Source organism: Microcebus murinus, chromosome 4, assembly GCF_040939455.1.
Source record: "Microcebus murinus isolate Inina chromosome 4, M.murinus_Inina_mat1.0, whole genome shotgun sequence".
NCBI lineage: Eukaryota > Metazoa > Chordata > Mammalia > Primates > Cheirogaleidae > Microcebus > Microcebus murinus.
This window is the reverse complement of record NC_134107.1, coordinates 89,913,450-90,057,628: the sequence shown is the minus strand read 5'-3', so window position 1 is coordinate 90,057,628 and position 144,179 is coordinate 89,913,450. Positions and strand designations below refer to the sequence as shown.

Genomic DNA, 144,179 nt, shown 5'->3' with positions numbered 1-144,179 from the left:
TAACATAAGAATGCATTAACTTTTTATTAGCCATATCAAATTTCAACTAAAATTGATTTCATGGTCAACTAAAATTTCTGAACTTTGTCATGTGAATTACTGCTTTTTCAAGTCTTCTCCATCCTGTGCTATGCAATTGAATTTTATAAATGTGTCTTTTTCTGTATTACATTTCATGTGCTTTAAGTCTATCGTTCCAACTTGTTAGCACTCCTTTAAATCTTAACTATCATCTGTGGCCCTCATTCTTCCTCCCAGGTCTGTGTTGTCTATAGATCTGATGAGTGGGCCTTTCATTTTTTGGCTAAGCTTATGAAAAGGACAGAGTCAAGGACAGAGCCCCATGGTGCCATGAAAGACACCCCTTCATGTTAGTACCTAGGTATTAATCACCCTTCTGATATTCAAACAACTGTAAATTTTATCTCATTATACTATCATTCAGTCTACGTTCTTCAGATCTGCTTGCCAGAGTATTTTACTGAGGTGTCACACTAGCTAATAAGAGACCATGCTGTTTTGCTAAAATCCAGATATATTTCCTGTACTGTGCTCTTTGATCTACTAAGCCAAAACTCTAACAAAGAAGAAAAATAAATCATTTGAAGTGGCTTACTCTGACTCCTAACAATCACCACCTTCTTTTCTAGTACTGAATCATCTAATGATTACCCCACCTCTCCAACTCCCCATCCCACCCCATCCCCACCCTCTGAATTGTGAGCTCCTCCAGGTCAGAAATATATAACTCTTTGTCCATAGACCTTACCATACTTCCTGATATATAACAGATAATAAATAGCTATTGAATAAATGAATAAAACCACCTGTACTATTTGATTTGGGTTCAAGATTTTATCCAGAATATTCCTTTGCTAAATTGCAATAACTATTCCAGGCCAAGTATGTGCTCACTCTTTGAAATTTATTAAGTTATGGGTTATTAAAAATAATAATAATTTTAGGCATTAGCTTAGGAATGATGGTGTATTGCTAATGGATAACAAAGAGAAAACAGAGCTCAATTTCTGTTTTACTTCTGTCTTTTCAAGGAAAATTATCTCCATGTTGAAAAGGGCAGACTCTAATAGGTTAGATGGATGTAGAGATTGTAAGAAATCTGCCTGTTCCCAATGAGTTCATGTTCTTAAGTGGATTAAAACCAGTGAACTCAGAAATCATGCAAACAAAATCATTGTGTCCATACCATTGATCTCTAAAGAAATGTCAAGAAGGGGTTTTTGAAGACTAGAATAGTTAAAGGTAAGTAGCATTCTATTTTTCTTTATGGGAAAGAAAGTAGATTATGTCACTGGACATGATTTCCACGCTCTGAAAGGAATAGTTTGTAAACACCCAGAAGAGAAACTGGTGATAACTTAGAGAGGCCTGGTTAAACTCCTCTTATTTCCTCTTTGACAATGTGGCTGGGCCGATTTGTCTATCATTCAACCATTACTGAGCTCCTGCTCTACGTTAGGCACTGTGCTAAGTGCTAGGGATAGAACAGTGAGCAGGACAAATGTGGCCCTTCCCACCCAATCTTAATAAATAACCTAGTGCAGGAGTTAAAAGTGTTGGCTCACAAATGACACATACCAAGCAAACATTGTTTGCCCAATACAATGATTTTTAAAAACATTTTTAATTAGTTGGCGATATTTTAGGTTAGAAATTTTCATATGACCATCTAGATTTCTAACTTATTTTGAGAAAAGAGGAAAGCTAAAGACTGTGATGGCAAAGAGATAGACTTTCAAAAAGGAAAGAATGGTTTGTTTCCCAGATGGCTGCCCAAGTCCTCCGCCCCATTTATTACTGTTCGGGCCTCAAAATCACAGCTGGATATTCCCAATGGTTTAAAGGGAATCATTCCAGGCGTAGCCCAGAAAAGCCCCCCCAGGGAGCTTCACCAAGTTCTATAACTGGCCGTTGTTAACAAGATCAACGAAACTAGGGAAGGTATAGAACCAGAGTCAACTTCCTTCAGAAACTGAGAAATCTCACCATTACTCTGCTACAGCTTTAGAAAGATTTAGGGAGGTCCCTTATGGGGAGTTTCCTCTGTTAAGCACAGTGAATAAATAATTCTGTCCACTGGTAGTAACTGGATGTTAAGAACTTTATGAGCATGAAGATTAGCTCTGGATCCATCACGCACGTACAGCATAAGTAACCTCCTAGGCGCAGCAACTGCTGGGTGCCCAGAAATAGATTCACTGAACCCCTAAGCCAACCATCCTAGAATGACATCCTCAACTCTTATTTACTCAAAATATTCAGACACAATCAATTAAGGTAGGAAAAAATAATCTTTTGCACAGGGCAGTGGGTAGGTCTAAGGTACCAGTGCAAGACTTCATCTTTTTTTTTTTTTTAACCATAGTTATCGTGTTCCTTCACAACCTTGGAGAAGTCTCATGCACAATTTTTGCTCACTCCATTTCTAGAACATTGTTGAATGCAAACAGTGATTCTAGACATCCCTGTCTTATACCAGATTCAAAAAAGAATGTTTTTAACATTTCACCTTTATATAAACTATTTGTTGCAGGTTGGAGAATATTCCCTCTTCTGTTCTTAATTTGCCAAAGAACTTTTTATCAAATGATCTTTCTTCATCTATTTGAGAATATCATTTTTATTCTCACTTTCTATTAATGTGGTAAATTCATTATTAGATTTTCTAATGTAAAATTGATCATAAAGTCCTGGGCTAAAAAAATTTTTAACACAATCTGTCATATTATTATATATTCTCCCTGGACTAAATTTGTTGATATTATGCTTCAGACTTTTATATCTCTGTTTACAAGTGGATTGGCCTTTGATTTACTTTTAATTTACTCTCTAAATCCAAATTCGATATTAAGTTTATTTAATATTATAATATGACTTAAAATGTTTTCTGTTTTTTTCTTTCATCTTGAAGGCTTTGAATAAGACTGAAATGATCTTTTCTTTAGAGTTTTGTAGAACTTACTTATAAACACATATGTAGGATGTCTTCATTTTTTAGATGGTGGTTGATTACTGATCAGATTTTTTTAAGTTATAATACTGTTTAGGTTTTCATTTTCTCTTTGAGGAATGTGTTATATATTTTAAATTTTGTGGGCAAAATGTAAAACATTAATGTCTCACTAACTCTACTGTACTATATTATGACTGCTTTTTATTCTTAAGATTCTGTTGTTTTGTCTTTTTTTTTTCATGATAAGTTTCACCAGAGGTATATCTATTAATTTTGAGCTATATTGATCTAAATTATTATATTTTATTTTCTGCTTTGATAGCTTCTTTTTCTGTTGTCTCATTACTTTTACTCTCCTTAGATCAGTTCTGTTCCTTTTCTAGCTTAAGTTTTACCCTTAGTTTAATAAATTTCATTTTTCTTCTTTTTAAGTGAAAGCACATAAAGCTATAAAAGAATTCTCTTTATCTACTGTTTTAATTATATCCCACACATTTTGAATTACACTATAAAAATTATCATGTGGTTCTAAGGGGTTTTTGGGGGAAGTTAATTTGTACTTTAATTATGCTGTAGACACGCAATGGAATCTGTATGACACCAATCCTTGGGTGGCTGAGGCTTTTTTTTGTTTTGTTTTGTTTTTCTTACTCAGAATACGGTCAATATTTGTGAATGCTCTATATGTGTTTGGGAAGAACATAGTTGGTCACTACTTGCAAATTTCGTATTTGTGAATTCACCTACTCGCTAAAATGTATCTGTTACCCCAGAGTGAACACGCGTGGTACATTCACAGTCATTCAAGGACACGCACAGAGCAGTGAAAAATTGACTTGTCCTTGCACGCGTTCTCAGGGTGACACTCTGCCTTCTTGTTTCAGCTCTCATACTATAAACATGTCCTTTTCACAATCTATTATTCAGTGCCACATTTTCTGCATTTTTGTGCTTTCTGGTGGTGATTTTGCTATCTAAAATGGCCTCGCAGCATAGTGCCAACGTGCTATCTACTGTCCCTAATTGCAAGAAGGCTATAACATTTGTTAGCTAAGCTTCCTCCGGGCATGAGTTATAGTGCTATTGGCCTTGAGCTCAGTGTTAATGAATCAACAATATTTATTAAATAAGGTGCCTTTAAATAGAATTATGCATAAAACAAAGTGACATATTGACTGGTTGATAAAAATGTTATGACCAGAGGTTTGCAGGAACATGACCTCATATTTCTCCTAGGACCAGTGATTCACTAAGTCAAGGTTCATGGGGACTTTATGGAACACAAGTACCATGAATAATAAGAAATGACCATACATACTCTCTAATTTGGGAGCAAAGATTTCTAATATACCTATTAAATTTTTAGAAAGAGAGTGAGGTCAACAATGTCAACAACCATGGTGAATCTGGAAAACAACAACTTATTTTATAAGTTCTCTTATAACCTTGGGTATAAGACTAAGGAGGCTCATAGTAATCAGTTAAGTAATTATATTCAAAAGAGGCTGATTAATGGAACAGCATCTTACATGGTAGGGGGGTCTCTATGGGCAGTCTCCAGAGCTTGTCTCTTAGCTCTGCCCCTTCAACATATTTATCATGATATGGATAAGACAGGATAAGCTGTCATAACACCTTTCCAAACCCTACTGGTTTCCTGTAGTTTTTCATCTTTTCTATCTACCTATATAAACTGTACTACCATTCACTTTCTCCTTGATACCCTTCTTCAGCCAAGACTACATCTCTTACAGAGCAAAATGCAGTTTCGCCTGTTCTCTTCTTGCTGTTTCTAAGAACTAGTACACAAATCCTCTTGCATTAAGAATTTTAGACATTATCACCACAAGGAAATGATCATTAAAAAATCTGAGAAAGTTACCTTCCTTTTCCAAAGCACTAACATTCATAGTTCCTAATCTGTGTATAATTCATTTTGATCTAATAAGCATGCATCTGAACATCTAGTATATAGGTCAGGCACTGTGCAAGCTGCCTCTAGGAATGCAAAGAGGATAAAACAGTCACTCTGCCTTCAAGGAAGCTGATGCATCTTCCTTTACTTGGGGCCTGCAGAGAGGCCAGCAGTCCTTGAGACACCCCTCAGAAAGACAGCTTGTGAGCACTGGCTTTTTTGTCTCTTGGCGAAGGACCTCAGCACCATGAGGGAGCAGTCCCCCGGGACATTTCTTCATCCCTATTTAGCAATGTATAGATGACCAACACACACACACACACACACACACACACACACACACACACACACACACCATGACTTGTAGCTGACTTGAAACTGGAAGAGAAAGTAAATTATATAAAATGAGAAAGTTAGGATCCAGTCTTCAAATCCAAATATAACAAAATAAAGTAGCCATATTTCCACAGGGCAAGGTCAAATATAGACATTTTTTGGTTATGATCTGAGTATGTCACCTTTATGCTAGTTTTTTGATTGTTCATTTTTAGAGATAATTTTTTAAACTATACCAGGTGGTTGCCAGGGGCTGGGTAGAAGGAGAAATGGGAAGTTATTGTTTAATGAGCATAGACTTTCAATTTTGCAAGATGAAAAGGCTTATGGAGATGGATAATGGTGACAATGGCACAACAATGCCGATGTAATTAATACCACTCAACTGTACATTTAAAAATGGTTAAGATGGTAAAATTTGTTATGTATATTTTGCCATAATAATAAATGAAAAGGGATAAACACTATACCAAAGTTGAAGACAAAGTTGAAGGCAAATATGTTACTTTGAAATTCCATTTTCACTCTATAGGAAGCTAAAGTACTGGACTATCTGCCTCAATATTGGTTACCTAGACCTATCCTAACAAAATGCATTTGATGGAAATTAATGCTGAGCCTTGCTTTTCAGACTGAGAACCAACTGCCTGGCACAGAGAGGGGAAATTTAGCATAGCAGTCTTAGGGGTTTCTATGAACCTTCTAAAACAGGGGTCCTCACACTTATTAAACAGAGGGCCAATTCACTGTCCCTCAGACCGTTGGAGGGCCGTTGGAGAGTGTGGCACACATATCACACATGCGCACTGTGGGCCCCAGACGAGTTGGCTGCTAAGCAGGACAGGCAGCGGTGGCAAAAACACCCAGCAGGCCAGATAAATGTCCTCAGCGGGATGCATGTGGCCCACGAGCTGCAGTTTGAGGACCACTGTCTAAAACCTCAACACATCATGTTTAAACAATATAGTGTAGGTACTAAAAGCATGGGCTTTGGACAAGTCAAAATGGCTTGGTTTCCAACTCAGACTCTTCCCCTTTCCTAGATGAGTGGCTTTGAGGGCAGTTGCTTTGGCTCTCCGAGGTTCAGCAGTTTACAGATATTAATATCTACTTCTTGGGATTACTATAAGAATCACTTGAGGTAATGCATACAAAGTTCCTGGCCTGTGTAAGCTTCATAAATAGTGTTGATTATTATATGCATATGCCATTCTTTATGTCTGTACTCCTCCACTTGAGCACACTTAGCTTGGCTAAAGGAGCTACTTCCAGAGAGTCTTGCTGACACAGAGGTTCTCATCCAATCCTAGTGCACCCTGAGTATGTTGAACTCTATACTTGCTCTTACCACATGCATTTTAATTGCCTATAAATGTATCTCTCACCAGAATGTGAAATTTTTGAAGGCAGGAACTGTCTTGTATCTTTATATCCCAAGAATTTAGCAGTGCTTGTCACATAATCACAAAGAACAATGTGATATGGCCACTAAAAGGTCTAATATAATCTTCAGGAATGTTTATAAAAATAGTATGTTCTCTACATTTAAAAGTTTTCACAAATAAACTCTGACCATTGAAATGGCATTTTGTAAAACATTAGCTACATGGTTGAATTAGATCCATGATTCCTAAGTATGGGAGAATGTTGCAGGCAAGGTAGGAGTTAAGCTTTTCAAACATTCTTTCCTGGGAACTATTCTGAGACTATGTTATTATGTCCTTCTGTGTTAAATTATCCTTTTTAAAAAAAAAATTAAAAAAGGATGTGACAGTACATGAATATTTAGAGAGTAGGGATTATTTGTTCAGTTTGTTTTAATGTTATTAATTGGCAAAATTAAAAATTATCTAATTTTTCTACTCCCCACCCTCCAACATTCCAACATTTAAAAAAAATTACTGGTCAGAGAAACCAAAAACCCAGAAACCAATGAACATGAAGGTTCATTTCGACCCTTATTCTGACTGTGTGATAGAGAAATTGTGTCTCCCAGATACAGCATCTAATCACATCTATAGGCACAGTTTAGAGTTTAGGAAACAGAAAAGACTCCCCACCCTCATACCACCAACTTCCACTAAGGTTAACACTAGATTTTAGACCAGGGAAGATTTTCAAAAACTCACTCATGATGTTAAATTCAATCTCCTTGTCATCAAGCGATTGTGTTCCAGAAAGATGCACTAGGGATGGAAGTAACTGGGGAGTCCTAAGATAACAGGCACATTAGTAAAGTAGATGCCCCAGCCAGCTACAATAGGCCACACCTAATAGGTTGATTTTGTTGCCCAAAAACAAAACCTAGGTTGAAATAATCAAAGCCAAATCAGCCATTCTATGGAAGAACTGCTGCCACAAACAGACTGCCTTCTTTCCCCAAAAGTTAATTAAGCTGTCATGAGCTTTTCCAGTATTTCTTTTCCCATCACTTCAATAAGATGTATTATTAAAAAAAAAAAATTGGCTTGATAATCCCCTCTCATCTTCTTGTTAACTCAGAGATGTCAAAAGCCAGTGTTTATGACATTTTAGTCCATATATGGGGCATGATGGTCCATATACTGAAATTGGCTGATGTTATTTAATAAATAGCCAGATAATGAAAATTTCTGCTAAAAGATTAATCAGTATGCAGGGGGATGGAAAAGGGGGGTGATGGAATGCAGTTTAGAGAAAACTTGCAAAACTAGACTAGTGTTAAGCACTTGAACATTCCTAGTATGTTTTTTAATTTCAGGATATTACGAGGGTACAAATATTTTGGTTATATTTTATGACTTTGCCTCACCCAAGCGAGGATTAGAGGCATGCCCTTCCCCTCTACAATGCTCACTGTGTCCATTAGTTGTGAGTTTACCCCTATAACCCCCTAATCCCTGGAGAATATTACTACTGTGTGAGCACCATAGTGTTGATCAGTTAGTGCCAATTTGATGGCAAGTACATGTGGAGCCTATTCTTCCGATTTTGTGATACCTCACTTTGGAGGATGGGCTCCAGCTCAATCAAGGAAAATATAAGAGGTGCTAGATCACTGTCATTTCTTATTATTGAGTAATATTCCATTGTATACATATACCAAATTTTAATAATCCACTCATGAATTGACGGGCACTTGGGTGGTTTCCACATCCTTGCAATAGTGAATCTACATGACAAAGCTCTTGTCTATAGAATCTGACTTGTAGGCTAAGAAGAGGGCTATTTATTATCAATTGTGGTACAATTCTGCTCCCTGTGCTTTCCCCAAGAGTCACACAACCTTCAATGTTGGGAAGACTAGAAAGGATTCTGGGACTGCATTTTGCCTCTAAAATGAATTTATAACACTTGTCTTGACAAGAGTGGCTGAAGACTGTCCTAATATCTAATAAGAGTTATTTAGCAAGTGTTAGAAGACTTGATAGTCAAAAGGACTACTTTTCTTGAAAATAATCCTGCTATACTTCCCTAAGAAATTCAACTTTCTATTCTCCCAGACACTTATTTCTCACCTTCTCTTTTCTCCTCAAAACTCTAACTCCCCCTCCTCCTTCCTACAGCTAAAATTCTCAACTCATACTTCATAATCCAATAGGAAAAGAATTACCTCATTGCTTAATGATTCTTCTACCAATCTACTTGCACTTGCGGTCTTTTCTCTCCTACATAAATTTCTCCCTTCCTAATGAATCACTCTCATTGATATACAAGCAGACCTCAGTTAATGTCTCCCATCTTAAAAAACAAACTTGACTTCCCTGACTCCACATCTCCCTTGTTACCACTCTGTTTCTTGGATCCTCTCCTCTGCAAAACTCCTCAAAATAGTTGTCTATTTTCCTGTCTCTAATTACCTACTGTTTGTCCATTTTCTAGCCTACTCTGATTGTGTTTTTGATCCTACAGCTCATCAGTGACTTAACCTTGCCAGGGCCCTGATTCTCTGTCTTCATCTTTTGTGACCATTCTGTAGCACTTCATGTGGCTGCAGAATCTCTTTTCCTAAGCTTCTTTCATATCACTATCACTTGACTTTCCTCCTACTCATGTCTCATTCTACTTGGTGGGATTCTCTTTCTCTATCAGATTTTTTTTAGTGTATTATGGGGGTACAAGTGTTAAGGTTACATATATTGTCCATGCCCCCCCTCCCTCCTCGTGTAAGAGCTTCAAGCGTGTTGGAGATAGAGGGACTCTGTCCTCCACTCTCTATTGCTCACTACCTGTGTTTTCTAGGTGATCCTATCCAGTCTCGTACGTTTTAAGATAAAGATTCTGAAATTTTTAGCTCTGGTACCGGGATTCTAAAACTTTGGTGTCATGAACACTCTTGACAGACTGGCAAAACCTAGGGGTCCCATTGCAGGATAATGTTTTTAAATGTATGAAAGAGTATCACAAAGAAAACAAACTGTATTGAAACATAGTCATCAAATGAAAGAAAATAAATTTTTTTGCTATTACAATAAAAGGTACTTTTTGAAATTCATTACGTAATATGATAAAGCAAAGAGTTTAATAATGACCACCAATAATACCAATGCGATGGTGAGTATAAACAATATTCAAGATATCTATATCAACTGTAATGAAATATGAAAATATCTCTCATTTCTATTGTTGAATATATTGCAAGTGTTGCTAATATTACTGTTTTGTTGCCTATAATCATAGTTGAGGGAAACACTGAATTTCAATAAAAATCAATTGCCATAATCCATAAGGTAATAGATCATGGGATTTATCCCAGGAAAAAGTGGGCTTTATCTCAGGAAAAAAAAAGACATAAATGGGGTGATGGTTATTTTTATGTGTTGACTGAGCTTCAGGCACCCAAATATTTGGCCAAACATTACTATTGGCATTTCTATAAGGGTGTCTTGAATAAGATTACCATTTAAATTGGTAGAATGATTAAAGCAAATTGCCCTCTCTAATGTGGGTGGGCCTCGTCCAATCAGTTGAAGGTCTTGATGGAACAAAAAGTCTGTTCCTCTTTAAGTAAAAGAGCATTCCCCCTGCCTTGCTGTCTTTGAACTGAAATGTTGGCTATTTCCTGACTTTACACTCAAACTAAAACATGAGATTGTCCTGGGTCTTCAGCCTGCAGGTCTTCAGACAGGAATGACACCATTGGCTCTCCAGGGTCCCCAGCCTAACACACTCACCCTACAGACCTTGGGACTTGCCAGCCTCCATAATTGTAAGGGACTTGCCAGCCTCCATAATTCTTTATTATAAATCTCTTTATATAAGTATATATATATGTATGTAATATATACATTCTGTTTTCTATTGCTTCTGTTTCTCCAAAGAATCCTGACTAATGTAAGTAGCCAGAAATCATATGAGAAGATACACATCATTAATCATTAGAAAATTCAAATTAAACCCAATGTGATACTGCTGTGCATCTTCTATCTATGCTTTCTAGGTGATCCTACCCAGTATTCTATTTTCTAGTATACCAATTTTTTTATAACAATTACAAATGTTAGTGAGGGTATAAAACAATGAGAATCCTCATACATTACTGGTAGGAATGTAGATATGGTACAACCAATTTGAATCATAGTTTGGCAGTTTCCTTATAAAGTTAGATACATACTTACCATGCACCTGAGTAATTTCATCCCTCAGTATTTAACCAAAGACATAAAAGCATAGGTCCACTGTGGGAAATAGCGTATGGATGGCCCCATGCATGCAGCAGTGGTGCAATTATTAAACTTTCCTTGGTTTGGGATAAATTGGGATGGAATACTAACGGAAGGGGACTGCACTGGTGGGTGCAACTTTTCAAGATTTGAAAGTGCAGGGGAAGTAGTAATTATAAGGACTATATGGAATTGGGTGGCAGAAACTTTGAAGCTTGGAGTGACTAATTGCTGATTAAAGGCTAAGTGTGAAAGCTAGAAGACCTTCTTATGGTATTATAACATCTCCTCTCCTGTAGCTAGAGGGTAGAAACAAACTAATAAACAGAGTAGCAGAGCTGCAGAGGATGTTGAATTCTCTACCTTAAAACCTTAGTAAGTCTGATATATCAAGATCAGGGCTCTGATTGGGAAAGATTGGTAGATAATGACAGCTCACTGATGAAATAGTACTTGGAAGTTTGGAGAAAGCAATGGCCCATAGTGAATAAAGTAGAAGTGCTTCTACTTCACTGCTGTGGCAGACATAAGAACAAGGAATTAAAAGCCTCAGGGAAGGCTGGGCACGCCTGTAATCCTAACACTCTGGGAGGCCCAGGCGGGAGGATCACTCAAGTTCAGGAGTTTGGAAACCAGCCTGAGCAAGAGCGAGACCCGTCTCTACTATAAATAGAAACAAATTAATTAGCCAACTAAAAATATATAGAAAAAATTAGCCAGGCATAGTGGCAGGTCCCTGTAGTCCCAGCTACTTGGGTGGCTGAGGCAGGAGGATTGCCTGAGCCCAGGAGTGTGAGGTTGCTGTGAACTAGGCTGACGCCATGGCACTCTAGCCAGGGAAACAGAGTGAGACTCTGTCTCAAAAAAAAAAAAAAAAAAAAAAAGGCTCAGAGAAAGGGACAGACTAGAGTAGATACATTACATAATGCCAGAAAATCTGCTAGGTGGCTAGGCTCCACGGGAAGTTCTGAAGGACATTCAATTTACCAAAGCAATAATCAATGAGCTGATGAGAGGGGTGACAGCATCACCACAGAGCCTATTGGTGGCAGCCCTCTGTAGGCCTGAGCTGGCTGCAGGAGACACTATTATAGAACGCAGCTCCCTGTTAACAACAGTGAGCCTGAAATTCTAGAGCAGGTGTTTACACTTAAATATCTGAAGCCAAGTGGGTACAATCATAGTAATGAGCAGCGATGTAAGGTTAGCCGTCAGGGAGGCCTGCCCTGAAGAGAGCTAAAGCAATGGTTAATACAATTGTTCTTAAATTTGAATGTGCATCAGAATTACCTGAAGGGTTTTTTAAAACACAACTTACTGGACTCTACCCTCCAAATTTCTGATTCAGTAGATCTGAGGTGGAACCTGATAAATTGGATTGTAAATAAGTTCTCGGGTGACACTAATGCTGCTGGTTTGGAAATCACAAGTTGAGAACCACTAGGTTAATTGAACATGGCACCCCCTAGTAGTAAGATAGTCAGCCAACAAAGATATTATTAAATACTTAAAACCTAAAGAAATCATGAATGAATAATCAGGAAGCTAAAAGCTTGATCATTCATCCTTAATTTCTTTTTTAGAGTGGGGTTTATGGGACCTAATAATATAGAGAATTCTGGCCAGGTTTGGCTCCGAGTGGATCCACTGGATCCATGGACCCACCTGGTCATTTCCCCAACATTGGTTCCTTGCTTTGTGGACCAAGAAATATCACATTAAGGAAAGCCAGGTGGAAGCCTCTGAAACTCCACCCTTATAACCCAAGCAAGATACCAAACCAAAAATAAAATTGCCTTCTGGAAGAATGGAAGAGAAGATTGCCACCCTTCAGGACCTGAAGGATATAGAGACTGCAGTACATATATCCCCATTTAATTCACCCATCCGAGTTCTACAAAAACCAGGTTGATCCTGCTGGATGAACGTCAGCTAATGCAAAATCAACCAAGTAGTAGGTCCAAATGCAGCTACTATAACAGATGTGGCTAAAACTACTAGCATGGCCTTGGTGTGGTATATGGCTACTGATCTCATTAATATATTTTTTAACCCTACCTGGAAGAAGGACAAGAATCAATTCACATTCATGTTTGACAGACATTGGAATAGAGTTATAGTCTTGCCCCAGGCATGTTAACTATCCCACTCTCCATCTTAATATAATCCAAAGGGATCTGGACCATCTGGATATTTTGCAGAATATCACATTGGTCAGATGATCATATTAATTGAAAAAGATAACCAAGGAGTAGAAGTACCTTGCAAGCCTTGGTAAGAGAATGCACTTCAAAGGGTAGAAGAGAAATCTTGTAAAGAGTCAAAGATCTGCCAGATCAGTAAAATGTTTAGGGGACTAGTGGGGTAGCCTAGGATAGTCTGTCAAAATAAAGGACAGATTATTGCATCTTGTCTCTCCTACTATGAAAAAAGAACCACAAAACCAGGTTCTCTGAATTCTGGAGGCAGCATATTCCTCCTTGGGAATGCTGCTTTGACCATTTACTGAATGACCTGTATGGATACGCGCTTTCAGTGGTGCCCAAGACAAGAATGTGTTCTGCAGCATGTCCAGGCCTTGCCATTGTGGCCATATGACTCAGCAGACCCCATAGATCTGCTATCTCTGGCAGGAAAAGATGCTGTGTAGAGTTTATGGCAAGCACCCATAGGAGAATCACAGGTAGATCCTAGGGTTCTTGTGCAAAGTTATACCATCTATAGCTGTGGTCCTCAAACCCCAGGACGCAGACTGGTACTGGCCTGTTAGGAACTAAACCACACAGCAGGAGATGAGCAGCTGGTGAGCAAGCAAAGCTTCATCTGTATTTGCAGCCATTCCCCATCGCTTACATCACTGCCTGAGCTCTGCCTGCCAATCCCCACCAGTGGAAACATTATCTTCCATGAAACCAGTCCCTGGTGCCAAAAAGGTTGGGGACACTGATCTATAGCACAAAAGTATATACAACTTGATAAACAGCTCCAAATGAGCTGCTGAGCCCTGAAAGCATGTGACTATGAAACATCAAGTGACTATAAGGCAAGAACAGTCCATCATTCTGTTAGACCCAACAAGTCAAAAGGTTGGGCTTTCCCAGCTTTTCCCAATCCTTCTTAAGATAGAAGTCTTTTTGAATTTTGAACTGAGTCCAAGCAAGGCCAGAGAAGCTAAGTAAACTGGTGAGGGGGACTCTTTGGGCAGTGTACTGGTCACCCACTTTGTATGAAAAGAGGAGTAGACCGAGGTAAGAATATAAACTCACGGGCAGTGACAGTAGACGTGGCTAGTTGATCAGGGGCCTGGAGGAGATAGATTGGAAGATCGTGTACAAGTCTAGGGATGAGGCTTGCAGGTAGGTATATTAGAGAGCACAAAGAGGGAAGATCTTTGTCTCACGTGTCAAGGCCCACCAGAGAGCAAACACCCATAGAAGAGGCATCTAACAACCAAGTAGACAGAATGATCTGGCTATTTGATGTCATCCAATCTCTGGCTGCTGGACGAACAAGTGCAAGCACAGTTGACTTATATAAGCAGAAGCCATAGCGGTTACTCTCGGGCCTACTTGCTGATTTAGCCACTGCCACAACCAAACATCCCACCTCCTAGCAACAGAAACCAATGCTAAGTCCTGATACAGCACTATCTCTTAAAGAGATTAACCAGCTACTTAGCAAGTTTATTGCAGTAAATTCTCTTGACGCTGGAAAGGGAAGCAATTCATCTTGACTGGAATCACCACATATTCCAGGTAGGGTTTACCTTTCCTGCCCACAAGGCCTCAGCCAGTGCCACTATCTGAGTGATTACAAAGATGTAACCTAAGAGGATAAAGTGTCATTCTCCAGGCCAGTATGAACTATATTTAGGACCAACAATTTGATCAAGTCAGCCTATCCTGTCATGTATTACTTTTCTCAACCCATCTGCAGTCTAAAAAGCTCAGTTTTTAAAATTATGTTGAGCCCCACTCTCATGCTTTTTTTAGGCCATTAAGCTATTCATCTGCAATAGATTTCCTTCCTTAGGAAAGGTAGCCACAGTAGTTACAAAGGGTATTCCAATCAATTTACACGACGTACTGCAGAAAAGGATGTAAAGGTGTGTTACTTCTCCACCATAGGGTATTTTCTAACTAATGTGGTTAAAGGCCTAATCCTTTTGTACCTCTCAATCCTAGATGAGTCCTTCACATCCTACTCAAAGGTTTGGTAAACCAATGCTTATTTGCACACAACTTGTCTTTCTTGCTTCCTTGCTTTCTTTACCTCTCTTCCTTCCTTCTTTCTCTCACAATCTTTTTCATTCCCTCCCCTTTCTTCCCTTCTCTCTCTCTCTCTTCCTCTCTCTCTCTCTTTCTCCCTTTTTCCTTCTTTCTTAAACATAGGGCTGGAGGCTTAAAGGGTAGCAAGTTGACTGCAACAGCACATGGAATGTGATTGTGTGAGGGAATCATTCTGTGTCTATGTCTGTGTTCTAGCACAGATCAAGGTATGTGTGTAAAGCATCAGCCAACGAAATACTTAAATTCACAATCCCCCAAATTCCGTACTTGTATTTCATGAGCATTTGGGAAGAGTGTTAATATTTGGTTAAGCTAAGTCCTGCTGATGCTCTTGTCAAGATAACATAAAAATGCAGTATCAGCTGTAATTTTATCTTGACTCCACTGAATATCCCCCTACAGAGCAGCAGAGTGCCTATAGCAGCACAGTCTGTGATACCCAGCATATGTCTTCACTTGATGTTCTTCTTTCTACAAAGCATTATTTTCTCATCTTGTCCTTGGATTCAGTGTAGATGGTGCCTAATATTTCTTCCTAACCAAAAGACTTAAAGGAAAATGTATTTCTGCTTTAATTCAGCAATCATATGTTCCTCAGAAAATGAATGTGTGTTTCTCTCCCTTCCCTGCCACACACAGTGTGCAAACAAAAGGCTCTGTCTGATTGACTGACCTGATAGGGCTAACCCTTAAGCAATGCCACATGCTTAAGCACATTTCTGCAAAGTTTAATTTGCTAAAAACCCCATTGAACATTCACGTACACTTTTATTTCTTTCCATCCCTTGCTGATCGCTAAAGCATTTCCGTGTGTCAACATAAGTATTTTCTTTTCTCATCAGTCTCCTCTTCCCACTCTGTTCTTTGAGTTATAGTGCCATTCAGTAATTTAACGCCACAGTATTTTATTATTGGAGCTGTGGAGACAGCCTTCAGGGCCTTAATGCTAGGAAAGAAAGCTCACATAGGACAGAAAAGTCTTCCCAAGTTTAATTTACAGGGGAGTGAAGTCATATTGCTTCACTCATATTTGCATACTCTCTGGTTTTGTGAGGTCTTCTGGGGAAAGATGAATAGAAGGATCCCTCCTTCCACTCCTCCTCCTCCTTCCCCTCCTCCCCTTCTGCTGTCAACATATCTGGTGGCTGTGCCAAGGCTCAGAGAGTCAAGGAAATCCAGAATTAACTTGAGGCCTCCAACCTAGAGCCAAGGTTCAGGTCTACATTAAACAGAAGATAATAATAAATACCATTTGCGTAGTGCTTTACATTATACAACATGCTTTTACCTACATTCATCTCATGTCTATGAAGCCAATAAACCCTCAAGGTAAGTATTAAATATATCTGAATTGAAGTTCAGAGCAGTTAAGTAATTTCCCCATGTTTACACAGTGAAGAAGCAAGCCAGGAAGCAAACTTAGATCTCTGACTCCAAACAGAGGTTCGCAGCTCTGTGCTAATGGTTCTTAAAGGAAAGAACCAGGAGCAAATTCACAAATTTAGATGTTTTTTAATTTCTATCTTTAAGGATAAATAAGTTTCTAGTTTAACTAAAATGCTAGGTAGTCCAGAGTTATTGGATATCAATTTTGTACATGAAAATGCCAGGAATGTAGAGTGATTGAAAAAAGTAATGTTAATATGCTTGTGGAGATTAAAAAATATTTTTATGGACTTGTTTCTAACATATCCTCTTCTTGATTGCTTTGGAAAAAAACATGTCTTTAGGATTTATACTTTAAATCAATTATAAAATGTCTCTTCAAATGGCTATTTCATAAAATGCCTTTGTTAGTCCAATCTACTTCTAGGTATGAAAGTAATAAAGTGAATGCATTCAAGGTCAATTGCTACCCAGAGAAAGATCTATTTGCAAAGCTATAATCCCAGACCAGTTGCCTCCCTGGGTCAGCCAGTCAACATTTATGATTCTAGGAATCCAAATTGATGTTAACATTAACCTAAGTATAGTACAATTAGCAAAGAAACTCTACTGGTATTATCAAACAAAATTAACACATTTCTAAACCAAATGTAAATTGCTTTTTGGATCATCTGCAGTTTGGGATTAATTACATGCTGGATCCATTACTGGATACTCTAAATTTAACTATTTTGGTTGAAGAATACCTTTTTTAAAAAGTTTTGTGGTTTTAAAATTTCAGAGGAGCATCTCTGATTTGTTCTGTATGATTCTTGGAAGATACATCATCCCCTTCAAGAAACTAAAGGCCAAATTCAACTCACGGTGGGAGTTTCTTTCTGTGTGGGTTCATCACAAAGTAGGATAAAATCAGAGCATAAATTTCTGATATGTTTATCTCTTCCATAAGAATAAAATCTATATTTACTTATCAGCCCATCCCTGAAGCAATTTGACTGCACATAGCATATAATGCTGTACACATACCAAACACTTTTATTTGCATAGAACCCATTCCAAAGCAATTGCCTCTCCAAAGCACAAATGCAGTTTCTGATTCTATTTTCTAATTTTCTAATTCACAACGCAAGTACTTGGCTATTACTTCACAGAATCAGACTGGAAAACATCTCCAAATGTATCCACCTTACAGTAACGTGAGGCTTTTCATTCTAAAGCTTAACATTGTATGTGCACATGTGTGTGAGCCTAAAGAAAGGAAAGAAAGGAAGCAAAGGAAGAATTAAAAAGTACCTAAACAGGTGGGAAAAAAAACAGAATCTATTAAGTTTGTTTTGTGTTGTGTTCCTTAGGAAAAATTGTGTCTAAGCCAAAGAATTAAGTAGAAAAAAGTGTTATGTTGTGAGAACCTCATGCTCTCTGCCCTTCTTCTGTTTCTTTAGTTTCTGGATTACGTCTAGAACCAGAAGCTCTGTAGCCACAAAGTTCAGTTCTGATCTTGAATGAGAAATGTCTTGGGCATGTTTACTAGATCATAAAATTTATTAAGGAAAGTCTTAGGAATCAAAATTTCCCTGTATAGTTTACTAGATCATAAAATTAGGTTATTAAGAAAAGTCAGGAGTCAAGATTTCTCTGTATAGCATGCTTTCCAAGAAAAGGTGAGGAGGTAAGCAAGGCTAGAAATTAAATCAAATTAATCACTAAATCTTTGTAAACATTTATTTCTGTTTCTGCCATAGCATATATGTGATTGTACAACATACACCACACACACACACACATACATGCATACAAGCCGGAAAGCCATGAGTGGCAGAATTACATAGGCCTGAATTGAATCCCAGATCTCTCATGTGATTTGGGAAGATTACTGCATCATTGAATACTTCAGCGCTCTGATGTATGGGGAAAAAATCTTCTACAGATTATGACATTATACGAGAGAATGAACATAAAGTGCTTTGAAGTCATACAATCTAGGTTAGAAGCCTGGCTTGCACAATTCTGGCAAGTAATTTAAAGTCACAAAACTTCAGACTCCTTGTTTTAAAAAGCAGGAGTAATAGTAGTGCCCATCCCATAGGTTTATTGTGAAGACTAAGTGAGATGAGAAAGGACTTAATCCAGTGCCGAGCACATAGTAGGCATCCATAAAATGATTATATCTTTTCCCCTTTCTCTTCAGTTCCCAAAGATTGCCCAGGCTGGACTCAAACTCCTATGCTTAAGGGATCCTCCCACCTCAGCCTCCCAAGTAACTGGGACTACAGGTGCAGGCCACTGCACCTAGAAAGATATTTTTTCGATAATGCCATGTTTCTCAATTGTATTATGTTTGAGAATGTGTGTTTGCTGCCTTCATTTGAGAATGCCATATTGACTGGGTATAATTATGGAGTTTTACCCTTAAAACTTCCACTAGTCACTCTCCACCTTCTGCCCCTTTAAACACAGAATTTGAGACAAGGGACTGATTGATTAAAACTACGGTGCTCAAATGGTGGTAGTGTTCACCAGGGATTGGGGGGCAGGGGGGATAGACCCACATCTTAGGGATATGGTAAGCTTTGTGGAGGCGAAGGGCATACCTCTAACCCTTCCTAGGGAGAGGCAAAAATATAAAATGTAATCAAAAATATCAAAAAAAACAACATTTATCTGGTGTCAGGCAGGCAGGAGGAGGGAGAGGGGATGGGTGTATACTTACATAATGAGTGTGATGCGCACCACCTGGAAGATAGACACGCTAGAAGCTCTGATGGGGGGGGGCAAGGGCAATATATGTAACCTTAAGAACATTTGTAACCCCATAATATGATGAAATAAAAAAAGTAAAAAACTTCCACTAGTCTGTTTTCTTCTGGCTGTGGAAAAGTCTGAAATCAGCCTCCACCCTTTCCCCTTGTAGGTAAATTGCTACTTATGCTTGAATAAGGATCCTTTTACTCATGGAACTGTGCACTGACACCTTGCCAGAGCACTGTTCTAGGCACTGGCAATAGAGCAGGAAAAACAAACAAAACAAAAAAACCTTCCAGCCTTCATGGAGCTTGCATTATAGTGGGAACTTGAAGTTTAGTAGCCTAATGAGGATTAAGTCTTGATGTGAAGTATTAAATTTACCAAGAACACGGGATGCTTTTTTTACCTTCAGATCAAATTTTTGTGTCTAATTTATTTATTGCTTGGTTTGGGTCCTCATTTTATTTTCTTAGGTATGAAACGTCTATTTTCATTTCATCTGTCATCTCATCTTTGGGCACTTGGTTCATTGAATACTGATTCTTATTAAGTTATTTTATAAAAGGCAGCATTTATAAAGAATTAATTCCTGTTCCATTAGGATATATTCACATTTAGGCTGGACTCTGTCTTTTGCATGCAATACATGATTTCATGTGGTGCTACAGAATTTTTGCACAGCTGTCATGCCATTTTATTTCATCTTGCTCATTCTCTGCTATCTCATCTGAGATTTTGTTAAAGATTCTATACTAGGATTCTCTGCTTCTAGTTAGGGTATAGGGTGGTATGCCACTCCAGTGGAGGAAGACCATCAAGCTTGGGATCATTTCTTGAATTAATACAAAGCTCTAGAGTCCTCCTTCCCATAAGAGAGAGAGGCACTTCATTGTTCATTTTTCATCATCAGCCATTTCTCTCCAGCAAGAGTTCCTGCCAGTCATTGATCAGGAGGAAGAAAAAATATAAATGCTTACTGATTTTGTTTCTTTCTAGATTTAGCAATATTGAGCAGAATTATATTTAGCCAATTCAGAAGTTCATCCTCTAGGACTTGGAGTGGGATAAGGAATACTGCCCTGTTACTCTTCCTTACTACTCTATAGAATCTTTTCCCCCTAAATAACCAGGTTTTGAAGTTTTTGGGCTTAGGTCAATGGTTTTTAACTTTGGAGGCACCTATGGAGATCCTGATGTTCAGACTGCACTCTAGACCAATTAAATCACAATCTCTGGAGAAGAAAAATCTGAATATTATTCTTAAAAGTTTCCAAGGTGGTTTTAATACTTTCAGAACTAAGCTTGAGAACTGCAAGTTTAACTTATGCTCCTTTTCTTCTTTGGTAGATATAGGAGACTTTTAAAAAAAATCATTTTTCTTATTTTATGATATGCATTGGGAGAGAAATTCTATGGTAAAATTGTAACTTGCCATCTTCCTAATCACTTCATAACAGTAAATTGAAGAGTTTTCAATAATTATTAATGCTTAAATTATTTATTATATGTATGATGCAGTCCTCTGAAATCCACTTCTGTCTTTCCCTCAACACATACGTATTTTTCACAGGAAACAAAAGCAAACCAAACAAATCTTCTCTGTTCTGTTCATGGATCATAGAATAATCCTCATTTTTAATAAGAGTAATACAAGTGTTATAGTTATATACAGTATTAGGAAAATCATAAATTCACTTATTCAACTTGTGGGATCTAAAGTCATGATTCTACTCTGCAACATCTTGAATATATATGCATGTGTATGTGTGTACTTTGTATACATGTGTGTGCACATATATGTGCACATGTATATGGGGAAAAGAGAAATGACAGGACCTTAAGAGATGCCTGCATTAAACATGCAGGCAGGAAAAGAGAATCCAGTGAAGCTGACTTAGAGAAGTCAGAGAAATAGAAGAACAACTGGATGTAAGCCTTAGGAGGGTGGAAAGTATGTCTAAATTTTTCATTTTGTACCCTCAGTGCCTAACATAATGGCTAGCACAACTTGGGTAATTAATATATATTTGTGAACTAATGAATGAATAAAATAAAAGGGTAGTGTCATAGATGCCAGCATAAGAGTGGCCAGTCATATTCTGTAGAGTCATCCGTAAATTGACTATGGAAGCTATCGCATTTGATCATCATGAAATCATGGAAGGGACTTCATGTTAGCAAGAAGTGAAGGCAATAAAAAGATAGATGCCATGAATATGGATTTCTTTCTCCAGAATTTAGCAAAGAATAGTAAAATAAAGTAAAGGAAGGGTAGCCAGTGATAACTCAAGAGGGAAGCACTCTGCAAGAAAGTTTATTTTAAAATTGTGAAGACTTGGATTTCTGGTTTCTAGAAGCTGAGAAATTGCCATTCTAACAAGTAAAAAGCTGAACAGACTAAAAAAAATCAACCATTCTTCCTGGATCAATAAGAGAGGTAAGAACACAGAGAAACTCTGCCCCAAGATTGGAGAGACAGACAGGTGAGTACAAAGAGTCTCAGCTTATTGGACCAGTGACTCACAAGCAAAACCCACCACAGGAACCAGTACTGGGGTAAAAAACCTAAACTGTACTTGACAAATTGCTGAAGGCACAGTGTAGACAAATCTGAGATTAAAAACTTGGGGAAGGGCCAGTCTTGGAGAGACCTCCACACTTTCGTGAGTTTTATCTCCAGGCTCTTGACCACCTTTTCATATTAAACTTTAGAGAAAAATCCTTTAATGTCTATGACAAGAGGAGGGGAAAAGGAGCCATTTTAAAATATGACGGAGCACTCTGTTCTTCTTAACAAGGCCCTTGAGATCCAGGAAGCTCAGAAAACACCAGGTAGTGTGAATGCAAAATAATAATAATAATAATAATGATAATGATAATAACAAACTAGTTAACCAGAGCCTAACTTGATGGGGTATTAGCAGAACCTAAATGATCTGGAGGAAAAGAAACATCCAACTCTAGCCAGCCCTAGCTTTCCATTTGGAAGGAGTGAAATACCCAATTCCAGCATACTCTAGCCATCCTGTCCCATCTAAGGGAGAAGAAAGAAACTGAGAAGCATTTGTGAAGCTCACAGTCCAGAGGCATAATCTCACTAAAACACTGAGACCTAATTATAGAACACCTTACCACTACTTGATAAAGGCCTATTTACAACAGTTCTTTATACCTGCTACATCATGTTCGACTATTAAAAAAATATTATAAGGCATACTAAAAAACAAAGAATGCAATTTTAAAAAACAGAAGAAGCATCAGAACTACACATGGCAGGCATGTTGGAATTATTGGACCAGGAATTTAAAACCACTATAATTAATAATATGCTAAGAGCTCTAATAAAGTTGACAGCATACAAGAAAAGATGGACAATGTAAGCAAAGAGATGGAAATCCTAAGAAAGATTTTTAAAATGCTAGAAATCAAAAACACTGTAACAGGAGTGAAGAATTCCTTTGATGGGTTTATTAGTAGACTAGACAAAGTTGAGGCAAGAATCTCTGAGCTTGGGTATATACCAATAGAAATTTCCAAAAGTAAAAAGCAAAGACTGAAAAAAACAGCAAAGAATATACAAGGACTGTAGGACAATTAAAAAGGTATTACATACATGTAATGGGAATATCAGAAGAAGAAAAAAAAGAGAAAGAAACAGAAGAAATATTTGAAACAATAATAAACGATGATTTTCTTCAAGTCAATGTCTTTAAGTCAATGTCAAACCAGATCCAGGAAGCTCGGACACCACCAAGTAGGATGAATGCAAATAGATAAATAAATAAATAATCAAAATGAAGAAGAAGGAAAAGGAGAGGGAGAAGGAAATGGAGAAAAGAAAAAATATTCTGAAAAAAAGCCAGAGGGAAAAAACAACTTACCTATAGAGTGTCAATCCAAAATAAATGACCAAGAAAGATCTCAATCAATGGAGGTTTGTTATGCCAAAGTTGTGGATGTATGAAAGAAAAATACAAACTACAGACAAAACTATGACTGTTCTGCTGAAGGGGAATTTGGAATTTTCGGCATGCAGAAAGAAAAAAAAGGCAAGAAGTATAGTGAGATAAAATGGTTACATTCTTGTGAGACCCAGGAAAATTTACATCTTACATAAGACAAGGAAAATGTTAGAGGAGAAAAAGAGAATGCAGGAGTCACCAGTTAGGTCGATATCCCTGGGTAGGTAGAAGAGTGTCTGAACCTATCTTGTCTCTCTTCTGCACCTAAGAAGATAAATTTGTAATTCATAATTAATGTGGAATTGGAAGAGAATTTAGTTTTAGGAGCTAGAAGTAGCCTGCAGACCTGAAGTTACAATTTGCATGTCCTTGCTTATGGTAGGCCAGCAAGGAATTTCCATAATGAATGAATGTGGGGCCAATCTTTTATAGGTGCCTTTACTTTTTCTTTTGCATAAGGAGTAGGTGGGGGAAGCAGTGCTGAGATTTGTATTTTCTTTTACAAGTGGAACAATAAAAAAAATGATATAACAGCAAGGAGAACTGGGTGAATCTACTATCATAGAGAATTCAACACTCCCCTAACGGACATCTATATACTACATCATCCAACAACAGCAGAATATACATTCTTCTAAAGCTCAAATGGAACATTCACCAAAATAAATCCCATTCTGGGCCATAAAATACACCTCAAGAAATTTTCACAAAATTATGTTAGATAACATAACAGTGTTTGTTCTCAGACTGTAATGGAATTAAACTAAAAATCAACAACAGAAAGACAACTACAAAATATCAAAATGATTAAACAACACATTTCTTTTTTTGAAGTAGTAAAACTGTACTTGTAAATGATATAGTTGTTTACATAAAAAGTCAAAGAAATCTATAAAGCAAATATACTTAAAGTAATAAAAGATTTTAACCCATTTCTAAATAACACATGAGTCAAAGAAAAAATCATAAGAGAAATTTAACAATATTTTGAACTAAATGAAAATGAAAACACAACTTATCAAAATTCATAGGATGCAGAAAAAGCAGCACTCAGGGATGGAAATTTATAGTATTGAAAGCATATATTATAAAAGAAGAAAGATCTAAAATGAATAATCTAAATTTCTGCCTTAAGAAACTATTAGAAAAACAAGAATAAATTAAATACAAAGTTAGCAGAAGGAAAGAAATAATGATTAGTCCAATACTCAATGAAATTTAAAATAGGAAATAAATAGAGAAATAGGAAATCAATGCACAGTACCAAGAGTGAATCCTAAAGTAAACTATGGAGTTTGAAGGATTATGATCTATAAATGTAAGTTCACCAACCATAACAAATATACCCCCCTGGTGGGGGAATGCTGATAATGAAGGAGGCTATGCATGTGTAGGGGCAGAGAGACATCTCTTTACCCTCTCAGTTTTGCTGTGAAACTAACACTGCTCTAAAAAATAGTCTTTTGAAAAAGTTTTAAATTAAAACAAGTTATAAAGACTTTAGTGTATTTTGTGCCAAGAGAAAAAAAAAACAAATGAGAATAAATGTTTAAATGGGAGCATGCCCCATTCTGCTATCCACATTTCATTAAAATACATTGTGTAAGCATTGATGTTCCTGATAGGACTATATTAACACATTAACTATATAGAGATTATGCAGGGATTTAGAAGTTTTTTTTTAACTGCAGAATTTATCAGAGTTTTAATATATACATTTTATAATTTACATTATATTTGTCACCTTAGACGTATTTCTAAAACTTATTTGACTGTGAAACCTTTTTTAAAAAAAGTATCTTAAGAGACTAGCATTGCATACAGCATGCTTTGTAAAATATGCTTTAAAGTAAAAATTCTTTCAGAATGTTTACATCTAAATTCCTATATTCCTTTTATTTGATGTAAGTGCCATTTAAAAATAAGCCCTTTCTTTGAAGAGGGTGGAGCTATATAACCAAATAGAAACCTCCAGCAATTGTCCCTCTCCACAAACACCTAATTTAACAACTATCCATGCAAGCACTTTAAGAAAAAATAAAAATCAGGTGAGTGATCATACTATATTGTTTTAACATTATATCAAGGAAAGAGGCACTGAAGAAGGCAGATAAGATAGTCTTGAATTGCCCATGCCACCCCTCCCCATGCCCCAGGAGTGCCCTGCCAACATACCAAGTGGAGAGAGAAACTGTATGTCCAGGGGGAGAGAGAGAAAAGTGATTGTAGGGCTTTGAATTGAAATTCAAGACCACCCTGGCACAGGAGAACACAGCACAGGGCAGAATTCTGCCAGTGCCCACAAAGGGAGCATTTTGACCAGCCTGGCCAAAAGGAAATCCTCTACCTCAAAGCCTACCTTGAAGCCTGGTGCTAGCACCATCATTGCCACAAAAAGGCAGGCTGGAGCCTGGACTAAATTCATAAGGCAGCCAAGCCACAAAGGCTACAGTCCTTGGGCAATTCCTGTGGTTGTGCTGAAAGGTGCACATGTCTCAGTGAGACACTAGGAGCTGCAGCCAAACCACTGTCAGTGTTACCTGTCCCCCAACTACAGGTAGTGTGGCTCAGGGACGGTCTCCTTCCACTTGGGGAAGGTAAAAGGAAGAGTTTGAAGGATATTGTTCTGCAATGTAGGTACCAGCTCAACCACAGTACAAAAAAGTACCAAGCAAACTCTCAAGGCCCCTGACTCTGGCCTAAGTTCCTTGATAGCACCCTGGGCCAGAAGGAAACATGCTACCTTGAAAGGAAGGACCCAGTCCTGGTGAGATTCATCACCTGCTGACTAAAGAGCCCTTGGGGTTTGAATAAACGTCAGAGGTAGCCAGGCAACAGTCACCACTGGCTTTGAGTGAGACTGGATTGGCTTCAGGTGTGACCTGGAGCTAGTGGCCACAAGGTAATGCCCACATCAAAACTCCCCCAACTCTAGCAGACAAGCAGAGAGTGAGGGACTTTGCCTTTTAATCCAAGGAATTCTCTTGCATCTTACCCAAATTCACAAAGGCAGTACCACCAGGAGTCTGCAAGAGTCACAGCATTACTGGGCTTGGGGCACCCACAATACTAATACAGCTGCAGTGACCAGAGACTTAGCCCACGACACTCAATTCTCTTTGAGTATCTGGAAAGCCTTCTCAAGAAGGATGGGGTCAAACAAGCCCAGACTGTGAAGATTAAAATAAATACTTAACTCTTCAATGCCCAGACATCAACAAACATCCACAAACATCAAAAATATCTAGGAAGACATGACCTCATAAAATGAACTAAATAAGGTACCAGCAACCACTCCCAGAGTAATTGAGATAGGTGATTGTTCAGACAAAGAATTCAAAAGAGCTGTCCTCAAGAAGCTCAATGAACTTCAAGAGAACACAGAGAAGAAATTCAGAAGCCTGTCAGAGAAATTTAACAAAGAGATTGGAATAATAAAAAAAATCAAGCAGAAATTCTCAAGCTTAAGAATTCAGTGGACAAACTGAGAAATGCATCAGAGTCTCTCAACAGCAGAATGGACCAAGCAGAGGAGAAAATTAGTGAGCTTGAAGACAGGCTGTTTGAAATACATAGTCAGAAGAGGAAAAAAGAATAAATAAGAGTGAAGCATGCCTACAAAATCTAGAAAAATAGCCTCAAAAGAAGTGTTATTGGCCTTAAAGAGGAGGTAGAGAGAAGCTGGGATAGAAGGCTTATTCAAAGAAATTATAAAAGAAAACTTTCCAAGCCTAGTGAAAAATATCAATATTCAGGTACAAGATAGTCACAGAACACCAAGCAAATTTAACCCAAACAAAGCATTTAATAATCAAGCTCCCAAGGGTCATGGGTAAAGAAAAAGTTCTAAGGGAAGCAAGAAAAAAAAATAACATATAGAGAAGCTCCCATATGTCTGGCACTAGACTTCTCAGTGGAAACCTCACAGGCCAGGAGAGAGTTGCATGACTTAGTGAAAGTGTTGAAGGAAAAAAAAAACCTTAACCCTAGGATAGTATATCCTGCAAAAATATCCTTCAAACATGAAGGAGAAATAAAGATTTTCCCAGAAAAACAAAAGCTGAGGGATTTAATCAACCACAGACCTGACCTATAAGAAATGCTAAAAGGAGTTCTTCAATCTGAAAGAAAAGGATGCTAATGAACAATAAGAAATCTTCTGAAGGTACACAACTCACTGGTAACAGTAAGGAAACAAATACAGAATATTGCTGTAATTGAGGTATATAAACCACTTATATCTTGGGTAGGAAGACTAAAAGACAAACTTATCAAAAATGACTTTTTGAGAGACAGATAGTATAAAAAAACATGGATGGAAACAACAAAAAGTTAAAATGTGGGAGGAATTGAGTTAAAAGATTGAATTTCTGGGCCGGGCGCTGTGGCTCACGCCTGTAATCCTAGCTCTTGGGAGGCCGAGGCGGGCGGATTGCTCAAGGTCAGGAGTTCAAAACCAGCCTGAGCAAGAGCGAGACCCCGTCTCTACTATAAATAGAAAGAAATTAATTGGCCAACTGATATATATATATATATATATATATAAAATTAGCCGGGCATGGTGGCGCATGCCTGTAGTCCCAGCTACTCGGGAGGCTGAGGCAGGAGGATCGCTTGAGCCCAGGAGTTTGAGGTTGCTGTGAGCTAGGCTGACGCCACGGCACTCACTCTAGCCTGGACAACAAAGTGAGACTCTGTCTCAAAAAAAAAAAAAAAAAAAAAAAAAGATTGAATTTCTGTTGAATTTCTCTTTCTGTAGTTATTTGTGCATTTGTCTGTTTGTAAGCAGAGTTGTCATATGTTTAAAATTATTGGTTATAAAATGCTTTTTGCAAGCCTCATGGTAACATAAAATCAAAGAACCTTGCTATAGATACCTCAAATTAAAAAACAAGAAATTAAAACACACTACCAGAAAAAATAACTTTTAACAAAAGAAGACAGGAAGGAAGGAAGAAAGAGAGGGGCATGAAACAGCCAGAAATCAAATAACAACATGTCAGTAGTAAGTTTTTGCCTATCAATTGTAACACTGAATGTGAATAGACTAAACTTTCCCATCAAAAGACACAGAATGGCTGAATGGATGAAAAAACAAGAACCAACTATATTTTGTCTGCAAGAAACATACTTCACCTATAAAGACACACATAGTCTGAAAATAACAAGATAGAGAAAGATATTCTATACAAATAGAAACCAAAAAAGGGCAAGATTAACTATACTTCTATCAGGTAAAACACATTTCAAGGCAAAACCTGTAAAAGGAGACAAAGAAGGTCATTATATAATGATAAAGGGGTCAATTTGGCAAGAAGATATAACAATGCAAAATATATATGCACCCAACACCGAAGCACTCATATATATAAAGCAAATATTATCAGAGCTAAAGAGAGAAGTAGATTCCAATACAATAATTTCTGGAGACCTCAATGCTCCACTTTCAGCATTGGATAGATCATCCAGAGAGAAAATAAATGAAATGTTGGATTTAATCTGCACTATAGACCAAATGGATCTAATAGATATTTAGCAAACATTTCATCCAATAGCTGCAGAATTTATGTTCTTCTCCTCAGCTCATGTATTATTCTCAAAGATAGACCATATGTTATGTCACAAAACAAGTCTCAAAAAATTCAAAAAAATTAATATCATACCATTTTCTCTGACCTCATGGAATAAAACTAGAAATCAATAACAAGAAGAACATTGGAAAATATGTAAACACATAGAAATTAAACAATATGCTCCTGAATGACCAATGAGTTGATGAAGAGATTAAGAAGAAAATATAAAAATGTCTCAAAACAAATGAAAATGAAAACACAACATATCAAAACCTATGGAATACAACAAAATCAGTAATAAGAGGAAAGTTTATAGCAATATGTGTCTATATAAAAAAGTAGAGAAGCTTCAAATAAACAAACTAGCAATGCATCTTAAAGAACTAGAAAAACAAGAGTAAACCAAACCCAAAATTAGTAGAAGAAAATAAATAATAAGCATTAGAGCAGAAATAAATGAAATTGAAAAAAATACCAAAGTTAAAGGAAACAAAAAGTTAGTTTTTTGAAAAAATAAACAAAATGGACACACCTTTAGCCAGACTAAGAAAAAAGAGAGACAATCCAAATACATAAAATCAGAGATGGAAAAGGAGACATTAAAACTGGTACTGCAGAAATCCAGAGGATCATTAGAGACTACTATGAGCCGCTATATGCCAATAAATTGGGAAACCTAGAGTAAATGCATAAATTCCTAGAAGCATACAACCTACCAAGATTGAACCAGGAAGAAATCCAAAACCCAAATAAACCAATGACAAGTGACGATATAGAAGCAATAATAAAAAGTCTCCCATCAAGAAAACCTGAGAACCTAACGGCTTCACTTGCTGAATTCTACCAAGCATTCCAAGAACTAATACCAATTCTACTTAAACTATTCCAAAAAATCAAGGAGGAGGTGATACTCGCAAACTTATTCTATGAGGCCCATAATCACACTGATACCAAAACCAGACAAAGGCACAACACAAAAAGAAAACTATAGGCCAGTATCTCTGATGAACCTAGATGCAAAAATCCTCAAAAAAATACTAGCAACTGAATTCAACAACATATTAAAAAGATTAGTCATTATTATCAAGTGAGATTCATACCAGGGATGCAAGGATGGTTCAATATGTGTAAATCAATCAGTGTGATACATTATATCGACATAAAAAAAAAAGGACAAAAACCATGCGATCATTTTAATTGATGCTGAAAAATCATTTCATAAAACTCAACAATGCTTCATATAATAAAAAAACTCTCAAAAACTGGGTATAGAAGAAACTTAACTTGACACAATAAAAACCAGGTATGACAGAACCATAGTTTGTATCATACTGAATGGGGAAAAATTGAAAGCTTTTCCTCCAAGATGTGGAACAAGAAAAGGATGTCCACTTTCACCACTGTTATTTAACACTTTACTAAAACTTCTAGTTATAGCAATCAGACAAGAGAAAGACATAAAGGCCATCCAAATTGGAAAGGAAGAAATCAAATTAGCCTTGTTTGTAGTTGATATGATCTTATGTCTAGAGAAACCTAAAGACTACACAAAAAAGCAATTAGAACTGAGAAACAAATTCAGTAAAGTTGCAGGATATAAAATCAACATACAAAAATCAGTAGCATTTCTATATGCCAACAGTAAACAATCTGGAAAAGAAACCAAGAAAGTAATCCCACTTATAATAGCTACAAATAAAATAAAATACCTAGGAATAAATTTAACCAAAGAAGTGAAAAATCTCTATAATGAAAACTTCAAAACATTGACAAAAGAAGTGGAAGTGACACCAGAACATGGAAGGGTTTTTCCAGGCTCATGAATTGGAAGAATCAATATTGTTAAAATGTCCATACTACCCAAAGCAATCTACAGATTCAATGTAATTCCCACCAAAATACCAAAGACATTCTTCACAGAAATAGAAAAAATAATCCTAAAATGGATATGGAAACACAAAAGACCCAGGATAGCCACAGCCATCCTGAGCAAAAAGAATAAAACTGGAGAAATCACATTACCTGACTTTGAATTATACGACAGAGCTATGGTAAATAAAACCACATGGTATTGGCATAAAAACAGACACAAAGACCAATGGAACAGAATAGAGAACCCAGAAATAAATCCACACATCTATAGTGAATTTATCTTCAACAATGTTGCCAAGAACATATAGTAGAGAAAGGACAGTGTCTTCAATAAATGGTGCTGGGAATACTGGATATCCATATGCAGAAGAATGAAACTAGATCCTTATCCCTCACCACATGAAATATCATCTTACCCCAGTTAAAATGGGTTTTACTAAAGATAGGCAATAAATGGAAGTTCCTCAAAAAACTGAAAATAGAACTACCATATGATCCAGCAATTCCACTGCTGGGTATATATCCAAAGGATGGAAATTTAGTGTATCATTACTCATAATAGCCAAGATATGGCTAAGTGTCCACCAATGGATGAATGGATAAAGAAATTGTGGTGTATATATACACAATTGAATATTATACAGCTATAAAAAGAATGAAATCCTACCATTTCCAGCAACATGGATGGAACTGGAGAACATTAAGTGAAATAAGTCAAGCACAGAAAGACAAATCTTACATGTTCTCACTCATTTGTGGGGGCTACATGCTAAAAACAATTGACCTCAGGCTGGGCTCAGTGGTTCATGCCTGTATTCCTAACACTCTAGGAGGCTGAGATGGGAGGATCGCTTGAGGTCAGGAGTTCAAGATCAGCCTGAGCAAGACCCCATCTCAACTAAAAATAGAAACAAAAAATTAGCCAGGCATGGTGGTGAGCACTTGTAGTCCCAGCTTCTTGAGAGGCTGAGGCAGGAGGTTCACTTGAGCCCAGGAGTTCAAGGTTGCTCTGAGCTTGGCCGACACCACAGCATTCTAGCCCAGGCAACAGAGTGAGACTCTGTCTCAAAAAAAAAATTGACTTCATGGAGACACAAAGTAAAATGATAGTTACCAAGGGCTGGGAAGGGTAGTGGGGAGGAAAGGATAAAGTGGGGATTGTTAATGGGTACAAAAATATGGTTAGTTAGATAGAAAGAACAATATTTGATAGCATGACAAAGTGACTATCATCAATAATAAGTTAGAGTATCCTTTAAAATAACTAAAAGTGGATTTGTAATGTTCTAATACAAAGAAATGTTGAATGCCTGAGGTGATGGATATCCCAATTATCCTGATTTGATTAATTCACATAGTATGCCTGCATGAAAACATCACATGCACCCTATGAAGTTATACATGATTATTATGTACCCATAATAATTAAAAATAAGAAAAATTAAAAGCCCTTTTTAAAATTACAGTATCATTTTCTGTTTTCTATTGCAAATATGCAACAATTGTTTCATTTATAATTTAAATAGGATTTAGGGGAAAGGATTGAAGTCTCATACTTTTGAGGGTCAGAACTGGATTGGAATGCTGTTCCACCACTTATTTGCTGAGCAATCTCACACAACTTACTGAACCTACTCATGGAACCAAGATGCCTAACTCTAACATATCAGCACAAACAATAATCAACTTTGTAGCAGATATAGAAATGAATTAGGAGTATGGTTACAAGGGCTATTTCCACAAATCTCTGGAGAGGTTTATAACATAAACATGTAGATAGAATTAACAAATATGCAGTCAATTGAAATGCCCAGGTAAAACAAAAGGAAAAAGAAAAGAAATCCAAAGTTATTTGTGTGAGAGAAGTATCACAGATTGTGCCTGCTTACCCTTAAAGAATAGGCAAGAGCATGAGGCATAAAGTAGACAATAAATGACAAGTAGTTAATTAATTTGGTCTAGTTCATAGAGCAATCTAAACTTTGATGGAAAACAGACATTCCTCCTCCCTGTTGCTGTTTCTTGTTAAAATATCGAGTTGCTTTGTAAAATACATTTTTTAAATGATTAAGCTAAGCCTCTGACCAGCAAGCAAGCTCACTATGGACTAAATAGAAGAGTTTGGGGTCATATGTAGTTTTATTTCACATGAAAATGAATACAACACAATTTATGATGCTCTCCAGTTGTAAGGAACCAAAAGAAGACGGTACCATCAAGTTTAGTGGTTAAGAACATGGGTTTGGCATCCTGGATTTGATTCTAGTTCTTGCACTCAGTAGGTATATGATCTTTGACAAGTACTTCAATATCTCTAAGTACCAGGTTCTTCTTTTGTATAGTGGACATAAAAATGCAAGCTATTAGAGTTGTTTTAAAGATTACGATAGTGTGCAGTGTTTGACTCTTAAATTTATATATCTCTAATCTTCAAAGGTAAATCCCAATGAATGATAACTATTCTGAATACTTTAATACTGTTGACACTGTAAGCAGGTAGGTTTTAGACCCCATCAGATCTGGATTCAAAATCCTGGCTTTGCCACCCATTGTATGTATGACTACAAAAAGTCATTTAGTTTCTCTGAACCTCATCTTCATGTTTTGAATGAGTATAGCAATACCTAATTCTTTGCTAACAATGAAGGTTAAGTGAAATAATGTATGTAAAGTATGCCTAACATGGCAGGCATTCAACAAATGTCAAGTCCCCTTTCTGCCACTCTCCCCAGAAAATAATGTCCAAATTTTTACCATGAAATCCAAGGTTCTTCACAATGTGACCCCAAACTCTTTTGTCAGCTTCAGCTACCAATGCCTTCCCTCTTATACTCCCTTACCTTCTCAGTTCTTCCTCTTCTTTCCCTAACTCTTCTCTCTACCAGTTTATAACCTTCCAGTCTTAGAATTGACATTATGCTTTTGAGAAAATAGCCCTTTTTTATTTCAGCATATTATGGGGGTACAAATGTTAAGGTTACATATATTACCCTTGCTCCCCCTCCCTCGAGTCAGAGCTTCAAGTGTGTCCATCCCCCAGACGGTGCACATCTCACTCATTATGTATGTATATACCCATCCCCTTCCCCCCCCCCACCTGCCCAACACCCAATAAATGTTATTCCTATATGTTCACTTAGGTGTTGATCAGTTAATAACAATTTGCTGGTGAGTACATGTGGTACTTGGGATTAGTAGAATGGGTTCCAGCTCTATCCAGGAAAATACAAGAGGTGCTATATCACCATTGTTTCTTAAAGCTGAATAGTACTCCATGGTATACATATACCACATTTTATAAATCCACTCAGGTATTGACGGGCACTTGGGTTGTTTCCACAACTTTGCAATTGTGAATTGTGCTGCTATAAACATTCGAGTGCAGGTGTCTTTTTTGTAGAGTGTCATTTGTTCTTTTGGGTAGATGCCCAGTAGTGGGATTGCTGGATCAAATGGTAGGTATACTTGTGTCACTTTAAGATATCTCCATATTGCTTTCCACAGAGGTTGAACTAGTTTGCAGCCCCACCAGCAGTGTAGGAGTGTTCCTATCTCTCTGCATCCATGCCAGCATTTATTGTTTTGGGACTTTTTGATAAAGGCCATTCTCACTATTAGATAAGTGATATCTCATTGCAGTTTTGATTTGCATTTCCCTGATGATTAGAGATGTTGAGCATTTTTCATATGTTTGTTGGCCATTATTCCATCTTCTTTTGAAAAGTTTCTGTTCATGTCCTTTGCCCACTTTTTAACAGGGTTGTTTGATTTTGAGAAAATAGCCCCTTTTGAGAGAGTCTAATCAAAGGAATAGAAAGAAAGCTCTACATCTGATCTTCAGAATTAAGTAAAGTCAAAATCTCTCTTATATCAAGGCTCATATTCACCCCAGAGAGCTGAGCCATTGGTGCCCTCCAAATGACAAAATGTCACAAGGCTTTCTGTGTGTCATTTAGACTGGCTAGATCAGCATCTAGATGCTACACAGTCACAGCTGTCTCTCTTGCTCTATAGAATTGAGGGCCAAGGCATAAGCTTGAGTGCAAGTGGGGAAGAAGCAAAAATTTGTACCTGAGATGCAGGCAGTAAGATCTTGTACGAATTTTGTGAGTTTGGGTTTTAGAGTAATGGGCAGCCATTGAAGGTTTTGAGCAGAAAAGCATGATCATATGCATGTTTGAGAAAGAATGAATATGTGTTATTATTTAAAGGAGGGTGAGGCTAGATACAAGACTTTTTGTTGTTGTCATTTTAATCATGTTTAAATGTACAATTCATTGGTATTAATTACATTTACAATGTTGTGCAGCTATTACCACCATCCACTTCCAAAACCCTTACATCACGCCAAACAGAATCTCTGTAACTATTAAGCAATAACCTATTCCTCTCTCTCCCAGCTTCTTAGGATGTGCAGTTCTCACTGTTTTTAAGCTTGAGCTACTGAGGAAGATAATGGTGGAAGTTACTTAGGAAAATGAGAAGATGAGGAAGAACTTGTGAGGGTGCAGGAAGGAGATAAGAAGTTAATGTTAATTCAGTCTTAGATATATTGAGTTTGAGGTGCTCAGTGGGTGTTCAATAGAGAGGTTTGGAACTAATTAATAGGGACCTGATACTTTACATGTTAGGAATGTGGGCAAAAATCACAAGAAGTTTTAAGAGCACAAGGAAGACTGAGGATGAATTCCTGAGTGTTTCAGGAGTAGAGAAAAAAAGAAATAAAACCACAAAGATCTTTGAGAAGGAAACCAGGAGAAAGCCATGTTAAGGATTTTCAAGAAGTGAATGAGGAAGCACCTAGTCCATGGTCTTTCACATCAACTACTCTCTTATGAGTATTCTCAACTTTTTTGCTCTATTGTTCTTCATTACATCCAGCTGGAAAACTTTCTCTTTGATTGAATCCAGTAGTTCATTTTATGGAATCCTTGAAGAGAAACAAGACACTGTATAGGCAGTCCATTTTAAATCCATGGCTATGTACCTCGGCCGAGCCCTCAACACAGACTTGTCCTTGCTCATTCTCATTCTTCAGTGTCTGTGTACAACATTCCAACCATCCTTCAATCTCCAATCCTTAGTTCTCTCCCTCTGCCCATTCTCTGCAAAATTCACTGATCCACAAATAAATCGAACAAATATTTATTTACTCAAACTGTGTTCAGTGCCTCCTACTTTATAGAGAAAGCAGAACACATCAGAAGACCTTTCTGCCTTGGCACCCATTCTTTCCTGCTTCTCTATTATGACAATGGAAGTGATGCTCTTGCTCTGATCCAGGCTAACTTCTCCATCTTTGCTCTAAAGATCCCATTTGCATCACATTGGTCCCAGTGGCTTCAGCTTCTATGCTTTCTGTGCCCTGATGCCTTCCAGTTAGTATGTCTAGTTTGAAACATATTGGTTCCCTTCAAACCCCTATCTCTTCCAGCTTCCACTGTCTCCCCTCCCTGTTACAACCATATTTCCCAAGATTTGTGCACATTCACTATATGTACTTCCTCCTAATTTCTCAATTCCTACTCTACTTATTTCAATCAAGCTGTTCTAGATAAGATCACCAATGTCCTATTGGTTGAAAAATTCTATATATATTTTTCATTCTTATCTTTCTTCACATTATTAATGACTTCCTCCTTCTAGAAACAAACTTCCCATATTTGTTTCCCAAGTGAAGATTAACATCTCTCACCATCTCACTCTTAACAGATCTGTCTCCCACATTAGTGATAAAATAGATCTCATCTTCCTCTGATAGCTACTGCCCTTTCTCATTGCCATTCCCAGTCAAACTTCTTGAAAGAGTAGTCCCCATTTTTCCTCTTCTAGTTATATTTAGTCTTAACCAACTTGATCTCTTATAGCATAAGACATTGTCAGCCATTTCCCTTCTTGAAAAACTCTATTACTTTGGCTTTAAAAAAAATGCTTCCACTTCATGTTTCTCATTCTTCTCTGGCCAATATTCTCTCTTGATAGTTTTTCACCTTCCATTATTTTACCTGTTAGTAGTTCCCCAGCACTAGGTACAGTGGTGACTATGAAGGTGCATCTCTCTCTGGAGGCAAGCCCCTAGCACAGCTACACCTTCCCTGCCAGAGAATTTCAGCCACAGCTCACAGTCAATTGGGTAACTGTGCATGCAGCAGGTTGAGCTGACTCTATCACCTCTGTTGCAGCTGGGCTAGGGTAGGAGTTGGGAATCTGGGCACCTTTGTGCCCCCAAAAGACAGAGACTGCTGTCATTGCCAAGAGGGAAGGGTGTGAGCAGCTACGTGTGCCACAGTTTCCTACCTCTGCTTAGCTTGTCAAGAGGGGCCAGCTCTCCTGTTGCAGGCTCACAGCGCACCCACCCTTCTCCTGCCTAAGCATACTTCCAGACCAGGAAATTGCCCCATCTTTCACTATCACAGCCAGAGCCTGAACTCAGGGAGACTTGAGGGCAAGTCTAGAGCCCCCAGGATGCAAGCATGGCATCCAGGGGCCTGGGGATTACCTAACCTCATCCACCACTACAGTGGACAGGCACCTGAACACTCTCTCAGAGATCTGAGGTCCAGTCAACCAAAATTGCCAGCAACACCACAGTGAGTACCTACCTATACAAGCCAAAAGGCAGTATACCTCTCTCTCTTCCCACTAAACAGCAGGGTTCCCAGAAGAGGAGAACAGGGAATTATAAAGCTATCTGTTTTGAGCTGAGAGAAGAGGTTCCAGATAAGAAAGAATCAGCATAAGAACTCTCGCACTTACCAATATTAACATTGAATGTGAACAGTCTAAATGCCCCACTTAAAATATATAGATGGGAAGAATGGATTAAAAAAACATAACCCAAATATCTGTTGTGCCCCATAAACCCATTTAACTTGTAAAGAGTCTCATAGACTCAAGGTAAAGGGTGGAAAAAAATATTCCATGCAAATGGAAACCAAAAATGAATAGTAGCTATTCCACATCAAATAAAACAGAATTTAAATCAACAACAGTAAAAAAAAAAAAAAGAATACAAAGCTAGTTATCATATGATGATAAAGGAATCAATTCAACAAGAAGTTATAACAATCACAAATAAATATGCACCTAACACTGGAGCTCTGAGATTCATAAAACAAACACTACTAGACCTAAGAAAAGAAATAAACACCTGGATAAAGCTGAAGCCCATTCTACTAAGTGAAGTATCACAAGAATGGAAAAACAAGCTCCACATACATTCACCATCAAATTAGAAACAATTGATCAACAATTACGTGCACATATACTAGTAACATTCATTGGGTGTTGAGCTGGTGGGAAGAGGTGGAGGGGATGGATATATTCACACCTAATGGGTGTGTTGCACACCATTTGGGGGACAGACACACTTGTAGCTCTTACTCAGACAGGGCAAAGGCAATATATGTAACCTAAACATTTGTACTCCTGTAATATTCTTAGATAAGAAAACAAACAAACAAATAGCAACATGAAGTGGGGGACTTCAACATCCCACTGACAGAACTAGACAGATCATCAAGACAGAAAATCAGCAAAGAAATATGAGACTTACATGGGACTCTAGAACAAATGGACCTAACAGACATTTACAGAACATTCTATCCCCAAACTTCAGAATGTAGTGCTTATCAGCACATATAACATTTTCCAAGACAGACAATAAGTTAGGCCACAAACCAAGTCTCAGAAAATTTTAAGAAATTGAAATCATGCCATGTATCTTCTCAGACCACTGTGGAATAAAACTAGAAATCAATGCTAATAGGTACTCACAAAGATACACAAATACATGGAAATGAAACAATCTGCTACTGAATGATCATTGGGTGAATGATTAAATCAAGATGGAAAAGAAAATTTTTTTATTTGAATGACAATGGCAACACCAGATACCAAAATATCTGGAATACAAAAAAAGAAGCACTAAGAGGGAAGATCATAGCACTAAGTGCCTACATCAAAAAGATAGGATGATCACAATTTAAAAACCTAATATCACACCTCAAAGAACTAGAAAAATGAAAACAAACCAAACATGAAGATAGCAGAAGACAAGAAATAACAATGACCAGAGCAGAACTAAACAAAACTGAAACACATAAAAAATACAAAGAATCAATGAAACAAAAAGTTGGTTCTTTGAAAAGATAAATAAAATTGATAGACCTAGATTAACCAAGAAAATAAGAGAATATTCAAATAAGTTCAATCAGAAATGAAAAAGAGACATAACAACTAATACCACAGAAATATAAAAGATCATCCAAGACTAATATGAAGACCTCTATGCACACAAACTAGAAAATCTAGAGGAAATGGCTGAAAATATGGAAATACACAACTGCACAAGCTTGAATCAGGAAGAAATAGAAATCCTGAACAGACCAATAATGAGTGGTGAGACTGACTCAGTAATAAAAAATTGTCCCCACAATAAAAGCCAAGTACCAGATGAATTCACAGCTTAATTCTACCAGACCTACAAAGAACTGGTACTTATCTTCTGAAACTGTTCCATAAGAAGGAGGGAATTGAGAAGGAGGGAATCTTCCCTAAATCATCCTGGAAATCCAGTATCACCCTGACATCAAAGCCAGGGAAAGAAACAACAAAAACAGAAAACTACGTATCAATATCTCTCAGGAACATAGATATGAAAACTCTCAAGAAAATACTAGCAAACTGAATGCAACAGCACATCAAAAAAAAATAATAATTTTACTATGATCAAGTAGGTTTCATCCCATAAATGAAAGGATGGCCCAACATATGCAAATCAATAAAAGTGATTCACCACATAAACAGAATTAAAAAGAAAAAATCATATGATCATCTCAATAAATGCAGAAAAGTCATTCAATAAAATACAGCACCCCTAGCTGGGTGCAGTGGCTCACGCCTGTAATCCTAGCACTCTGAGAGGCCAAGGCGGGAGGATCGCTTGAGGTCAGGAGTTTGAGACCAGCCTGAGCAAGAGTGAGAACCTGTCTCTACTAAAAATAGAAAGAAATTAGCTGGACAACTAAACATATATAGAAAAAAAATTAGCTGAGTGTGGTGGCACATGCCTGTAGTCCCAGCTACTCAGGAGGCTGAGGCAGAAAGATTGCTTGAGCCCAGGAGTTTGAGGTTACTGTGAGCTAGGCTGACACCACAGCACTCTAGTCTGGGCAACAGAGCGAGACTCTGTCTCAAAAAAAAATAATATATATATATATATATATATATATATATATATATGGCACCTCTTCATGATAAAAACCTATAACAGTTTAGGTATAGAAGGAATGTACCTCAAGATAATAAAAGCCATATATGACAAAACCACAGCCAACATCATATTGAATAGAAAAATGTTGAAAGCATTCTCCCTAAGGGCCAGAAGAAGACAAAGATGTCCAATTTCACCACTTCAATTCAACATACATAGTACTGGAAGTCCTAGCCAGATGAATTAGGCAAGAGAAAGTAATAAAGGGCATGCAAATTGGAAAACAAGAGGTTAAACTGTCCCTCTTGCTAATGATATGATCTTATATTTAACAAATCCTAAAGACTCCTCCAAAAGACTACTAGATTTGATAAATTCAGTAACATCTTAGATTACAAAATAAATGCATACAAATCAGAAACATTTCTATACACTAATAATAGCCAAGCTGAGAATCAATCAAGAATTCAATACTATTCACAATTGCTGCAAAAAAAAAAAAATAAAATACCTAGAAATATACTTAACCAAAGAGGTGAAAGTTCTCTATAAGGAGAACTAAAAAATACTGAAGAAAGAAATCATTAAGGACACAAACAAATGGAAAACCATCCCATCCTCATGGATTGAAAGAATCAATATTGTTAAAATGTTCATACTGCCCAAAGTGATTTACAGATTTAATGCAATTCCCATCAAAATATCAACATCATTTCTCACAGAATGTAACAAAATCTTAAATTTGCTATGGAATCAAAAAAGCATGTGACCAATATCCTTTATGAATATAGGTGCAAAACTTCTCAATAAAATCCTAGCAAATCTAATTCAGCTGCTCATCAAAAAAATAATCCATCATGACCAAGTGGGCTTCATTGCAGAGATCCAGGGATGGTTCACCATACACAAATCTATAAATTTAATTCACCACATAAGCAGAAGTAAAAATAAAGACCATATGATCCTCTCGATAGATGCAGAAAAAGCATTCAACAAAATTCAGCACCTTTTAATGGTAATACTTAACAAAACAGACATAGATGGGACTTAACTTAAAATGATAAAAGTCATATATAACAAACCATAGCCAAATTATACCAAAGCAGGAAAAATCAAAAGCATTTGTGCTTAGAACTGGAACCGGACAAGGTTGCCCTCTATCATCGCTTCTATTCAACATAGTGCTGGAAGTCCTAGCCAGAGCAATCAGACAAGAGAAGGAAATCAAGGGCATCCAAATGGGGGTAGAAGAGTCAAACTATCCTATTGCTCTTTGCTGATGATATGATCTTATATTATAAAACCACAAAGGTTGTGTCAAGAGACTACTGGAATTGATAAATAAGTTCAGCAAAGTCTCAGATTACAAAATCAATGTACACAAAGCAGTAGCATTCATATACACCAACAACATTCAAACTGAGAACCAAATCAAAGGCTCAATAGCTTTCATAATAGCAACAAAGAAAATAAAATACCTAGGAATATATTTAACTAAGGAGATGAAAGACCTCTATAGGTAGAACTATGAAACATTAAGGAAGGAAATAGCAGAGGACATAAACAGATGGAAGACCATACCATGCTCATGGATTAGTCGAATCAACATTGTTACAATGCCTATACTACCCAAAGTGGTCTGCAAATTCAATGCAATCACTATTAAAATACTAACATAATTCTTCACGGATCTAAAAAATAATTTTACACTTTGAAACAGAGAAGACTTCTATAGCTAAAGCAACCTTAAGCAAAAAGAACATATTGAGAGGCATCAATTTATCAGACCTCAAGCTATACTCTATACTACAAGGTTATAGCAACCAAAACTGCATGGTACTAGCACAAGAATAGAGACATAGACCAATGGAACAGGACTGAGAACCCAGATATAAAACCATCCTCATATAGCCATCTGATCTTTGACAAAGCAGACAAAAACATACAATGAATAAAAGAATCCCTATTCAATAAATGGTACTGGGAAAATTGGATTGCAACATGTAGAAGACTGAAACAGGATCCACACCTCTCACCTGTCACAAAAAATAAAATCATGGTGGATAACAGACTTAAACCTAATGCATGAAACAATGGAATTCTAGAAGATGTTGGAAAAACCCGTATAGACAATGACCTAGGCAAAGAATTTATGAAGAAGACCCCAAAAGCAATCATAGCATAAATAAAAATAAATAAATGGGATCTGATGAAATTAAAAAGCTTCTGCACAGCCAAAGAAACTATCACTAGAGCAAATAGACAACGTACAGAATGGGAGAAAATATCTGCATGCAATACTTCTGACAAAGAGGTAATAACTAGAATCTATATAGAACTCATAAAAATCAGCAAGAAAAAATCAAACAACCCCATTAGAAAGTGGGCAAAGGATATGAACAGAAACTTTTCAAAAGAAGACAGAATAATGGCCAATGGACACATGAAAAAATGCTCAACATCTCTAATCATCAGGGAAATGGAAATCAAAACCACAATGAGATATCACTTAGCTCCAATGAAAATGGCTTTTATCAAAAAGTCCCAAACAACAAATATTGGCATGGATGTGAAGAGATAGAAATACTCATACACTACTGGTGGAACTGCAAAGTAGTACAACCTCTGTGGAAAGTAATATGGAGATACCTCAAAGAGCTAAAAGTAGAACTACCATTTGATCCAGCAATTTCACTACTGGGCATCTACCCAAAGGGGAAAAAGACATTCTATAATAAAGACATCTGCACTAGAATGTTAATAGCCACACAATTCACAATTGCAAAGACGTGGAAACAACCGAAGTGCCCATCAATACATGAGTGCATTAATGAAATGTGGTATATGTATACCATGGAGTTCTACTCAGCCACAAATAAACAATGGTGAACTAGCACTTCTTTATTATCCTGGATGGAGCTGGATCCCATTCTCTTAAGTGAAGTATCACAAGAATGGAAATACAAGCACCACATATACTCACCATCAAATTGGTACTAATTGACCAACACTTATGTGCACCTATGGAAGTAATATTCATCAGGTGTCAGGCAGGTGTGTGGGGGGGGGAGGAGATGGGTATATTCACACCAAATAGGTTCAGTGCACACTGTTGGGGGGCTAGGCATACTTGTATCTTTGACTCAGGTGGTCCGTAGGCAATATATGTAACCTAAGTATTCATACCCCTGTAATATTCTGAAATTTAAAAAATAAATTAATTAAAAATTTAAAAAAATATATAAAATAAACTAGATTATAGCTTTTTCCTTTTAGAGCTGCTAGTAACATCTGTCTCTATCTTTTAATTGTATTTTCTGTGATAACAGGAACTATGTATGTCTGCTTCTCAGTTATATATTCCCAGAAATTAGTATGGTACCTCGTACTTTATGGATACATACATAATGAGTATTTGTTGAATGAGTGGAATAAATCAATCACAGTGACAAACATACAAAAGAAAAAGAAAAAAGAAGCCCGAATATCCAAAATATAATACATATACACACACGTGCCATGGAATAATACTTAGCCATAAAAAAAGAATGAAGTAATGTCTTTTGCAGAAACTTGTGTGGAACTAGAGGTCATTATCCTAAGTGAAGTATTTCAGGAATAGAAAAAAAAATACCATACATACTCATTTATAAGTGGGAGTTAAATGATGGATATATGTGCCCACACAGAGTGGTATAATGGACTTTGGAGACTCAGAGGGTGGGAAGCAGGTAAGGGTCAAAAACTACCTATCAGGTACAATGTACACTATTCAAGTGATGAGTATAGTAAAAGCCCTGACTTCACCACTATAAAATTCATCCATGTAACAACAACAACAACAACAAAAAAAAACACTTGTACTCCCTAAATCTATTGAAATAAAATAAATAAGTAAATAAATAAATTATATCAACACATATACACACTAAATGAATTAACATAGCTATGACTCAGTTTTAGCCAACAGGTTCCTTGGAGAATTTGAGCCCAATGTTGTCAACTTTTTGCTTTTTTTTTTTTTAAAGAGAAACAGGAATACTATTTGAAACAATGATTTCAAAGTTGGCAACAATTTTGAAAAATAAAAGTGCATATGTTGAAAAAGATGCCTAAATTCACCCAGTTAGCCATTGGTTTGCAACCTCTAATTTAGGGTATTTAGATAGCACTGTCAATGATTCTTGCTTGCATCTTGGGGTTTATATAGTCTATTCCTGTGGACTCATCTTGATTGTACCCAAAGTACCTGCCATAGTGTCCTGCACATAAATGTATATTGAATAAATTAGTTGCATGGACATCTCCTTTTATAGTTATATTTCTTCACTGTTATTCAATGTAATGGTTGGCAAACATTTTGGTTTCATTCTTAGATTAGTTTCTGCTACAGGTCTGCTATTAGTGTTTTCCAGCTGTTAAGTGTTGCTATTCTTAGTACTCTGCTTTAAGGGTTTTTTTTTTCCCAAATATTCTGTATGCATCATCCTGCTTGTGTCAGACATTGTAGACATTGGTCATCACACTCTTTCAACTGTCTTATCATCACTTTTGTTTTCTGGCACTAACCTTCTCTACAACATCACATTCCCAGTGCATGGAAAATGGTTTCACTGAGTGAGGACTAGTCCAAGATTTCTTCTTCACCATCAGAGCATCTTCCTTAAACTATACAGCATAATAACAGAGGTGAAGATGACTGTTTCTAACTTGTGTTCATTCTTTCAATTAACTGTAAGAAATAGGAAAAAAAAAGCGTTAAGAGCATACTTATGTGGCTGGTATGAAGAATAAAAGACAAGTTAAATACAAACTTTTATTTCAAGGCAAGTAAAGCAGATGGCAATAGTATAATGTAATGTGTGTTATAAAGAGAAGGAAACAGACATTTTACAAGAGAGGCACTTGGCCAAGTGGTTAAGAACACAGGTTCTGGAGCAGACTTTCCAGATTCCATGTTTGGCATGACTACTTGCCAGCTGTTCGGGCACACTATTTAATATCCTTGTGGCTTGGTTTTCTAATCTATAAAATGGAGTAGTAAAAGAATCTACTACATGATAGGATTGTTATAAGGACAGAACAAAATTAATATGTGTAAAATGCTTAGAACAGTATCTGGCATTAAGTAAGGACTCGATAAATGTTTTCTGTTACGACTACAGAAGACACACTTAACCCTGTGTGTGCGGTTGGCGTGTGGAAGTAGCCAGGTAAGGAGAAATAAAGTCAGAAAGAGTTTTCTTAGCTAATTATTGATTCGAGTCTTGAAGGTTTCCTCAACAAATATTTATTGGGTATGTACCAGGTAAGAGATATTTAAGTGTAAAGTAATAGGGATTGGAAAGATAGAAGGAAAACTTCCCAGGCAGTGTGAACAGCAGGTTCAAAGTGACAAAGATGTGAAAAGTCAAGGCAAGCTCTTAGAAGTACAGAGAGTTCGATGTGATGGAGAACAGGGTGAGAGCTGAGGAGGAACAAGAAATGACAAAAGACACAAGTGGAGGAGAGGGTGTCAGATTATAGGCAGTTTTCCATATCATATTGTGGCATTTGAAACATATAAACACTTCAAGGAGCTAAAGAAGGGCTTAAGTAGGGGAGTGATGTGAATCTAATCAGATTTATGTTCTTAAAACCTTACTCTGGTGGTAATATTTATCTGCACCAACTCAATTTTCTTTAGGAAGTGAGACCTGCCTCAAAACTCCTTATACTGAACAGGTGGGACAATTCTCCATGCAAACCAAGACTAATGGATTTGCAAATAAAAGCACTTAAAATTAAGAAGTGAACATAAGTCTTCCATATATGCAGTAAAAATAATACTTTGATTTGGAGCATGAGGTATTTATCACAAAAAGAAACATCTGATAATAGATGGTGTGCTCTGAAACAACCGACTTTACCTGGCCCTTCTGAATCTATCTCATATCCTTTGTGTGTCTCATTAATTTGTTTAACCAACAAACAGTTATAGTGCCAGACACTGTTTCAGGTGCTTGGGATACAATAGTGAACAAAAAAGGCAAAAGGATTCCTGCCTTCTGGAAGCTTGCATTTCCCTGGGATACAGACAATAAACACTGAACATACTAAGTAAATTACATGAAACATTAGGAGATAAGCATTATCAAATAAATGAAGCAGAGTAACAAAAATTGGGAAGGTCCATACATGACAGGAATTGAAAGAGGCTAAGACGTTATAAATGGATGATTTCAACAAGGAATGAAAGGAACTGAAAAGCCCGCTGCAACCTAAAATTCATGTGATAAAAGTGGGGGCAAAGTCCTATCGCTGCGCGCGCGCACACACACACACAGTTATACATGATTTATAAATCATATATAGGATTTATAAAGACTATGTAAGCCTAAACAATGTGATGTGGACAAGGCTTGAAAATGGGCTGGGCATTTCCTCCCCATTATTTCTACAAGAAACAATTCTGAGGTATGGTGGTGATGGTATGTGCGGGCGTGTGTTGAACAGCAGCCTGCCAGAGCACTATTTTTCTACAAGCTGTCCTAGTAACAGCCCAAATCGCAGGAACCTCCATTTTTTTCCTTTCTACCACAAAAACAAACCAAACCCCTTCAACAACCTAATATCATAGAGTGGTGTCCTTCCTCACTAATCCTGGGCAGTTTCTGTAGTGCTGACTCCAAGGGAAGAATGCCACCTACCGAATAATCCGCACAGTTAACCAGTCCTGCAAAGTGCAACACTCAACCCGTGTCAGCTCCAAATCCCCTCCCTCTGATTATTCTTTGGCCTTAACAGCAACAAAAAAATTGCCACTATTTAGGCTGACAGGAAGTTATGCTCTCAGCGCAGATATCTGATAAACACTTCCACATATTGTAGCCTTCTCAATAGCTTAGCCAAGTTTCAGCGTCCACGCTCTGCCTGCATTTTCCTTAATTGCGCTTTCACGTTGGGCATGCTCAGGTCTCTGCAGCCTGCAGACAGCGGAAACACTGTTGCAAATGTGTGCAGGGGCTGCAGACCCGCGGCTGCAGAAGCCAGCCAGGGTTCCCCCGCAGGCTAGCGTTCGGGATTGCACCATAGGTCAGGAGAGGCTGTGGGCTTCCAAATCTGCACGGCCGGGCAACCTTGCAATGTGCAACTCCATCCCGAGTCCTCCGGAGTGGAGACGGGGTGGGGGTGGGGGTTCCCTCCGCAGTCCGCTGACAGCGAGGCAGGAATCACCGCTACTCCTCCGCTCAGAGTGAGGTCGCCACCGCTCCGCCGATGCACACTCTGCAGCGGCGCCTTCCCCGGTGGGTGCGGCGGGGAAAGGCATGGAGTTGGTGGGAGTGGGCAGGCCGGTGGGAGAGGCGCGTGCCCGTGCGCTAGAGGCCCTCGTGAGTGACTGGGCCGGATGAGCTCCTCCGGCCTGACCCACTCTGGGTCGGGGACTGAGACGGTCAGTCTGTCGCCTGTGCCCTAATAGATATGTGTATATAGACGAATATATGCCCGGCCAGGCGCGCCTCAGGCCCAGTCCGGGGCGCGGAGGGCCCAGGCCGGAGGAGGGCTGCAGGGGGCGGGTCCCGGTGCGGGGAGCCGGGCACCGAAGGGGCGGGCCCGAGGCGGGGCGGGCCGCGGCGCTGACTGGCGGTCCCGGCAGTGATCGCCTCCAGCCGGCGGTGCGGAGCGCAGGCGGAGGTACATGGCCCCGACGGGAGGCGCGCTGCCTGCTCCCGGAGCTCGGCTCCCTGGCTGAGCGCGGCGGCCGCGCCTAGGCCCGCGCGCCCTCGCCCCTCCGGCCGCGGCGCGCGGACATGACCGCGTAGCCTCCTCCTGGGCTGGGATTTGCTTGAAGATTTTCTTCATGGCAGCGATGTCTCCTCAGCAGGAGACTCTGGGAGGACAGCCGGGGCGTTCCTTTTCCCTGACAGGAGTGTCTCGGATCGCAGGAGACACCGGCACCAAGAAGGTGAGGCCTCTGAGCTGGGGCCCCGCGCCCGCCGCTGCCGCAGCCCCCACTCCCGCGCGCGCCCTCCGCGCTCGCCACAGCCACGCGCGAAGCGAGCGGCCCGCGGCGTTCGTTCGAGGACATTCCCGCATTCTCCTGCCCTTGACGACCGCGCGCTGCCGTCTCCCGCGTCGCTCCCGGTACATCCCGAGTCCCGGGAGTTATCCCGAGTTCTTCGTATCTTGAGTTTTATTTTTTCTCGGAAAAGACCCCGCAGCCTCCCACTCGGCCTCCATACGCCGCTGGAGCGGCAGCCCGGCTCCTCCCTTCGGGGGTAGCCCGGGCTGGAGTGGGTGCCGCCTTTCCCTGGTCCACCCGTGTGCTCAGCCCTCGGGTCCCCCCGAGGTGGCCCGGGCGCGACTGCCCCTTGGCGGGGTCAGCTCCGAAGTCGTCAGGGCCGGCGGCGTCCGCCCGGAGCGGCAGCCCGCACTGATGGAGGTAGGCGGCTGGGCTGAGCCCGCTCACCTGGCCGGAGGCACGGCTGCTCCGCAGCAATTTTGGGGATGGTGGGTGGGGTTCCCGCGCCTGGGTCAAAAGTCCCCTCTCGACTCTGGGTCTCGGAGGTGGGGGTCAGAGGTCCGCGATGCGAACCTTCGTCTCCATGGGAACAAGGAGGTTTGGCTGCGGCCTAGACCCGGGCTGGGTGGGCGTCGGTGGGCTGTGGCGGAGGGTGGCGAGGGCCGAGGCGGGGGCCTGGCCCTGCGCTCGTCCGCTGGCCCTGCGACTCCGGCCGGCTGGAGAGGGGTCGGGTGCCGGGGTGGCTGTGGGGGCGGCGCGTGTTCCTGTCAGAGCCGGGAGGAGGCATGCGGGCAGCAACTTGTAGCGTTCGCTTCGCCTAAACACAGCCAGAGAGCGGTAGGAGGATTTTGATCGCCTCAGGTTTCTTTGGAAGGGTTCCCTGAACAAGTGCACCTGGGCCGCGAGCTGTTCAGCTCTCTGAGGAATTGATTTTGGTGTTTCTAGCCATGTCCGCCTACCTCCCAACACCTTATTCCCGCCCCCAGTATAAGATATTCCGATATTTGGCCATTTTTTCCTTGCGGTAGTGGTGCCCTTGCAGCTTCTCTGGAAACTAGTTGCGATTGGAGGGATCATCTAGCCCTTCCTTGGGAAATAACCTCAACGTGTTGCATTTATATCGTTAGAGACTTAAAGGGTTATGTCAGGTTCCCTGCTTGTCCTGCTTTTACTGCCTTTCCTAAATCTTCCCACCAGGACCTTAGGTTGGCTAGAGGGCAGTTGAAGAGAGGTGAGATCCCTGCGCAGGGCGTAGAAGTGTCTGTGAGCTTCCCAGAACCTTGGCTGTGTGGCAGAGCCATCTAGGGGCGTCCGTGAACTTGATGATGTATGGGCTGTAGTGCCGGCTCATCCTTTGATGTATTGAGGCTGCGGTTTGTCCTTGTCACTCGCTTTTCCCCTTCAGAGATGGCGGGAGTGTGTGCTTGTTTCTGTGTGTGTAGTCAAGTCTTCCCAATTAAAACGTGAATTTATCATATTAGTGCTACATTTGGGGAGGTAAATGAATGTTCAGTAACTAATACAGATTTTAAAGCTTTTTAAAAAAAATTTTGTAGACTTAAGAAATTAGACAAAAAAATCAAAGATTTATTTTCCTGAACAGTTTTCTTCCTCTTCCACTAAGGGTAATTAAGCATGCAGGCGAAAGGAGGAAGCAGTAAAGAACAGCTTTATCATTTATGGAGCAGTACTTGCCCAGGAAATAAAGGGTTCCTCTGCTCTTTTCCACATTCTTTTTATTCAGGATAGCTGTTGTCCCTAAGATTCTGTCTTTCATTATGAAACAGAATGGGCTCACACATTACCAAACCAGTATCTACCTTCCCAAGATTGTTGGGAAAAATAAATGTGAAATTGAGTGGATAATGACATATAATAGGTACTCAATAAATGTTAGCACTTACTGTTTGTAATTTCGCCATATTTGTAATTCATACCATTGTGTCCCAGTTGTTCAAACCAAAAATGTAGGGTTCATTTTCAACTCCCCATTTTCTCACTCTGCAACAACCCAATCCATAAGAAAAGCTACTAACACTCAAAACATTATGTTGAATTTCTCCATTTCATCTCCACTGCTGCCACTGTAGTCCAAGCCAAGCCGTCACCATCTCTCACTTATACCTTTGATGAAACTCCTTAACTTGTCTACCACCTTTCTTGCCCTTCTATGACCCAGTCTCCAGTTAGCAGCACCAGAATAATCCTTAAAAATGTAAATTAATCATGCTGCTCACCTGCTTAAAAATCTTGCATTGGCTTTCCATCACATTGACAATAAACTTCAGACCCCATTTCTTGGCCCTGTCTACTTCTCCCACCTCAGCTACCTTTTCCTCCTTGTTTGTATATTCTTGAGGCACATGGGCCTTCCTTTTCACACAAGTGATCAAATTGATTCCTACTTTGAAGCCTTGGTGTTTCCCTCTGCTTCTGCCCCAGGTCATTGCAGCATTGACTCATATTGTTCAGATCCAGAGACCTGTCCTAACTACCTAAATGGAAGCCACCCTCCTCAGTTATACTCTATACCTTCTGCTTTATTTTCATCTTAGCATTCATCCTTGCCTGATATTTTCTTATTTACTTGTCACCCACATCCTTCACCAGATTGTGAAAACCACGAGAATAGGGATCTTATAGGGATCTTATCTATATAGTTCAAGGCTGCCTCCCCAGTACCTAGAACAGTGCCTGCTACATATTAGGTGTTTCATAAATATCAGTTGGTTATGTACAACAGTGAACAGGACAGGCATAGGCCCTGTCATCAGAATTATGGTTTAAAGCAGGATTAGCAAACTTTTTCTTACAGGAACAGATAGTAAATATGTAAGGTTTGTAAATTAGTCTCTGTTGTAGCTAGACAGCTCTGCCATCGTAGCACTACAACAGCCATGGACAATATTTAAATGAATGATCATAGCTGTGTTGCAATAAAACTTTATTTAGACAAACAAGTGGTAGGCCCCTGTTGTGTAGATTCCTGACCCCTGGTCTAGAGTAGTGCTATTGAATGGAACTGTGTGCAATGATGGAGCTTTTCTTTATCTACAATGTGCGATTCAGTAGTCACCAGGTACATGTGGCTATTGAACTCTTGAAAAGTGGTTGGTACAACTGAGAAACTAAATTTTTTTTTGAGACTGGGTTTCACTCTGAACTACAGTGCAGTAGTGTCATCATAGCACACTGCAGCCTCAAACTCCTGGGCTCAAGCATCCACCTGCCTCAGCCTCCTGAGTAGCTGAGACTACAGGCATGCACCACCACTCCTGGCTAATTTTTCTCTTTTTTTTTGTAGAAGTAAGGTCTCACTGTGTTGCTCAGGCTGGTCTCTAACCTCTGGCCTCAAGTGATCTTTCTACCTGGGCCTCTCAAAGTGCTAGGATTACAGGTGTGAGCCACTGCATCCAGCCTCCCCCCAAAATTTTTAACAGCTTCATTGAGGAATAATTGACACATAATAAACTGCACATATTTAAAGTTTATAAATCTGTTAAGTTTTGACATACATATATACACACATACATACACACCTGTGAAACCATCTGTGCAATCAAGGTAATGAACATATTCATCATGCCTAAGAGTTTCTTCATGTTTCTTTATAATCCATCCATTCTCTTCCCATTCCCAGACAACCACTAGTCCGTTTTCTGTCACTCTAGGTTAATTTGCATATTGAATAATTTTAACCACATGAATATATACAAATAAATAGGAAAAATTGTATATAAATGTAATCATACTTTATATTTTTTTGGTCTGGCTTGTTTCATTCAATGTGATTATTTTGAGATTCATCCATGGTTTTGTATATAATCAGCAATTCATTGCTGAATAGTATTCCATCATATGGTTAGCCCACAGTTTGTTTATCCATTCACCTATTAGTGAGCATTTAGATAATTTCCAGTTTTAGGCTATTACAAATAAAGCTGCCATGAACATTTGTGTAGAAGTCTTTGCATGGACTTATGCTTTTATTTCTTTTGGGTAAATCCTTAGATGGGGAACGGGTGGGTCATACTTTATGTATATGTTTAGCTTTTTAAGAAACTATCCAATTGTTTTTTCCAAAGTGATTTTATACTCTCCCTGGATGTTTATGATGTCGATTTGTCCACATTGTCACCAACACTTTGTATTATATATCTTTTTAATTGTAGTCATTTTAGAGGGTATAAGTTGGTATCTGATGGTTTTGATTTGCATTTCCTTAATGACTAATGATGTTGAACATCTCTGTATGTGCTTATTTGCCATCCAAATATTATTTATCTTGATGAAGTGCATATCCAGATATTTTGCCCAATTTTAATTGGATTGTTAGCTTTCTTACTTGAGTTTTGAGAGTTACTTATATATTTTGGATTAAAGTCTATTATCAGATATGTAATTTGCAAATGTTTTCTCTTAGTCTGTGATATGTCTTTTTACTCTTAACAATAGCTTTTAAGGAACAGTTCTTCATTTTTGTAAGATCCAATTTGACAGTTTATTTCTTTAATTTCCTTAATTATAACTAATTTGAATTTAAATTTAAATAGCCACATGTGTCTAGTGGTTACTGTATTGGACAGCACAGGTCAGAGGAAGAGACAAAGACAATAATAATAAAAAATGGCGATAACTGTTGTTAAAGAAACAAACCTGACCCAGATTTAGATAAACGAGGTTGTTGAGCTGAACCACTCTGCATTAGGGTGTTCAGGGAAGGCTCTTTTAAGTGACCCTTAACTCTTTTGTGGGTGAACAGAGTATGCTGTTAAAAGATTCCAAGAAGTGGGAGCTTTAAGTTCAAAGGTCCTGAGGCAGGTGTGTTTGAGGAGCTAGTTTTTAGATGCTGTACAAGAAGTCAATCTCCATTTTGTAGCCACATTTATTATTCTAACCTCAAACAGAATTGCCTAGCTGGAATGCTCACCTTTATTTGCTACTCAGAAGATTTCACCAGTTCCAAAAATCAAATCCACTCTCAGAGGACAAAAATTTTCTATCACTGAAGCTCTTCAAAAGAATATACAATAAATTTGTATAATAATTGCTAAAAATAGGATTCTAAAATAGCACATAAATAAAGCATAGATAAAGCTTTAAGTTCTTCTGGAATAATGCATCCTTGAGGATATCCACATTTGCACCAAACAGTTTTAATGAAATAGAATCTCTTATTAGAATCATTTCAGTTATGGATGATTTGTGTCAGACTCAACACACCCAAATCCTTTGGTTTAACATACAAATGTAAGACTCTTTAAATAGGATGAGAGGATAGGGGAGAGAGACTTATAGGCATGGAAAGCCAGTCAAGGGAAAATAAATTTAAAATAGTTCCAACATTTTAAAATGTAGCAGCTGCTGTTGTAAACTCCATTCTGCCTTTTCTTTCTCCATTCTCTGGGTCCAAATCTGTTTATAGCACCTCATGGTAGAACACTCCCAAGAGCTGACTTTGGCCATATTTGTGTGTCTTTTACTCAGTTAAGTGAAACAACCTAGTGAGTAAGCTTTAGCTCTTCGATACTGAGAAAAAATATTATCCTACTGAATCCTTCTCTGATGTTATTCACAAAGTGAATTGCATAAAATTAGATACATAAGATTTTTTTGGCAGGGAAACTCCTGAAATTATCAAAACTATTAAGTTAATTATGGATGGCCTCTGTTATTACTCTTGTAACCTCTGAACTTCCTTGTTTCTTTGCCTGTAAAATGGAGGTAATCTATATCTTGTATATCTCATGAGGTTTTTTTAACAAGTCAAATGAAGGTGTATGAAAACACTTTCAAAAAAAGTACATAAGTCATTAGTATATCTAACCAAGTGAGAGTAGGTGTAAAGCAAAAAAGTTTGATTTTTAAAAATTTAACATTAATACATGTATATGAATGAATGCTATCCTTCAAAGCAATTACCACTGGAAGCAATAGGTATCAAATATGAGGCAGAAACTCGAGCAAAAAGACAAGAGTTGGCTATAATTTATGGAAGAGTAAAGAAAATTTTAAAAACCTCTTTAAGTGAATGCCTAACTAATAATATACATCAATTATATGAAGTAGGCATTAACTTTTTCTTACAGAAGAAGAAACAGAGCTGGAATTTGAACCCAGATCTTCCAACTCCATTTCTCTTTTCATCTAGACTAAAGCTGCATTTGCTATTGTTTATAACATAAGATGAAGGAGAGAATAGATTTGAATTATGTATAACCAGCTGAGAAAAGCAGAGGCTTTGAGGGGCTTTCCTCCTGAAAGGGGATTACACTCTCTGGGGAGCAGAGTTTATACACCTCTCTATCTACTATCAAATGTTATGTTCATTGCTGCCTTTAGATAAATGTTAGGTAAACATTGACTAATAGTGACAATCAGTGATACAATCACTGGTCTAATTACTTTGGTACTTTCATGATTTTTATGCCTTGGTTTCTGTCATTTTCAGATGTTTTGTATAAGGCAGACAGATGTATTTCAGGATCTCTCCAGCCAGGCCTCATCTCCATGCTCATACCTCAGTCTTGGCTTGCTGTTGGAAATCTTGGCATATCCTCCAGACAAACTTGTATGGCAGTATTTCAAAGTTACATATGGATGCACTGAATCCAATGCTTCATATGATTCTGCTATGGAAAATTATGTGTTTAGGAAACTCAATTCAGCAAACTTTTATATCACATATCTTGAGTCCAGGAAAAGTCTTATGTCCATAGTTATTCTTACTTCAAATAACACCACAATGCATTTTAACATCGCAAAAGAAAAATTAACTTTTTGTGAGTTTAAAATTTATATATTAGAACAGAATATAGCTTTCATAACTTATAAGTTAAGGACAATATTTTATTTTTATACATGTCTAAACAGTAATTATTAATTTTGAAGAGTGAGTCCCCTAAGTTAAAATAGACAGCTGTAACTGATAGACTGAAAATTCACAAGTCACGGATACCTAAATAGTTAGTGCAGTTGTTGCTTTTAGTTCTGAGGTGAAGATTGTCATGAAGCAATTTATCATTCTCTTGTGCCTTTGGCATTGTCCTGGGTTATGATTTGGTGAAAGGTCTGCAGGACAAAAAGTGGAACATGTTTAGTAGACTGAGGAGAAGTGAGAAAACTGATGTATCCACAGAAAATGAAATCCTCTACAGTCAATAACTTAGGTGTCTGAATTCTTTCACAGTTCTTACCCTTCTATCCAGAACTTGGTGGCTATTCTTTTCAAAGTAGAGGCATCCTGTGCCCTATGGGACCACATGCAGCTTACCAAAACTGTGTAGTTATAAAACTTGCCTTTTTGGAAGGTATGTATAGCTGAAAATATGCTAGATTTCAACTTGAATTGCCACTAAAACAAACTGTATAAAATGTCACAAACAATAGGTATATAATATCAAGTTTATTTATGTGTATGTACATACACTCATATATACACTTGTATAATATACACAGTGCTTTCATGAAATACATGTATATATTATCATTGTGATTCAATGGAGTTTCATGAGTCATACCCCTCATGTCTCCAGAGCATTTGGTAAGAACCTCTAAAATAAACCTTCAGTGAAGGAAACGTTTGCTTTCCTGTTCATTTTGGTAGTATCTCAAGTGTTGGGGATCGCAGGGATGCTGGAGGTTCTATTGTGTGTAGAAAGCCTGTAGACAGAATGCTCAATTTGGTTGTGGCAACTGCAGCACTTTTTTGAAGCAAGCTAGGATAGTGGTGATCTTTAGCTTTTGTTTACTTAAGGGAGACTCTGCTACAATTAATTGCCTTATTTGAGCTACCAATAATGGAGCTTGTAGGCAACATACCCTAGTTTATTTTATAATTTTGTTTCAGTCTTATTTTTTTAATCTAGGACAAGCTTAGATTAGAAACATCCAACTGGCAGCAGAAATAGCCCCATCAGCACTGTAGGTCAGTGGTGTGCTGAGCAGCCTTGACCTAATTTTGACAGACACCTGTCACATGGCACAACTGAAATGTAAAACCTGTTTTTGGATGTCTGGTCACTTATGTGTGGACTCTGAAAATGGAATGTATGTGTGCTCACATCAGCTCACATATCAAAGATCTGGAAAACCCAGCTGCTGTGTGGCCTTTTGCTTTCCTTATTTACCTGAATCCTAACTGACACCTAGGGGAATGTTTGTATTCCCTCTCCTACCTCTGCATTCACCCTCTTGAACCTCAGCTTTAAGAGTAGCCATTACCAGGTGACACTATGTCTAAATCTAGATAGACTTGGATCTGTTTTTTATTCTCATTTGATACACTGTTTTGTTTTTTTTTCTTTTTTTACCATTAGGTTTTTAGATTTGATCACAGTACTTTTCCTCTCTTCCTGAAGAAAATGAAGGTGCTCAGACCAATTCTGGTTGGGATTATTTATGAGTAAATAGAAGATTATACTTATTACAGACCAAACTGACAGTAGCAGGAAGCTTTAGCATATCCAGTGGTCAAAACTTTGTTGTGATAATAAGACCCAGAAGCAAGGTGCAAGGTTAAAAGTAATTCTCTTTTTCCCTTGCAGAGCCAGTGTCTTGGAAGTATGAAGGTTCAGTGGCTTGGGTATGTCTCCACAAGTAAATGCTACAGGCATGTAGGGAAAGCAAGCAAGAAAGAATTTATTGCTTACTAAATTGCACGGACTAGCCACAAATTAGAATAAGCTAATTTGTAAATTTGATTAAATATTCTTTTCTAAGCTTGAAAATTTGAAGTTATTTAAAAGCTTTCCAGAAGGCCCTTATTTTAATTACATGTTTATTTTAAATGCTTCACCATTTCACTTAAATTCAACTGAAATGTTTGCATTTTTTTCCTAATAAAGTAGAACCAAAAAAATTGCATGAAAAATTATAGTTTACCTCTGATTTAAATCTTTCATCCTGTTCCTTTCTTTTTATATGCTTTATTTTCCTCTAATCTCCGTGAGAACTAAGAATGACCAGATTCAGAGTGATTTAGAGATCCCCAAAATAGTACTGTATCTCTTGGTTGACATGAAGTTAAAATTCCAGTGAGTGTCTACATACAGGTTTTTATATATAAAAAATGTTTTCTGCATTGTTGAAAATAAAACCAAACCTTTTTCTTTCTTCAGTTACCTGTTTATACATTCATTTTCCTACATAGGCACACTTGTGTTACCACCTTAAACTCTCTGAGATAGGTGATGTTAATTCATTCACTTACAAAACAACTATTGAGAATTTCCTCTGTGAAAACCTTATATAGGTCACTGGAGGAGTAGGGGAGGAATGGTGGCATATCATAATAGGCAGGTGGGCAGATTGCTCAGATCCCTGAAGAATTCAAATGAAGAGCTGCTGAAACTTTTTGCACAAAAATATATTGGGCAAAAAGCAAATAATTTCCCATTTTCACATTGAGAATGCAAAGATATGCTTGTTACTGAATGAGTTTCATTAGTTGTTTTGTGTTATAAGAAAGAAGAAAATTATAGCTTCTGACTATGTACCAGTTTGCTAGAATAGAGCCAGTGGTGTAGTAGTTTGATAGTTAGCTTTGTTTTTGTTTTTAACAAATAAAAATATAATTCACATACCATACACTTCACCCACTTAAAGTGTACAGTTCAGTGGCATTTAATGTAGTCATAGAAGTCATAGTGCATTCATCAACATAATCAATTTTAGAATATATTAATTACCTCAAAAAAAAATACCACACCCTTAGCCATCATACCCCAATACCCCCAAACCCTAGGTAAGCACTAATCTACTTTAAGTCTCTATACATTTGCTTATTCTGGACAGTATAGAAATGGAATCATATTATATATGGTCTTTTGTAAGGGTTTCTTTAAATTAGCATAATGTTTTCAATGTTTATCCATGTTGTAGCATATATAGGTACTTCATTTCTTTTTATTGCCAAGTAATATTTCATTGTATAGATATATGACATTTTGCTTCTCCATTCATCAGTTGATGGACATTGGTTTTGTTGCCACTCTTTGAGTATTATGAATAATGCTGCTCTAAACATTCATGTCCAAGTCTTTGTGTAGACATATGGTTTCATTTTTCTTGGATATGTACCTAGGAGTGGAATTGCAGGATCATATGGTAACTCTATGTTTAACCACTTGAGTAACTGCCAAACTGTTTCCAAAGTGGCTGTGCTGTTATACATTCACACCAGTAAAAGAGTCCAATTTTTCTACATCCTCACACTTGTTATCTATCTTTATATTATAGTCATCCTAATGTGTGTATCTCATTGTGGTTTTGATTTGCATTTTGCTGATGGCTAATGATGTTGAGCATTTTTTACTGTGCTTATTGGCTATTTGTATACCTTCTTAGGAGAACTGTATATTCAAATTATTTGCCCATTTTTTAATTGGGTAATTTGCCTCTATTGAGTTGTAATATGAATACAAGTCACTTATCAGATATATGATTTGCAAAAGTTTTCTCCCATTCTATGGGCTGTCTTCATTCTCTTAATGGTGTCTTTTGAAACACAGAAGTTTTAAATCTTGAATATGCCTAATTTGTCTTGATTTTTTTGTTGTTGCTTGTATTTTTTGTGTGATATCTAAGAAACCGTTGCCTTATCCAAAAGTGACAAATATTTAGGCCTATGTTTTCTGTTAAGATTTTTGTAATTTTAGCTCTTACATTTAGGTCTTTGATCCATTTTGAGTTAATTTTTGGTATATGGTATGAGGTAGGAGTCCAACTTTATCCTTTTGCATGTGGATATACAGTTATCGCAAAACCATTTGTTGACAAATGGTTGTTGACAAACCATTTGTTGACAAATTGTTGACAAATGGTTTACTTTATCATCAGAGAGATGTTTAGTATGTAACTCAAAGTGATATACATCAACACTGTTCAAAAGATGGAGTTTCAGTGTATAGATATGACTCTGACCATCTAAGTCCATAGCAAATTACTAGATGTCATCTACTCTTTATGAGGTCATCTAGATATGAATATCAAGCACTTGAAAATTCTGAAAAAATATATTTTAAGCTGACAAAGAAAATACACTGTACATTGTTTGAAATTTACCTTGTTTCCTGTGAGGCAAAGAATCATAGTTATTCCTGTCACAGAACAACCGTGCAATTTGTTGGTGCTGGGATAAGCATAACTTCAGCCTGTCCTGACAAGTTTGTATTATTATACATTTGTAAAGGAATAAATAGTCTCATTCTATTTCAGTGTATTGTATTTCATGTCATTGTTATGTGCAAGAAGAAAATACAAGTCTTTATTGCCTGAGAACAGATTCTTTAATACATCAATGAATTTGTTTTAGAGTTACCATTGGCTCTTTGTTTAGCTACATTGAGCAAAAGAAAGAGATCTGTGTATTTTGAATCAACTGATACCTAAATCTATTTATGAAGCCCCAGATTATATTGGCTGCTCTTAATACTTTCTATTACTTAAAGAGAATTGAATCCTAAATGCATGATACATGTAATGTTTATTTTCCTGTATAAACAGGGTGAATCTTTGGTAGACACTTAATATGGGAACATGAGAGACAGAAGGGACATAGAGACTATGTAGTCCAAATTTTCTCATTTTGTAGGTAAGGAAAAGTGACCCAAAAAGTGACTGAATTGCCTTGGGTTGTTTATCTCATTAGTGGTAGAGTAAGTCTGAGTACAGACAATAGGACCTCAAGTAAAAACAATATTCTGCCTGTAGTTTAATTGAATTCTCTTCCATAAGAATCCAACTGGATGAGGTGTGGATATTTAGCATTTGACCCTTTATACATCTGACAGTTATATAACTCAAAAAATCCTGTCTAATCATTGTATATACAAATGGTCTTCTACATGAGATTTTCATGAAAAATTCGTATTTTAAAAACACCTTTTCAGAAGAAAATTTATCATCCTTCTTTATTCATTCTCATGTTTAACTGCTATCACTCTCAGAAAGATTTTCTTACATTTGAAAGTTTCTTAATTTGGGAACCATGAATCCCTAAGAAATCCATTTTGTGGTGGTTTCTGAACCTCTGAAATTCTATGCAAAGTTTAGTTCACAACTGTTGAAAATTTCTCAAAGAACCACTACCCAAAGTTAACCTGGATTCTCTTTCTGCAGCTTAATCCACTTCTTTTTGCCTTATCCTCCTTGGAAGATATTTACTCCTCTTTATATTATAGCTCTGCATTAATTTGGAAATCATTACTATTTCCAAATGAAGAATCTCAGATCATTTTAACTTTTTTCATGGGCTCTTTCTTTTCTCCACATTTTAAATAATTTTCTGGCTGTCTTTTGAACCCTTCCAAATTCTTCATAAACCTGAAAGCCAAGGAGCTCAGAATTAGAAATCATATACTAACGAAGCTCTAGTTTAGAATCTTGTATCTGCTGACAGTGACATCAGAGGGTAAGGGGAAGCAGATGCAAAGCTGGGGAGGTCCTGAATAAAGGGAATCAGGGTAGAAATTATGAATCAAGGCCAGGTCTGAAGGTGAAACAATCCTTCAAACAATCTGGAACATAGCTTGATGTGTATGAACGAACTGCCACCTTTCTTAGAAAAATCGATAGTCTTCCAGGATTGAGACTCTTCATGTGGGGAGGTGCCACTCTCCCTTGCAATACAGATACTTGCCTCCCAGATTTCCTTTCTCTTTGCAACCTCTGCAGTCACATTAGCCTAAGATGTTAGGTTACTGAGGGTTATGTTCCTAAGAGGTGTGAGTAAGGAAGATGGGATGGGGAACCTGTGGCCTCAAGGCCAGGTGTGGCCATCCAGATCCCCGAGTGCAGCAGCTCAACCAAATCCAAACTTCACAGAACAAATCCCTTTATTAAAAGGATTTTTCCTGTAAAATTTGGATTCAGTCAAAAGGCTGCACTCGGGGATCTGGAAGGCCACACGTGGTCCCGAGGCTACAGGTTCCCCACCCCACTGATAGCAACAAATACAAATATAAATACACATCATGCAAAAAATTGTTATGCAAATAACTTGGCCTGAAACTGATTCATGGTTAATATCTCCTAGATGAGATGTCTGATATTCTCTATCTTTAACCTGTTTGTTTCCTATGCTTTATTAATGTTTTATCTAATTATTTTATTTGCTGTTTCAGTTGTGCTAAGGAGATTTGGGCATAAAATTTTCCAAGTGTGAACCAAAAGATTAATGAGGGTAACAGCAACACTGAGGCCAGAGCAGTTCTAACAACAATAATTTGAGACAGATCCCTAGATGAATTTGTGGGATACAAATTGTGCCAAAGAAGTGAGAGAAGAATAAGAGCATATAGTGAGAATAGCTTTGGTGATACAGCCTAAACTACACTCATGGCTGTTTGTGATTGATTGTCAGTTTAACTCATGTGTCTCTAGTGGCTGTTTTTAGAGGTGTTAAATATAAAAGGTTGAATTTAAAGAGTAATTATCTGGATAATTCAAGTTGAATAAAACCTCATTTGCCACAAATTTTAAGTCAATGGAAACAGAGTACCTGAATTATATTTATATACCACCTAGAAAAAAGTTACAACAAAAAAATAAAAATCTATTTTGAAGGAGGGATTCCCAAATGTGTAAAAATTTAAATTTAAAACAAAATTTAAAGGTTGATTAAATGTTTATATAAGAACTAGTCTCTGTACCTTTGCTTTAACTGTTTTTTTTTCCTCCCTTTTAACTTGTTTTTCCTTGAAGGCTAGTTTGAGCCCTAGCCTGCCTATGAAATAGAGTAGTACCTACTCTGATGACACTTTGGGGTATAAATAAAAGAATCCATATCCAGCCATTAGCATAGAGCTGGACACATAACCAGCAATAATAAGAGTTAGGATGGTGTTTTTCCTAAACACTCTGATTAACATTTAACCTCTTTATTCTCTGACCATAAAAAAAAAAAAAAAAACCACTACCTACACCACTTTTTAACACTTACTATCCTATCTTTTTAACTTTTCTATTTTAGATGTTATAGTTTTATCTACATAATGAAATTGTGTAGGCTCCTTGATAGGCAAAGATGGACAATACAAAACCTGTTGAATTGAATTGAAAATCAACATTTACTTACCTTAGAAGCCACGTGGTTTTCATGTATGTATTTATTTATTTATTTATTTTTCCCTCAACAGAAAATGAAAGCATTAGTAGAAAGGAGGAGAAGTGCTCCATCTCTTCTCCTGGATAAAGCCCTGCAAAAACAGCCTACAACCAGCAGGTAAGTGCAAGGCTTTTTACTACACGTTTGGTATGTGCATGCAACTTTATATTACATAAAGAGTTTTACAGATCATATTTTTTTATGTGTGGGTGTTGTTTGCTTTCCATTAGCACCAGCATTCTCTGTTTAATAATAGAAAATATGACTTCTGTTATGAGGTTTTTAATAAGACTTACTCTTTGTGGGAATCACAAAGCCTTTTAGAGCTGGTGTGTATGCTCAGTTGGTTTAAAACTGATTCAAAAGTGAATCTCACATCACAAAGTATGCAAACATACAGATTCTACATTTTATCAAAATTTATTTGTAGAAACAATTAGAAAGCAGAATACTGAATGTTTTGTTATGCATAAAATTTTTCTTATTTTTTATCATAAGGTGATGCCTATGCATGGATAAGGTAATTTTTTAATCAATTTTAGATATGAAGGAAGATAAAAACATTAAGATTATAAAAAATGGAATATTGATTTCTTTTAGGCATTATTGGCTAAATTAGTGAAATTTGAAGTGGAAAATCAGGCTAAATACCTAGTAAAGTGGCCATTTCACCTATTGTGACTAATTACTATTTCAGTGGACATTTTACGGGTCTTTCATAATGTGTAGAAATTGAATGGATATGCAATCATTCATTCATTCATTTTTAAATAGCATTTTAACTCATAGGACTTTTTATGTTCAAAGGAGTTCTGTGATGACTTTCTTCTAAGCTGTGAATCCTTTTATATAAAGTGAAGTCCTCATCTTTATTTAAAGTAAGGACATATCTATAACTATGATATTTCTATGAATGTGTTAATTTAACATAAAAATCTATATGAAAAGATATGGAAACTTTCTAGTGCTGAAATAGATTCTATATCCAAACCTCACTTAGTGAAACTTATCAAAATACTTAGGTCACTTTCTTCTCAGTACTCAGCAAGTTCTTTCAGACTAAGTACTCTTTCCAACATGTTCCGAAAATACATATGCTTTAATCATTGGGTTAATTAGGAATGTAAACTCCTTTTAATAGATGCCTAATGAAAATTTAATTAGGAAGATAGTCTTCCAAATAAAAATATAATAATATATTTCAGTGTCATATATAAATGACTTTTGAATTGTTTGCATCAGTGTGTTTTTGCATTAGTGTGGATAAAAAAGAATGGTTATATCTTCACAGTTTAACCCTGATTACCTAGAAAACCCAGGGGAAAGAATTTGGGGGGGGGGTAGATAGATGAAGCAGAATTATCAGTACAATTGTATTTCTCTTCTATAGGAATAAAAATAATTTTATTGTTCCCTTTTTTTAACAGATAACCAGTTTTAGGTAAAATTCCTTATTAAAAGATTCTGGGTTTGAAGTGTGCTCAGATTTTCAATTAAAAGTAGTCCTCATATCAAGGAAACTTTAGCCTGAGATCAGGGACCAGTAAACATCCTCCTAACCCTGGGTGAGAATCTGTAATAGTATGCATGTAGGTACTGAAAGTTCATGTACCAGCCATTCTACCTCTGGGTATGTAACTATAAGAATTGAAGTCAGGGATTGGAATAGGTATTTGTAAATCCATTTTCATAGCAGCATTATTCACCACAATCAAAATGTAAAAATGAATGGATAAATAAATTGTGGTATATACATACAATGCTATATTATTTAGGCTTAAAAACAAGGAAAATTTTGTCATATGCTACAACATGGATGAACATTGAAGACATGCTAAATGAAATAAGCCACTTACAAAAGGATGAATACTGTATAATTCCATATTTATGAGATGACTAGAATAGCCAAATTCATAGCCATGGAAAGTAGAATACTGGTTGCCTGGAGCAGGGTGGAGAGGGAATAGGGAGCAGGGATTGGGGAGTTATTGTATAATGAGTCTGAAGTTACAGTTTAGGATGGTGAAAAATGTTCTGAAGATAGATGGTAATGATGGTTTTACAAAAATATGAGTGTACTTAATGCCACTAGACTGTTTACTTGAAAATGGCTAAAATGATAACTCTTATGCTATATATAATTTTTCTATAATATAAACAAGTTTAGAATAACTTTCCTTTCCATGCAAGAAAAAACAAACTTCCAATACAATGTTTTGTCCTGTCTGATATGATCAGTCTTTATTTATCATTCTAATCATCCTACTATAGCAAAAGTGGAAATAAGCACTTTTGTAAAACCCCAGAAAATAAAGTGTATGCCAAAAAGAAAAAAAAGCTTCATATAGACCTGTGGTTCTCAATGGAGTGGTAAGAACCTCTGGGAGGCACTTGGGAATTTTGTGGGAATCTGTGAGTTTTTCTGGGAATTAAAATAAATGTATATGTATAGACTTTTATGTAACAAAGGGGCATTGGGTCTAATAGAATCAAGAACCACTGATGTAGATGAATTGCTACGCTAGAGAAAAATGCTAACAATTTGACTTGATGAGAAATGCCACTTATGATGGTTTTAGGTTACAGAACCAATATAATGATATATAACTATACCCCTCCTAAGACTGTCTCCCTGTCCAACTTTGCAATAATTGGTGCTTACTTTAGAGCCAGTTCCCCAAGTTCCTATTTTATTAGTAGCAAAATATGATGGATTTTGTGTCAAAATAACCATAATAAAAAAAGTTTAAGTTAAAGTTTACATGTTTTAATCTTCAGTTTATTTCCTATGAGTTTCTCTAGGTCAATAATATGAGTGCGTAGTGCCAGGGAACAGAACCTTCACATGCCTTATAGAAATGATGCTTTTATTCTGTGTAGCTATTAGTGGTTAGATTCTGAAGGTATACAAAATATTTGTAAGTAATAAAATCTCAGGATTGGGAAAGAACCTTAAAGAACCTCTAGTCTGGTGGTTTTTAAACCTTTCTAATTCAGTACTCTACAGTGGGACCCAGCCATCTGCATATTTTTCAAAAACTCTCCCTAGTTGATTCTGATGCACTCCTTTTTTTTTCATTCTGGTAGGAACACTTAACATGAGATCTATCATCCTTATAGATTTTTAAGTGTATAATACAGTATTGTTATCTATAGGATTCTAATGCACTCTTGATAGAGAACCACTGTGGTAAGATATAAAAGAATCCTTTTATACTTATTTGCTTATTCAAAAAGGAATACTGAAACAGGATTTTAAGGAAATATTTAAAATTAATAGGAGTAGTACATATTTCATATAAAATAAATAATATGGACATATTGAAAGCAAAAAGTCCCTGTTCCATCCCCATATATCCTTCTTAATCATGTGTATATCCTTTTAAATTCTTGTCTATTCAGTTGTGATTAAAATTTTTACTTGCTTTCCCTCATATTTAAATTCACATAGATAATATTTTTTCATTTTCAAGACTCTTGCAGTTTTTTAAAAAATTGGAGATCAAATCCTATTATAATAAAAATTCAAGAAAATCTTTGAATTTTGTTCACCTTTGTATGTTCCTGAAAAGTTACATAAATCAGATTTTTATGAATTATTAATGAAATTTCTATTCTTAAAAAATCCTAAAGTTAAAACGTAAATCTTACAGTATAAAACTTAATATTTTTATTAAATAATGCTCTTCTTTTTCCACATTTGTTAAAAATAATGCAAATTTTTACAGTTACAATTTTGAAGTCCAAGATTATAGCATACCTATTTTAAGTAGAACTTTATACAATAAAATTCTACTACCCCTCCAAAAAAGCACTACTGAGATGTAACATGGGAGCTAGCCTGCAAAAGATTATGGGCATTGTGGGGGCAGACAGCAAAGAAATGGAATGTTCTACTTATTGGCATTTAATAATTTTTTAGCTACACCCATATTTGATTTTGGCTTTATGGTAGACCTTACTAATTTTACTATTGTCCCTTAGTTACTTTGGTACTTAGTAACTAATGACTTGTAGATGATGAAGCTTTTATCAAAATCTACAGGAGATTTAAAAGACATTTTTCATTTCACATCTGTTGCATCTCAGTTTTTTTTTATTTAATGAACAAGAGCTGGGTTTATAGAGGAAGAAAGACTTAGGTTAACTGAATTAACCATGATGAATTAACCATGTTTATGTGTTAAACACAGTTTTATCACCAATGCCATTTTATGAACCCATAGAGTACATGAAGAGAGGCAGTTTACAGATTTTAATATTTTGTTTTTGTGTGTAGACACCAATCAGATCAGCTGGAGGTGGTTTCTCTGAGTAATTATTATACTATCTGCTACAGCAGATGACAGACATCTTTCACACTAAGGAGGTTAGAGGTTTTCTAAGGTGAGTGATTGCAACATGGCTGCACTTAGCTGCTTTTACTCTTTGACACAATAGTGTTCCATTCTGTGTTTAAGGGCAACCTAACCTTGTGTCATAGTTGTCCCCGTGTTAAGAATCTGGGCACATATACTAAAGGGCTTAGTTTTCTTAAAAGTAAAATGAGAATGTTGAAATATATTAGTTTTTAAATCCTTTCTAGTTCTATGGTTGTATAATTATGATTTGTTGAAATTAAACAAATCACACCATACTCACTAGCCTGGGCTCAAGTGTCACTTCCTTCAGGAACTCCTCTAACTCTTAATAAATAACACACATGCTCCTACAGCACCCCATATATCTAGTTTTTATATGTAAATAATAGAAATTTATTGCTTGTAGCTCTAGAGGCTGGAAAGTCCAGGATTAAGGCACCAACAAGTTTGGTGTCCCATGGGGGCTGCTCCTTGCTTTCAAGCTGTCACCTCTTACTGCATCCTCATATAGTGGAAGGGGCTAACAGCTTCTCTGCACCTCTTTTATAAGGGCATTAATCCTATTCATGAGGGCTCTGCTCTCATGACTTAATCAGTCCCTAAAGGGCTAACCTCTTAATATTATCATGTTGATGATTAAGCTTCAACAAATGAATTTTGTGGGGGACACATTTGGACCATAGTACCTGGTTACTCTAGGCCTCAGTTTCCTCATCAGTGAACTGGAAATCACAATAATACCCTTTTCTTTAATTGACACATAATAATTGTATATATTTATGGGGTACAGTGTGATAAACACCTATATATCTTTTAATCAGCACTCAATTTGAATCACCTTATGTGCATGTTCCCTTTAGCGTCCTAGCAGACTTGTTAATAAAAAAATACCTTGTAAATATGGTATTATTCGTTGGAGGAATTAGTGAAGGAATGAAGGGCTCTATTTCCAAACCAAAAGAGAAATTTAATGAGTTGGCACTGTTTATGACTTTTCCTGGCCTCCTTTAAGTGGCCAATGCATAAGATACTTTTCTTCTTCATTGGTATTTGTGAAATTCTCAATAGAGAAAAATGGAAATTTCTTTTAACAAAATGATTCTGGGTTATTGTTAGTAAGTACTTTCTTGCAGCAAAATACCACAAGAACTCATGTGTGCAGTCTGTAAATTCCATATATATTAGCATTCTTATGGTATTTCTTCATTGTTTGTTTAGAAATGAATTCAAGTCATACAAATTTTCCCTTTTCATCCATTTTTGTTATAAGTAACAATCTGTTGCCACTTTTAAGTTTTTATTCACCTGTCAATCTCCTTCTCTACCTCCAAAGTCATTTATTATGTGTGTGCTACTTGTAAGACTGTGTGCTAGGTACTTTACATATATTACCATTTAAATCTCTGCTTACTGCTGCTGAGAGGAGAGAATGGTGACACTGGGGAAGCACTGTGGCACAGCAGATTTGGTTGTGATTCGGCTTTGGTTGCATTCAAATGCTGGCGCTCAACCTGATTATCTGTGTGACCTTGGATAAATTACCTGAATTCTGAGCCTGTGTTTTCCTCTGTAAAATATGGATCATAATGCTTACATTATAGAATATAAAATGAGGAAATAAATTAAAGTGCTTAGAAGATTAACTTAGTTATTATTAGTTGTCTTCTTCCCTTCCCTTCGATGTACTTCATTTTTAAGCTTCAAACCTCCCAGCACATCTAGTAATATCAAACTTGTTAATAAAATGCACCTACTTTATCATCATAGCATGTATAATTAGAAGTGACTCACTGATCCTGGCTCATTATATAGTGGAAATTAAGTCAAAAACTTGCAATAGATCACACAATTGATTAGTGTCAGAGACAAAACTAGTACCCAGGCCTCTGGTCTTGATGGAATATTCTTTACGTTGCACAAACAAAAGGGGTATGATATAGTTAATGTCTAAGAGCATGGACTGTGAAACCAAATTGCCAGATCTGAACCTCAGTACTTCTTCTTACTAGCTGTGTGATCTTGGGTAAGTTTTTAAACCAGGGATAATAATGATACCTACTTCATAGGATTTTAAGGAAAAATAAGTGAGTCTTACATATGTAAAGTTCTTAAAGTGGACTCTGGCACTATATATATATATATATATATATATATATATATATATATAAAATGTAGGCTATTTATTATTGTTAGTGGTAGTAGCAGTAGTAACAGCAGAAATGCACATTATCCTTGTAGAGAGACTCTTTAAGGACTATAGCAGATGGGAAATAAAAAAGATGAAAGATTCAAAATCTGGAAGCCAGCGAGAGTCTAATATTAAATTCATTTAGCATTTCTAGGTTTGTCCTGAAGCAATATAGATTTATTCTTGGTAGACCCTGACAACTCTTGAGTTCTCCCTAGGCAGAGGTTCTAAGAATGCCTAGAATGACTATGGGAAGTGAGGGCTTGAGCCATACAGGATTAACCTGGTTTGCTCAGCCACTTAAAATGAATGGGCTGTAGGAGGTTCATATGTGCCAATGCTATGAATCAAGATTAGATACATATAGAATTGGGTGGTTTGTGGTAAGGGTGATAGGATAAGGAAGCCCAATGAGAAAGCACTAGATAACTAGGAAAGCAGCCATTTGCTAATTGGCTTCTACTTCCTTTTAGTCCATTCACTCTTGTTGTGCATGACCCCACACCACACACACACACACACACACACTCTCTCTCGCGCGCGCGCGCGCGTGCACTCATATTGTCCTGCTTAGACTATCCCTCATTGTGTTCTACAAATTCCTCATTATCCCACTTTCTTTTTTCTCTGTTGCATCATAACTTTAGTATGAACCTAAAGTGTGTGATATTAATAGCTCACTTTCTTATGCTCTGGAGTGGTTTACTGAAGACTGTAGAAAAATCTACTTGCATAACAGAATGAAAAACTGCCTCTACCTATGATAGTTTAGTGTGAACCTTCCAGATACAGCAAACAGAATGAGCTAAATGACCTCATAAAGGCCTCTGTCATGCTGACTCTAAGGTAATTGTAGTAACAGTTTGACATAATTTAAAGGAAAAGTTAATTTAAAAGAAGTTACTGGACTTTCTTTTGGAGTTTTGTAAACTTTCTGTACCTAGATACAGTTTCTTGACATAAGACTTTTAAATAAAATTTTGAACTTTATAGGAATTTTTTAAAAACTGTGCAAGACTTTCTTAAAATTACAATAAACTATACTGACATAGTATCTTAGAAAAAACCTGCACCAAACACTATTCTTTGGGTGTTCTTCTCATCACATACTTTGAATCATCCACGGATCTCTCAATTAAAAACCTCAGACTCCATTGTCCAAAACTCTAGGAATAGACCTGTTTATCATGAATGTGTACTGAATTTTGTCAGATGCTTTTTCATGATCCCTATCTATTGAGATGATCATATGATTTTTTTTCTTTTTTAATTTGTACTATATGAGTTAATGATTTTTTTAAATGTTAAAGCAACTGCATTCTTGGAATAAAGTTTGCTTGGTCATTTTGTCATATCCTCTTCATATATTGTTTAATTCAGTTTTCTCAAGGGTGTTTTTAGGACTTTTGCCTCTATATTCATGAGGGATGTTGTTTTGTAGTTTTCCTGTAATACTTTTGGTTCTGATATCAGGGTGTAGTGCTAGCTTCTATCAATGAGTTAGGAAGTAATGTCTCTTCTTCAATTTTCTGAAAGAGTTTGTATAGAATTACTATTATTTCTTTCCCCTAAATGTGTGATAGAATTCACCTGTGAAGCTCTTTGGACTTGGAGTTTTGATTGTTTGTTTTGAGGAGGCTTTAATTACATATTCAACTTCTTTAATAGGACTGATCAGGTTATTTCTTTTTAAGTAGGCTGTGGTTGACTATGTATAGTTCAAGGATTTTTTTTTCATGTCATCTAAGTTATTAAATTTATAGCCTTATAGTTCTTCATAATCTTCCATTATTGTCCTTTTAACATCTGTAGATACTGTAGTGGTATTGGTATAATTCCTGATATTGGTAATTCTAGTATTAGTTTATTATATAGTATATATTAGTATGATCTAAATGTGTTACATAATATAAAGTATTATATAGTATAATATTAGTGTCTTTTATATCTTATTCCTGATGAGTCTAGAAAAGTTTTAACAACTTTATCAATATTCCCAAAGAACCAGCTTTTAGTTCATTGATTTTCTTTATTGCTTTTATTTTCTATTTCATTAACTTACACTTTGATCTTGATTATTACCTTTCTTCTGTTTGTTTTGCATTAAATATTCTATTGTTTTTCTTAAGTTTCTTAAAGTGGAAGTTGAGGTAGTTAAGATCTTTTCTAATTCAGGTATTGAATAGCATAAATTTCTCCATAAGGACTACTTTAGTGGCATCCCACAAATCCTGATACATAGCATTTTCCTTTTTATTCAGTTGAAAACACTTTATAATTTCCCTTTTGATTTTTTCCTTGCTATATGGATTCTTTGAAAGCATATTTTTTAGTATGATAAGACGTTCTTATCTCATCTTTTATATTTCCTACTACAGACCTGAAGTCAGGTATTTCTCTAAGACTACAAACTAGGGACTTAGGGGCATTCATTACTACTAGGTCATCCTTCATTTCTAGGTCTTTTAATGGACATAGTAAGGAAAATATATCGTTAGAGACAAAACATGTCATGACTGAATTTATATTGATTTTTAATTCAGATTCAGAACTCCAGATATTTGTTTAACTTAACCAGTCTATGTTAACATTCATGCATTTCCTTTCTTTCATGTTGGGAATATCACTCTCAGTGACACTGGAAATGTAGGAATTAGAATATGACATAATTACTCACATTATAATGTATACACAAAAGTTTCAGAATAACAGTATCAACACTATCACTGCCAATATGATTACTAGAAATAGTTTTAAGTTTTCTTTGACAACCATTTTTTATCCTTGTAACATATCCCATTAGTGAAGTAGAGTCATATTACTACTGCTTTCTAAAGTTATTTGGAAGAGCTTTTTCTTATATGGTTATGCCACTGACTAGACACACATTTTGGTTAATTTGTTTCAATTTTATTTTTATAATTTTTAAAAATTTTTATTTGGTTTTATAATTATATAAATTATGTAAATTATGTAATATTTACATAGTTCAAGTTGAATCTATTAAAACAAGATATATTTAGAAAATTTTAGTTTTTATTTGTCTTCTCAACCCTGTTTTTTCCCTTTGTCATCAGTTACTTTTAAAAAATTTAATTTTTTGGTATAAGAATATATATATATCTTTCTTAGATAAACAGTAAAATGCTATATTCTTTTTCCACCCTACTTTTTTCACATTATATCTGTACAATCACTGCCTGCAAGTATATAGAGATATTTTTCTTTTCTTTCTATTGCTTCCTGGTAATTCATTGCTTATATACCATGGTTTATTCAGCAGTCCCTTGCTGATGAATGATTGATTACATTGTTTTCTCTCTTTTTTTAAATAAATGATGATCCTGCAGTCAAAAACTTTTTACTTTTTTTGGATATTGCCACATTTTCCCTTTGTAAGGGTTATACCATTTCCATTCTTACCAGTGATATAGAGGAGTACCTGTTTTCATACAGTCTCACTAATAATTTCTTGATAGGATGTACCAGAGTGCTCTTAATTTAAATTTCTATTAATGTGAAGTAAAGCTTGTATTTTAAATTATATGTTATGCTAAAGAAATGTGAATTATATTTATTGTGCTATGGAAACATAGGAAATGCATGATATAAAAACAAAAACTCATCAGTGCAGTATAGAAATAGAAAATTTTCTTTATGTAAAAATAAATGTTGAATTATTGTTTTAACTATATCAATTTTTTGAGGATGTGTAATTTAGATGTGTTAATGATAAAAGTGTCACTGAATTTTTCTTAAATTCCTGGCATTTGTACACAGATCATTTTATATCAGAATTATAAGAAGTGAAATTTTACTGAACTTTCAAACTTAACTCATTGGTTTTAAAGGGTCTTTTTCAATGAACTTTTGAGTATGAATTCCTTGTCCTCCTGCTATTTTTCCCCCTCACTGTGTTTTTATCCCCCTCTGTTTTGGATAAACACGTAAGTTCTTCATTTGTTATATAAAAGTAAGTTTATGGTTATGTTTATGCACCTGGATACTGAAATAGACTAATTCCTCTTGGACTTAGTAATTGTCTGCTTTTTATTAAAAGGAAAATAGGATGAAGACAGGAAGAGAAGATGAAGGAATCAGTAACCTCTTTTTATTTTTTAACCTCCAGCAAACACTGGACAGATGGAATAACTTTTAAGTGGAGCTACTGGTTCAATAATAGTCCTTTGATATATTTGTTTTGGAACTGTACAAACTTCAGACTGAGTATCAAGAATCTGTTGTGTGGAAATCTGGACTCTGTTTTCATTGGGCTGGTTATTTTATGAATGAGGAACCCAAGAGTGAAAGAGACTAAATGCCTACGGTTACACAGCAAGGGAGTATTAGAAATAGGGTTAGAGCCCAAGTTTTCAGTGTCACCACAATAGCCTTAATTTTTTCTTTCTCATACCTGGCCTTAAAAAGAAGACAGTGGATGAAAAAGAAGCCAGCATTATCATACAAAGGACATTCAAAAAGAATAGAAACAGTGCCTACTTGTTTTCTAAGGCATGGAAAATATGCACCTGGGAATGTGAGTAACATCTTTTAGTTCTGAGAGGAATGACCTTTGGGGAGAGAGCAGGATATTTGCCCTTAGGGATTGTGCTCCTGGGAATAATCACTTCATCTTGGTATAGGAGGTAGGGTAGAGTTACAGTTGGTGGGCTTAGGTAAACCAGCTCTGTGCTCTCAGGATCTAATGGAAATAATATGTAAAAAGGCTGACCTGCCAGCACTCTACACCCATCCCCAAATTAAACCTGCAGATTCAACCTCTTTCAAAAACTAATGGAAAAGCAATCCATCCTTCTTCCTTTCAGTGCTTGCCTCACTGTGTTATTATTTATTTACTTGTCTCTGGTTCTCCCAGTTCACCCTGTAGGCTAGTGACAGTAGTCCCTTCTGACTCACCCCTCGTGTAACTGGAACGTAACCACTCTGTGAAAACAAAACTCTCTTAGGGTAGAGGTCCTCAAAGTATGGTCCTAGCACCAGAAGCATCAGCATCAGCTGGAACATGTTAGAAATACTGATTATAGAGCCCTGTCCCATATTGAGTCAAAAATTCCAGGAGTAGGGCCCAGCATTCTGTGTTTTAATAAGCCCTGCATGTGGTTCTGATACGGGCTAAAATTTGACAACTAGTATCCTAGAGCATTCTCTAGGTTTAATTACTTAGAAGTGATTAAACCATAGCCAGGTGGGATAGTCCAGGGAATGAGATTCAGGGTAATAGAGTTAATTCCTTAGCAATACTAGGAGGGCAATTTCCAAGCCTCTTCAGAATTACTAAGTGTCTGGAGGGCTACTGCAGGCTCTGGTGGCCCAAGACAAAACAAACAAATGGTAAACAACAGCAAGCTGAGTTTTGAATGTTGTAGGCATAGATTAAACCTTAGTTCTCAGTACAGAAATGAAGTCATTGTTGAACAATATACTATCTATGTTTCGCTGTATTTGTACTACGTAAACCTGGATTTAACTCTGCCCAATAAAAAATAAATAAAATGGTTTTTCAGCCTATCCCTTTTTTATCTGCTTTACCTCCCACGTAGAGGCAGTGAAACAGATAAAGTTAGTAGTTTTTCCTACTTGCCAGGCATAAATTGTTACTTGCTGTTTCCCAGGAGGAGGGTCTCTTTCCATAGCTATTTTTAAATATATATTCTAGGTTTGGGGCCAGTGAGGAGCTAGGAACTGTAATATCTTAAGGAAGAAAAAGATTATTCTGAGGCCACAGGGAGGCAAATGTTTTCATAAAGCAAGTGACCCTCTAGGCTCCTGCAGGTTTCTAGAAAAATCTTTCTAGAAAAGACTAGGGGTTCGGAAGTTTTATGGTGCTGCTGCTGTGTGATGGAGAACTACTGCTACAAGTAGTAACAGCCACTGTTTTTGAGCACAGATGTGTTCTAGATGTGCTTAGCTAAATGCCTTATTTGCATTATCTTATTTAATCCTCACAACAATCCTGAAAGGTAAACATTAATACTTCCATTCGACAGACCAGTAAAATGCAGTTTAAAGGGCTTACTCAACTGCCCAAAGTCACAGTCTTAAAGCAGCAGACCAAGTTTCAAACTGAAGTCTATCTAACTCCTAAATTTATGCTCTTAATCCTCATTTCCTAGCACTGCTTCCCCACACTTCAGCCCTAGACACTTCTAAGGTCTATTTGCCTCTCTTTGCCTTTATTTTATTTTATTTTTTTTTAGGCTGGTTAAATAGTTTAATGACCTAAGTTGAGGGTAGAAATCATACATTCTTAATAATATCAATTTTTTTCTTTTCTTTTTTATTTCAGCATATTATGAGGGTACAAATGTTAAGGTTACATATATTGCCCTTGCTCTCCCTCCCCCCTTGAGTCAGAGCTTTAAGTGTGACCATTCCCCAGACAGTGCGCCTGGCACTCATTATGTATGTATATACCCATCCCCTCCTTCCCCCTGCCGCTTGCCCAACACCTGATAAATGTTATTCCTATATGTCCACTTAGGTGTTGATCAGTGAAACCAATATGCTGGTGAGTACATGTGGTGCTTGTTTTTCCATTCTTGGGATAATTCACTTAGTAGAATGGGTTCCAGCTCTATCCACGAAAATACAAGAGGTACTATATCACCATTGTTTCTTAAAGCTGAATAGTACTCCATGGTATACATATACCACATTTTATTAACCCACTTATGTATTAATGGGCACTTGGGTTGTTTCCACAACTTTGCAATTGTGAATTGTGCTGCTATAAACATTCAAGTGCAGGTGTCTTTTTTGTAGAGTGTCATTTGTTCTTTTGGGTAGATGCCCAGTAATGGGATTGCTGGATCACTTGTACCGCTTTAAGGTAGCTCCATGCTGCTTTCCACAGAGGTTGAACTAGTTTGCAGTCCCACCAGCAGTGTAGGAGTGTTCCTGTCTCCGCATCCATGCCAACATTTATTATTTTGGGACTTTTTGATAAAGGCCATTCTTACTGGAGATAAGTGATACCTTGTTGTAGTTTTGATTCGCATTTCCCTGATGATTATAGATGTTGAGCAATTTTTCACATGTTTGTTGGCCATTATTCCATCTTCTTTTGAAAAGTTTCTGTTCATGTCCTTTGCCCACTTTTTGATAGGGTTGTTTGATTTTTTTCTTGCTGGTTTCCCTGAATTCTAAATAGATGCTAGTTATCAGCCCCTTATCGGATGTGTAGCATGCGAAAGTTTTCTCCCATTCTGTAGGTTGTCTGTTTGCTCTCATGACTGTTTCTTTGGCTGTGCAGAAGCTTTTTAGTTTGATCAGATCTCATTTATTTATTTTTTTTGTTGTTGCTGTGATCGCCTTCTTTGCCTTGAATGTATTTCCTCTCTGTTTCTTTACTTAGATAATTACCTCCAGGCTCAATTCAGTTTATGCCTTGTGATACCATTCTTGGCTACATTTTCTATCTTCCCTCCCCAAGCTCCCCCCATTAAAATGACCAAAAATGATTTTTCATTTAAGCTCTGTTATATCTCCCTTACCACACACGTAACATAATCATTTTTCTAGATGCTTGTCTCTCAATGGCCAATGACTACCTCATAGCCAGATTTAGCTTCTTACGTTCTTTTCCTGATAACTCCAGCCTAAATTTATAATTCCCCTCTATGACCTTACAATCTTACAAATTTAGAACTGGAATGGATTTAACAAAAATATAATGAAGACTTAACTCATATCTTAAAGGACCAGGCATTAAAAAAACACTGTTTACAGCAGTAAAAAAAACAGACAGAAACCCTTGACCTTGTAGAGTTTACATTCATGTTCCAATCTGATACACATTAACCCAAATTGTAATTCATATCTAGGTCTCCCATTCCTCCCCATTCCATATTTTACTGCTAGTAATTGATAAGCTAGAAGTAAATCTCATTCCCACTGAATTGTAGTTTAGGATTCTTTTTGCTATAAGATAGTGACTCTTCCTAATAGTGCTTGCTTTATCTCATTAGATTGTTAGCACCATGAAGGCAGAGACCCTGATTTGTTCCGGTAATGTTTTGGGTCCATTTTACCCTGGTTCCAGAAGGGAAGAAGGCTTACTTCCTATCCCCTTTTTTGTTTTCTACTCTTTCAGAAAGCTGTCTACTTAGCATCATGGTTGGACAAAAAAAAAAAGGAGAATAGAGATTAGGCAGCTCAAATGTAGTTAATTTGAATCTGTTTTTGTGGAATACTGACTCTCCTTGCAAATGACCAGAGTTGAGGTCAGTGGAGAAACATTTTCTGAAGAGTGAGAATGAAACTTCTACTGGAATTTAATTGTATTCTTCTTAAAGATTTACTCTCACATTTTCTCCCATCTTCTAGATTCAGAAACCTCTGGAATTTATTTATAATATAATGTTATTGGAAATGATAGAGTTCGTAGAGCACTTTCCCACTAAACTCTCTCTCCAGGGAGGCTTCTATGACAGGAAAATTTGCTTTAGCACTTGTACTGAATGGTCAGAGAAAGCACCTTATAGCATTGGATTAAAATTTTCAGGTCATGTGTATTTGCTCAGCTCCATCAACACAGAGGCAGTGAATACTTTCTGCCTTGTTAATTTTAGCTGTGTGAAAAATGACTTATAATGTGGTTCGGTTGTAGTTAAACTGTCAATTTTTATTTTGTCTAGCACTTAACATGTGAGATTCACACTTTAACATGCAACAGCAGTTATATATATATAAGTATTCCATTATTGATAACATTTTTAAAAATTTTGAGTAAAATTGAAATTAAGATATTTGTTATTTAGCACTAAATTGTGATTATTGTGATAATCCCTTGATAATTTAAACATGAGGGAAAAATGTTTGAGAATGATGAAATCTCAAAGTGCTGTGATCATAGGCATGAGCCACTGTGCCCAGCCTATATTCAGTTTTTTGAAAGTTTTTATCATGAAGGGATGTTGAATTTTATCAAATTCTTTTTTAGCATCATTGAAACAATCATATGGTTTCTGTCCTTAATTGTGTTGCTATGACATATCATATTTATTTATTTGCATATACTGGATTCTCCTTCCATCACTAGGATGAATCCTACTTAATCATGATGGATAGTCCTTTTAATATATTGTTGAATTCAAATTACCGATATTTGTTTAGGATTTTTGCATCTATGTTCATCATAGTTATCTTTTTGTTATTGTTGTGTCTTTGTCTGGTTTTAGTATCAGGGTGATACTGGCCTCATAGAATGAGTTTGGGAGTGATCCTTCCACTTCCATTTTCATGAAATAGTTTGAGTAGAATTGGTATTGGTTCTTCTTTAACTGTTTGGTAGAATTAGCAGCCTCAATTTCATTTATTTCTGTGCTGATCTTTATTATTTATTTTATTTAACATCCACCAAAAATAATTTGTTCTTTTTTTTCTCTAATGATTTAATTTGAAATAAGCTTATCAAAAACAAGAATATGCTTAAAAATTTATTTCAATGCCTCTAATGAGGTTTTTTTCTTTAAGAAACTTTAGTCAACTCATTGCTGTGATTTTCTTTTAAAAAAATATCTTAAAGCAAGTATTGATTGTGTGATTCTTCCCTATCCTGAAGTGTACTGAAGATATTTGGCAGGAACGTAGCTAAATGTTCCTATCAAAGCTACCTCTTTTCTATTAGTTGTGAATTAACTCATGTTTATATCAACCTGAATATTGACATTTTGGCATAAATGACCTGGAAGTAGTAGATAACTTAAGTCACTTCCTAGAGTACACTACCTTGAGGACTTTGTAATTCAGAAGTATAATATGATATTTCTAGATTTCCTAATTAGGAGCTAGTAGGTGATATTTTTCAATGCAGATCCAGAAATTATAGATATAACTACCTTTAATCAGGTATAATTCTTTTTTTTTCATTTCAATGTATCATTATATAATTATTACCTAAACCAAACTACTCAAACTACTGGAGTGTTCAGTCAGCATATTGGTGACTTGGTTTATTATTGAATTAGTAAACAAACTAACATAGAACCCTATCGCATTGTAATTACTACATATATGTAAATTTCCTTGAGCAGCTTGAATATGTTCATCATTCAAGAAGGTGACCCAAACTAATTTGACTTAATTGATAATGAAGCTAAGAGGTATGTTTAAGTCAACAGACAACACAAAAGTGACCAAATTGGTTTGGAGATTTCTCCATTTTTAGTCGGGATCTGTTTCTGTTTCATTCTTTTATAATGAAAAAGAGCTATTCACAAAGGCTGCCATTTTCACTGGGCTATTTAAAGTTCTAAAACTCAGACTTTTCTGATTAATGGTCTTGCATCATTGTACATAATTTGTGCATAAATTATTTCTTTTTGAAGTCCTGGCCAGGCGTGGTGGCTCACGCCTGTAATCCTAGCACTCTGGGAGGCTGAGGGGGGCGGATTGCTCGAGGTCCGGAGTTCGAAACCAGCCTGAGCAAGAGTGAGACCCAGTTTCTACTATAAATAGAAAGAAATTAATTGGCCAATTAATATATATAGAAAAAATTAGCTGGGCATGGTGGTGCATGCCTGTAGTCCCGGTTACTCGGGAGGTTAAGGCAGTAGGATTGCTTGAGCCCAGGAGTTTGAGGTTGCTGTGAGCTAGGCTGCCGCCACGGCTGACGCCACAGCACTCACTCTAGCCTGGGCAACAAAGTGAGACTCTGTCTCAAAAATAAATAAATAAATGAAATAAAGTCCTTAGAAACAGTGCTCATAAGATCTTGTTCCCACCTTTATCTTATAATGTCTTATCAAGTGCCTTGTACTAAGTGAATTCCTAATAGATATAGAACAATTTTTGTGTCAAGGTTATGAGGAAGTTATGTAGTTACTCCCTTCTTTGGAAATAATATCTCTTTGTGTATGTATCTCATTCTATTAGTGTAACTCTGTTTATTAGTGTCCTTCTCTGTCCTTCACTCCCTCTGCCATTCTGTCTTTACTATTGTCATTTAATATTTATTTTCCTTGGTCTTTAAATATTAGCATCATTGTTGATATAAGTTCCAGTCAGCATATTGATTATAATTTAAAAGTGCTCTTTTGTGTATTTATTTCTTGCTTTTAAGCCCTTGCTCAATCTGTTTATCTAACCATTTGTCCATCTATCCTATCAAGCCCTTATCCTATCTTAGTTCATTTTGATCCTGGTATTAACATTTTCACTAGGCTCTGTTCTCATAATACAAGTTAGAATTCAGACTATATATGAGCTACATTAGTAGTCCCCAACCTTTTGGCACCATGGACTGGTTTCATGGAAGACAATTTTTCCACAGACCAGGGGTGGATTGCCGGAAGGGGGGCATGGGGGGGGGCAGTGGTTTCTGGATGATTCAAGCATATTATATTTATTGTTCAGTCAAACCTCTCTGCTAATGATAATCTGTATTTGCAACTATTCCCAGTGCTAGCCTAGTATCACCACCTCAGTTCTACCTCAGATCATTAGGCATTATTAGATTCTCATAAGGAGCATGCAACCTAGATCCTTCCCATGTACAGTTTACAGTCGAGTTGGTGCTCCTATGAGAATCTAATGCCACAGTTGATCTGACAGGAGGTGGAGCTTATGCAGTGATGGGAGGATGGGGAGCAGCTGTAAATACAGATGAAGCTTCACTCACTGGCCCTGGCCCGCCACTCACCTCCTGCTGTGCAACCCAGTTCCTCAGGGCTTGGGGACCTCACAGCTACATGATTCATTATTTATCATTGAAGTTAATTTGGAAGTGGAAGTATAATTCATATTGCATAGAACCATATCATGTTATAATCACTATATATAGTTTTCCTTGGTAATTGGAATGTGATTTTATCAAGATGATGACTACTGAAATTTAATACTTTCTCTTGCTTAATCCCATCAGCATGACAGATAATTGCTTTAGACTAGATTTCCAAATAATACACTTTTAATGCTGAGATGTCCGAGATAGTCATGAATATCTAATAGATAGGTTTGTATTGTTGAATCAGACAGAGCTTTGATGTTGATAGTGGTTTTTATAATTTCATTTCAATAGTCATCTTTTTGTTCCAAATTACTTCTGGTCTAATTTATTTTCTAAGATTCACCGGGGCTTACACAGGTAATATAGAGAGTTCTAACTTGTATGTCATAACCAGGTAGGGTAAAACAGATGCTAGAACCTGCTCGAGTTAATGAATTCAGCTTACTCCTAGACAGTGTATGTGCTGTGGTCATTGGTACTGTGTATCTGGAAGGTTAATTTGATAAAGTAAGTAGTATAGTTTGGAGAAAAGAGAGAGCAAGAAAGTAGAGTCCAGTTAGGAGTTCACTGTAAACTATAGGATAAACGTGAGGACCTGGAGTCAAGAAATTCATTTTTTAGTTAAAATCTCCTTAAAACATAAGTGATTTTCTGGATTTTATGTGGTGAGCAAAAGAGGGAAGAGTCAAAAGTAACACTAAGACCCTCATTTATTGCTGGTGGGAATGTAAACTGGTACAGCCACTATGGAAAATAGTTCGGTGGTTCCTTAGTAAGGTAAACATAGAATTACCATATGATCTAGAAGTTCCACTCCTGCATATATATTCAAAAGAACCAAAAACAGATGTTCAAACAAAAATATGTATACAAATTCTTATAACACCACTATTTATAATACTCCAGAGGTGGAAAAAACCCAAATGTCTATCAACTAATGAATGGATAAACAAATGTGTTATATCCATACAATGGAATATTATTCGGTAATAAAAAGGAATTAAGTATTGATACATACTACTACATGGATAAACCTTGAAAACATTATGCTAAGCAAAAGAAACTAGACATAAAAGGATACATATTATATGATATAAAATATCTGGAATAGGCAAAGCCATAGAGACAAAATGACGTTAGTAGTTGCCAGAAGCTGGGCGAAATGGCAAATGGGGAGTTTTTTTACCTTAATTTACCTAAATTTTACCTTAATAGGTAAAATTTTTCCTTTAGGGGTGATGAAATATTCAGGAACTAAATAGTGATAATGGTTATACAACATTGTTAATGTACTAAATGCCACCGAAGTATACATTTTAAAATGGTCAAAATGAGGATTTTTATTTTATATGCATTCTATAATTTTTTAAAAGAATATAGCTGGGCATAGTGGCTCACACCTGTAATACCAGCACTTTGGCAGGCTGAGGCAAGAGGATTGCTACAGACCAAGAGTTTGAGACCAGCCTGTGTAACATAGCAAGACCCCGCTTCTACAAAAAATGAAATAAAATAGAAACTCAAAATTAAGCTAATTTAAAAAAAAAAGCAACACTAAAGCAAGAATCACAGACTTAAATGCTTTCAGGGTGCTGAGAAGTGTAGTAGACAGAATAAAGAAGTGGCAGAGAGGGAATGTGGTGAACGGGGCATTCAAAATCAAAGTTTTTGAAAACTGTATTTGGGCCAAATAAAATATAACTGTGGGCTGTAGTTTTCACATCTACTAGAAATTGAGCTGAGCAATTAGACTCAAATTTCCACAAGAGTAGAGAATAAATCTAACTTATTTACCCAGTATCTTAATTTAGCACAATGCCTAGCCAATATATTTAGATGCTTAGCAGGTGTTTATTAGATGAAAAATAAAAAATAACTAAATAAAGTCTGGGCAGTAAGGCTATATTCTTTTTCTCTTGTCAATTTTATCTCCAGCTCACCACCCACAACTAATCAATTTACAGATTTTAATAATCTGTATTTTTTATGCTTTCTTCTATCTTTCCTATCCCTTTTCTCATTGCCAACTTGGGTATGCAATGTTTCTTACCTGTATTAATAACTTCCTAATGGTCTCTCCTTCCTTTAGGTTGTCCTCTATTTTCTTCAGTGTACACATTGAATATCCTTGATCCAAAATGCTTGAAATGAGAGTGTTTGGGATTTTTGGATTTTTTTTTATTTTGGAATATTTGCATATACAAAATAAGAAATCTTGGGGATGAGACCCAATTCTAAACACAAAATGCATTTATATTTCATATATACTTTATACACATAGCCTGGAGGTAATTTTATACATTTTTTTATAATTTTGTAATGAAACAAAGTTTGTGTACATGAGGTTAGGTGTGGAATTTTTACTTGTGGTGTCATGTTGATGCTCAGAAAGTTTTGAATTGGGGAGCATTTTGGATTTCAGTTTTTTGGATTAGGGATGTTCAACCTGTATTACAAAACACAGTGTCCTGCTCAGAATCCTTGAGTACCTTTAAATAAAGTCTAAGTCCGTTAGCATGGTAGGAAAAACATCCATGATCTGGCCCCTTCCACATCTGCTGCTGATCTTCCTCAGGTCTTTAAAATCCAGCCTTTCTGAATTTTCCAGTTACCAAAGCACAAGGTGCATTTTTGACATGTTCTTCCTTCTACTTTACAGTACCCTTCAGGCTTTATTTATCTGTCTGTCCATCCTTTAAGACTTTGGTTTCTTCAAGAAACTTTCCTAACCAATCCAGTCTCAGAGGTGGACTCCTGGTTTTGCTCCTCTCTGTGACACAGTGCTCTGCATTTCTTTTATTACACTTGCCTTACTGGTTTATCATTGTGTTGTTTGATTTCCCTATTTGATTTCTAACTCTTTTGAGGCCAGGGACCAAATCTATTTCCCATGCCTGGCACATGGCAGGTACTCAGGAGAGGCAGCCCTTATCACTATTACAAATAATTTGTTATGTGGTGATTGTATGTTTTATGAATGTTGAATGAGAATATTTAAGAAATATAAAGCAAAATATAATTTGCTAGATGTCATATAAGAGATGCCAAGCAAGGATTTAGTGGAGAAAAAGTTTTCAAAGAAGAGTATCTCTGTGACTGACTTTGCAATATAAGGGAAAAGTTGAATAGTTTCAACAGAGACTGTGAAGCCCACAAAACCTAAACTATTTATTGTCAGACTCTTACCCACTTTGAGATGTGGGTAAATTTAGGGGAGATAGATTATATTCAGTTATTCAATAATTATTGAACAGTGACTATGTGCTAGCTACTATACCAGGCTTTGAAGTTATCCAGAGCCTATCTAGTATTTGTCATCATAATCTCTAATTGATTACTACTTACAAAAAAAAATTATAAGAAGTATTTTTACTGTATTTTAGTTTATTTTCTTTTGTAATATACTAGGGAACAACACCAACTCTAAAACTGTACCTAAAAGTAGACTTACTTTTAGAATGAATGTTAGTAATAAATATTAAGAAATATTACTGTGGCCAGGTTTCATGAAAGCTATTATCTAGTTTTAGTAAAAAATGATTAAAACTCCTATTTGCCTTTCAGAAAAATGTTAATATGTAAGAAGCAGGCAGCAATTTAATTCTTATGTTCTACTTATATTTGTTGGATCATTTTAGAGCTGTATTAATTATAACTTGGAAATCTTAATCAGGCTATATTAAGAGGCTAAATAGATTGTAATCTTATACCCTCCCATTTCCATACTCTAAAAGTCTAAAAATAATCATATCTACATTGTCCTCAAAATAAAAATAAACGCTTCAGTATCACATAATTGAAAACTAATATTTTTAAGTAGAAAACGCTAATTAAGATTGTAATTTTAAAAAAACAAAGGTTATTTGAGTTTTTTCCCTTCTATGAAAGATTTATTTCCTTGAAATTATGTGAGTGCTGAGATCTTTACTTTTATTCTAGAGTACTGCATGAATTTTTTTTAAACCAACACTCAGTTTGCCAAAGTCTTCAGGCATCTCTTGCCATACTCATATGTATATCTTTAAAATGACAGATGGATAAAACCACACAGAAAAAGAAAATTGTTTTAATTTCATTGTGGATGCTCCCTGATACCACCACCAAATCTACTTATGTGAAAGTATTATCGTGAGGAGAAAAATGAGTTATTATGTATGAAAATCCTTTGGAGTTGCTATTTAAAAATAGTCTAATCTTTGGCCTAGGCCAAACTCAAGCAAAAAAAGATAAATTTCTAATTGCTTCAGATTAGTGTTTATTTGTAAACATTAAAATGTCTTAGAAATATTATTTAAACCAAAGATCAGCAAAGTTGGCCTAGATAGGCAGCTTGTTTATATAAATAAAGTTTTATTGGAACATAGCCACACCTGTTTACTTATGTATTCTCTGTGACTGATTTTGCAATACAAGGGAAAAGTTGAATAGTTTTGACAGAGACTGTATAGCCCACAAATCCTAAACTGTTTATTGTTTGACCCTTTGAGTAACAGTTTGAGGATCCCTAGTTTAAACCATCCTGCTATCTGATGGATTAATATTATAGTTAAAAAGCAGTTATTTCTTGAATAACTAAACCAAAATGCAAAAGATGATTTTTTCCCCTTGCAAAGTTTTCCTATTATGCAATAAAAAATTAAAGCTATAAAATGCTATTTTAGTCATTCTTTAATTTATGCATTGCTTGCTAGCCTTGCCCTTATTCAGTTTTGACAAGAGCAAGTGAAGCTTTATTCTCATTTTCTACAAATTTGAAAATTGCTACATACTAAAAGATCTTGTTATACCTTCTCCCACTCCCCCAACTCAAAGAATTTGAGAGAGAAATAGTTTTTCTCTGTGATAGTGAATGTGGGCCTTTTCTTCTCTCTCTGCTCCAATTCCAGTCTATAATATCAAACACAGAAATTCCCTTTCCCTTTTCTTTCAAAGGATTCTGATTCATTTACTTGCCTTGTTATTCACCTATAGGTCTCTTAAAGTTATTATACGATATGTGCTTAATCAGTAATCAGTGAGCATAATAGAATTCATTTCTTAAAAGAGGTAACTATAGCTGAAAAAATAAATAGGAAATGATGGAATAACTCTCAGAATTTCACCTTAGCTGAAGTAGAACTACAAGCTACTTATACTTACGTTGAATACACTATTGTAGAATTTTAGAATGTTAAAACCAGAATCTGTTGTAGACTCATAATGGAGTAATGCTTCTCAAACTTCAACATGCATTAGAACAGCGGCCCCCAACCTTTTTAGCACCAGGGAATGTTTACATGGAACACAACTTTTCCACGGATCAGGGGGTGAAGGGAGATGGTTTCAGGATGATTCAAATGCATTACATTTAATTTGCACTTTATTTCTATTATTACATTGTAATATATAATGAAATAATTATACAACTCACCATAGGTTGGGGACCTTTGTGTTAGAATAACCTAAATGACTTGTTAAATTACAGAATGCTGAGCCAACCCTGCAGAGTTTCTGATTCAGTAAGTCTTAGGTGGGCCTGAGAATTTGCCTGTTTTAGAAGTTCTCTATTAATAATAATGATGATGATGGTCAGGGGCCCACACAATGAGAATGACTGTAATAGAGGAAGGGATGGCTGACCACTCAGGCATTATCTCAGAGCTGTCAGGATAGCATATGGTCCTCATACTCTTGGTGTACCCAGAAGAGATGTGACACTGTGACCCATACTATTCAAACCCAAGAAGCCAGAATCCCCATTCATTATAGTTGCCAGGTGAACCAGATAGTTGGGGTGACAGGTCATGGCCTCTTACACCATATACTTTGATGAAGACTCTGACAAGTTTTTATTCCTTGAGCTCCTCTTTTAATTAGACTAATAAAGAAATATCTCTTAGTTCTTTTGTTATTGTTATTACTGTTGTTTGGTTTTTATTTTATTTCAACTCTGGGTTATTTCACTGAGACGACTGTCAAAAATGCTAAGCTACAGTTATGCTTTAGGATAGGATTGCACTGTCCAAAATAGTTAATCATATCCATTATCTGTTTCCCTCTTTTCAATGATCTTAATTCCACCTTTTGGTATATGTTATTTTAGTTAGTCCCATATTCAAATTATAAAAAGAATTTAAAGACTTTATAGTCCTCCATTACTTTACAGATGAGGAAACCGAAGCAACCAGATAACTTGACATATTACACTACTCTGAGCAAAAAAGGCTCAGATTAGTCCCCACAGCCAAGTCATTAAGTCCTAGACCACTGAACTCAGTTACCATGAGTAGAGGAGGGAGTTGAGCCCATGTGAAGTGCTTGTCCATTTGAAAGTCTACATGGAATTTTTAAAAGTACATATTTTGAAACCATACTTGTAAATCACCTTCACTTAATAGCAGTATAATTTTGACTACTGCAAATAGCAACAAATCTGTAAAATGAGCGATAACACCTTATCTCAGAGCTGATTGTTTCTCTATTGTTTATACCTTTCCTTCTTTACCAGCTGTACTGCTTTTAAATGTGTTGAGCTGCTAAAAATAAGCAGAGTCCCTGCCTTCAGTTCTTCACTTCTGATTCTTTCACTCTCAAACCCCAGGCCATTTGAGTTCTGCCCTCACCATTCTCCTGGAATTGTTTTTTTGAAGGTCCTAATGACCAATTGATAACTTTTTCCTCAGACATCTTCTCAGCCCTTAGCTCATTATCCCCCTACCAGTTTCAGCACTCTAGACCACCACTGCCTTTTATCCTTCTTTTTCTGCTACTTTATTCAGCAGTCTCCATCTTGTTCATAAATTCTCTTCCCTTCATGTATTCAACTTACATCTTTTCCCAAGTTGTGTTTCTACCTTACTTCTTATTCTGTGTTCCTTCCCTGGCAGTTCTAACCATTCTCAGAATGTTATTTATCCACCTGTCTTTGCATGACAGCTCTACTTATGACATCTCTTCCAACTGCTAGGTACCTACCTGACTGATTTTCCCATACCACCTAGTCCACTGATAATTTCAGACTGAGTACCTTTTCAGCTGAGCTCATCTCTTTTTCCTGAGCCACAATAGACTTTCCCTTCTTTGTTCTTCATCTTTGTTAATCTCTAAAATGTAGAGATGTTCCTCTATTTACAATGGGGTCATATCCTGATAAACTCATCATTAAGTTGAAAATATCATAAGTCAAAAACACAGTTAATTCACCTAATCTACCCCAAGAAAATATCTAAATTCAAAATCTGAAGTATGGTTTCTACTGAGTGTGTATCACTTCTGCACCATTGTAAAAATCAAAAAAATCATAAGTTGAACCATTGTAAGTTGAGGACCACCTGTATGTGGAAATACAGAGGACCTAGATTGTCCTAAGCAGTCTCAAAAAAGAAAAAGTTGATGGACTTACACTACCAAATTTCATGATTTACTTTAAAGACAGAACAGTAAAACAATGTGGTTGTAGCATAAGAATCAACATATAGATCAGTGCAACAGAATAGAGACCCTAGAAATAGACCTATGTTTTATGGTCATGTAATTTTTAACAAAGGCACCAAAGCAATTCACTGAGGAAGGGAAATTCTTTTGTACAAATGGTGCTGGAATAATGAGGTATTTATGTAGAAAAACAAAATGAACCTCAACCTCTACCTTATTCCATAAACCAAAAATAATTTGAGATTAATCATAAACTTAACTGTAAAGACAAAATCATATGTATTTTAGTAGAACACATAGGAGAATATCTTCATGACTGAGGTATAGGTGAAGGTTTCTTAGAAAGGTCATAGAAATTAAACACTATATGAAAAAAACTAATGAACTAAACTTCATCAATTATAAAATATAACACTTTTGTCAATAATACAGTTAAGAAATTATACAGGCAAGTGACAGACTGGGAGAAAATATTTTCCAAAACATATACCTGACAAATCACTGTATACCACCACAGTGTAACCAGGATAAATAAAAAAATTTCTATAACTTGATAGATAATATGTGTATAATAACACATAATTCAGTTCAAGTTTTTAAAAGAATCAGCAAAAGATTTGAAGACATTTTACCATTTTACCAACTCTGCTTACCTTGGGAGGCCAAGACAGGAGATCTCTTGAGGCCAGTATACAAACACACGTATGTATACCTCAAACTAGATTGAGGTATACATACGTGTGTTTGTCATAAAACCATTTCAACTTTCCTTTATGTTTCAAAATTTTCATAATAAACTGTTAAAGACTACTGTGTGGTGAATAGATTAGGGGATTAGTTAGGACAAAGTGCCACTGCATTAAGAAATTTGTTTTTCAAGATCAGCCTAGTTAGGCTGATCTTGAAAAAAAAAAATAACAAATTAGCCAGGTGTGGTGGCATGTGCCTGTAGTCCCACTCGGGTAACTGAGGCAGGAGGATTGCTTGAGCTCAGGAGTTGGAGGTTACAGTGAGCTGTGATTGTGACACTGCCCTCCAGCCTGGCACCAGAGCAAGACCCTGTTTTTAAATGAATGAATGTACAGATAGAAGAACAGATAGATGATAGGTATAATAAAGCAAGTATAGTAAAATATTAATGGTAGAAACTAGGTTGAGGTATACATACGTGTGTTTGTCATAAAACCATTTCAACTTTCCTTTATGTTTCAAAATTTTCATAATAAACTGTTAAAGACTACTGTGTGGAGAATAGACTGGGGGATTAGTTAGGACAAAGTGCCACTGCATTAAGAAATTGTAGAGTTTTATTTTTCTTGACCAACTATAAGCTATAATTTTATAAAACTGGGTCCTATATTTGATTGTTTGACTGATCTGTGGAATTTGATCTGTTACAGGGAAAGTCCTTCTGCTAGCATCGACACATGCACATTTCTGTCATCATTTGTGTGCTCCAATAGGACTCTGCTGATTGATGGCCGGGTAGAACTCAAAAGAGGCCTCCAGAGGCAGGAACGGCATCTTTTCCTATTCAATGATCTATTTGTTGTGGCCAAAATCAAGTAGGTAGACTGTACACTCTCTCCTGGTTTTTATTATAAAATTACATTTCCACTAACAAGGATACACTTTCTACTCAATGATTATTGTTAAGAATGCCTAGCCTCTATTACTATACCTAATATCTGAAATGAGTTTTATGTTTATTTCATGTTTTGCAAAAAAAGCTTCAATTTTTTATTCATTCAACAAGTGTCCATTTAGTGCCATGCCCTGAATAAATGTAGGAAATGCAGTGAAGAATGTGATGGGTGGTCCTTGCTCTTTGGTAGCTTACATTCAAATGTGGGAGCTTACCTTCTTGTGTAGTGGGTTTGGCGTGGGGGGAATGACAGATTGTGGTTAGTGCTATGAACAAAATAAGGTGCTGGGTTAAGTAAAAGATAGGGTATATGTTAGGTAGGTATAGGCAGGGGCAAAAATCATTGAAGGATAAAAAGCAAGTAGCCATTTAGATAGATGTCATGATGAGCATTCTATTAATAAATAGAGGGAACAGGTACAAAAGTGATGGGGAGAGCTTGGTGCTTGGGGAAGTTAAAAGAAGGCCTGTGTAACTGGGGCATAATGAGCAAAGTAGAGTGATAGGAATTAAGATTAGTGAAGTAGACAAAGGTTAGGTTATCAGGACCTTTGTAGGCTATATTAACGATCTCTTGCTTTATAGCAAATTACCCAAAAACATAACAGCTTAAAATTATAAACATATATATTTTCTGAGTCAGGAATCTAGGAGTGTTTCACTGGGTGGTTCTGGCTCACAGGGCCTCATGCGTACCCTCAAGCTTGATGGTCATGGTTACAATTATCTCAAGGCTTAACTAGAACTGGAGAATCTACTTCCAAGCTCACTTATGTGGTGCCAGCAGTCTCAGTTCCTCGCTGGCTGTTGGCCAAAGGCTTCCTCTCCATGTGGGTCTCTCTACCGGGCTGCTCATAATGGTAGTTGCTTTTTCCTTCAGCATGAAAGATCCAAGAGAGTGAAAGAGAGACTAGGCCATTGAAATAGCACCCAAAATAGAAACCACAGTCTTTTATAACCTAATTTTGGAAGTGATGTACTGTCATTTCTGATGTATGTGATTGGCCACACAGAACAGCCTTGGTACAGCTTGGAAGAGAACTATACAAGGGTGTGACTATCAGGAATTAAGGATCATTGGAGCCAATCTTGGAGACTTGGTACCACAAAGGCTATCATAAGGACTTAGGATTTTATTCTGAAGGGTTTTAATTAGGGGAGAGGCATAATGTGATTCATATTTTTAAAACATAATTCTGCCTCATGTTATTTAGATAATGGATTGGAGGGTAGGCAAGAGTGGAAGCAAGGATACTAGATAGGAAATTATTGTGGTAATCCTGATGGGAGATAATGAGGGTTTTATATGAGGAAATGATAGTTAAGAGGAAGATAATAGACATATCTGGAATATATTAATACTTTGGAAGTACCAAAGAGGAATCACTTTCTGCTCAACACTAAATACCAGTGCAGTTAACACCCAACCTAGAACATAGTGGCTGCTACTTGCTCTGTTTCCCATTCTCCTTATTTATGAAACATCAGGAAAAGTAAAAGTATTTTAACAAATCTAATCTCATGAAAGAGATTTGTAGTCACTAGAGAATAGTAAACACTTTTTTCTACTACCCACACTCACACACCGAAGTTATTCAGTATCATAAATAAGACATGGACGAGGCTAAATAATTTTGCAAAACACTATATTTAAATCTGAGTGGTGTTAATAACAATTGAAAACTAGCATTTATTAGGATTTTATTGTATGTTAGGTATTCTTCCAAAGACTTATAAATGTTCTATGCGGTATGTATTTTCCTCATTTTACAAAAGAAATTGATACTCAGAGAAATTGACTTCCTCAAGATCGCAGAGTAATTAGTTGAACCCACATTTGAACCTAGATCTATCTTATTTCAAAGTCCATTCTTTTAACCCATATGTTGTCTGCTGCCTCTATTACTTAACTCTTTCTTTTCTTATGGATTTGATAGAAGATTCCTCAACCATATGTTTTTTTTACCATTAAATCAGTCTTTCGTTTGTGATGAGTAAAATTGTCCAACTAACTATTCATTTAGTGAGAAATGCTATAGATTGTTTAGTGAACTTTTCAAAAGTAAAGGCAAACATAAAGATAATGAAACTGTTTCAGAATGTTTTAAATAGAAGTAATGCCTACATATATATATATTGAAGTGGATATGATGTTATGACTAATACAGAGAGGAAAAAAGGTTTTTTATCCAAGCCTTTGCACTTGAAAAGGTCCACTTGAAGCTCTGAGTAGGAAGACTGTTAATAGAGGAACAAATCATTAGTTTAAAAAAATTATTCCTTTATTTAAAAATTATTGGATGGGTTCTATATGCTAGGTATTATAATAGGAGAATCACAAAAGTCTCATTTAATTTTCCTAGCAACCTCTCAAGAAAACAGTTGTTTTAGGTGTCAAACACTAAGGCTTAGGGAGGTTTGATACTCAGAGAAATTGGAGGAACTAGGAAACTAGGAAATAGCAGAACTGGGACTTGAATATAGACCTCAATTCCAAAAGCTGGCACTTTCTGTCTTCCTTACCACATTGTACTCATTAGGTGCAAAGCTTAGCCTGGAAGTAGGTAAGCAGAAAACAACCAATTTCCTGAACTTTAGGACCTTAAAGACTATTTACTTATAACATGCATTCAATTCTTAGGGAAGAAGGTATTTGTCTTCACTTTTTTTTGTTTTGTTTCATGTTGTTTTTCCTTAGCAGTTATGATAATATTTAGAGTAGAGAACCTTTGTTCTTTTTTTATGTTAAATTATTTATTGTTCTGCATACTGTTCACATCTAAGTGGTTTTTATGTTACCTATATTTTGCTAAAAATATTTTATATACCACCAGAAAAATTGTTATTTTAAATATATTGACAAAATTTGTGCCCATCATCTACTTTTATAGCTTTTTGTTTTAATTGTCCCTCTATCACATACGGTTACACCATTTTTTCCGACATAACTCTGTGTTCACTCTAATGTTCTTATAAAGTGACAAAACTCTGTATCAATTGATTTAAATGCTATTATTTAAGATATTTAGTTTGTGAAAGATTATTTTAAGTACTTTTTATATCCATTGGAGATATTTAAAAGTTTAGGTGATCCATGTTATTTTTATTTTTTTTATATTTTAACAGTTAATAGTTGGTGATAACATATGAGCACATTTTAATGCATTTAATCATAGTCAATGTAATGACAACCAATCGTTGCATTCATACAAGATATGCTTGAAGACCAGTGATGAATATTTTGAAAACTAACATAGATTATTGGTTTAATTCTGACACTCATCGACAGAACCCCCATTATTGAATTACACTTTTATATATGATTTTGTAGGATTTTCTGGTTCTTTTTTTTTTTTCTGGTTTTTAAATGCAAATCTCCCTAATCAGATCTTTAAATAGAATAGATATCTCAAACAGCAGGTTGAGAAAAACCTTTTCATTGTGACAGCATTCAGCAGATTTATCAGTTGCATTTCCAATTCTTATTCTCAAAGTCATGAACTGCAATCTTATGCTTCCCATATTGATTGTAGCTTGTTAATAAGATAGAAAGAACATAAGTATTTGAGGAGATGATGATTATTATTAAATTATGCCACCTTACAAAAATTAGCCAGTTTTTTAGGAAATTAATTACATGATCATTCTCATAGCAAACATTTAGATATATTCACAGATCCTTCTTAATATGAAAGAACTTAATTTTTCCAAAATAAATAGCAACCAAAAAGAAATTGTCTCCTGCAGTAACAAACCTATGTCTTTTCTGTGACTTCTTACCCTAGGATAAAGAATTGGGTGGTACCCTGGATCAATTAATTTGTTGAAATAATCTAAGACTAGCGCTAAGTCTTTATACTTGGCCACTGGGAAAAAGGGGAGACCTTCAGTTCCATATTATGTCAGCTCATCTTTAGGCTTCGTTTGGAAATTGCTTTCAGTCCCTAGGTTGGGCCTATAGAAGTAAATGCAAGTGAGATAAATAATTGACCAGCTGCCACATATTTATTTGGTCAAACTAAGGGAATTTTAGTAAGTGCAATGATAGGGTGTTAAATTTTTCCTTTTATTGGCTAAAGTATTATATTTGCTCCATTTTGTGCTGGATGTTGACTGTGTTTGCTGAAAACTAGGATGTACCCAAATTTCCCTGGGCATTCTTCTTATCTATTTAAGTCTCAGGTCTATCTGAGCACCAAATCTGTCAATAAGGTCAAAAGATATGATGGTTTCCATATTAGGGATCTAAGGGGGATTAGGTAGAAATTGTTAAAAAGCAGTTTCACTGCTGACTTACAAGTAGATCTCCTTCTGAGTCCCCAGAGATAAACGTTAATTGTGTCAACCCTATTCTCTTTTAGATTCGTTTTTAGGCTACAGTTCTTCAGTTTTAGCCAGATTATACGTGAAATCTTACGAAAGGAAATTTAAAATAACTTATGCCTCTAAAGACTAGAAAAATCTTACAACCACTCAGTTGAAAATGTATTATAAATTCCTATAATTAATTCCAGGTTTTTTCAGTGCATCTCTCTTAAAATGAAAATTTTATAAACATTTTAATAAATAATAAATGAATTAATTTTTTGTAACAGCAGTAAATTTAAAGTTAGGTTTTGGATCCAAATGCAATGCTCAATATACAGAAAAGTAAAGTGGCCAGTTGATAGCTATTTGCTGCCATACATGCAAGCATGAGGAATAAATGTTTCATCAAATGTTTTAAAAGCATTCTTGGGCCAAGGTAACCAACTATGCTACAGTTTACTGTGCTAGGCACTGAAGATAAAAGCAGTGAATAATACATTTATTATAAGTACAGAATCTCCCATAAAATTTAGGAAACAAAATAACAAGAGGTCCTTTTGGCTTTATCTTTCTAGGTATAATAATAACTTTAAGATTAAAAACAAAATTAAATTAACTGATATGTGGATAGCAAGCTGTGTGGATGAAGTGGGAGAAGGCAACACCAATACTATGAAATCCTTTGTCTTGGGCTGGCCCACTCTGAACTTTGTGGCCACTTTCAGGTAAGAATCACAGTTTGTCCTGTATTTACCTAGTTTAGCTACTACTACGGTAATTTCTAGGATGAGAGAAAAAATTTAAGCAAATTTTGTTCCCCAGATTGTTAGAAGGAAAATATTTTATTCTAATTGTTTGTGACATCAGTAACTCATCTTTTGACACATGCACCCAAGCAAGATACTTTTGCGACTTATGTTTCTCCCAAAGAGCTTTTGATTAAAATATATGAAAATTAATGGTACTGTTGGGAACTCTTGGAGTCATTTTCTTCGTTTGACCAATGATTTTTAAAAGGGTCTCTATTGAAACAATGGGGGAATAGGAATTTCCAGGAATATGGAAGGGGAATAGACCAGTCAGATCTTTAGGACTCCCTCTCCAATATCTCCTTTCCTAGTATCAAGGTATTTATTTTACATATTGAGCTTCTGAGTCTTATCAGTCTTTTTGAACCACTGAAATGACCTTCACTGAAGCAAATTTTGATAAATAATCCAATTAAGTTTGAATAACTAGTTTATACTCCAAAATTTTCTAATGAAGTAGGTTTTCATTATACCAGTTAAATTAATGTCATGAAATACTGGGTTACCTGAATTGTGTATCAGGTTTTGATTTAGTATCTATAGAGATTACAATCAAGAGAAAACTTAAGATTTTAAGAAGTAAAAATTAGTTTCCCAAGACTTACTCCTAGGAGGGGATGAGGTTGGAGAATGTATGAATAAAGAATTTTTGTCCTCTTATCCTGAACATGCTTAATTGGCACTAAAAAGTTCAGGGTGAGCATACCAAACTTATACCTGTGCTTTTAGAGTGTTCCAACTCTAGTATTTGTTTTACCCTTAAAGAGTTAGTGTCCATTACATGCACATGATGCTTTTCACTCTGTTCTCTTCTCGTCACCACCAGACTCCCCAGGCATCATCCTAAAGCCGGATAACTAAAATTTTCCAAGCTGTTAAATCTTCTCTATTAAAAGACAGGCATGTCAGTAAACTCTACTATACACTATTGGCCTATCACAGGATTTTAAGAACTTATTTGGAAGAAACATATGTTTGTATCTTTCTCTGCATATCTTCTTTTCCATGACAGATTTCTGTAGATATTATCATTTCCTATTGCTTAATCTCCTTGGAGTTACAGGTAAAGGGAAGCCGTTTCAAGTGAGGGGTGTGACTAGATGATGTATTTAATCAAAGAATTTCTTCTTTATAAGAAGAGGGAAATGTAGAAACAAGTTTGATATATTGTATTGCTTAAACTATGGTTCTTTAACCAAGTAATCAAGGTTAATATCACCAGTGATGTGTATGGATATGTAATGAATTCCTTGATATAATGTGATGACAAAAGCAATGCACTTCAGTGATCTTTTTCCATAAAAACCCATAACTCCAGTCTAATCATGAGAAAAACATCCAACAAACACAAATTGAGAGACATTCTACAAGATAACTGACCAATACTCCTCAAAACTGTCAAAGTCAAGAAACAAAAAAAGGGAAAGACTGAGAAACTGTCATAGATCCATTACTAAAGAGACATGATAATTAAATATAATGCAGTATTCTGGGTTGACTTCTAGAACAGAAAAAGGACATTAAAGGAAAAACAAGTAAAATCTGAATACACTCAAGAATTTAGTTAATAGTAATGTATCTGGCCGGGCGCTGTGGCTCACGCCTGTAATCCTAGCTCTTGGGAGGCCGAGGCGGGCGGATTGCTCAAGGTCAGGAGTTCAAAACCAGCCTGAGCAAGAGCGAGACCCCGTCTCTACTATAAATAGAAAGAAATTAATTGGCCAACTGATATATATATAAAAAAATTAGCCGGGCATGGTGGCGCATGCCTGTAGTCCCAGCTACTCGGGAGGCTGAGGCAGAAGGATCACTCAAGCCCAGGAGTTTGAGGTTGCTGTGAGCTAGACGCCACGGCACTCACTCTAGCCTGGACAACAAAGTGAGACTCTGTCTCAAAAAAAAAAAAAAAAAATAGTAATGTATCAGTATTGGTTTCTTAGTTTTAACAAACGAGGCATTATAATGTAAGAGGGTAATATTAGAGGAAACTTAAACTGGATGACAAGTATTCAGGGACTCTGGAAATCTACAATTATTTAAGAATTAAGTTTATATTTTAAAAAAGTAAAGTGTTCAGTTATGCCTCTGGTATGTCAGAGTAGGGTCTTAACAGACTGACCACCCTACAAATAACAACTGTAAACTCCAAAAACTACCTGAGGGTTCTAGAGAATGAACAAAAGTTGGAAGATTTTGGAGAAGAATTAAAACTTGGAAGAAGTCACTAGCAGTGGGTGAGTTTCCTGTTTTGAAGGCTTCCACCTGAGGACCTGAGGGAAAGAGGCAGTCACATCATGGTACAGGGCAATTAAAACTGACAAAAATCTTCCTGGGCTGAAGAAGAAGGGTATAAAGTCCAGGTCAACCACAGATAATGTAGCATGAAGGGGAAAATCTCATAAATGAACATGTCAGAGAAGGGAAGCTACAAATTCTGTGTATAGACACTGCCCAAGTCTTTGATCACTGAACCCCCACATGCCTAGGATAGACTTGCAGGTTGAAGCTAAGACTAAAAGAATTGTACTGACCTGCTGTCCAACACAGGTGAAATAGAGTTTGTAGCTTGAGCTAATTAAGTTAGTTGCTTGCTAAAACAAAAACATCAACACTGTTTTACAAATATAGCAGAATACAGAGTCTCTAAAACAAAACATTTGTAATGTCCAGAATATAATCTAAAATTCTTGACACATGAAGAACAAGGAAAGAGAAAAGATAATTAATAGCAACCTATCCTGAGATGACCCATATGTTAAATTATTAGAAGAGAACTTTAAAGCAGTTTTCATAAGTATGCATGGTAAGTAAAATGAAAATCCAATTGAACTTAATGAAAAGACAGGAAATAGCGGCAAAGAAATGGAAAATATTTTATTATGGCCAAATAGAAATTCTAGAACTGAAAACTACAAATTTTATTAAAAGATATTGGCCTTCCTAGTAGAATGGAAGTTGAAAGAATAGTCAGTGAATTTGAAGATATATCAGTACAAATTGTCTAATCCAAAGAACAGAGAAAACAAAGATTTTTTTAAATTAAAAATGCATCAGGGACTGGTAGGAAAATGTCAAAAAGTATAATATACATGTAATTGGAATTCCAGGCAAAGGAGAGAGGGAATGGGGCAGAAGAAATATTTAAAGAAATAATGCATAAAAACCTCTCAAATTTGGTAAAAGACATAAATGCACAGATTGGAATAAGCTTAGTGGACCTCAGGATAAGATGAAGAAAACAATACCTGGTCATGTTATAGACAACTACTGTAAATCAGAGAAGAGAAAAATCTTGAAAATAGACAGAGAAAAGCAATGCATTACAAATAGGAGAATGACAATTTAAATTATTGTGGACTTTTCATCATAAATTATGATGGTCAGGAGACAGTGGAACAACATCTTTAAAGTGTTGACAGTAACAACTTTCAACTTAGAATACAATAACCAGCAAAAATATTCTTAAAAAATTAAGGTGAAATAGAATTTAAAAAGAAAAAGGTATAAGAATTTATTGCCTACAGACCTGTTCTACCAAAAATAAATGTTAATAGAAGTTATTCAAGCCGAAGTGAAATGGTATCAGAGGGAACTCTGATCTTTAGGAAGAGATGAGGACCATCGGAAATGGCGTGTAGTCTCAGTTAATATTAGGGAAATCTAGTTTGAAATGCCATCATGCTAGCAGCTCAACAAGCAATCTCTCCTACCCAGTTACTATAATAAATATTAATAAACAAAAAAGTAAGAACTAACAGCTTTGAAATCTAAGACCAACAACTGCCAGAATTAAAGAACTCCCAACTGAGTGGAACTGGGGAAAGAGCAATCATTGAGGACTTCACATGCTTTACTTTGGGAAATAGGATAGTCATATCTTTAAAAAAAAGTCCAAAAATAATTTAATATCTCTGTCATTATATGTACTCTGATTCACAAACCTTGGATTTATATCCACCAGAAGAATAGGTGCTACACCTTGATTTTATAGATAATTGTCTGATATAATGGGAACATTCTTTAAAATACCCAGAAAGTACTTAAAATATTTTACATTCTTTAAAATACCCAGAAAGTATCTGACAATGATCTATCTACAAGAATAGTCAGAAGAATAATAATTTAACTTAAGTACCTATTGTAAATCTTAAACTGTAAACTCAGGTATGCCTGTTTATTTAGAGATCAAATTAAAGCTCCCCTTAAACCTCCATTTTCCCAGGATGGTAGGAAATCAGATTTTCTTCTTTACTGGAACCACTGTTTTCTTAAGGTAGAATCAGATACAGGAGACTTCTGAGATGCCTCCAAAACACACAAAAGTCTTCTGACCCTCAGTGGTCTGTGGTCACTGACCCCATCTTTTTTCTATACCCAGAGTTGTCTCTGTACATCCAGAGATATTCTGCTTCTTTGCCACATGTGGTGTGCAGCTATATTTACTGATATAAAAACCTTGGTTCCTGGGACCCAGGCTCTCTAGTTGCTCTGTAAAATCATTTCCTCTTGGTTGTTTCCTTAGGACACCTTAACTGAATGACATGGTTCCCAGCTCACTCTCAAGGATGACAGAGCTCTATGCCCTCCACAATATGAGAGAATCTTCTAATCTGCTATACCTTTTTTATTTCTTTAAGATGCACTGCCTTCTCCTCTCCTGAATATTAGTTTTCTCTTTTTTGATGGGCTTGAGTGTTTATGAAACTCAGACTTTGGAGCACTTCTGGTTTTAGTCCTGTAAAAATGCCTGAGATTAAGAACTACTAAAGAAATAGAGTCCTGGATTCTAGTGTAAGCCAGGGGAAAGGGTAAATATGTGAGAAGATTACACAAATCAATCTCTGTAAATTCACCTGACACACTTAATAATTGTTTATTTTTTGAAGTAATGGATACAATATATTCCGGCAACAGAACACCATATAGCAATGAGAATGAATGATCTAAAACTGCATGCAGTAATATGGATAAATTTCACAAACACAATGTTGAATGAAAGAAGCCAGAATCAAAATATTATATACTGTATCATTACATTTACTTAAAGTACCCAAACAAGCAAAACTATTCTATGCTATTGGAAGTTAGGATAGTGGGAACTACTAGCTGAAAAGGAACATCAGGGGACCTTGTAAGGTGATTATCTGTTTCGTATTCTGTGTGATGGTTATATAGATGTGTTCAGTTTGTAAACATTCTTCAAGCTGTACGCTTAAGCTTTGTGTAGTTTTCTCTCTTTATCTTTTTTGTCAGTTAAAAGTTTAAAAATTACTAAGTGTCTTAAAGGGGTAGTTTTCTTTAACTGTTTTGAAAACAGTTCATGGGTCTGAAGAAAATGTCTCATCTATTTTCAATACAGATTTTTGCTGTAAATCCAAGATTTGATATAAACCTAGAAAACTTGAACCTAGAAAATCTTTTTTAGAAAAGATAGTAAGAAATCACTAAAGATGGAAGTTGCATGGTTAGTGGCAAAAAAGATGTAATATGCTTTCTGATGGCCAATCCAGAGAGATTGCTTATGGAGAAAATTGCTAAGTTAGAAACAAATTACAAATATTTATGAAGTGTATCTTTTTGGAATAAGAAAATAAGTAGGGTTTCCAATTTCTCTAAATAGATTAGAAATATGATTTTAAAAGCTTGTGAGTAACAAGACCATATAGGAATAAAGTTAATTTTATTTCTAACTTTAAGAATTAAATTCAGCTGTAATGAAAGAAAACTTATTATATTAATGAATAATAATTTAGTTATAAATGGATTGACCTTAACCAGTTTATAGTAATTAAGAACAAGTTTTCTGTGAACTAATTTACTAAATTATAATTATGTATGTATTTTTAGAAAAATGTTTATTTTCCTGAGAACAGTCTGGTTTCTGGGCTGAGATATTTTTATCCATATACCATATTACTGTATTAATCTCAATATTAAGCATATTTTCTATTTGTGTGGCCCTTTAAGCTACAAAAACACTCTGAGTGAGATAATTAACCCAGTTTTACAGATGTGGGAAAACCAGGTGTTAGATTCCAAATCAAGTACTCTTTGTATAAGAGCTACCTCTTACAGGTATATCACTTATAAAAAAGCAGTAAAATAGAAAAGAGTGTCTATCTTAGATACATCCAAGAGAATTTAATAAAACTCTACTTCACTATGTGATTTTTTCAAAAGGGCATTTTCACCACAGGATTCCTCAGAACAAAATTACCCTGAGGTTGCATCTTACATGTGCAACTACTTTAATAACAGGCTATTTATTTTCTTCTGCATTGACAATCTTAAATATGTTAACATAAGTACTTTATGTGATTTTTCTCTTCCATTTTCTTTAATTGCAGTTCTCCAGAACAAAAGGACAAATGGCTCTCTCTCCTTCAAAGGTATTTTTTTCAGTATATATATTTTAATCTTCAACCTTCAACAAACAAATAAAAACCTTTTCTGCAGAGATGTGCCCCCAAAGTATTCCCCTTCTCTTAGTAGAAATTGTTCATTTGTCCTGAAAATAAGCTGCTATTTATATTATTCACTAGCTACTACTTGCTATAAATAATGTTCTTTCATTACGTATATTTCTTACTTTCTACGAAGGAGAACACTGAGGTCTAGTTAGATCATTTTAGACAGAAATTAGTCAATAATACCTTCCATCTCTTTCCATTGTCTCCAGGCTACCAATTGGAGCTAACAGTTTCCTCAAAGTATGTATTAAGTTTCCATAAATGCAGGGTTTTCTGCTGAGCACCTCAAAAATCAATTATTAACCCCACCATTGAGCATACCAACTAAAATGATAGACATAGGCTCATTTATTAGACCCATGGTCCTTCCCTCCTTCTGCCCCTCTCCCCCTCCCCAAGCAATGGGATAACCAAGATTTACACTTTATTGGAGAGCTAGATGAGAAGTAAAGGGTCACTGCTTTGGTTTGGCCTTGTATTCTATATACTCCTGTTGTTATCTGTGAGGTGCTGGACCTGTCCAGAGAAGGCAGGGAAGTTTTAAGGATAAAACATTACCCAGTGGCGCCTTAACCTGATTGTGTTTCTCAAACCTCACTGGACATGGAGGCCTCATTCTTTATTGTGCCCATGCCTAATGTCCTAAAAAATTTTTTTTATTCTCTTCCAACCCATAATGTAATCTGACTTTGCTGAGTCTTTTCATCTGTCTTTAAAAATAGCATATAAGTATACTAAAAATATTAGTAAAATAGATTGATTTTTAAAATAAGCTATCAGCAAATTCTATCTGACTCAGTGTTGTTTTGGGTTGTTGTTGCATTTGATTAGATACATCAATCTAGAGAAAGAGAAGGACTACCCGAAGAGCATTCCCCTCAAAATCTTCGCCAAGGACATTGGGAATTGTGTCTATGTAAGTGTTTGTAAGCCAGAAAATTAAATTCCAAGTCCCTGCATAAAGCAGAATAGCATGAATAAAAAGAGACAGGCAGACAGATATACTGTGTATGTGCTATGGAAGGTAGGCATTTAGAGATAACATAGGGGGAAGATGACTTTTCCTAGATATCTCTGTGTCTTTGTATATATGAGAAGTAAACCCTAGAGAAAATGAAGCAAGACAAATTCATATTAATTACATTATTTAACATTTGTGCTTGGAAAGAACAGTACTTGTCAGATATCTCTTTCCTCCCTCTGCCATGAATGTTTCTCTGAATCTTTTCAATAGCAGCTGCACAGACTTGTAGTAAATCTATTTCCAGAAAGAGGTATTTCCTATTATTATTAAGCAATTTTTTCCAACTTGTCACTTCTTAAGTAGAGAGTGGTTTTGCAAAGTTTATTGAGTTTTATGAATTGAATCCCTCAGGTTAATAAGTGGATGATCTGGAAAAGGTGACATTTTTAAGGGATCAGCACTTTTCTGCCTCACAGTGTTTATCACTTTGGTCAAATAAATATTAAGTCTTTAACCCCAGTTATTATGCATAATTTGATGACTGATTATAGTACAAGAGCCAAGATGTTATCAGTGATGAATAAGATGGAAACTTATGACTATTTTTATGATACTATGGACAGTCATACTTCACAGCAGTTCTAGATCACACAGAATAGTTTTATTTATTTATGGAAAAATATGTAGTGCAAAATAGTTATGTTTTGGCCAAAAGAAAAAGTTATGCAAATTGTTATGTCCTACTCCTGAATGCCAGATATCACTGCTGAAGGAAAATACTCAAATTTTTATGGTATGAAACTACAGAGATGTCCTATAGCAAAGTAGGAAAAAAACAGAACACTGTTGTTCCTGCCTGCTTTGATTCAGCTGTGGCAGTTGGTTACATTCAAGATTTTCATGGAAAACCCCTTGAATTTTTTAACACTTTCTTTTCAGTGTCTGGAAAAGTGTGTGTTTGAGAAAGGACTGATGTCCCACTGCCATTTTAGAAAAGACAAAAGATGTGGTCAGGTCGGGTGCTCTGTTTTTATTGCTAGTACCCTGGATAAGTCACAGATGATGTGACACACTCTGTCCTTTGCTCTGTGAAGTATATTTCATAGCAAGAGTCTCTTTCAAGGAGCCCTGCTTCCAGAGTTATTCCCCCAAATAGGAGTGTATGTATAGGAAGTACTATGTTAGTCTTTAATTACATACAACCTGTCAGTGAATTCTGCTAATATGGAACAAAATAGTCACATTTTCAGTTTTGTCTGTTTTGTTATGTATTAGCCAAAGAGCTTTTATCTGCTGAAATTCATTTGTTTTGTCTACCAGAAAAGCATGCAGGAAAAATATACTTTCTATAATTACTATTTTAAACGTATGGGCTTACTACTAAGACAAACCATTATCTTAGAAACCAGGCCATTGCAAGGCTAGATTCTTCACTTTACAAAAGACTTCATGAGAGAGTTTCTTTAAATTAAATGGAAACATTTTTAGACTTAAAAAAAAAAAGCAGAAACCTTTATTGAAATTATGTTTTAAATTAAATCCCAGTATGTAACATACCTATGATGCTCTGGTAGAAGACAGACATTGGGTTGGGTGCTCCAAAACCTGCCAGTTGGACTCTGAGACAATTTTGCATAATCCTTGGGGGTATAAGAAGTACAATTTAAAATCAATGCATTTAAAATACTTTTTTACAAATTAAAATTCATTTAACAAACAACTTTTAGAGGCCATTTGTCATGTCAAGTAATTGGATCATAGGGAAAAAATACATTAATGGAAGAATAGTGATGGATTATTAATAGATTTCACTTTTATTTTTATGATTTTTAAATATCATATTTCCATTTATGTTTCTTATTTGTGCCTCTTAAGCCCTCTCTGTCAGAGACATAGCCTTAATAACTAATTATCATATGTAAAACTTATAGCAAAAATATTTCTTTTTTAATAACATAGCATTGTTTTGTTTAAATAATATATTTTGGAATTCAGCGAGCTCTATAGATATCTCAGAATCTTGCTAATTCCTTTTCTGTTTTTGGAAAATTGTCATTTTAAGGAGCAGGTCTCACTGTAGTTTAACACAGAGCTGTTATCAATTCAATGGCAGAGTTGGTAATAGAATTGAGCTTTCTAAAATTTTCAGTACTTCTTAGATTCATTGGTTTTAAATCTTCAAAAGATTTCAACAATGAAAATATTAGTAGCCACAGTGTCTGACACATAGAAGGAGCTCCACAAATAGTTGTTTTTAAAAATTCTAAGCTTTAAATGTTTTTTATAACCAGTTATTCTGATTTTACCTGAACTGACTTTATACCATGCAAAGAAATAAAACTCTGTACTGTGAAAACAGTACTCAGGAAAAAATAGAAAGAGATTCAGCTCTTTCTCTTCTTTTATTACTGATTACATTGTGGAAATACAATTATGGAAATGAGGCAGTCAATCAGCCTCACTGATTTTTTTTTTTCTTATTGGGATCTGCATCCTTGTACTGTCTCTGTAATATAGTCAGTCTTTTTCTTACTTGCTTAAGCTGTTATATTTTGTGGGCCATGAATTTTTTATTTTAAGAGAAATAAATGTTTTATTAAAAAGCATAATATATAAGGGAATAAATATAAATTATAATCATGTTCTACTTAAGTCTCGTGATTTACTTTTTCCATAAGAAATCAAGATTTGTCTTCAGATAATTATTTGACAATGATTTATTCACCTATTTTTAAATTATATATTTATAGCTGTATTTCTCATTTCTTTTTCTTCTACAGTCTAAAACTATAACAGTAAAGAATTCAGATACAGCGAATGAAGTTATCAACATGTTATTTTCAATGCTAGGGATAACTGTAAGTTACTCTGCTAGATAATCTTAATTAAACAGATTTTGATACTTTAAATGTATGTAAATATTATCTCTTTCATAAGACAGCTGATTATTAGAAATACCAGTCATATCTTGTTCCCCAAAATGTGGAAGTTAAGGACAATAAAGCTTTAATACCAGCTTAATATATGGGTGCTGTTCATCTACTCTTATTTTAAAACTTGTATGAACTGAAAAACATAATGAGATTAGACTCTAATTTTAGTATTCACACCACATTCTTCCATGTTTTGCTTTTAGCTTCTTTCCTTTCCTGTTTTTCTGTGACAGAGGTTAGTTTTTGAAATTTTGGTAGTGGAGAATATTATAATGTTTGAGGATGAGGTGGAAGAAAGAGAACTGGAAGGTTCTTCTCATTGCTTCTCTACCAGTTATATAACACCATACAATGAGTACTGTTATTAAAGGGAGTGACTTTCAATAAGATGGAATCTAAGGGAAGCACTTTAAGAACATTATTCCTTGAATGAGATTCTCTATAAATATTAAAGTAAGTACACTGTCACAATTATGTGACATGATACATATTTAAAACATGCCATAATATCATTCGTTGTATTTACATTTGCTTATACACAGTGCTGTGATAAGCCCTTAAGAACTCAGGGCAATCAAAATTTGGGATAAGAAATCTAATTAAATTTAGTAATACATTTAAAGTGTAATTAAATTTATATGTACTGAATGAAGAAGGCATCTCTACACTGATTTCTAACCTGTATGAATATATTTTAGAAGAGAGTGGATAGTTTTAGGGCTAGGAATAGAGATTAATGACATGATTAATTTTCTTATCTATGGGTTTCCTTTGGATAAAATGATCAATCTCCTCAAACCAAAAAAAAAAATTTCTATTATTAATTTGATTAGAAATTGAGGCTGTTTGGTTATACCTGTTCTAAGGGATTATTACAATGTTATCAGGTACTACATAAAAATAAAATATTTTTATTAGATTACTATTCCTATTTATGACAAAAATTTTGGCTAGGGGATAGAGCAGGGAGGAAGTGACAAGCTGAGTGTTTGGGAGGAGGAAGGGAGGGTGGTTTGCATGGTGTCCTTCATAGCCAGGCCCATGATTTTTAACCAGAAGTTAAAGGCAAGGATATGAAATATTGCCAACAGATTTATCTGTTCAAGCTTCATTTAAAGCATTTTCACTTTATCCCTCCTAGAGGATTTAGCAAAATCCATATAATTTAGTGTTATTTCTTTCAAGTGGGACTTATAGTGTTGCTGGGTTATAATTCTGCTAGCGAACAATTTTATTGTTTTCCACGACTGGGCCTATTCTCTAGATAGAATCTTATCCTTCCTGTCCCCAGGATTGGACTTACCCAAACTAAAGGCAGTGTAAACTATGCCAACTACCTATGTTCTCAAAGCCTCTTGGTCATTCTTCTCCTACTCAGAAGAGCTAATAATCAGCCTTTGATATTTTACTTTTAGCCACAGACACAGCAGTATTTGTGGCTTTCTGGATAACAAGGTTTCTTTGCAGGGGCATGTTGGAGGTTAAGTCCAATATTCTCTGAGAAGTCCAGATATACAGCGGAAGTCAGGACTCTAAAGAACAGATTAGCCTTTTAGAACCAGGAAGTTTGTTCTTTTGTAAAAGGGCTTACCGTGTTTCCCTGAAAATAAGACTACCCATAAAATAAGCCCTAGCAGGATTTCTAAGCATTTGCGCAATATAAGCCCTACCCTGAAAATAAGACCTAGTGATGGGCGTGGCTACAGCAGTATATCTGCGCAACCCATGCATTTCATCCCTCAGCGGTAAAGTAGAGGAGCAGCCCTTCTCATCTGCCCCATTGTGACAGCTACTATCGCAGAGGTGACCGGGAAGGTGCAGGCAGCCCCACCGACAAGGTCAGCTCCCCCTGTCAGGTCCCGGCCATCCTGTGCATGCTGCAAGCTGAGGCTTTGAGGGCAAAGTCTCCTCAGCGAATTGAGGAGCAGGATGCTCCACTTTAGGTATTATGTGTCTCCAGGAGGAAGAAGGAAAGCTGTGGCTGCTCTTTTACTATGATGATGTTCCAGAAGAAGACAACTTAACTATATTTGAATAAATGTAGATTGTTGTACCGTACTTAAAAAAAAATAACACATCCCCTGAAAGTAAGCCCTAGGGTGTCTTCTTGAGGAAAAATAAATATAAGACCCTGTCTTATTTTCAGGGAAACACGGTAGCTATGATTTCACATTCCATGTGCTACCTATATAGTGAGGGCCTGATTCCATTGCAGTTCATGGATCCCCAGCCATCACAGGAGGGAAAAAGGCAAGATTCCTGAGTCCTCTATCGGGGAATGGGGAAAGGGAGATTTGTTGTAGGAATCAGCACTTACATCCTCAATAACCATAACCACCCTCGTGCACCTGAATAGCATTGTCCCCAGGTTTTTCTTTTTGCAAAACATAAAAATGCCAAAAAATGTGTCCTCATTCAAGCACCAAATGTGAAAGATGTATTGCGACTTTTAATTCTTTTATCTCTAAGGGCTCTGAGAGAGATTACCAGTTATGGGTCAATTCTGGCAAGGAAGATGCACCATACCCACTCATTGGTAAGTTTTTGTGAAAATCGAATTGATTGTGTTTTTATTCTTTACACTTTAATTCTAAGTGTCTCGGAGAATTGGTTGTATGATCTGGTCCAAAGCTTAAATGCTATTAAGTAATCTCTCATGATACTCATCTAATAAGTATATAATTAAGCATTTACTATGTTCTTTGCAAATAATATCTCCTCGTTCAAGCAGTTAATGGTATAGTTGAGAGGAGAAATGTAAATTTTCCTCTCTGCTCTTTCACTTTAGTTATATTGCCAAATTTTTAAAAATTTTCCTGTAAGAAGGCAATATGTATTGATATTGGTATTCCTTTTTCTCCATACATTTATTTTCATGTTCAGTTCTTGAATTTCCTGTCCCTTTTCCTAACTATATGCTGCCTCTATGGAAGACAATCTATAATCTCAGTCATGCATCTTAATCCACCATGAGTATGTAACACCTGCTCTGTGCCCAGAACTTTCTTAGGCATCATAAAGAAAATGAGATTAACCCATTTGCTATTTCTCTAGCCTAATTTTCCAGCATGTGTTTTGAGGAATTAGTTTTGAGGAATTAAATAGGTTATACCTCACTTTATTTAAATCATTTAGTTAATTTCTTGATCAGCATTTTATTCAGTGTGGTTAATAACAAAAATAGAACAAAATGAAGGACAGTATCTGTAGCAAATTTTGATACAACAATAATGATGATGACAGTTTCTGTTAACAATTTTAAAATGCTTACTACCTGCCAGACATTGTACAGACCGTATTATATGCATTGTCTCATGTAACCTTTTCATTTATCTAGGAGGTTGATACTGTGTAATTTAGAGTATTCCAAGTGATCTGACTAATCTAAAACCAAACTTTTCTACAAAATGTATATTTTCAGATTTAGAATATAGAAAATGATCATGCACAGAACTTAGAACAAAATTAACATCATTTCATGTTTTTAATATTGTCATTTTTGTAAAAGCCAATGAGCAACAAAGGTGTCATTAAAAATTAAATATTTAAAATAGTTTTAATATATTAACTTAATTAAAAATAGGCAGATGATAATTTTTCGGCATAAAACAGCTCCAGACTTCATATTTCCTTTTACTAAAAATCAATAGGACATGATTGTTCCATGATTTGGCAGTTCTTAATTGTATATTTTAATTTTAATGTGCCTTACAATCCTCAATTGTAGATTACCAGCTAGCTATTTTCATAAGTTGATTTTTTTATTGCTGTTATAGAAGCCTTTTTTCCCCCCTAATCCCTGGAAGTTGCTGTAGTAATTGATATTAATGGAACATGACATTGTATGCCTATGCCACGTGGGAAGGAAGAGTGAGAGTTCACTGAATTACATTCAGGAATAGAAGTGAACTTATTCTCTGTACTTAAAAAATCTATAGCATAATAGTATTTGAGGATGACACTAAGAGGATACAATTACTTAGAGTACTAAAGAGCAAAATCACATTGCAGTCAGGTGTCTAGGGTTTAGTTTTTCTAGTTTGTAAATTTCTTTTTGTATCTGTTTTCTGTGTTTCTGATCCCCTGCTGTCTTCCTTCTAATTATTGCCTGTGAACACCAACCTCAGAAGGCAGTGGTTAGGAGGGAAGCATAAATCAACCCAGTCCCAATGCTCTTGAGTAACTCTAATTATGTAACTAATAAAAAGTAATGAAATGTCTTTATCACACAGACATCATGTGGTAGATAATGATAGTGATGCTTGACATACATAGTTCTTTGTTCCTGTTATTTAAATAATGTTAGCTACTAACGTTTACTTATTTGGTCTGTATAATACTTGTGTTATAGGTAGAGTAAATATTTTAAGTCTTAGAGTTGAGGCTGAATGAGGACAAAGATTTACTGAATATTTATAGATCTAGTGAATGTCAAAGGAGATCCTAGAATACCTTTAAATATTCTCAGATGCAAACATACAAAGAGTCAACATTATGCAATTCACAAACTGATCTGTGCATTCATTCCAAACAAGATAATCCGTAAAGGTTTTTCTTTTCTTATTCTCTCCACCCCCTCTTAAAACTGCTTTGGTAGGACCACTTGCATTATGCAGGGGTCTCCAACTGTAAGAATGTACGTAATCATTCAGTCAACAAAAGGATTCTTTATACCAAAATCCCAGGAGTAAATTGCAGTACGTTCTGTTTGTAGCATGCAAGGTCTCAGTACCAGTCAGTCTGAAGTCTACATATAGGTTTTTTTCTCTAGGGCATGAATATCCCTATGGAATTAAAATGAGCCATCTTCGAGACACTGCACTTTTGACACCAGGAACAAAGGACTCAACTACCCCTTTCAACTTCCAAGAGCCCTTCCTCATGGAAGAGCTGCCCCGAGAGATGCAGTGCCAGTTTATCCTGAAGCCCAGCCGCCTGGCTGCAGCCCAGCAACTGAGTGGTGAGTCTCCTCTTCTTCATAGAGTCTTCTTTCAGCAGAAGTTTTCATTTCTGAAATTTAGTACAAAAGCAAAGACCCAGTCTTCTAGCCAGATGAGTTTTATATATATTTATATATTTTTTGGAATTTGCTAAGTGTTTTGAAAGGAAAGATGGACTTTTAGAAGAAGTTTTATAAATCAGCAATAGGCATGACTGACAACCAACAGCTAGTGGCAATACAGTCTGTCCCTTCTTTCTACACCATTCTGTCCCCTTTAACCTTATGCCTTCTGCAGAGTCAAAGGCACCAGGCAGTTCTGCAGGTGCTTCAATACCTTCTTTGTACTGCAACACACACCAACTGTGTGTTCCCCTCAAATGGTCAGATTATAAAAGGAGGCTGTCAGTGATGGGTGTCAGAGGCTGTGGTGCCCTACCTGAATCTTGGTACTGAAAAGTATGTGAAGATTAAGATGATTTCTACAGAAGTCTCTCCTTAGCCTACTAATCTGAATTTCCTGTGAAAATAGCCATCTCTTACTTATCCTATAATAAAGACTCTAGAATGCTAGAAAAATGTTCAACATAAGAGCATCACAATTTACCCTAACTTAAATTTAAGATTTAAGATTTCAATCAGAAAGTAAGATGGTGTAAGAAACAGGAAAATAAATACCAAAAAGTATGAGTGGGATAGCAGAAAAATGCTGAATTTCTGCAGCTGCCTTTGTCAGTTTGAATCAAGTGGGCTATCCAGTAAACAATGGCATTACCTTTTGCAAATGAGCAAACTCATGGAGCCCAAGGAGTAATATGTTTAAAAGGATGGCATGGACCTTGAGAGATCACTGAGGCCGCCTTCCTGCCACATGACAGATTATTGGCATCAACTGAATGCCAGGTGAAATTCTGAAATTCTTCATCTTTGTGTTATCCATTTGATGAAACATTAATGAAAAAAATGCTCGCACTATTTTTAACCCCATTGAAGAATAACCCTACTTAAAAAAATCATTGTATAGCTGTGCAAACTTAGAGAAAACAGACAAATCAACACTCAATGTAAAGATTTTTTAAATTTTATTTTATTTCAGAATATTACAGGGATACAAACACTTTGGGGGATGGGTATACTTTTCAGGTGGTGCAACCAGACAGTGTGCACCACATATGATATGTGTGGATTTACCCGTCCATCACCTCCTCACCTCTCCCATCTGCCCAACACCCTATGAATGTTACTTCCCATATGTGCACATTAGTGTTAATAAGTACCAATTTAATGGTGAGTACATGTGGTGTTTGTTTTTTCATTCTTGTAATACTTCACTTAGAAAAATAGGCTCCACTTCCATCCAGGATAATACAATGGACATAGTTCGTTTTTTATGGCTGAATAGTACTCCATGGTATGCTTATACCACATTTTGTTAATCCACTCATGTATTGATGGGCACTTGGGTTGTTTTCACATCTTTGCAATTGTGAATTGTGCTGCTGTAAACACTTGAGTGCAGATGTTGTTTTTATAGAAAGCCTTTTGTTCCTTTGGGTAGATACCCAGTAGTGAGATTGCTGGATCAAATGGTAGTTCTATTTTTAGTTCTTTGAGATATCTGAATGCTACTTTCCATAGAGGTTGTACTATTTTGCAGTCCCACCATCAGTGTATGAGTGTTCCTGTCTCTCTGCATCCACGCCAACGTTTGTTGTTTTGGAACTTTTTGATAAAAGCCATTCTCACTGGAGTTAAGTGATATCTCATTGTGGTTTAGATTTGCATTTCTCTGATGATTAGAAATATTGAACATTTTTCATATGTTTCTTGGCCACTACTTTATCTGCTTTTGAAAAGTTTCTGTTCATGTCTTTTGCCCATTCTTTAATGGGGTTGTTTGATTTTTTTCTTGCTGATTTTCCTGAGTTCTATATAGATTCTAGTTATCAGCTCTTTATCAGATGTGTAGCATGTAAATGTTTTCTCCCATTCTGTAAGTTGGCTATTTGCTCTAGTGATAGTTTCTTTGGCTGTACTGAGCATTTTAATTTGGTCCCATTTATTTGTTTTGTTGTTGCTGTGATTGCTCTTGGGGTCTTCTTCATAAATTCTTTGCCTATGCCAATATCTATAAGAGTTTTTCTGACATTTACTTATAGAATTCTTATGGTTTCATGCAGATTCAATGCAATCCCTATTAAAATAACCAACATCATTCTTCACAGATCTAGAAAAAATATTCTACGCTTCGTATGGAACCAGAGAAGACCCTGTATAGCTAAAGCAACCTTAAGCAAAAAGAACAAATTGAGAGGCATCAGTTTACCAGACTTCAAGCTATACTACATGGCTATAGTACCCAAAACAGCATGGTACTGGCACAAGAACAGAGACATAAACCAATGGAACAGGACTGAGAACCCAGATATAAAACCATCCTCATATAGCCATCTTACCTTTGACAAAGTAAACAAAAACATACAGTGGGGGAAAAAATCCCTATTCAATAAATGGTGCTGGGAAAATTGGATAGCCACATGTAGAAGACTGAAACAGGATCCATCTCTCTCACCTCTCACAAAAATCAACTTCAGCATGGATAACAGACATTGTAAAGGTTTTTCCTTGTTTTAAGTGTTAATACACATCAAAATCCTTTTTAAACAGAACCCTCTCTAATGCAGATTAAATTGTTTATAATTTTATTTTCATGCTATAACATTTATAGTTTCTGAAATAATTGCAATACCAGTGTGAAAATTATTTTCCTGTCCATCCCATTGATTTAAGGTTTTGACATTTTATTGGACAAAAGAGTTGTAAGTGCCCTTTCTTCTATTCAGTCAGGCTTTGTTCATGGTATTTTTATTCCTGGTAAGCTTGGATTCCTCCTGCCCCCTTTCAGCCTACTCAGCTCTACCACTTTCTCCATCCACTAGTTCCCTCCTATCTTTTATTTTTTTCCCAACAGAGCAGGTATTTCTCAACTACATAAAGTACAAATGAAAATTTCTTGTGGAAGAGGTGTGAAGATGCCTCTTTAATCACTTTCTTCATAAATCACAAAGGAGCCAGATGGCGTGGTAGATTAATGAATAAGCCCTTCTTATCTTTACTTTACCTCCTTATCCAACTTGAACTCCATAGTTATGATAATCTAGGTCTTGCAGATAATCCCAGCTTCTTTGACCTGCTTTCCCACTTTCCTCCTAGTAAAATCCCATCTCTGGATGAACTCTGAGCACTGCTAGAAGAAATCATACAGCAGGAGGGAAGCTTGATATTACTAATGACCAACATCAGTTGAACATTCCATACTAGGTGGAGAGTCTTAACTTTGTTTCTCTAAGGCATTTTCCAACTACTTCAACCAACTACATTATACATATGCACATCCAACCCTGTCACTTTCTGTTGATATAACCTCAAGCTTAAAGTATAAAGTTATTAATAAATCAGTAGATCAGCCATCATGGACTTCCTCATCTTGCCAACACCAGCTATACAGACTTACCTTGAATTTGCACCGGTCATCTTCTATTATATAAAGCTAAATTGAGTTTTTGGACTCTTAGACTGTTTGCTCACAGTCTTCGGCCATGTTGAAGGGGTGCTACAGAGATATTAATGGTTTTCCATCCGCTAAAATGTGAGCTCCATGAAGGCAGAGATTTTGGTCTTTGTTGTTCACTTCTGTATTCCCAATACCTGGAACAGAGCCTGGCATGTATAAATAGGTACTCAATACTTGTTGCATGAATGAACAAATTAATAGACCTGTTGGTAGCCCATTAAAGATACATTAAACTAGGCTGAGGAGAATAATAATCTCCTACTCTTCCACCTTTACACCATGTTTTTCAAAGCTATTTCTCTAGGTCCCTTGTCAGTTTTATTTTAATTTTACTAATAATCAGGGGTCAGGAATCCTAAGAGTTTTACACCCAGTTTGGCCAGTGACTTGCTCAATTAAATTGCTGGCATCATCTGCTTAGTTTCTCTGTTTGAAATTAAGATAATAGTGATTCCAGCTGTAGATGATTGATGCTAAATGTGATCAGGGATAATAGCTATAGAGCAATGGTGCAAAGGCCCAGCTGAGTATCAGAATCACCTGTGTAACTAAAAAGTTATAGGTGAACCAGTTATGTGGGTTTTTTTTAATACAGAAGAATTTGATGAACCAACTACCTTATAAACTACTGATTTGGTCAGAGTCAGAAAAATTCTGTAAGGGGCTATATAGTAAAGTTGCAGGTCAATTCACAAAATCAAGGATATCATGTGTACATGCTTATATAACAAGAGAGAAACCTTCCTCAAACTTTTCATTGATAGAATTCAAAATATAATAATGAGTGCAACTTCACATAACACAGTTCTAATGAGAAGAAGTGAATTCTTTTGGAGGGATAACATTTCACTTAATTAGAATTTAAAGTTAGTATTCTACTCCATCAAAATTGATTGCAAATGTTCTGATTTGCAATGAGATTTTTATATTTCATCTTTAAAAACGTTTTTTACACATGGGTACTGCCAAATACTGATTTATAAGCATCTATTATTTGTTGAGCATATTCCTCTCTTGGATGGCATTTGTAGAATTTTGTTAGATTCTTCTCTTGATATTTGCCTTTGAACATATTTCATTGGAGATTAATCACTTCCAATTGAAGTTTAGATGGAAGCTCCTCAATTGTATAGTTCAGTGGACCTTAAGATCTGGAAATCTCCTTGCTCTTGCATTGAGGTTGGCGAAACACTGCTGGAACTGTAGTTTGAATTCATAAAATATATCTGCTGAAAATTTGTGTAAGAATCAAGATCTTGCTTCTTGTTTTAACTTTTGACAGAATGAGAAACGTATAAAGCAGCTTGACTTTGTGATAAAACATTAGTTGTCTTCAAAATGACTTTACTGCATGCAGTAAAAGTTATATATATATATAAACACTGTTTTGCCTTGTAATTTTAGGTCAGATTCATTAAGAAACATCATTACATCTACAGTGAAGACTAATTTCCAGAGCCATTGATTAATAGTGCTTGAGGGCAGTTAGTCTCATTCATAAAAACTTCAGTCTCAGCCCTGAGTTCAAACTATCACTATAAAACTTTAGCATTGCTGAGCCACTGAACTGCTGTGTAATAGCACAAGACAAGCTAATATTTGGCTTCTCTTTCTGAAAAAAACTCCAGAATTGACAAATAGTTAAGTCCACAAGAGTAAATAAAGTTCACCGTTAACACTACTAATCCGGTAAAACTTGATAGATTCACATATTTTCCATGAAGGAACACTGATACAATGAATAGCTATAGGGATTAAACACTTTATGTTTTCACAACCTTTGTAGAATTGTGTCTTTTTCTGTTCCACGCATTTTCAGCACCATAATATATAACACATCTTAGCAGGTTCAACTTCAAGTGGTACTAAATTATTACTTTCCCAAATCCTTTGAAAAGATTCTCACCCATAGTTGTTCAATGCAAATGATTCATGGTTAATTCTCCAGTCACTTCGAACTCAGCATTGACTTCTTGAAAAAACTGAGTAGTATGATTGGTAACATCTGTCAACTCATCAAGAACCAAAGAAAGTCACTTGCCTTGTTTTGTAGTTTACTACTGATATTACTTCTAATGTCCTCAACTATTCAATAATCTATTCTCACCCAAATCTGGTTTCTCTGGACACATTTCTTAATCTGCTGCAAGCATAGAAGACTTAATCATCTCACCATTGGTAAATGGCTTTCCTTTTTCGGCTAACAAAATTGCAGCCTCATTTTCATTTTTTTATTTTTGTGAAGAAATTCTGCCACTGCGAGACACTTCATTTTAAATATTCTAATTTTTCTGATGCATTGCTTTCATGTGAATTGGGAATATTGTGATTAGTCTGGTAACATCGTCAACATATATTGTATTCTTTTACCACAGCTATTACATCATTGCACAGTAAGCACAATATTTTGCTATTTTATTAACAATCATCTACACTTCCCTGCGCAACATTAGCAGTCCATTTTTCTCTTTTCTTGTTTAGACATGAGTAATTAAAAAGAAAAAAATGTGTTGCAGTATCGTGATACCATGGCACTTGAAACACTGCCAGGCTGTAACAGGATGACTGCAATTTGTAATGCCCTAAGCAGTAGTGCAAAGCAATGAGAGTACCACATATCGTCTCTGTCACAGTTTCTCAACTCTTTCATTGAGTATGAAGTGAAAGCAACCATTAATAATGCATAAAGGAGTGAGTGTGGCTGTATTTCAATAAAACTATTCTGGGCAGTAAAATTTGAATTTCATATATGTCACTAAATATTATTTTGGTTTTTCAATGTTTTTAAAAATGTGAAAACCATACTTAACTCACTGATTATCCAAAGAGAGGTGTCAGGCCAGATTTGGCCCAGAGAGCACAGTTTGCTGCCCTCTTATTTAGATGATTAAAATGCAGTTAATTAAAAAACATTCCAGCTAAAGTCTCAGTATTCTACCAGATTTGTAACAGAATTCACAAAAGTAACAGAACCATCTCATTTGACTTGTCTCCATTCTTTTGCCTGGTATATCTTTGTAGTGTTTTAATTAGACTCCAAAGTCACCTAGAAAGACTAAAGATCTACAAAGAATCTAGAAATCCTAAAAATGGAACTGTCCCCTGGATGATGACACTCTTCATAATGTTATCAGCAATTTCTACATAGAATTTAACAGTTTAAATAATACTTTCTTTTAAGCCTCCAAACAACCATGCAAGATTACATTATTATCTCATTTTACAGATTAGCAGACTCAGACTGTATCCAGCATCAGAAAGCATACAGTAGTCAGTAGAGCTGAAACCTCAACATAGGCCTTCCGTCTTTGAATCTCTACTCTTTTCGCTAGACTTAACTGCTACTCTGTTATGTGGGCATGTTAGCACTAATTCACTTCATGTTCTTGATGTTTTCATTAGAAGGCAACACACCACTATGGAGATTGTTTTCATTATTCTCATAGCCTTATTGTAATATAAAAATATGGCCATATGATTATCAAAATGCAGTGTACTTTAAATTCCACACTTTTGTCACCTTTCCCACCCTCTGTGCCCCAGCTCATTCCTAACATAAATCAAAATTAAAAAGACTCCCTTATGAGAAAATCAGAATAAGAACAATAGTCTTTTCACTCTTTTTCTCTACTCTTGTTCACATACATACCAACTATTTAATATTAACCTGACTTCTAAAAGGGAAAAATGAGTTAATACTTCTTTTTTCAGCATATATTATAAATATATAGAATTTGGCCTTATTTACCAAGTGTCACTTGTTATAGTCAGAGTTTATCACACTGTATTATGGCCTATTTATTTGAAATGCAGGGTTGAACACAGTGGCTCACACCTGTAATCCCCACACTTTGGGAGGATCACTTGACACCAGGAGTTCAAGATCAACCTGGGCATCATAGTGAGACACCATATCTGAAAAAAAAAATTTAACAAAAACAAAATCCAGGCCAGGCACAGTGGCTCACGCCTGTAATCCTAGCACTCTGGGAGGCCAAGGCAGGAGGATCTCTTGAGGTCAGGAGTTCAAGACGAGCCTGAGCAAGAGTGAGACCCCATCTCTATTAAAAATAGAAAGAAATTATCTGGACAACTAAAAATATACAGACAAAATTAGCTGGGCATGGTGGCGCATGCCTGTAGTCCCAGCTACTTGGGAGACGGAGGCTGAGGCAGCAGGATTGCTTGAGTCCAGGAGTTTGAGGTTGCTGTGAGCTAGGCTGATGCCACAGCACTCTAGCCCAGGCAACAGAGTGCGACTGTCTCAAAAAGAAAAAAAAATCCACAGAATTCATAAATTCTTAAATTTCTTAATCCTAGGAAGTAGATATTTTGCATGGTCTCTTATGTAGAAAATCATATCTTGTTTCCAGGGTTAACAGGGATATAAAAGAGGGAGAAAATTTCTTAGAGTATTGGCTGAGAACAATAGAAAATTTCTATTAGAGAACTGGCTGAGAACAATTAATATTTTATTTTTAAACCACCTGAATAAAATAAGCCACAATTAGATAGTCAAAACTCCATATCTATGTTTCTTAGGCTTTTTGTAATTAGCTTAAGGAAAAGATCCCTCTTAACCATCATAACCATAGGTAAGCAGAGTCGTCCCCAGTCTGTTTTGCAAATTTCTCCCTCAGTGTGGAGAAGACATCCTACTATTAATAAATAGTCTTACACTGAACACAGACTAGCAATAGGCCATCCCCTGAGACTTAGATCACTGTAACTCATCCTTGGGGTGTTGAGTTCCCAGTGAGATAGCTGTAGTGATAATTGGAAGTTCAATATCTAGACATTCAAAGATGTGACCTCAAGGCCCAACTCACATGTCATTTCTCAGAAATCTTTACTCCTTCAGGCAGGTAGTCAGAGCACTTACATATATTTCCAATATAACACATTAAAAATTATGTCATGATTATTTGTTTATATATTTACATGTATCTTTAGACTATAAGCTTCTTAAGACCTGGGCACACATACCAGGGCTTAGTCAAGTGTATAAAACAGAGGAGAAGTTAAATGAAAGATTGAATGACTTAGTCTCCCCTAGTGTGAACAAACTTGAGTGGAGTGGAAGAGTTCTACAATTAAGTGGGATCTTTCTGAGTGTGGTCTGAAGTAGTTCTTGGAGTTCCAGCCTGAACTGAACTTTTATGGTAGATGGTAAAATATGGGACACATTTTTTTCTTCTACCTGTTTGCCCTGTCATACCAGTGTTCTCCCCTGTGTGTTTCCTATTCTTACTAGGGGGGAGGTATTGTTATTTGGGGAGTTATATGGCCAGAATAGAATTTCTAATTAAAATTTTTGTTATGATTATTATATAAGCACAAGTTTTAAGAACTGTAATTTTTAATATTCAGTTCCCCAATTTAAGCATGAAAAAGCACCAGCCTGAATCTTACTGGAGTTACCTAGGAAATCTTGATTTATATGAATTTAGTTTGCTTTATAATTACATCACTCATTTTTCATAGTAATAGCATGTTTTTTTATCAGCTTTTGACATTTAGTAAGAGCTGTGTATTACAAACTTTGCAAGAAAGTAAACTTTAATGAAATTTATTTTCTTAGTCCCAGAGGAAACCTGAACTCTCGGGTTGAATGCTGTATATAAACAAAAGGCATGGCTACAGCTAAAAATACTTACGATAAAGTAAAGGACTCAATTCTTTGTCCTCTGTCAGCACTCATAGGATAGCTGGTATATAACCTGTTAATAAAGCATTCTTCTTCAGAAGTGTGTGAAAGCTAAAAAAAAAAAAAAGTCAAATAAATATCATAGTTTAAGAAATAATAAAATTAAGTTAGATGTGAGCAAATCAGACTGAGTACAACTACTTAACATATATATTAATATTAATGTACATATGAAACCAACATTTGCACAGATTGACATTGCTAGACATAGAGGAACCCCTTCTTAGATTTAATAAAGGGTTTAGTTTCTGTTTTTTAAACTGGTAGAGGTTGGGAATGTCAGGGAAGCATGAAAGTGCTTTAGCTAAGCAGAGGATTGATATTCCTTCATGTCTGCAAAACCTCCTGAAGGCTGTGAAACCAAATGGAGAGTGGATGCAGAGAGGAGGTCCTCTTTGTGAGGAAGAGATTGGTATCTTGGCAGCTTTAATCAACATTGCTGTGACCCATGCCCTTGGCAAAGTAGTACTTTTCAGACAATATCCTACATGATCCCCTTCAATAAGCCTCTGAGGAATAGGTAATTTTTTTTTAATTTTAAAGTTGAAGAAAGAGGGTAAGTAACTTACCCAAATAAGTGTCTGAACCAAGACCTGACTCCAGAGCCAAAGAGCTTTACGCACCTGAGTGTGTGTATGTGATGATGTACTTACTTTATCCCACGGAAGTGAAGTATAGAAGATGGTCTTCAAGCCATTTGGTCAAATGTTGCTTATTTGCTTATCCTCCCACAACTTGGCTTTTTAAATATTTGGTTTAAGTAGGTTATTCTGAGGGAGTAAAATGCTATGGTACATTATAGACAAGCAATACAGAAGACTTAGTTGAAATTAGCCTTTAACACTGCTGACCATTTCCTCCTTGAAGAGATCATCTCCTTCAGTGTTTCATTATCAGAGAAGGTTGGGAGCTAAACATCATCTCTGGGTAGCTTGGTTGGGTGTCATAATGAAGAATGCCACACAGAGTTAAATGACTAATTCCCATGCACTCTCACTGGAGATAATGGAGTTACAACATGAGCGGGCACTACCTGGTCATTATGGCTTCTCAAATCTTAGTTCTGCTTACCTTAATTGCAGGCTATTTTGAATCTGCCCCACAAATGCAAGCTTCAGTATCAGCCAGGTATTTGGGCAGATTGTACACACAATATTTAGGGTTCCCACTATCAGGTTTTCTTTCTGGGATCCCCCTTCACTTTTTAGCTGCTGTGGGTACCTGTGTCCCAGTTCTCTAGTTCAAGACAGAGTACAAGTTTATCTCTCAATTTTAGTCACCCCCACTATGCTAGGGCCTGCCTTCAGGCAAAAAGCTCTAAGAATGTAAAACTCACCCAGTGTTATGCCATTACCTTCTTCCAGGTGTCAAACTTATATCTCCAGTTCTGCCGTGTTTTAGTCATTCTTTAGTGCCTTCAAGTAGGTTTGTTTTGTTTATCCAGAGTTTGCAGTTGTTACCTGCATATGTGTTGCAGGGAAGGGGCAGGAGGTCAGCCATTTTTAGAAGTGGGACCTTAAAGAGATGTCGTTTTAGGTATCAAATATTGTGCAAATGTGTTAACTTTCATGTTAAAAATTAGATACAGAAGACACCAAAAACATTCTTACACTGTGGTATCATAAAAGTATAACTTACTATTGACCTTTCCTACTTTTGCCTATTTTGTTCATGCTGTCTTTTCTATTAAAACACTCATTTTCAATTGTTGTTCAGTAGTGATTTATTGAGTACTTACTCTATGCAAGACACTATGCTGGATGTTCTATTTGTTGAATTCTTGTTAATTCAAAATACAAATCAAATGCAAATAGCTCTAAGATCACTCCCCTCCCTTCAACTGGGTAGGTGTGACTTACTTTCCTCTGAATGCCTTTGGTATTTTATTCCTCCCTTATGGCATTTTATTGGTTAATATGCTTGCTTTTATCCCCACCATGACAAGTCTCATTCTATTAGATTATAAACTTCATTTGTAGGGGCAAGTCTCACTCATGTTTGCATCCATCCATGCTACCTTTAACATACTTTTGAAAGTCCAAGAACAGAAAAGAAACATGAAAGTCTTTGTAGTAGCAAAGGAAAGAAAAAATTGAAGGACATTAGCCCCCGTCTCTGTTCTCAGTAGTAGCGTGGAACATCAGGTAATAAATCATTCTTTGTTTCTAGAGAACATCTTAATAGAGACAACTCCTCTCCTCTTTCCCCCCTCCCTTCATCTTCAGCTTGTCCTTCTCTTCCTCCTACTTCCTCTTCTCCTCATCCTCTCTTCTCACTTTCTTTTTCTCATTACTTAATTATGGTCTAATTTAAACTTTTCTGTGTGCCTACTCTCATCTTTAAAATGGGAAAATTATGTGTGTTGGTATGCAACATGTTTTACTTTAAGTTGTTAATGGTCAATGAGGGAGCCTTTCTTTCTCCTTTGAAAATTTACTACCAAAACTTAAGTCAACAGACCAATGATGTCCCCAAAATGGATGGGAGAAACCAAACATTTGATTCTTCTTTCATTGGGTATTCTTTCATTTGTAAAACATTCTCATGAAATCTTATAGGTTGAATTGTCAACAAAAGACATCTATGAACATATTTTTTCTCTTTGAGCCATTGTAATGAATATGCTATAAAATGGAAATTGTAGAAATAAGGTTAAGTGAGTTAAACTAGTTTTGCTAATAATCTCACTCCTTTCTTAGATTCAGGTCACAAGACATTTAAAAGGAGAAGATCCATCATAAACTGGGCCTTTTGGCGGGGTTCTGCCACTCACCTGGACAACTTACCCTTGTCACCGCCAACATCTCCTCCTGTGGCAGGACAGCTCTTTGGAGTTTCTCTGACAAATATTTGTGAGAATGACAATCTGCCCAGGCCTATCTTGGTAAGGCTCATTTTGGCCTATAAACTAATGGAAAAGGGGATTTGGGAAGGGGGAGCTCTGGGAGATAAAATCTGTCCCCAAATGGAAAAACTATAACCCTGGTTTTGGCTAAGAATCTTTATTATTATTACTTCAAAGTATAAAATCTGATTTAGCTATTGCAGAATCATAAGGAAGACATAGTAGGAAGACATAATCTAGTCTACTGATTATAAGAAAGAGCCACATAAGCCTGCTCAGATAAATTAGGCTTTGCTGTATAGACAGAATCTTCATTATCCCTCAGAAATCCTTTCTTGAACTCCACATTGTTCTGAAAGTCTTCTTTTATCACTTTAGTAGCAGAGACTGGTCAATCTTAGGCTTAAGTTTTAATAGCTGCTTTATTTGTATTTCAAGTATTTAAGTATAAAGATATAGTCTCAGACACTTATCTATCTTCTGCATATAAAATGAGTCAGATAAAAGCCACTGAGTTTATATTCTCTCCAACTGATAAGTTAACCACTGCTAAGCAGAATTTATTGAGTATCCTCTAAGCCCTATGGTACATGTATGGCATTTAGTGCTATATTGTGGACCTATAAGTGCCAGGCACTAGTCTATCCACTATTGTGTAGGGAGTTATAATTATCATATAATCATCCCTACTTTACAAAATTTTTTAAAGCCTCAGAACTTTACCCAAGTTTACACGGTAAGTACATGACATAACTAGGTTTCAAATCCCATGGATTGCTTGTCTCCAAATCCCATTCTCTTTCTATACTGCAAGCAGGGGATGTAAAGATAGAAAGCAAAATTAGAAAACACTGAAAATCTACTTTCTTAACAACAGTGCATTGTATTCTTAAAAATTGCTAACTGTAGATACTGTGTTATACAGTAGCTCGCCTGAAGTTAATCCTCCAATCTAACTGAAATTTTGTATCCTTTGACCAATATCTCCCCAACTCCACCACCATCTCCAATCCCCAGTAACTACCATTCTGCTCTACAAAAACTTGATTTTAATCCTTCTGGCCATCCATCCAACTCCAATCCTTTCTATCTTTACCCTAGCACACCCTAGCCTCTGGTAGCCAAAGAGGGCAAGCACATGTTCCCTTATTTGTATGTGTGAAGTGCCATTTTGGTTTTTTTCTTTGCTTCCCCGTAGGATGTGCTTTTGTTTCTTAATGAAAAAGGACCCCTCACAAAAGGCATCTTCAGGCAACCGGCCAATATGAGATCCTGCAGGGAATTAAAAGAGAAACTGAATTCTGGAGTTGAAGTACAACTAGACTGTGAAACTGCTTTTGTGTTAGCATGTGTCTTAAAGGTAGGAAAAGTTCTCCCTTTATCCACCCCATGGTATACCTCTGGAGCAAGATAAATTTTAACATTATGAACATTATTTCTATCTGCAAGGACCCATAATAGACTTAGAATCAAAAGAGTATCAAAAAACATTTCACAAAGTCAACATTAGACTCTAAAAGCAACCACCAATCTCATCTTCACTTCTGCCACCCCATGTAAAAAATAAAATTTAATTTAAAATAATCAAAACACACACATTTACCAAAACAAACATCCTGCTTATGATGATTTCCTCACTATATCACTACTTTCCTAATGAAGGCATAGTTTTCAAAAATAAACTCTTATTAAACTTTTGAAAGTAGTTATAGAAGTTTACCAAAATAAAGAAATATTTGCCTTACGACTGAAACAAGAAATTGCTGAAACCACTGAAAATTCTACTCATTTACATAATCATTATGCCACAGATATTCCTTCCCTTGTACCCTAATTCCTTTTACTTTAAAAGCTGAGTAGGAATGACCTCAACATCGGGATTTTCTTTTACCTTTACCACATTTGGCATTCTTTATGGTTCTTACCCTTCAACCATGGTTACTTAAGTCACATCTATAGCTGCAAGGTTATAGAGTTCTAACATGTTTTCTGCCCCACATTCTTGGAAATGCACTACATTTTTATAAAACCTAGAGTCAAAATCAGCTTTAAGCAGAGCTTTTGACCTTAGCAATAGCTTCTGCAGAACTGCCTTAGGCTCTCATCTCCCAAAGGATTGGAATGCACCAGAGCCAGGGGTAGAGACAAGGCCCCAGCCTGCATCTCAGGGCCTGAAGCATAAAAACCAAATTAAGGAAAACATGATGAAGAATCTTGCATTCCTCTACTCCAGCTGAGTGGCAGGCTGCTTACAGAATCTTACTTCATGACTTCTTTATGTACGATCAGGTGTTACTTGGTAAATGGGCCAGGTCTGCTCTTCAACAAACCTTGCTATATAGCCTTTTGCAATTAAATATCACCGAAGAAAATGGAAGAGTTTGAGCTAGGGTCATGTAATCTGTTTTGCACAGGGTTTGTAATTACTTTTCAATCCTGGAATACAATGAAGATATATATGGTATGCTTAGCCAGTTATATATACCAATGATATATATGCACAATGAGTTTTTCTTTTTTCTCATAGAATCAGGTTTTCTTCTATCTCTTAATTTAAGAAGGTAAAGCCTGTCTTAGAAACATTTTCTTACTATGCTATTCTTCATAGCACCACACTTAAAATCTTAGGCAAAATTGTTGAGGCTATTGCAAAGAAGTGTAGTTCTAGAAGAGTTAAATTGTGTTTTCAAATTACAGAAATATTACTTGTCTAAAAGCAAAAGATAAAAAATGATTCAAATTATGGAAGAGTCTGGTTATATGGGTTCCACGCAATTGAAGTTTTATTATATAACTGTGTTTTACTCCCATTTCTTCTAAGTGGTCACAGAAAAGGACATAATTTTTACCAGAAGTTTCTGAGCTTTTGTTTTGTTTCTTATTGTTAAGTCTGTTTTGAAATGGTACTTAAGTTTTCCTTTAATTTTTCACTTATGCTGGCTTTGCTTAAGTTTAACTCTTTAAACTATAATTAGACAAAAATTGCTTGAGACACCATAACTTTGATCCATTAGGCCTTTGAGGAAAAGTTCATATTTGATCCTACAGAATCTCATCTCAGATTAATTTGAGAGTTATAATGGCCTCGGCTCTGGTTTTGGGGAGGAGGATACTTTCAGTTGAGTACTGTGAGTTGGTGATTGCAATTCAGAACCACATCTCACATCTCAGCTGTGATGGTGGTTGTATTTCATAACTTGTTATTCCAGCTGTGGGAGAGTTCATTGAGATGTTACCGAGTTATTATCTTCCAAGTGTAGGTTTAAGACTTAATGATGTTTTTCTTGAAGACAGATCATAAGTTATGTTTTCCACTGAGATTTTAAAAGAGCTATTGTCACTACCCCATTTTGAAATAACAGATTTTGCCTCTTCTAAATCTGACTTTTAGAGTGGGTGCAGCAGCTAAAATTAGTTTGGTATTATGAAAACTCAATAGCTTTACCCAAAAAGAAGTAACTTTTGTGATGGTATATGTGAATCACAATCATCCAGGTACATTTCTACTGGAAGACATGATAGAACAGAGAAAGACTTTGAATCAGTCCATCTTCCTTCTTGTTAACTAATCTAAAAAGAAAAAAGTATGATAAGAGACTAACGTGATAACAAAGAGATTCTTAAAAATTGCCTTAGAATTTCATTTACAGTTGATTGACCTTCTCTTGTCTCTCATTAATGTTTGGCCATATGACACTAGCAGCTGTTCAGTAATGACCTCTACTATGGCTGAGACCTCACTTGGCATTGATGTGTACAAAGAAGGTGAGGGTCTGTCCCTACCCTGGAGGAGTTCTTAATAAGCAAGTGGGGAAGATGCCCACACAATCAGCTAACTATAGTAATAAGTTATCGCAGCTTCCGTATCAGTGATACGAACATGAGATATAAGTAACAAGTGATATGTTGCCTTCTGTAAGGCACATAAAGTTACTGATTTGGTTTTCCAACAAGAGCAAAAATTACCCAGTTGCAGACTTTCACTTATCTCTGTGTTGTAAGCAGGAAATTGCAAGAAGGTAGCCAACCACAGGTACAGTGCTTAAACATGAAATTGAGTTTACACTGCCTAAAGTTTACTGAGGTGGAGATCAGGCTGCAAGTTTGATGTTGCTAATGCCATACCAAAAGCAGCAGAGAGAGTTGGCTTAGAATCAACTGTCTAGCACCAGGACCAAATATACTTTTAAGCTTTTTGTAAACAAAAGCCAAACAACAAATGCCCTTGGTCGTATCCTGTTTGTGTCATGGTTTGGTTTCAGCCCAGCGAGCCCATTCTGCAGTTGTCTCAGCAGAATGAGGTGTCCAAGAAAGGATAAATAATGTACCGTGGACATGTTGCTTGGTATACCTCAGGCATAAGGGTGCTGCCCCAAGCTCCCAGATCCTGGCTGTTACCTGGTATGCTTTCTTTCCCCAAATATATGAGAACCCTTCTATACAGAATAGAGGGAAAAACCTTAAGTAACTTTTGATGCAATTGTACACCAATACCACTGGTATATAAAGTTCTAAGATAACAGGGACTGTGTTGGATTCACTTCTCTATCGCTAGTACCTCGGCAGAGCTTGGCACATATGAGTAAGCACATATAGAATGATTAAATGAATGATTACCAGATTATGAACCCCACAGATATCTTGGTGCATTTCCTCGAACTAGACATTTAAGGGAAAGGTGGGAAAAGAAGACTTAGAATGGTTTACTGCCAGACTCTGTCATGTCCTAGTTTACCAAAATGTATGTGTGCAAACAGGAGTGTCCACCCAGATAGGTTGTCTTTTATGTTCCTCACCATAATCCAGACTTCAGTTATCCCAATAACTTTTGTTAGGAAAAAAAAAAAAAAATCAAAGTCTTTGTTTCTTTTTTCACAAGTCAGTGGAGAATTGGCACAGAGCTCTGTGTAGTTCGCGGGAGGACTTAACTGAACTTTTCAACAAAATGTTTTCTTTCTGACTCCTCTAATACATATTTGGCATGAGAATACTGATTTAAAATATTTGTTTTTTCATCTATGTAAGGATTTTCTACGAAATATTCCAGGAAGTATTTTTTCGTCAGATCTCTATGATCGCTGGGTCTGTGTAATGGATCAAGGAAATGATGAAGAGAAAATAAATACAATTCAAAGGTAATTATTCTAATTTGGTCATGTCTCAAAAATCCTTTTTAAAAACTTATATTTTATAAGCTTGTCTATTAAAAATTAAAGTCATATTCCTGGGGACCAGTTTAAAAAATAGATTTATGCTAGCTTGTCATTGTTTTTCTCCCTAATCCTATTAACATGGAGTAGTTGAACACTGTACACCTTCTGTCCATCTGAATTGATAGGAGCTGTATGTAATTCATTAGTTCACTAGCTAATACTGTAGGCCCAGTCTACAGTTTATGATCTTAATTTTGATAAATATTTAACTAACTAGACAACTCCTTATATAATTCATTGAGCAACTGAAGTATACAGAGAAAATGACCTATTCCCTCTTGTCAAGGAATTCAGTTTGGTAGAACAAAGATAGATAAACAAGGAATTACAACAACATGCAGCGTAATCAGTGATATACAAGAGCTATTTGGAGAGTACTATGGGAGCACAGCAGAGAATCAGTTAACTCCTTGAAAAGTGTCAAGGGAAAAGGGAGTTGCAAAGTCTCAGTCTGATCACAAAGAAAGTACTGTTTCTAACCACACAAAGGGAAATTGCTGGTAGAACTCACTACCCCTATTACTGGATATTTCCAGCATTATAAGAGAATAGGAAAGAAATGTCCATTAACAAAAAGTGATACTTCCAGTTCTGTGAAAACTCAAGAATCCCAGTATCATTTATTTGTATGTGCAAATAAAAAAATAAATACAATTTATTTTTTCTTGAGAAACTTTCAAATAGGAATGATCCACATACTGATATTGATAAACATATTTTATAGGTGGAACATAGTACAGGTGTTGAAGGTACCAGAAACTAAAGCCATGTAACAAAATACTATTAATACTTCCACTCTCATTATAGTTTGGTGTAAACCAGATAGCATCAAATTCTATAGTTGGTTGCTCATTCTCTAGAACATTTTGTGTGTGTGTGTATATCCCATAAGCTGTTAAAGGGTGATTTTTTTTTAAAAAAAAAAAAAGGTAATATTATGACTCTCATGCAAATATAAAATAAGCATGAAAGATTTTATTTAAACTATTAATAAGGAAACTAGGAAGATGTTGTAACCACCTTCGTAGATTTCAAAGTGTTACAACTTATGTATTTGAATCAGAAGTACTGAAATGAATTTTTAAAAGATGCAAAACTGGCCTTTTCTATTAATACCAGGGCAGGGGTACAGATAAACCAGACAGAATTTTTAAGTCTGTATCCTAGTATTAGGTACACTGCTAACAGTTATCTACAACTTACAGAGTTGTAAAATAGCTCTTATAAAAAGGGTTAGGGATCCCACAGTATCCCAGAAGCACATGCTCGATGCCTTATTTTCCATTGAATACTCCCAGTAATCTTCTGGTCTATTTCAAAGTCCTTCATAACTTATCCTTAACAAAAACTGTACTCATTGTCAGTCTATTAATACTGAAGAAAGGCTTTTCTGCTATGTGGGCAATAGGAGTCAGACTACCTTGCTTTCCCCGGGTTACAGATTCTTATTGATAAAAGCAATAATCATGAGCGTCAGTTTATGTATGTTTTCTGGATAGTAAAAATCATTTTTTGATAAATGATCGTTTAGAAATCCCTTATAAATTACCAAATAGGAACAGGGGAAACTATACTACTTTAAGTTTGACTTATAGGTGAAAGTGATACCAGTGAGACAAGATTTGGAACAAAATAAACCTTAGAAGCTGATGGAACAGAGGATAAACTCTCAGAATGGATGTGGAAGTCTTTATAGCTGAGGTTTATGTTCTCACCAAAAGATAGCATTCCTGTGTTGCTACTTGGACATAAAGGAACACTATAAATTTAACTGCTGTTTAATTTTCTCAAAAAGGTCTTGTGGGTTTTGGTTGAGAATATTCTCAAATGTCACAGAATTTGCCTACGTTTGAACACATTGTTCTAGTTTCAGGGAAATATTTCAGGCAGCATTTTTTTTTTAATGAGACATTTTTCTGTATTCTTTTACATTTTCATTGGGCTGTGAAGACAGTACAGAAAAATACAAAAAAATTAAATCCCCACTGCTTATTTTCTCTTTCTGTACAGGCAGTCCTCACTTTGCTGGGTGCCATGTTAACTTAAACCTGCACATCCGAGCTGGGTTCTCGATTTGTCCTCTTCCTCATGCAGAGTTAGGGTTGCCTGTCTTTACAAGTTTTTTAATGAAATGTCTTGCTTAAAGAGTGCATTTTTCTGTCTTTAGGCTATTAGACCAGCTTCCAAGAGCCAATGTTGTTCTCCTAAGGTATCTTTTTGGGTTATTACACAACATTGAGCAACATTCTTCATCCAATCAGATGAATGCATTTAATTTAGCGGTGTGTATCGCTCCAAGTGTTCTTTGGCCTCCTACTTCCTGCAGCCCAGAACTAGAAAATGAATTTACAAAAAAGGTAATGAAGTTTTTCATTGTATGCCCTGGGAGACTGAATCCACATTTTGAAACTGAAATTTTGGGTATTAATCCTGAAAGATGATTTCTTAAATAACTTAAATACACTTCCATATAAATTTGAGCTTACTAACTATGCAGTGTTTTATTCTATCCCGGTAGACTATAGGAAAGTGATTTGTCAAGCAGAAAAGCAACAGCAATTGATTTATTTCTCTTTTGTCTTTAACCACTTCGGTATGGCACTCACCAGCCGCGAAACCTTGCCCACAGCTGGCATTCATAGGCCGCGCGATAGTTTGTGCTGTGCATTGACGACGAATCTGTTTTGCTCTTGTGTGATGAGAAAAAGCTTTAAAGCATTGAAAGCTTGTTTTACTTTACAGGCAGCTTTACTTGTAATGTACATCAGAATAGTTAACATATACATATATGTTTTCATTACCTCATTTTTAAATGTTCACAATTTTATTTTGATAAATGAAAAATTAGAAAAGTCATATCACGGCTGTTGGCTATAGTCGATGCTGAGCTGTGCGCGTTCATCTGTGGCTATCAACTGTAGTCGATGCTGGTCCCGAAGTGGTTAAGGAGGCTAAGCACTATGACTGACTCAGTAAGAAAGCAGCTGACGTGATTTTAAACATTTTTTAAAAAAAAACACAAAACATTGGAATTAAGCAAGCCAACGTTCAATTCTCAGCCCCACCACTTGCCAGATGTATTATCTTAGGCAAAGTCAGTTACACTGACCCACAGTGTCCTCATCTAAAAAAGTAGAAGTGGTGATAATACAGTAGTTACTTAAAAATCATACTCTTATAGTGCCTGGTAGTTAATAAAGTGTTTGGTGATATCAGTTTCCTTTGCTCTCAACATTTCTCCTGCCCCTTGGCCCTAGCTACTGGGAGGAAGAAACTATAGACAGGTTCCATTACATCCCAGTGGAGGCACAAAGCTCCCTAATAAACTTGTATCTCCTCCCCAGGCACCTCCAGTTAGGGAGCCCATTGGAAGTGCGTATGTACCCTAGTCAGCCAAATGCATGGGGTAAAGACTGGTCAGGAAAAACACAAATTTTCTTTCTAGCTGCCTTTTTCCTTCACTATACATCTGCAGAGGATCCCTCTTTCCCAAGCTTTTTATATCCTGCCTTTTACATGAAAAATATTTTTCATAAGTTTTTATCCAATGATGCTTTATAAATTTTAATAACAGAGTATATTTCTTCACCCCAAACACCGTATTGAGAACACTTGAAAAATTCTAATTTTAAAGATAGAGAGCCATTGGTATAAAATGTTAACATTGAGCCAAGGCCACAAATAATAACTACAATCTACTGATTAAAATTACTTTCTATGCCCAGTGCCCAAACTACTCCTGAAAATATCATTGTTTTTTACGGGTAACTATTTTATGTACTCTTAAAGCAGATATGAATTCTCAGGACACATTTGCTTTTTGGTTGTTAAAATCAGAATTTATATATGAAATGTGATTTATAAACGTGTTATATGAAAACTAGCACTTCATTTTTGTCTTTTTTTGTATAGATTACCTTGCTTTTACAATTCCTGATTGAAAATTGCTGTAGGATATTTGGAGAAGAAATCACTTCCCTCTTCGGAGAGGTTTCAGGGAGATGTGACACTAGAGGAAACGCCTCAGGTATTGTGAATAATTGGATTAGTTTTTGTGAAAAATAGACACGTCTGTGAAGATGCTGGGGCAGTGGTTTTCCCGGAGCCCATGGCAGCTGAGGTGAAGGGAGCCTCTGACCTGGGTCAGTGGCCCCCAGAGCTTCTGATCCTTTCTTAGAGGGCCTGCTAATAGGCAGGGTACGTTAACAGTTTGGTAGGGTTAAGAAATGTATAACATGAGGTCCCAGCTTCCAAGAAGTTATTAGTGGCAACATGCTATGGTATGGTGATTTGAACCTTTTCTTAAATAAAACTTTATGAGGAACCCTAATATATATGATAGAACTAGCTATGGTGGAAACTAGAATAGAAAGCCCAGAGATAGTAGAGGGAGGCCTGGTTTTGTTCTTCTCCTTCCTCTTCCTGGTCCCTGAAATACTTCTCAGAATTCTAATGTGCTATGAGATGGTTTGAAAACAACCAGCATCATTTGGGGGTAGGAGGACACTGAATTCAAAGACAAACAACCTTCCAGAATATGAATTCCTATACCACCAGTTACTAGTTATCTTTGGCCAATTACTCCATGCCACTGAACATCAGTATCTTCATCTATAAAATTGTGGATAAAAATAATGTCTTCGTGGTTATTGTAAGTATTAAATAAGATAATGGGTATTAAGGAACTTTGTAAAAGAGAAATTGATAGGTTAGTAAATGTATTCTCCAAGACTAGAGTTAATTATTAATATGTATAACAAACAGCAATCCATGTTACAAGGCAGAGTCTTATTCAGAATCTAGGTATATCTGCTAATAATTCCTTCATATGTTTCACATGGTTTTATGACATGTTCCTTGATTTGAGAAAATCTTACTTAAGGAAAGCCCATTCATCAGGACCTGAGATAAGTCTAGTATACTGCAATAGGTATTTCTTCTTTTATTCTGTACTAACATTTGGGAAGATTTTAAAAGATGCTTTCTTTCTTGAGAGTAGGAATTTGCATACTCTACATGGAAAAATAATTAAACTAAGCACCTTGGTTTGTTTTTAAGGCAGTATGGGCTGTATTTGTGCTAAGTAAAAATATTAATCATGGTTTGATTTTTTGACAGATATTTCTCGCTTCCAACTGAGTGACTCCTCGTATGACAGCTTGGAAAATGAACTAAATGAGGATGTTGATACCCCATGCAGCAACCTGGTAAAGAAACTTGGCCAGGGGAGCAGAAGCATGGACTCTATTTTAACATTCAGTGACTACGACTTCGACCAACCTGACGTGGAAGACCTTTTAACCCTGAATGACTTTGACTTAGACCATCCTAAAGAAGAACATGCTCAAATGGAACACCCTCTTGAATCCAAGCCGGTGAATGTTAGAATGTGCATGAATATCCTGCCTCAGGATCCTGCTGAGGCCCCGTCTGGCACACCCCACCACCTGTCCACCGCTGCAGCAGATGCTGCAAAAATCATGAGGCGAAACCGGCGCTGCTCAGAGCCCAGCATCCACTATCTGGATTCAAAGCTTTCCTATCTCAGGGAGTTTTATCAGAAAAAGCTACGCAAGTCCAGCTGTGATGCAGTTCTCTGTCAAAAAGATGAGGACTATCTGAAGCAGAATCAACCCCTCCAGGAAGGGGTTAAGACATGTTTTAAACAGAGCCTATTCACAAGCACTGATACCAGCAAGAAAAATTCCACTAATCAAAACATTAAGAAGAAAAGCCTGTCTGGTAATGAAGGAAATTATTTAAAGCTTTACCATAAGTCCAAGCCATTGGCCATTTCTGTGTCCTCACAGGATCATTCCAAGAACCAGCTGTTTGATGTGGACACATCTGGATGCTCCCCGCCACACACAGCAGATGCCCTCAAGAGTTCAAGGAAACACCGGCGCTGCTCAGAGCCCATCATAGATGACCAGAAAGGCAAGCTGTCTCTTCTCTGGGGGGTTTGTTCAAAGCAGCATAAAAGCAGCTGGGAATCTGTTCTCTCACATGAAGAGGATTACCTCAAACGGCATAAGTTTTTGCAGATAGAGGGACAAAAGCTTATTAGTCAGAGTTTGGTCCTGGGGATTGAGGTGGGCAAGAGTAGCGCCACAAACCAAAACACTGAGAAGGTTTTACCCCCAAGATTAAACCTTTACCCAAGGACTAGCTATTCCAGCTTATCCTCTCCAGGCACTTCCCCATCAGGCACACCTGTGAGCTCCCAGGACAGTGCTTTTTCTCAGATTTCTGAACACTCCCTGTTTACACCCATTGAAACTTCCTCTCCTATAGATTGTAGTTTTCAGGCTCAAAGAAAACAAGAAAAACTTTCTTCTGACTCTAGCAGTTCCAGCCTTGTTTCTGGAATGCCTGGTCCCTCATTAGGACAGGCCAGCAGTTACCCGGCGTATACTAAAAAGGACACCAAAGAATGGCATTCACAAACACATTCTGTCACTCTCCATCCCACCACGTGGTTGAGAAATGGTGTGGCCAGTTTGAAAAACTGGTCCCTCAAAAAGAAAGCAAAGGCTGCCAGACCAGAGGAAAAGAATATAGATTCTTTAAAAGGACCCTGGGAGCTACCTCCAAATGCTTCTGGTGTTCTAGAAGACATCTCACTGCAAGAGAAACAGAATGACATTCCCTTAGGGGCAGCTGAGGGACTGGGAGCTGTGCAGTCAGCCCAGTGGTGTAGTTCTTCTCCCTGCCAGGACTCAGGCGGACGCTGCAGCTCTCGATTCAGCCTGGTGGAAAGCAAACTCAAGCTGTGTATGAAGTCACATGAGAAAGTAGAGCATGGTGGCCAGGGCTCTTCCCTGCCTTGTGAAAGAGCCTCAGCCAGCTCTTGGACTGTGGAGGCTTTGGCCAGCCCAGATTCAGGGCCTGCAGTGGTCTGTGATGTTGGGGACAAACATTTAACCAAAGACATTTAACCACAATAAGAAACTGATGTCCACAAGAACAGGAACTGGGATAACAACATAAAGAAAATAATTGTTATGACCCCTTTGTATAAGTTACCTGGGAGAGGTAGCATATGGATAATCATTGCTAATACTTAATATTTAAGAGAATTATTTTGCTGCCCTAAGACTATTTTGCAAAAACGTCATGGTAAAAAATTCTGTAACTTAAGTGTGGAGGCTTTCCCTTACTAAAGCACGGGATTGGTCCTGTCATGCACTTCCAAAGATACGAGCAGAGGACTAGAGAAAGCATCTTCTGTAGAGGAAGCGTGCTTGTGTGAACAGTCTGTGAGATTAGTGTCCTGAGTCACAAATGAGGAATAAGGGACTGGGGAGAGAGGAGAAGTTGTACAGAGAAACCATCCTCATTTTAATAAGTAGGCAGCAAAAATGCTACTAATCAAAGTATTAAGAAGAAAAGCACATCTGATAATGAAGTAAATCACGTAAAACTTTTCCCTAAATCTAAGCCAGTGGCCATTTCTGTGGCATTTTACAGTCACATGTCCTCACAGAATCATTCCAGGAACCAGCCCGTTCATGCAGCTGGAGTGGAAAAAGTAGTGATTCAAGAACCCTGGGTACCGTGATGTCAGTTTTTTGTTTGTTTTTTTTCTTTTTGGCTCCATTTATTGATTTGTTTTTTTTCATTAGTGATGAAGTACTTTACAGAGGCTTCAGGAAAAAGAGCTGTGAGGGAAAAGGAAGTGGTGGTTCATGATACCCTAGTCCTCTCAGGATTCCTAGTGCTTTAATAAGGGAAAGCCTCCCAAACACTTAGGTGACATAACTCTTTAGCATTACATTTTTGCCAAATAATCTGCCCTTTCAAAGGTGTCTGTTCTAGGAACATTATTCAGAAATACAACTTCTCCTATTTATTCTATTAATTTTCCTATTTAGAAGGTGACCTCCTGACAGCATTCACTATCTTAGTGTTGAGGAAAAGACCGTAATAACTGTCCTTTCTCAGTTACACAAATACTGTTACAAGCATGTGATCAAAGCATGGCACCTCTGTGCTGAAATGTTTCCCTGCAGTCCTGCCCCTTGGATTACATTCAGACAGAAAAAGTTATTTATAAATCATTCTTTTTCTGATGTTTGCAGTTTGGCATTTGAGAGAGCGATTTAGAGTTTGGCAGGTTACAAAGAGTCACAGAATAGAATATCTCACCAAGTGGTTGCCAGGCTTTCTGAGACAGTCATTGTCTTTGGTTTTGTTACTTCTAGGAGTTTTTTCATATTTTTGTACCATGGTTCATGGCTTATACCCCATCAGTTTATTTCATATTCATGGACCTTTTTCCTGTCTCTTGACTTAAAGGCCATAACAATACATCTCCTCACCTAGGAATAGATTGTCAGGTCTTGCCAACCAACATGAAGGGGTGGCACTAAAAGCAGATGTGTATGTTCCCTCACATTAACTACTTACCTACAAGAAGTTGCTCAGAGCCCATTTGATCTCTCTAGTCCACCATCAGATGGACCTTTCTCCCACAAAACAGGTTATTCCAAATTGCTTTTCTTATCACCAGGAAACTGTCATATCAAATGTTCTTTCCCTGTTGTCCTAAAGTTATGGGAGAAAAAAGTATTTTCTTTAAAGATTGAAGAAGTTATTTCAGTATTAGCTATATAGGTGCTACCTACCTCCTGGAGGCATGGCCCCGTTTGCCCTAATGATAATTAACATTCAGAACTCTGTGTCCAAAGAGCTCCTTCATGACACTGGCCATCTCAGTTACAGATATCAAGTCAATTTCACCTTATAACTAACCACTCCCATATATCAAGATTAAGTATCCATATGTATCTTCTGTATAATATATAAAGTCAGCAGGGACTCCCCTTACCCTTAGGGCATACTACTGTCAGAACTGCAAGATGTGCATCCTTCCTAGGGGACCAGGAAAAATAAAATAAACTACAAGATGTGAATGAAACTCTTAGAGCTTGGAGTGTCTTTCTGGAAGAAATTGCTTCTCTATTTACCAAAATAATAGTTCTAGCATTTTTTTCTTTAATATTGGCAGGTAGAAAATCATCCACCCAATTTGAAGCATTGAAGAAAATAATTGCTGAGGTTTTTTTTTTTTTAAGTAACCATTCCTGCTCTCTGTTCCCTTAGATACTCCTGCAATACTTAATGTGAAGTTTGTTAATATTGTTGTAAAGTATTATATATTGTATGATTTGAAGACAGATTACATGTCATTTTAATATACTCCAATCTATAATATATTAGACTGATGCTTTATCTAAAAGGCTTTGAGTTTGTATAATATATCTTGACAAATTTTACTACCATATGTTATGTAATAAATGTGTATTTTTGTACTTGCAGAAACTGCTGCTAACTTTTAAAGTTGTTTGGTTTTCAGGCACTGATAATGGATATTTATGAAGTCCATGCTATCTGTTAAATAAAATGCCATTCTGCAGAGGCAACAATCTCACCAGAGCAGTATTGCCCATTGTAAAATTGTTCTAGTAAATGAGCCAAATCTCTGCCTAACATTGAAAATTTCATAGAATATATTTAATATTGAATTGGAACTTGGAGCTTTTAGTCAGAAACCAACAGTCAGTCTTTTTTTAAAAAAAAAAAAAAGATTTTTCTTCTTTTATATTTCTCTAATCTTATTTACTAAACAAGTCATGTTTTAGACACAAAATCTTCATTTTCTTTATTTTTAAAATTTAATAACAAAGACTCAGATTAAGAAAAAAATTGCCACAGATAGGATTAAAAGAATTTAAATCTATATAAAAATAATTCATCCAAATTGATGAAAATAGGCATGATGTTTTCATTGTGCTCCTAGAATGAGATGTAGTCAGTATTCTTATATCAAAAGAACATCAGCTCACTTTAATTGATTGTATGAGATTCTCTTTTCTAACATTGGACCATTCTGACCAGAGCACCCAGTTGACCCCAGACACATACCAAGACATTAGTGCTTTTCAGGTCACATAAACTTATTATGACTGGATTCTCATGACTGCTGCATCTTTGCCTTTCAGAATTCAGAATTTACACAAGGTCCCTCTATGTAAATTTAATTGCCATTTCAAAGGGTTTCAGAAAAATAGACCTTAGTCCAGAAAAAATTACTTTTTTTGCTCCAATTGGCAGTGAAGATTATAACTCCTCTCTGTTGGAAATGGCGCTGGTTATATTTGGGCAATGTATAATACACTGATGTTAATTTCTCTCTAAATTTTACAGAAATAAAGAATTTGCTTTTATAAAAGAATATCACTTGATGCTTTCTGATCTTAAAAAATAGTCTACTAAAAACATTGGATTTAAGAAATTATCTCTTGTGCTTTTCTGCTTTTCATGATATGACATTGAATTTGAAAGGAACTAATTAATGTATCTTTGAATGAACTGCATATTTTTTCTGTTGAAAAATCATTCTAAAGCATATTATGTATCTTGATCTAAATTCTTGTAGTAGGTGTTTAACTCGTATTTCCTAGCAGGTTATGTTTTAATGACTTGAGAGGACATCTCTGCAACTGCCTTTTTCAGTGCAAAGAAAAATTTATTAAAAGGATTCTTTTAGTAAATAAGTTTCATTCCCTGAATAATAAAGTTGGGTACAATGTTGACTTTCTTTAATATCTACTCTGGTTACAAGGATTTCTCATAAGCTAAATTTCCTCTGGAAAGTAAGAGTACTCTTGAATTCTGCGCTGCGTACCCTGAGTAAGTCATCCTCTGTTTCTGAGTCACCTTCATGTTGCATTCAGGTTTTGTTTGCTTTGTTTTTAAATACAGTGAACTCCTTGAGCTTCACCTCTGCATGATGTCAGAAGTTATGATAGAATTGGCAGAGGGCTCTTAGGTGCGATTTGGAAAGTTTTGTTTTGAAGTGCCAAAGAAATACACAGAAGATGGTATTAGATGAATATTGTTGTTTAATTAGTGTTTCCATCATGTAGTACCAGAGAACATACACATTTCTAAATGGTTCAAAGTGGTTGTCTAACCTATTTTATCCGTTAAGTTAATTTTTTCTGGAGTTTAATTTTTTTTTTCATGAATAATGACAATTCCCCTGGCACATCTACTGTATACTGCATTATGTAATTTCCCAAGATAATCCCATGAGTCGAACACTATCATTCCCATTTTACAGAGAAAAAACTCAAGAGGATTTAGAATTCACAGGTGATAAGAAGTAGAACTAGGATTCACATTTTTCTCCTTGCCCTTTTCTTTCCCTCTTTACTCCATTCCTTTCTTCCCCTTGTTTTCTTTTTTTTTTCCTACCACCAAACTAGTTATCAAAAAAAGCTGGGGAGTGGTTCAAGATAATGAGGCCAAGGAGAAAAGTGAGCCAATGTGTCATTTCTTGAAAAAAACATGTATTTTTTTATACCAAGAACTATAGTGGGCCCTTTTAACTCATGGTATCCTTCAAAGCAGAATCAGTGATTTCCTCACTTTGCTATATCTTCACTCCTCTTTCATGCATTCATAACATTATTTTACAACTATTTCTTAACATGTCCAAGTACCTTTTAAGCTGTAAGTTCCCTGAAAGAAGAATGTTGCTTACTAAATAGTCATTACTTAGTTCAGTGCTTAGCACAAAGAAATTGCTTAATGAATGTTTATGAATTAAAGAATATGTCAGTTACACATCAGGGCTGTTCTGAAACATAGGTGTTATGACTCCCATTTTACAGATGAGAAACTAAAGTTGGGATGGAGGTAATGGATTAAAATTGTGGAGCTAGGATGCTCAGTGCGTTTTTCTACATGGCACAGTTGTCTATCTAATAATGTCTTATGAAATACCCCCAAGCTTAACCAGACAACTAGGTAATAACTGGGAACACACTTTGGAAGAGACAAATAAGATGTAATTGTTGTCATTGTCATCAACATTGTAGGGCTTAACTAAAGCACTTCCTTCCATTAAAAGCACTATACTGAAACACCAAGAAATGTGTTTTCCAGTTTGTATATCTCAGGGTCCTACCTATTTTTTAAATTATTTATTTCAAAATATTAAGGGAGTACAAATGATTTTGTTACATGGATAGCTTTATAATGCTTTATTCAGAGCTAAAAGTATGCCCATCACCTGAATATTGTTCACTGTACCTGTTAGGTAGGTTTTTACCCATCCTTTCCTCCCTTTCCCCCCACTTCTTATTGATTTCTAATGATTTTACTTCTTTTTGTACCCATGTGTGCCCATCAATTAGTTCCAAATTATTAGGGAGTACATTTGGTGTTTTATTTTCACTTGAGATACTTCACTTTAGATAATGGACTTCAGTTCCATTCAAATTGCTACAAAAGACATTAATTCATTCCTCTTTATGTCAGAGTAGTACTCCATGGTATATATTAATATATACCATATTTTGTTAATCCACTCATGAATTGATGGGCACTTGGGTTGATTCCACATCTTTGCAATTGTGAGTTGTGCTGCAATAAACGTTTAACTGCAGGTGTCTGTTTAATAAGATGACGTTTCCTTTGGGTACATATCCAGTAGTGGGATTGCTGGATGGAATGAACAGTAGGTCTACTTTTAGTTCTTTGAGGAATCTCCATACTGTTTTCCATAGAAGCCGTACTCATTTGCAGTCCCACTAACAGTGTATAAATGTTTCCTTTTCACATCTGTGCCAGCATCTATTGTTTTTGGACTTATGAGCCATTCTTACAGGGGTAAGGATATCTCATTGTGGTTTTAAATTGCACTTCTCTGATGATTAGTGATATTGAGCATTTTTTCATATGTTTCTTGACCATTTGTCTATCTTCTTTTGAAAAGCTTCTGTTCATGTCTTTTGCCCACTTTTTAGTTGGATTTTGGGGGGTTTTTTCCTGCCGATTTGAGTTTTTTCTAGATTCTGGATATTAGCCCTTTATTGGATATATAGTTGGCAAATACTTTCTCCCATTCAGCAGGTTGTCTGTTTGCTCTGTTGATTATTTCCTTTGTGGTGCAGAAGCTTTTTAATTTAATCAAGTCCCATTTATTTTCAGTGTTGCTGTAATTGCTTTTGGGGTGCTAGTTATAAATCCTTTGCCTAGGCTGATATCTAGAAGAGTTTTTCCTACCTTCTAGAATTTTCGTGGTTTCATGCCTTACATTTAAGTCTTTTATCCATCTTGAATTAATTTTTGAAAGTGATGAGAGATAGGGTCCCGTTTCATTCTTCTGCATGTGGCTATCCAATTTTCCCAGCACCATTTACTGAATAGGGCTTCTTTTCCCCAGTGTGTGTTATTGTCTGCTTTGTCAAAGATCAGTGGTTATAGTTAGATGATTTTATTTCTGTTCTCTCTCTTCTATTCCATTGGTCCATGTCTCTATTTTGTACTAATACCTTGCTGTTTTGGTTACTGTAGCCTAATAGCATAGGTTGAAGTCTGGTAATGTGATGTCTCCAGATTTATTCTTTTTGCTTAAGATCGCTTTGGCTATTCAGTCTCTTTTCTGGCTCAAAACAAAGCATAGAATTATTTTTTCAAGATCTGTGAATTATGATATCGGTATTTTGATGGTGATTGTGTCAAATATGTAAATCACTTTCAGCAACATGGACATTTTAACAATTTTGATTCTATCAACCCATAAGGATGAGATGTTTTTCTATTTGTTTCTGTCATGTGCAATTTCTCAGTGTTTTATAATTCTCATTGTAGAGATCTTTGACTTCCTTGGTTAAGTTTCCTAAGTATTTTATTTTCTTGAAGCTATTGTGAATGGCATTGATTTGACTCTCAGTTTGTCTGTTATTGGTATATAGAAATGCTACTGATTTGTATACATTTATTTTGTAAATTGAGACTTTGCTGAATTTATCTCTCAATTCTAGGAGTCTCATGGTGGAGTCTTTGGGATTTTCTAGATACAAGATCATATCATCAGCAAAAGTCAATAGTTTGGCATCCTCTTTCCCAATTTGGATACCTTTTATTTCTTTCTCTTGCCTGATTGCTCTGGCTAGGACTTCTGGTACTATGTTGAATAGAAGTGGTAACAGTGGGCATGTTTGTTTTGTTCCAGAACTTAGGGGGAGTGCTTTCAACTTTTCTTCATTCAGTATTATGTTAGCTGTGAGTTTGTCATATATGGATTTTACAATCTTGAGGTATGCTCCTTCTATGCCTAATTTGTTGAGGGGTTTTATCATGAAAGGGTGCTGGATTTTGTCCAGTGCTTTTTCTGCATCTAATGAGATGATCATATGATCTTTGTTTTTGTTGTTTGTGTAATGAATCACATTTATTGATGTACATATGTTGAACCATCTTTGCATCCCTAGGATGAAGCCCACTTAGTCATGGTGGATTTTTGTTGTTGTTGTTGTTGTGCTATTAAATTTGCTTTGCTAGTATTTTATTGAGGATTTTTGCATCTATATTCATAAGGGACATTGCTCTGTAGTTTTCTTTTTTGTTGTGTCCTTTCCTGGCTTTGGCATCATGGTGATCCTGGCTTCATAGAATGACTTGGGGAAGAGCCCCTCTTTCTTGATGTTATAGAACAATTTCTGTAGTATAGGTATCAGCTCTTCTTTGTAGATCTGGTAGAATCTGGCTATGAATACATCTGGTCTGGGGCTTGTTTTGGCTGGGAGATTTTTTATTACTGCTTTGATACTGCTGCTCATTATTGGTCTGTTCAGTTCTGTTTCTTCCTAGTTGAGTCCTAGGAGGTTGTGTGTTTCCAGGAATTTGTCCATTTCCTCCACATTTTCCAGTTTATTTGCATAGAGATTTTTGTAGTATCTATGGATGATGTTTTGTATTTCTGAAGGATTAGTCATAATATCACCTTTTTCATTCTGATTGAGCATTTAAGTCCTTTCTCTTTTATTTCTGGTTAATCTAGCAAGAGGTCTAAAAAGATTTTATTTATCTTTTCAAAGAACCAACTTTGCTTAATTGATCATTTGTATTATTTTTTTATTTGGCATTTCATTTAGTTGTTCTCTGAACTTTGTTTTCTTCCACTTGATTTGGGTTTGGTTTGTTCTTTCTTTTCTAGTTCCTAGAGATGTGACTTTAGATTGTTAATTTGTGATCTCTGTCTTTTTGATGTGGACACTTAAGGCTATGAATTTTCTCCCTAGGAATTCTTTTGCTGAATCCATAGATTTTAATGGTTTGTGTCCCCTTTGTAATTCAATTCAAGGAATCTTTTAATTTCCAGCTTAATTTTATTATTGACCCAATAATCATCCAGCAGGAGGTTAATTTTCATGACTTTGTGTAGATTTGGGTGTTTCTCTTGGAATTGATTTCTAGTTTTATTCCACTGTGGTCTGAGAAGGTGCATGCTATGATTTTGATTTTTTTGAATTTGTTGAGACATGTTTTGTGGCCTAAGATATGATCAATATTGGAGAATGTCTCATGTGCTGATGAGAATGTATATTCAGTAGTTATTGGGTAGAATGTTTTATTAATGTCTGTTAGGTCCACTTGTTTTAGAGTCCTGGTTAAGTCAGTGTTTATTTTCTCCTTTGATGGTTTGTTCAGCTCTGACAGTGGGGTGTTGAATTCCCTGGCAATTATGATACTACTATTTATTTCCTTGCTTAGCACTAGAATTTACTTTTTGTATCTGGGAGCTCCTGTGTTAGCTGCATATATTTTAGCTCCTGTGTTAGCTGGATATATTTAGGATTCTTATGTCTCCTTGAATTGCTCCCTTTACCGTTATATAATGACCATCCTTTTCATTACCATTGCTGATTTAAAGTCAATTTTTTTCTGATGTGAGAATAGCTGTAACTACTCTCTTTTGGTTTCTCTTTATGTGTGTCTTTTTTTCTTCACATTGTGCCTGTGTTTGTCCTTATGGTTTAGATGTATTTCCTAGAGACAGAAGATACTTTGGTTATGTTTTTTTCATCCATTCAATCAGCCTATGTCTTTTGAATGGAACATTGAAACCGTTAATGTTAAGTGGCAGAGTTGACATGTGAGATGCTCTTTTGTTCATCATAGTGGGTAGTACCTTATTGCTTTGTTTTCCTTCTTTTGCTATTGTTTTGTAAGAGTTATGAGCTTTAACTTTTTGGGGGTGATTTTACACTGGCAGGTAACTATTGTGCTGATTCCCATATGATGCCATTCTGAGTATTTCTTGCAGGACAGGTCGGGGCATAACAAATTCCCTCAGTGTTTGCTTGTTTCAAAATTTCTCCATCAATTTTGAAACTTCATTTTGCAGGATACAAAATTCTTATCTGGCAGTGGTTCTGTTTAAGATTGAAGATAGGGCCCCAATCCCTTCTGATTTATAAGGTTTCTGCTGAGAAGTCTGCAGTTATCCTGATGGGTTTTTCTTTGTAGGTTAGTTGTTGCTTTCATCTTGCTGCTTGTAGAATTTTCACCTTCATTCTGACTTTGGCCAGTTTCATTACTATGTGTCTTGGAGATGTCCTGTATGCTATGAATCCTCCCAGTGTTCGATGACCATGTTGTGCCTGGATGTCTAAATCCCTGGCAATACCATGGATCTTTTCCTCAATAATTCCCTCAAATATATTTTTCATGCTTTTAGCTCTTTCTTCTTCTACCTTAAGGATACCTATAATTTATATGGTGGTTCACTTCACATAATTTCATCTCTAAGTGATTGCTCAGTCTTTTTTTTTTCTCTTCTCTGCCTCTTTGAATGACTTGGTTAGCTTGAAAGCCTTCTCTTCAAGCTCTGAGAATTTTTCTTCTCCTTGGTTTAGTCTGTTGTTGAAGCTTTCTGCTGTGTTTTGAAATTCTCTATATGACTCTTTCATTTATTTAAATTCTATCATATCCTTTCTTAAGTTTTCTAGCTCTTTAGTGACTTTTTCATTGATTTCCTGTAATTTTTTTTTTTTGGCTTCTTTTTGTTAGTTTTCAACTTTCTCTTCAATCTCTTTCATTTTATTTGCCATCCATATTCTGAATTCCATTTCTGTCATTTCACCAATTTCCTTGTGGTTGGAGTCCACTACTGTAGCTCCACTGTGATCCCTTGGGGGCATCAAACTGTTTTGTGTTTTCATGTTGCCAGGGTTCTTTTGCTGGT

At 36.2% G+C, this 144,179-nt stretch overlaps 1 protein-coding gene across 2 annotated transcripts; it reads left to right on the top strand.

Moving 5' to 3' along the window:
- The first annotated feature begins 47,664 nt into the window (after positions 1-47,664).
- ARHGAP20 (Rho GTPase activating protein 20) lies at positions 47,665-143,867 on the top strand. 2 transcript variants are annotated; one of them, XM_012773758.3, is made up of 15 exons: positions 47,665-47,853; positions 62,049-62,134; positions 89,129-89,293; positions 94,257-94,406; positions 100,838-100,879; positions 101,792-101,876; positions 104,705-104,782; positions 107,327-107,393; positions 109,629-109,817; positions 121,777-121,961; positions 123,121-123,282; positions 126,948-127,057; positions 129,303-129,492; positions 131,048-131,162; positions 132,254-143,865. In XM_012773758.3, exons 1-15 carry the CDS (start codon positions 47,749-47,751, stop codon positions 134,071-134,073), a joined length of 3,549 nt encoding a protein of 1,182 aa, XP_012629212.2. In that variant the 5' UTR covers positions 47,665-47,748; the 3' UTR covers positions 134,074-143,865. The 2 variants fall into 2 exon arrangements, with proteins under 2 accessions (XP_012629212.2, XP_012629220.2); XM_012773766.3 differs by lacking the exons at positions 47,665-47,853; positions 62,049-62,134; positions 89,129-89,293; positions 101,792-101,876 and having other exon boundaries at positions 94,317-94,406; positions 132,254-143,867.
- Positions 143,868-144,179: the final 312 nt, after the last annotated feature.

Excerpts from the sequence above, each read along its gene's own strand:
- ARHGAP20 (XM_012773758.3), top strand. The coding sequence starts at position 47,749 with ATGGCAGCGATGTCTCCTCAGCAGGAGACTCTGGGAGGACAGCCGGGG. Across the intron at positions 107,394-109,628 it reads TGCACCATACCCACTCATTG|GGCATGAATATCCCTATGGA; the intron begins GTAAGTTTTTGT and ends TTTTTTCTCTAG. Across the intron at positions 121,962-123,120 it reads ATCTGCCCAGGCCTATCTTG|GATGTGCTTTTGTTTCTTAA; the intron begins GTAAGGCTCATT and ends GCTTCCCCGTAG.